General features: G+C 46.4%; 2 protein-coding genes across 9 annotated transcripts in view; one reads left to right on the top strand and one right to left on the bottom strand.

The window, feature by feature from the left end:
- Positions 1 to 23,338: 23,338 nt before the first annotated feature.
- Positions 23,339 to 82,838, top strand: LOC147123056 (septin-11). 4 transcript variants are annotated; one of them, XR_015073239.1, is made up of 8 exons: positions 23,433 to 23,537; positions 42,616 to 42,777; positions 44,264 to 44,360; positions 57,272 to 57,440; positions 58,510 to 58,642; positions 62,548 to 62,732; positions 77,727 to 79,634; positions 81,497 to 82,838. XR_015073239.1 is itself a non-coding variant. In XM_085964626.1 (7 exons), the coding sequence occupies exons 1-7, from the start codon at positions 23,517 to 23,519 to the stop codon at positions 77,740 to 77,742; spliced, it is 783 nt and encodes a 260-aa protein (XP_085820752.1). In that variant the 5' UTR covers positions 23,339 to 23,516; the 3' UTR covers positions 77,743 to 82,838. The 4 variants fall into 4 exon arrangements, 3 of the variants coding, with proteins under 3 accessions (XP_085820752.1, XP_085820734.1, XP_085820743.1); XM_085964626.1 differs by having other exon boundaries at positions 23,339 to 23,537; positions 77,727 to 82,838; XM_085964608.1 differs by lacking the exon at positions 77,727 to 79,634.
- A 16,328-nt stretch (positions 82,839 to 99,166) lies between these two features.
- ccni (cyclin I) overlaps positions 99,167 to 141,714 on the bottom strand; it is a 95,847-nt gene continuing 53,299 nt past the window's right edge. For all 5 annotated transcript variants that reach the window (XM_085964571.1, XM_085964549.1, XM_085964582.1 and 2 more), the window contains 5 exons: positions 126,245 to 126,379; positions 112,586 to 112,660; positions 111,525 to 111,665; positions 101,477 to 101,707; positions 99,167 to 100,867 (listed from right to left, as the gene is read on the bottom strand). In XM_085964571.1, the coding sequence (XP_085820697.1) occupies positions 100,412 to 100,867; positions 101,477 to 101,707; positions 111,525 to 111,665; positions 112,586 to 112,660; positions 126,245 to 126,379 (1,038 nt within the window). In that variant the 3' untranslated portion in view covers positions 99,167 to 100,411. The remainder of the gene's footprint in view (positions 100,868 to 101,476; positions 101,708 to 111,524; positions 111,666 to 112,585; positions 112,661 to 126,244; positions 126,380 to 141,714) is intronic.

Below are 141,714 nucleotides of genomic sequence, written 5' to 3'. Positions count from 1 at the left end.
GTCTCTCTCTCCCCCCCCCCCCGTCTCTCTCCCCCCCCCCCCGTCTCTCTCCCCCCCCCCCGTCTCTCTCCCCCCCCCCCGTCTCTCTCCCCCCCCCCGTCTCTCTCCCCCCCCCCCCCGTCTCTCTCCCCCCCCCCCCCCCCCGTCTCTCTCCCCCCCCCCCCCGTCTCTCTCCCCCCCCCCCCGTCTCTCTCCCCCCCCCCCGTCTCTCTCCCCCCCCCGTCTCTCCCCCCCCCGTCTCTCTCCCCCCCCCCCCGTCTCTCTCCCCCCCCCCCCGTCTCTCTCCCCCCCCCGTCTCTCTCCCCCCCCCGTCTCTCTCCCCCCCCCGTCTCTCTCCCCCCCCCGTCTCTCTCCCCCCCCCCCGTCTCTCTCCCCCCCCCCCGTCTCTCTCCCCCCCCCCGTCTCTCTCCCCCCCCCCCGTCTCTCTCCCCCCCCCCGTCTCTCTCCCCCCCCCCGTCTCTCTCCCCCCCCCCGTCTCTCTCCCCCCCCCCGTCTCTCTCCCCCCCCCCGTCTCTCTCCCCCCCCCGTCTCTCTCCCCCCCCCCCCGTCTCTCTCCCCCCCCCCCCGTCTCTCTCCCCCCCCCCCCGTCTCTCTCCCCCCCCCCCGTCTCTCTCCCCCCCCCCCGTCTCTCTCCCCCCCCCCGTCTCTCTCCCCCCCCCCGTCTCTCTCCCCCCCCCCGTCTCTCTCCCCCCCCCGTCTCTCTCCCCCCCCCCGTCTCTCTCCCCCCCCCCCGTCTCTCTCCCCCCCCCCGTCTCTCTCCCCCCCCCCGTCTCTCTCCCCCCCCCCGTCTCTCTCCCCCCCCCCGTCTCTCTCCCCCCCCCCGTCTCTCTCCCCCCCCCCGTCTCTCTCCCCCCCCCGTCTCTCTCCCCCCCCCCGTCTCTCTCCCCCCCCCCGTCTCTCTCCCCCCCCCCGTCTCTCTCCCCCCCCCGTCTCTCTCCCCCCCCCGTCTCTCTCCCCCCCCCCCCGTCTCTCTCCCCCCCCCCGTCTCTCTCCCCCCCCCCCCGTCTCTCTCCCCCCCCCGCCCCGTCTCTCTCCCCCCCCCCGTCTCTCTCCCCCCCCGTCTCTCTCCCCCCCCCCGTCTCTTCCCCCCCCCCGCCCCGTCTCTCTCCCCCCCCGCCCCGTCTCTTCCCCCCCCCCCGTCTCTTCCCCCCCCGCCCCGTCTCTTCCCCCCCCGCCCCGTCTCTTCCCCCCCCCCCCGTCTCTTCCCCCCCCCCGCCCCCGTCTCTTCCCCCCCCGCCCCGTCTCTTCCCCCCCGCCCCGTCTCTTCCCCCCCCGCCCCGTCTCTTCCCCCCCCGCCCCGTCTCTTCCCCCCCCGCCCCGTCTCTTCCCCCCCGCCCCGTCTCTTCCCCCCCCGCCCCGTCTCTTCCCCCCCCGCCCCGTCTCTTCCCCCCCCGCCCGTCTCTTCCCCCCCCGCCCCGTCTCTTCCCCCCCGCCCCGTCTCTTCCCCCCCCGCCCCGTCTCTTCCCCCCCCGCCCCGTCTCTTCCCCCCCGCCCCGTCTCTTCCCCCCCCGCCCCGTCTCTTCCCCCCCGCCCCGTCTCTTCCCCCCCCGCCCCGTCTCTTCCCCCCCGCCCCGTCTCTTCCCCCCCGCCCGTCTCTTCCCCCCGCCCCGTCTCTTCCCCCCCCGCCCCGTCTCTTCCCCCCCCGCCCCGTCTCTTCCCCCCCCGCCCCGTCTCTTCCCCCCCCGCCCCGTCTCTTCCCCCCCCGCCCCGTCTCTTCCCCCCCGCCCCGTCTCTTCCCCCCCCGCCCCGTCTCTTCCCCCCCCGCCCCGTCTCTTCCCCCCCCGCCCCGTCTCTTCCCCCCCCGCCCCGTCTCTTCCCCCCCCGCCCCGTCTCTTCCCCCCCCGCCCCGTCTCTTCCCCCCCGCCCCGTCTCTTCCCCCCCCGCCCCGTCTCTTCCCCCCCCGCCCCGTCTCTTCCCCCCCCGCCCCGTCTCTTCCCCCCCCGCCCGTCTCTTCCCCCCCCGCCCCGTCTCTTCCCCCCCCGCCCCGTCTCTTCCCCCCCCGCCCCGTCTCTTCCCCCCCCGCCCCGTCTCTTCCCCCCCGCCCCGTCTCTTCCCCCCCGCCCCGTCTCTTCCCCCCCCGCCCCGTCTCTTCCCCCCCCGCCCCGTCTCTTCCCCCCCCGCCCCGTCTCTTCCCCCCCCGCCCCGTCTCTTCCCCCCCGCCCCGTCTCTTCCCCCCCCGCCCCGTCTCTTCCCCCCCCGCCCCGTCTCTTCCCCCCCCCGCCCCGTCTCTTCCCCCCCCGCCCCGTCTCTTCCCCCCCCGCCCCGTCTCTTCCCCCCCGCCCCGTCTCTTCCCCCCCCGCCCCGTCTCTTCCCCCCCCGCCCCGTCTCTTCCCCCCCCGCCCCGTCTCTTCCCCCCCCGCCCCGTCTCCCCCCGCCCGTCTCTTCCCCCCCCGCCCCGTCTCTTCCCCCCCGCCCCGTCTCTTCCCCCCCCCCCGTCTCTCTCCCGCCCCCCCGTCTCTCTTATCAATTCAATTCTAATCGCTTTATTGGCATGACAAGTTACATCTTATGTTGCCAAAGCATCGAAAAACATTCATGTTTGTTCACAAAAATACAGATCTATCCATACAGTGTATAAACAGATATATCCCTGAGTGTATAAATATCCTTTCATATAATTTATATATACTCTTATCTTGTCTTTAGTGGTTGTCCCTCTGTTTATGGCAAGCTGTAACATAGTGTGCCGCTAGTGGTACGCAATTTCTCTGTTCCCCCAGTAGGTATGGGAGTTTTTGGTCGTCATTCAAATTTCTGAATTCCGGGCATATTTTCGTAAATTTTGGGTAGAAATTCTCCCTTATGCCCTGATATTTTCTACAAGCTGTGAGGAAGTGCATCTCTGTCTCCACCATTCCCTGGCTGCAGTGAGAGCATATCCTGTCCTCTCTTGGTAGCCGGGTCTGCTTGTGTCTACCTTTTTCGATCGCCAGGCTATGTTCACTAAGTCTGTACATTGTCAAGATTTTTCTCAGTTTGCTGTCCTTTACCATGGTCAGGTAATCAGCTATGTTGTATTGTCTGTTTAGGGCCAAGTAGCAATTGAGTTTGCTTTGGGTTTTTGTTGTTTCTGCCCAATATGTCAGATATTTTTCCTTTTGCTTAGCGACGATTGTGTTGGGTCGAATTCTTTGTGTTACGTTGTCACTGTCCTGGGGCTGGTTATTGTTAGTAGTGTTAGTAGTTACTTCACTGAGTCCCAGGACTAGTTGACTGAGGGTATTCTTCTTTATGGTCATCTCTTGGCATTTCAGGGCGTCGTAGTGATAGCATTGGGGGTTGCTCATTTCTAGGTGTTTCCAAAATTTGGTGGCTCTTTTTTGGATAGTGATTATTAATGGATATTGGCCTAGTTCTGCCCTGCATGCATTGTTTACGGTTTTCCTTTGAGTCCGGAAGATACTTTTACAGAATTCTGCATGTAGGATCTCAATTGGGTGTTTGTCCCATTTTGCAAATTCTTGTTGTGTTAGCGGTCCCCACACCTCGCTGCCATAGAGTGCAATTGGTTCAATTACTGATTTGAAAATTTTGAGCCAAATGCTAATTGGGATTTCTATTTGGATTGATTTTTTAATGGCATAGAAAGCACTTCTTGCTTTCTCTTTCAGTTCATTCACAGCCAGTTTGAATTTTCCCGTAGAACTTATTTTTAAGCCCAAGTATGTGTAGTTAGTGGTTTGTTCAATTTTGGTTGTTCCTATTGTGAAACTTATTTTGGGTCCCTGATGTCTGGATCTTTGCTGGAACACAAGGACTTTGGTTTTTTGGGATTTATTGTCAGGGCCCAAGTCTGGCAGTACGACTCCAGCAGATCCAGGTTCTGCTGTAGACCCTCCTTAGTTGGTGACAGCAGAACCAGGTCGTCTGCATAGAGGAGGAATTTAACCTTGGATTCATATAGGGTGAGGCCGGGTGCTGTCGATTGTTCAAGTAGTTTTGCCAATTCATTTATGTAAATATTAAAGAGTGTCAGTGAGATTGGCGAGCCCTGCGTCACCCCCCGCCCCTGTGGAAAGTATTTTGTTTGTTTGTCTCCAATTTTAACTGCACATTTGTTGTTTGTATACATTGATTTAATTACATCATATGTTTTTCCCCCTACCCCGCTTTCGATAAGTTTCAGGAATAAACCGTCATGCCAGATGGAGTCGAAAGCCTTCTGGAAATCTATAAAGCATGCGTAGATTTTGCTTTTGTTATGGTGAACGTGTTTGTCAATTAGGGTCTGTCGGGTGAAGATATGATCTGATGTTCTATAGTTTGGCAGGAATCCAATTTGGCTTTTATTCAAGACATTGTGCTCCTCAAGGAAGTTTATAAGTCTTTTGTTTATGATGCTACAGAATACCTTCCCCAGGTTACTGTTTACACAGATTCCTCGATAGTTATTTGGGTCGACTTTGTCCCCACTTTTGTATATGGGCGTTATGAGTCCTTTGTTGCAGATATCAGGGAAGTAACCGACACTCAGAACCAAGTTGAAGAGTTTTAGGATAGCCAGTTTCATTTTATCGTCTGTGTGTTTAATCATCTCGTTTAGTATGCTGTCTGTCCCGCAAGCTTTTCCTGGTCGCAGGTCCTTGAGTTTTTCAAGAAGTTCTTTTTCTGTTATTATGGAGTCTAGCAGGTTTTGGTTATCTTTTATGGCCATTTCGAGCTTTTCCAGTTTTTTGCATATTTGGTGTTGCTCTGGCCTTAGTGTGTTTTTCTGGTATAATTTTTCAAAGTGGTTTTCCCATGTGTCCCCATTTTGAATGGCCAATTCGTCGTGTTGTTTTTTGTGTAGTGTATTCCAGTTGTCCCAGAAACAATTGGAATCAATGGATTCCTCAATGGAGCTGAGTGTGTTCTTAATATATTGCTCTTTTTGGTTCTGAGTGTGTTTCTGTATTGTGTTAGTGTCTGGCAATAAGTAAGGCGTAATTCCTCGTTTTCTGGATGTCTGTGTTTTTGGTTTGATATTTTACTAAGTTTTTTCCTCATGTTATGGCAATCTGGGTCAAACCATTTTTCATAGTTTTTTGTTTTGGGTTTGTTCTTGCGAGCTTTCAAGTTTGACCTTGTTGCCAAATTATCAAAAATATTGTTTAGGTTATTCACTGCCCGGTTTACGCCTTCTTTATTGTGAGTGTATATGTTATCCAGAAAGGTGTCCAAGAGAGCTTGAGTTGATTCATTGCTAATTGCTTTCTGGTATTTTTCCGTGTCGTTTTTGGCCCATCTGTACGATTTTTTGGTGTTGTACAGTTTACTTGGTTGTGTTTCTATGTTGTTTGTTTCTGTCTTTTTAAGATACATAGTAATTTGACTGTGATCTGACAGTGTTGTTTGTGGTTTGACTGTGAATGCTCTGAAAGAGGATGGGTCCAAATCTGTAATCATATAGTCTACGGTGCTGCAGCCCAGAGGTGAGCAATAGGTCGATCTTCCTAGGAGGTCTCCTATGAACCTACCATTGACAATGTAGAGACCCAGGCTTCGACAGAGCTGTAGGAGCTGTTTTCCGTTGGTATTTGTCTGCTTGTCGCAGTTATGGCTGTATGGGAGGGAAGGGATATCGAAGTGGTTATTCCCAAATACGTAATTGTTTCCCTGATTATTGGTGAAGTCTGGTTCTTCGCCAGTTCTTGAATTGAGGTCCCCACAGATCAACACGTTCCCCTGGGCCTGGTATTGGGTAATTTCCCCCTCTATGTTGGAGAAGGTGTCCTCTTTAAAGTACGGGGATTCCATTGGGGGGGTATAAAGTACGCAAATGTAAACGTCTTGGGTGTTAGAGATAATCTCCCTCTCAATTTTGAGCCATATGTGGTTTTCGCCTTTTTTTATAAATTTGATGTAATTCTTAAGTTCTGTTTTAAACCAGATCAGTATGCCTCCGGAGTCTCTGCCTTGGGTTACTCTTGGTAATTTATTGGAGGGGACCACCAGCTCAGTGTACCCTTGGGGACATCCAGTGTGTCCTTTTCCTTTATACCAAGTTTCCTGTAAAATGATAATATCTAGATCTTTAGTTTCATCTATGAACTCTGGGGTCCTACTCTTCACGTCGAGCACCGAGGAGCGTAGACCTTGGATATTCCAGGTCGAAATATATAAGGATTTCATGTTAAGTTTGATCTTTTACTATGATAGGTTAAAGAATGATATGTGTTTGTCGTGTCTAAATGTGGGAAAAAAAGGTCATCTCAGTTGTCTATAAATGTTAATACTACTTGGTTACGGTTCTTTCTATTAATTAGTCTTTGATCCATAAGGCGGAAGTAGATGCTGCTGCACATCTGCTTATTGTCTCTTAATGGATTGTCTTTGTCTGAGGTATTGCGTACGTCCTGTGCATCTCTCCCTCTGTCTGGCTGGGAGCGGTCCTGTTCCCCTGTGGGACAGGAGTGTTGCAGGTCTGATGTTGTTGTGCATGGGGATCCTCTCTGGTCTCGGTTGGTGTGGTGGTGGTCTCTGTAGTGGTCCTGATATGTACCCCGCTGATCTCTGGTGGTCGGGGGGGGGGTCCTCTTGGTTTCTGGGTATGGACCCGGTTAAAAGCGACGTCCTTCAGGGCTTTAGCAAAGATCGATATTCGTTTCCTGTGGATGTGGACGCGGTCGTAAAGACATTCCTTATCGAGGGTGGGGTGTTGGGCCAGGTGCACGTTGTGTTTTGATTCACAGTCTCTTGCTATGCTGGCATTTATCTCATGAATTGTGTTGCTGTTAAAGTCTGTTCTCAGCAATATTGTGGAAACAGTGATTCTAGTGTTTGGGAATGTATTGCTTGCCTTCTCAATCATTGCTCTGAGCGATGTTGCTACCCCTTTCTGCTGGGCCTTTAGGTCATTTGTGCCCGTGTATTATTATGTGTTGGGGGGAGCCTAATCGGGTTTTGGTCAGCCAATACATGGCTCTGTCTGTTGTTGGGCAGCAGATCTTTTCTACTTTACTTCTAGGGAAGAGCTTTTTCTCCCATAGAAATTTCCCATTTGAGTCTGAGTATTACGATGTCAGCCTTGTTTGTGTTTACTGTCTGGTGGTTTTCGCCTGGACTCATAGCGTGTGTGTTGGGCTGGGTGTTTGGTGTGTGCGCTCCTCTTGTGAGCGGCTCGCTTGTGGTTCCACGGTGGTGGGGGAAGACTGAGCTTCAGTATGTTGGTCGGTCTGTGTGGCACCCCTTGTATTGTGTGTCTGCTGCTGCTGTTCCGTGTGGGAGTGCAGCTGTTCAGTCGGGCTCTGTCTTGTCTTATCTCTAGCCTCAGGCTGCTGGTCTAATGGTGTTATCTCTCCTCTATGGCTCTCTTCGTTTTCCTGCAGCTCTTTCACCCGATTCCCAAGTAGATTCACCTGGTTCTGAAGTAGATTCAGCTCTCTCCTGTGTCTCTCCCTCTCTTGCTTTTGTTTGTGTTTCATGTAAAGGACCTCCTCTCTAAGTTTAACCATCTCTGTCTCTAATTGATTAAATTTATCTTTTAGTTGTATCTGGCTGTGTGATCCCGGGGTATGTGTCTGGTCGACCCTGGAAGGCTCACTCATTTCCTGGCTAGGCTGCTCTTCTCTTGGTGAGCTGGAATTGGTAGGGGGACTATGTGTGGCTTCCTCCCTGGTTATTATGCTGGGGTTAGTCAGTTGTATCATGTGGCTGTGGGTCCCCGGGGTTAGTGTCTGGTTAGAACTGAGGCCGTTTCAAAGTTGTCGAGGTTGCCTTGCACTAATATTGTTCCGTTATTGTACATGTTGACAGTCGTGGTTGCCCTGTCTCCTGGTGTGTTAATTTTCATTTTGGACATATTAGCGGTTTTTTCTAGCTTAACCCTGGTATAGTGTGATTTTATTGCTGTGATCCAAGCCGCTGGCTGATCTGAGTAAAAAATGAGGTTACATTTTGTCCCAGTGCTGTACCGGTCAGCAAAAAGAGTTTCTGGTTTTTCTCTCAGCTGCATATGCTTGATCGATTTTATAGCATTTTTTTTGGTGTTGGGGGGAATCTGGAAGCGGTTGCTCTCAGTGTCCCTCGGGGGCTGTTGTGGCTCTTCTGATTCGCTCATTATTGGTAGTGTAGAGAAAGTATTGTTGATCTTAGAATAAGCTTTTCTGGGGCCCCCGGGTTTGGTGTTTCCCTCTCCCTGTTCGCGACCTTTCCAAGTCCCCCTCTCCGACCCCGTGGTCCCTGGGCCTCGGCTCCTGGGTTCGCCCTTCCCAGGTCTGAGTCTGTGAGCCACTGTTTCCCGGTGCCTCCGGGCTGTTCCCCTCCCCCTCAGAGGTCTCTGGGCCTCTGTCTCGGCCTGGCTCCTCGGGCCTTTCCCTGGCTTCAGTCTCCCTCCCTGGGCCCTGTACTCACAGTCTTGGTTTGCTTCTGGGAGCCTTCTGGTTGCTCCCCTTCTCCTCAGAGGTCTCTGGGCCTGGCTTCTCGGGCCTTTCCCGGGCTTTCTATCCCAGCCGCCGCTCGGGCTGTGCCTCGTTCGCCGTTCGGGGTGCTGGATTGCGGCCGTCGCTCGGGTGCTGGACTGCGGCCGCCGCTCGGGCCGTGTCTCGTTCGCCGCTCGGGCTCCCGAGTCACCTCGCTCCGGCTGCCGCTGCGTCTCCGTGCGGCCTCCCCGATTCGCCTCGCCTCGTTTTCCCCCCCCCCCCCTGTCTCTCTCTCCCCCCCCCCGTCTCTCTCCCCCCCCCGTCTCTCTCTCCCCCCCCCCGTCTCTCTCTCCCCCCCCCCCGTCTCTCTCCCCCCCCCCCCCCGTCTCTCTCCCCCCCCCCCCCCGTCTCTCTCCCCCCCCCCCCCCGTCTCTCTCCCCCCCCCCCCCCCCGTCTCTCTCCCCCCCCCCCCCCGTCTCTCTCCCCCCCCCCCCGTCTCTCTCCCCCCCCCCCCGTCTCGCTCCCCCCCCCCCCTCCTCTCCCCCCCCCCCCGTCTCTCCCCCCCCCCGTCTCTCCCCCCCCCCCCGTTCTCCCCCCCCCCCGTCTCTCCCCCCCCCCCCCCGTCTCTCCCCCCCCCCCCCGTCTCTCCCCCCCCCCGTCTCTCCCCCCCCCCGTCTCTCCCCCCCCCCCGTCTCTCCCCCCCCCGTCTCTCCCCCCCCTCCGTCTCTCCCCCCCCCCCCCGTCTCTCTCCCCCCCCCCGTCTCTCTCCACCCCCCCCCCCCCCGTCTCTCTTCCCCCCCCCCCCCGTCTCTCTCCCCCCCCCCCCCCGTCTCTCTCCCCCCCCCCCCCCGTCTCTCTCCCCCCCCCCCCCGTCTCTCTCCCCCCCCCCCCCGTCTCTCTCCCCCCCCCCCCCGTCTCTCTCCCCCCCCCCCCCCGTCTCTCTCCCCCCCCCGTCTCTCTCCCCCCCCCCGTCTCTCTCCCCCCCCGGTCTCTCTCTCTCCCCCCCCGTCTCTCTCCCCCCCCGTCTCTCTCCCCCCCCCCGTCTCTCTCCCCCCCCGTCTCTCTCTCCCCCCCCCGTCTCTCTCCCCCCCCCGTCTCTCTCCCCCCCCCCCCGTCTCTCCCCCCCCCCCCCGTCTCTCTCCCCCCCCCCCCGTCTCTCTCCCCCCCCCCCGTCTCTCTCCCCCCCCCGTCTCTCTCCCCCCCCCCCCCGTCTCTCTCCCCCCCCCCCCGTCTCTCTCCCCCCCCCCCCGTCTCTCTCCCCCTCCCCCGTCTCTCTCCCCCCCCCCGTCTCTCTCTCCCCCCCCCCCCGTCTCTCTCTCCCCCCCCGTCTCTCTCTCCCCCCCCGTCTCTCTCTCCGCCCCCGTCTCTCTCCCGCCCCCGTCTCTCTCCCCGCCCCCCGTCTCTCTCCCCCCCCCCCCCCTCCGTCTCTCTCCCCCCCCCCCGTCTCTCTCCCCCCCCCCGTCTCTCTCCCCCCCGTCTCTCTCTCCCCCCCCGTCTCTCTCCCCCCCCCGTCTCTCTCCCCCCGTCTCTCTCCCCCCCCCCGTCTCTCTCCCCCCCCGTCTCTCTCCCCCCCCGTCTCTCTCCCCCCTCCGTCTCTCTCCCCCCCCGTCTCTCTCCCCCCCCGTCTCTCTCCCCCCCCCGTCTCTCTCCCCCCCCCGTCTCTCTCCCCCCCCCCGTCTCTCTCCCCCCCCCGTCTCTCTCCCCCCCCGTCTCTCTCCCCCCCCCGTCTCTCTCCCCCCCCGTCTCTCTCCCCCCCCCGTCTCTCTCCCCCCCCGTCTCTCTCCCCCCCCGTCTCTCTCCCCCCCCGTCTCTCTCCCCCCCCGTCTCTCTCCCCCCCCGTCTCTCTCCCCCCCCCGTCTCTCTCCCCCCCCCGTCTCTCTCCCCCCCCCGTCTCTCTCCCCCCCCCCGTCTCTCTCCCCCCCCCCGTCTCTCTCCCCCCCCCCGTCTCTCTCCCCCCCCCGTCTCTCTCCCCCCCCGTCTCTCTCCCCCCCCCGTCTCTCTCCTCCCCCCCGTCTCTCTCCCCCCCCCCGTCTCTCTCCCCCCCCCGTCTCTCTCCCCCCCCCGTCTCTCTCCCCCCCCCGTCTCTCTCCCCCCCCGTCTCTCTCCCCCCCCGTCTCTCTCCCCCCCCCGTCTCTCAATTCACAATTCACAATTCAAATCGCTTTATTGGCATGATAAGTTACATCTTATGTTGCCAAAGCATCAAAATACATTTATGGTTTACCACATAAACGCAGTTCTATTCATACAGTGTATAAACAGGTATATCCCTGAGTGTATAAATTTCCATTCGCATTGTTTATATATATTCTTTTCTTAGTTTACTGTTGGCTCTCTGTTCATGGCAAGCTGTAACATAGCGTGCCGCCAGTGTTATACAGCTTCTCTCCTCTCCCAGTAGGAATGGGAGTTTTTGGTTGTCATTCAGATTTCTGAAATCAGGGCATATTTGTGAGAATTTTTGGTAGAAATTCTCCCTGATGCCCTGATATTTTCCACAAGCTGTGAGGAAGTGCATCTCTGTCTCCACCACTCCCTGACTGCAGTGCGAGCATATCCTGTCCTCTCTTGGCAGCCTGGTCTGCCTGTGTCTGCCTTTTTCGATCGCTAGGCTATGTTCGCTAAGTCTGTACCTTGTCAAGGTTCTTCTCAGTTTGTTATCCTTTACCATGGTCAGGTAATCAGCTATGTTGTATTGTCTGTTTAGGGCCAAGTAGCAATTGAGTTTGCTTTGGGTTTTGTTGTTTCTGCCCAATATGTCAGATATTTTTCCTTTTGCTTAGCGACGATTGTGTTGGGTCGAATTCTTTGTGTTACCCTGTCACTGTCCTGGGGCTGGTTATTGTTAGTATTGTTAGTAGTTACTTCACTGAGTCCCAGACTAGTTGACTGAGGGTATTCTTCTTTATGTGTCAGCTCTTGGCATTTCAGGGCGTCGTAGTGATAGCATTGGGGATTGCTCATTTGTAGGTGATTCCAAAATTTGGTGGCTCTTTTTTGGATAGTGATTATTAATGGATATTGGCCTAGTTCCGCCCTGCATGCATTGTTTACTGTTTTCCTTTGAGTCCGGAGGATACTTTTACAGAATTCTGCATGTAGGATCTCAATTGGGTGTTTGTCCCATTTTGCAAATTCTTGTTGAGTTAGCGGTCCCCATACCTCACTGCCATAGAGTGCAATGGTTCAATTACTGATTTGAAAATTTTGAGCCAAATGCTAATTGGGATTTCTATTTGGATTTCCCCCCCCGTCTCTCTCCCCCCCGTCTCTCTCCCCCCCCCGTCTCTCTCCCCCCCCGTCTCTCTCCCCCCCCCGTCTCTCTCCCCCCCCCCGTCTCTCTCCCCCCCCCCCCGTCTCTCTCCCCCCCCCCCCGTCTCTCTCCCCCCCCCGTCTCTCTCCCCCCCCCGTCTCTCTCCCCCCCCCGTCTCTCTCTCCCCCCCCCGTCTCTCTCCCCCCCCGTCTCTCTCCCCCCCCGTCTCTCTCCCCCCCCGTCTCTCTCCCCCCCCGTCTCTCTCCCCCCCCGTCTCTCTCCCCCCCCGTCTCTCTCCCCCCCCCGTCTCTCTCCCCCCCCGTCTCTCTCCCCCCCCCCCGTCTCTCTCCCCCCCCCCGTCTCTCTCCCCCCCCCGTCTCTCTCCCCCCCCCCGTCTCTCTCCCCCCCCCCGTCTCTCTCCCCCCCCCCCGTCTCTCTCCCCCCGTCTCTCTCCCCCCCGTCTCTCTCCCCCCGTCTCTCTCCCCCCGTCTCTCTCTCCCCCCGTCTCTCCCCCCCCCCGTCTCTCTCCCCCCCCCGTCTCTCTCCCCCCCCCGTCTCTCTCCCCCCCCCGTCTCTCTCCCCCCCCGTCTCTCTCCCCCCCCCCCGTCTCTCTCCCCCCCCCCCCCGTCCTCTCTCCCCCCCCCCGTCTCTCTCCCCCCCCCCCCCCCCGTCTCTCTCCCCCCCCCCCCCCCGTCTCTCTCCCCCCCCCGTCTCTCTCCCCCCCCGTCTCTCTCCCCCCCCCGTCTCTCTCTCCCCCCCGTCTCTCTCTCCCCCCCCGTCTCTCTCTCCCCCCCCGTCTCTCTCTCCCCCCCCGTCTCTCTCTCCCCCCCGTCTCTCTCTCCCCCCCCCCGTCCTCTCTCTCCCCCCCCCCGTCTCTCTCTCCCCCCCCCGTCTCTCTCTCCCCCCCCGTCTCTCTCTCCCCCCCCGTCTCTCTCTCCCCCCCCGTCTCTCCACCCCCCCCCGTCTCTCTCTCTCCCCCCCCCCCCCCCCCGTCTCTCTCTCCCCCCCCCCCCCCCGTCTCTCTCCCCCCCCCCCCCCCCCCCGGCGCTCTCTTCCCCCCCCCCTCCCCCCCCCGGCGCTCTCCCCCCCTCCCCCCCCCCCCCCAGCGCTGTCCCCCCCCCCCCTTCGCGCTCTCCCCCCCCCCTTCGCGCTCTCCCCCCCCCCACCCTTCACGCTCCCCCTCTCTCTCTCTCCCCCTTTCTCAATTCAATTCAATTCAATTCAAATCGCTTTATTGGCATGACAAGTTACATGTTATGTTGCCAAAGCATCGAAAAACATTCATGTTTGTTCACAAAAATACAGATCTATCCATACAGTGTATAAACAGATATATCCCTGAGTGTATAAATATACTTTCATATAATTTATATATACTCTTTTCTTATATTTAGTGGTTGTCCCTCTGTTTATGGCAAGCTGTAACATAGTGTGCCACTAGTGTTACACAATTTCTCTCTTCCCCTAGTAGGTATGGGAGTTTTTGGTCGTCATTCAAATTTCTGAAATCCGGGCATATTTTTGTGAATTTTGGGTAGAAATTCTCCCTTATGCCCTGATATTTTCTACAAGCTGTGAGGAAGTGCATCTCTGTCTCCACCACTCCCTGACTGCAGTGAGAGCATATCCTGTCCTCTCTTGGTAGCCGGGTCTGTCTGTGTCTACCTTTTTCGATCGCCAGGTTATGTTCACTAAGTCTGTACATTGTCAAAGTTTTTCTCAGTTTGCTATCCTTTACCATGGTCAGGTAACTCTCTCTCTCTCTCTCTCTCTTTCCCCCCCTCGCCTTTTCTCTTTCTCCCCTTTTCAGTGTATTATTTAAATGATGAGAAACTTTCAAATGTTGGTGTTCAGAGATATTTTGGTGTCCTTGTGCAAGAAACACAGGAAGCAATAAGGAAGGCAAATGGCATGTTTCCTTTATTGCAAGGGGGTTGGAGTATAAGAGTGAGGAAGTCTTGCTCCCAATTGTTACAGGGCCTTGGTGAGACCACACCTGGAGTACTGTGCACAGTTTTGGTCTCCTTATCTAAGGAAGGATATACTTGCCTTGGAATCGGTGCAACGAAGGTTCACTAGATTGATTCCTGGGATGAGAGGGCTGTCCTATGATGAGAGATTGTGTAGAATGGCCCTATACTCTCTGGAGTTTAGAAGAATGAGAGGTGATCTCATTGAAACGTACAAGATTCTGAAGGGGATTGATAGGGTAGATGCTGAGAGGTTGTTTCCCCTGGCTGGAGAGTCTAGAACTAGGGGGCATAGTCTCAGGATAAGGGGTCGGCCATTTAAGACTGAGATGAGGAGGAGTTTCTTTACTCGGAGGGTTGAGAATCTTTGGAATTCTCAGCCCCAGAGGGCTGTGAATGCTGAGTCTTTGGGTATATTCAAGGCTAAGATATATAGATCTTTGGACTCTAGGGGAATCAAGGGATATGGAGATCGGGCGGGAAAGTGGAGTTGAGGTCGATGATCAGCCATGATCTTATTGAATGGCGGAGCAAGCTCGAGGGGCCGTAGGGCCTACTCCTGTTCTTATTTCTTATGTTCTCTTTTTCTCTCTTCCTCCCCCCATCCTCTAACCCTGCTTGACATAAATACTGTTCTTGGTCTCGACTCCACATTTGCAATACCGTGGGAAGCTCTCGACTCCCCAATTGTAATACCATGGGAAACTGACTAGTATATATAAAATTGTGAAAAATTAATAGGAAAGGTATAGTTTGGATATATGCCTGAAACATAGCCAGCAACCATTTTATGATTAAAATCTTTATAGCTTTAATTGTCAGTAAAAATGAAAAGGATAAGATGAGACCAAATACAGCAGAGAATTTTGTTTCTCTACTGGGAAACTTAACATTCTAAAGAAAAACTCAACAGCCAGTTAACCTCAGCGGTGTGCGCCCCACGCCCATAATTTGGTTACAGGCCTGTGGCTATTCTTCTCTTGCAGGAGTTGGGGGATGGTTGGCAAGCAGCAAGAAATCAGCCAATAGTACGTGTGGGCCCACTGGCCTTTTCTTGTCCTGGACACAAAACATGTAAAAGATGTTAACAGAGCTGTTCTGATGACACGTAACGGAGAAGTAAAGTCTAAGGAGGTCCTTGCAGCTTTTACCATAATCTTCAAAAATTCCCTTAATAGAGAAAGATGTTTCACATTTCTACTTCCTTCCACTGCTTTGGCGATGTGGGCTATTGTAGTGTGCCAAGTGCAGTTGGAAGCTCATTAATGGGAAGGTGCACTTAAGATAGGCCTCGGCAGGCAATTCACAGTTGTCCAAGTCTGGATACAATTACTACCAGCTGGGTGCTGCTGCACATTCAACCTGTAGAAGTGTATTCAGAGTCGGGCAGCTGTGGATTATCTCCTTCCCTAAGCAAGTATGAAGCTCATCTCCCATTAAAGTGATTGGGCCATTCTGGGCCTGCCATTGCGACCTACTTCACCAGAGGGATGAAATGTCTATCTGCTTGAGACAATCGGAGATATTTATAACCAGGTTATTTTTCGTGTTATTTGGAGAGCTGAGGTGGGAGTAGTTTAAACAAAAACAGTTTTCTTTCCTCTTCTCTTTTCCCTCTCCTCCCACCTGAATTGTTGTGTTAGTTGACTGTTCACTTTCCAGAATATTGACGGTGTACTCTGTAATCCAAAGTGTTAGCAGATGAAATGGTTGCATGTGGAATAAATGGACCTCCTAGTCCTGGTAAAACATCTCAATCCTGGGAAGTCCCCTCTTGTTATAGCTGCAGATTTACAAGTTACAGTTGTGATATTAATGAATCTATGGCATTAAGTGGTCTTTGGAAACAAATATAAGATAAAATGGAAAGTCAAAAGGAAAATCAATAAAGTGAGAAGGTTGTTGAAATATTGCATAATTGTGGAAAAGATTGAAGAATTAACTCATTGGTTAGGGCTATTCTTGCATTGCACTTTATCTTATTCTTGAGGCTTATAACTGGGGAATCTGGCACAACCCAACATAACTGGGGAATCTGGCACAACCCAACATAACTGGGGAATCTGGCACAGCCCAGCATAACTGGGGAATCTGGTAAGCCTGACATCGGTAGTGGGGAAAATGCTAGAGTCCATTATAAAAGATGTAATAGCAGGGCACTTGGAAAACAGTAACAGGATCAGACAAAGTCAACATGGATTTACAAAAGGTAAATCGTGCTTCACTAACCTACTGGAATTTTTTGAGGATGTAACTGGTAGAATAGATAAGGGAGAACCAGTGGATGTGGTGTATTTGGACTTTCAGAAGGCTTTTGATAAGGTCCCGCATAAGAGATTAGCATGTAAAGTTAAAGCACATGGGATTGGGGGCAAGGTACTGTCTTGGATGGAGAACTGGTTGGCAGACAGGAAGCAAAGAGTTGAAATAAATGGGTCTTTTTCCGAGTGGCAGGCAGTGACTAGTGGGGTACCGCAGGGATCGGTGCTAGGACCCCAGCTATTCACAATACAGGAAACTTTGTGCTATCCGGCACCCACGGGACCGAGCTACTGCCGTTGCCTCAAAACTTCCGGATAGACCAGCATCAATGTTATCAGATAGGAGCTTTTCATCTCCGTATCTGACAACAAAAACTGTTGCTTAGCAACAGCTTGTCAGCACTCGGCCTGTGGCTTGGAAGCGTCTCTGAAGCTGTTGCTAAGATACAGAGAAGCTTTCTGGAGCCTGCCGTATCTGACCACAAACACTGTTGCTCAGCAACAGCTTGTAAACACTCGGCCCAGTAGCTTGGAAGCGTCTCTGAAGCTGTTGCTAAGCTACAGAGATGCTTTCCAGAGCCTGCCTGTGAAAAGAATGCTAGGAGAAGAAAAAAAACCTAACCAAAACGGCTGCTGATTTCTGCCGTTAGATCGAAGTTGCCGGACATTCAACCTCCGGATAGCACAAAGTTTCCTGTATATATATAAATGATCTAGACAAGGGAACTAGATGTAACATCTCCAAGTTTGCAAATGACCCAAAGCTGGGTGGGCGTGTGTGCTTTGAGGAGGGTGCCAAGAAACTCCAGTACGATTTGGACAGGTTGGGTAATTGGCCAGATGCATGGCAAATGCAGTATAATGTGGATAAATGTGAGATTATCCACTTTGGTGGCAAAAACAGGAAGGCAGATTATTATCTGAACGGCAATAGATTGGGGAAAAGGGGAAGTGCAATGAGACCTTGGTGTCCTTGTGCACCAGTCACTGAAGGTAAGCATGCAGGTGCAGCAAGCGGTTAAGAAGGCAAATGGTATGTTGGCCTTCGTAGCGAGAGGGTTTGATTACAGGAACAAGGATGTCTTGCTGCAGTTGTACAGGGCCTTGGTGAGACCACACCTTGAGTATTATGTGTAGTTTTGGTCGCCTTATCTGAGGAAGGATGTTCTTGCCATGGAGGGAGTGCAGCGAAGATTCACCAGACTGATACCTGGGATGGCAGGAATGACGTATGAGGAGAGATTGGGTCGATTGGGCTTATACTCGCTGGAGTTTAGAAGAATGAGAGGGGATCTCATTGAAACTTATAAAATTCTAACAGGACTAGACAGACTAGATGCAGGAAGGATGTTCCCGATGGCCGGGGAGTCCAGAACCAGGGGTCACAGTCTAAGGATAAGGGGTAAGCCATTTAGGACAGAGATGAGGAGGAATTTCTTCACCCAGAGAGTGGTGAACCTGTGGAATTCTCTGCCACACAGAAGGCAGTTGAGGCCAATTCATTAAATATATTCAAGAAGGAGATGGATACATTTCTTGAGGCTAAAGGGATCAAGGGATATGGGGAGAAAGCAGGGACAGGGTACTGAAATTGGATGATCAGCCATGATCTCATTAAATGGCGGAGCGGGCTTGAGGGGGCGAATGGCCTACTCCTATCTTCTATGTTTCTATGTAACATAACTGGGGAATCTGGCACAGCCCAACATAACTGGGGAATCTGGCACATCCCAACGTAACTGGGGAACCTGGCACAGCCCAACATAACTGGGGAACCTGGCACAGCCCAACATAACTGGGGAACCTGGCACAGCCCAACATAACTGGGGAACCTGGCACAGCCCAACATAACTGGGGAATCTGGCACAGCCCAACATAACTGGGGAATCTGGCACAGCCCAACATAACTGGGGAACCTGGCACAGCCCAACATAACTGGGGAATCTGGCACAGCCCAACATAACTGGGGAACCTGGCACAGCCCAACATAACTGGGGAACCTGGCACAGCCCAACATAACTGGGGAACCTGGCACAGCCCAACGTAACTGGGGAACCTGGCACAGCCCAACATAACTGGGGAATCTGGCACAGCCCAACATAACTGGGGAACCTGGCACAGCCCAACATAACTGGGGAATCTGGCACAGCCCAACATAACTGGGGAACCTGGCACAACCCAACATAACTGGGGAACCTGGCACAGCCCAACATAACTGGGGAATCTGGCACAGCCCAACGTAACTGGGGAACCTGGCACAGCCCAACATAACTGGGGAATCTGGCACAGCCCAACATAACTGGGGAATCTGGCACAGCCCAACATAACTGGGGAATCTGGCACAGCCCAACATAACTGGGGAACCTGGCACAACCCAACATAACTGGGGAATCTGGCACAGCCCAACATAACTGGGGAATCTGGCACAGCCCAACATAACTGGGGAATCTGGCACAGCCCAACATAACTGGGGAACCTGGCACAACCCAACATAACTGGGGAATCTGGCACAGCCCAACATAACTGGGGAATCTGGCACAGCCCAACATAACTGGGGAACCTGGCACAGCCCAACATAACTGGGGAATCTGGCACAGCCCAACGTAACTGGGGAACCTGGCACAGCCCAACATAACTGGGGAATCTGGCACAGCCCAGCATAACTGGGGAATCTGGCACAGCCCAACATAACTGGGGAACCTGGCACAGCCCAACATAACTGGGGAACCTGGCACAGCCCAACATAACTGGGGAATCTGGCACAGCCCAACATAACTGGGGAACCTGGCACAGCCCAACATAACTGGGGAATCTGGCACAGCCCAACATAACTGGGGAACCTGGCACAGCCCAACATAACTGGGGAACCTGGCACAGCCCAACATAACTGGGGAACCTGGCACAGCCCAACATAACTGGGGAACCTGGCACAGCCCAACATAACTGGGGAATCTGGCACAACCCAACATAACTGGGGAACCTGGCACAGCCCAACATAACTGGGGAATCTGGCACAGCCCAACATAACTGGGGAACCTGGCACAGCCCAACATAACTGGGGAATCTGGCACAACCCAACATAACTGGGGAATCTGGCACAGCCCAACATAACTGGGGAATCTGGCACAGCCCAACATAACTGGGGAATCTGGCACAGCCCAACATAACTGGGGAATCTGGCACAGCCCAACATAACTGGGGAACCTGGCACAGCCCAACATAACTGGGGAACCTGGCACAGCCCAACATAACTGGGGAACCTGGCACAACCCAACATAACTGGGGAATCTGGCACAGCCCAACATAACTGGGGAACCTGGCACAGCCCAACGTAACTGGGGAATCTGGCACAGCCCAACATAACTGGGGAATCTGGCACAACCCAACATAACTGGGGAATCTGGCACAGCCCAACATAACTGGGGAACCTGGCACAGCCCAACATAACTGGGGAATCTGGCACAACCCAACATAACTGGGGAACCTGGCACAGCCCAACATAACTGGGGAACCTGGCACAGCCCAACATAACTGGGGAATCTGGCACATCCCAACATAACTGGGGAACCTGGCACAGCCCAACATAACTGGGGAATCTGGCACAGCCCAACATAACTGGGGAACCTGGCACAGCCCAACATAACTGGGGAATCTGGCACAGCCCAACATAACTGGGGAACCTGGCACAGCCCAACGTAACTGGGGAACCTGGCACAGCCCAACATAACTGGGGAATCTGGCACAGCCCAACATAACTGGGGAATCTGGCACAGCCCAGCATAACTGGGGAATCTGGCACAGCCCAACATAACTGGGGAATCTGGCACAGCCCAACATAACTGGGGAACCTGGCACAGCCCAACATAACTGGGGAATCTGGCACAGCCCAACGTAACTGGGGAATCTGGCACAGCCCAACATAACTGGGGAACCTGGCACAGCCCAACATAACTGGGGAACCTGGCACAGCCCAACATAACTGGGGAACCTGGCACAGCCCAACATAACTGGGGAACCTGGCACAGCCCAACGTAACTGGGGAATCTGGCACAGCCCAACATAACTGGGGAATCTGGCACAGCCCAACATAACTGGGGAACCTGGCACAGCCCAACATAACTGGGGAACCTGGCACAGCCCAACATAACTGGGGAATCTGGCACAGCCCAACATAACTGGGGAATCTGGCACAGCCCAACATAACTGGGGAATCTGGCACAGCCCAACGTAACTGGGGAACCTGGCACAACCCAACATAACTGGGGAATCTGGCACAGCCCAACATAACTGGGGAATCTGGCACAGCCCAACATAACTGGGGAATCTGGCACATCCCAACATAACTGGGGAACCTGGCACAGCCCAACATAACTGGGGAATCTGGCACAGCCCAACATAACTGGGGAACCTGGCACAGCCCAACATAACTGGGGAATCTGGCACAGCCCAACATAACTGGGGAATCTGGCACATCCCAACATAACTGGGGAATCTGGCACAGCCCAACATAACTGGGGAATCTGGCACAGCCCAACATAACTGGGGAATCTGGCACAGCCCAACATAACTGGGGAATCTGGCACAACCCAACATAACTGGGGAATCTGGCACAACCCAACATAACTGGGGAATCTGGCACAACCCAACATAACTGGGGAATCTGGCACAGCCCAACATAACTGGGGAATCTGGCACAGCCCAACATAACTGGGGAATCTGGCACAACCCAACATAACTGGGGAATCTGGCACAGCCCAAAGTAACTGGGGAATCTGGCACAGCCCAACATAACTGGGGAACCTGGCACAGCCCAACATAACTGGGGAACCTGGCACAACCCAACATAACTGGGGAACCTGGCACAGCCCAACATAACTGGGGAATCTGGCACAACCCAACATAACTGGGGAATCTGGCACAACCCAACATAACTGGGGAATCTGGCACAACCCAACATAACTGGGGAATCTGGCACAACCCAACATAACTGGGGAATCTGGCACAACCCAACATAACTGGGGAATCTGGCACAACCCAACATAACTGGGGAACCTGGCACAGCCCAACATAACTGGGGAATCTGGCACAGCCCAACATAACTGGGGAATCTGGCACAGCCCAACATAACTGGGGAATCTGGCACAACCCAACATAACTGGGGAATCTGGCACAACCCAACATAACTGGGGAATCTGGCACAGCCCAACATAACTGGGGAACCTGGCACAGCCCAACGTAACTGGGGAATCTGGCACAGCCCAACATAACTGGGGAATCTGGCACAACCCAACATAACTGGGGAACCTGGCACAGCCCAACGTAACTGGGGAATCTGGCACAGCCCAACATAACTGGGGAATCTGGCACATCCCAACGTAACTGGGGAACCTGGCACAGCCCAACATAACTGGGGAACCTGGCACAGCCCAACATAACTGGGGAATCTGGCACATCCCAACATAACTGGGGAACCTGGCACAGCCCAACGTAACTGGGGAATCTGGCACAGCCCAACATAACTGGGGAATCTGGCACAACCCAACATAACTGGGGAATCTGGCACAGCCCAACATAACTGGGGAATCTGGCACAACCCAACATAACTGGGGAATCTGGCACAGCCCAACATAACTGGGGAACCTGGCACAGCCCAACATAACTGGGGAATCTGGCACAGCCCAACATAACTGGGGAATCTGGCACATCCCAACATAACTGGGGAACCTGGCACAGCCCAACATAACTGGGGAATCTGGCACAGCCCAACATAACTGGGGAATCTGGCACATCCCAACGTAACTGGGGAACCTGGCACAGCCCAACATAACTGGGGAATCTGGCACAGCCCAACATAACTGGGGAACCTGGCACAGCCCAACATAACTGGGGAATCTGGCACAACCCAACATAACTGGGGAATCTGGCACAGCCCAACATAACTGGGGAACCTGGCACAGCCCAACATAACTGGGGAATCTGGCACAGCCCAACATAACTGGGGAATCTGGCACATCCCAACGTAACTGGGGAACCTGGCACAGCCCAACATAACTGGGGAACCTGGCACAGCCCAACATAACTGGGGAATCTGGCACATCCCAACATAACTGGGGAATCTGGCACATCCCAACGTAACTGGGGAACCTGGCACAGCCCAACATAACTGGGGAACCTGGCACAGCCCAACATAACTGGGGAATCTGGCACATCCCAACATAACTGGGGAACCTGGCACAGCCCAACGTAACTGGGGAATCTGGCACAGCCCAACATAACTGGGGAATCTGGCACATCCCAACATAACTGGGGAACCTGGCACAGCCCAACATAACTGGGGAATCTGGCACAGCCCAACATAACTGGGGAATCTGGCACATCCCAACGTAACTGGGGAACCTGGCACAGCCCAACATAACTGGGGAATCTGGCACAGCCCAACATAACTGGGGAACCTGGCACAGCCCAACATAACTGGGGAATCTGGCACAACCCAACATAACTGGGGAATCTGGCACAGCCCAACATAACTGGGGAACCTGGCACAGCCCAACATAACTGGGGAATCTGGCACAACCCAACATAACTGGGGAATCTGGCACAGCCCAACATAACTGGGGAATCTGGCACAACCCAACATAACTGGGGAATCTGGCACAGCCCAACATAACTGGGTTGTGGAGTGGAAGGCACGGGCATAGAAAGAATTCTCAAACTCAACATTGTCACCAAAGGAAACTATTCAGGTTATCCCTGGCTGTTTTCCATTGTGGGTGGAGGGAAATTCCTTGGGCGGTGGGGGTGGGGGAAGCGGCTGTGATCCAGGCTTGTTCTCCTACACTTCCTAATGGTTGGTTAGAGTGGGATTGGTTGAGGCTTTGGACCTGTCTATTGGAGACTGGGAGGATAAACTGAGGACAGAAAAAATGAAATTAAAATTGCTAAAACAGCTAATTAGATGGACCACAGTTTAGATGGATGTAAAAAAATATTTTTTTATAATGGTATTCTGAGAATAAACTTATAAAAAAATCTTGTCATCTTGTATTAAGTTTGGATGATTGCGATCTACAGCCAGAACATATGGGTACAAGTGAAATAAATGGGCTTCGCTGGTAAAGCACTTCAGTCCAGGAAAGTCATTGTTATTGTACCAGATTTACAAGGTACAGTTCTAATAATAACAGGTCTAGGACATTAAGCGGTCCTTGGAAACAAATATAAGATGGAATGAAGAGTTGAAGGAAAGTCATTCTACGTACATGATAAAAGCCCAAAAATAAAAAGTAATTTTCTTTTCTGCTCGTAATTAATATTGGTTGTCATGCCTCTGGCATGAAATTAAAAACTTTTTTCTACAAGCTGGGTTGTGGCTATGTTTTTTTAAGAAAACAATAAACTGTTTCTTAGAGGTGACTGAAGCCAGTTTATATGTTTTAACTTGATAAATTTTCCAGGTAATTTCTATATTTTGTTATGGAAAATGTTTTCCTGTAACTCTAAATAACATACCAGCTGTTTGCATTCCAGCTACAAGCCCATCGTTGAATACATTGATGCACAGTTTGAAGCCTACCTACAGGAAGAATTGAAAATCAGGCGGTCCTTCTACATTTATCACGACTCAAGAATTCACACCTGTCTGTACTTCATTGCGCCCACAGGACACTCGCTGAAATCCCTCGATCTTGTTACCATGAAAAAATTAGATAGCAAGGTAATTGACTATTTTCCCCCTCATCAATATGGAGATTGTCAAATCTCTAGACAAAATGTTGATTAATTTTTGAAAGTATCAAGGATTGTTATGATTGTTCTCGTTTTCATTTATAAGGCACTGTTAAAATGACCACTGACCTTAATTCCTAGTTTGTTCTGTTGCTATTTATAGTGTTAAAACAAGGCATTCAACACACTTGTTTTAGATGCTTGACTCCTAAAGGAGTGCTCTTATGACCTTGTAGTCTACTTCATTTTAATTCATACACTTGGTTGAGTCCTCAAATAAAAATAACTAAATGTAAAATTATTAAATTGGTCCATTTGCTTCAGTTGTTTATCAAAAAGAATGAAAGTTACATCACAGCTTTTGTAATTAGACTTACACTGTCTCTTCAGTTAATTTTAGCCTTTAGATAAAAAGAGATACGCAGCTGTTGATAAATATTTATCAGTATTTTATCGACAGCTCATCCGCTGCTGAAACCCTCCTCCAGGCCATTGTTACCTCTAGACTTGACTATTCCAACACGCTCCTGGCCGGCCTCCCATCTTCCACCCTCCATGAACTTCAGCTCATCCAAAACTGCTGCTTGTATCCTAACTCGCACCAAGTCCTTTTCATCTTTCGCTGATCTACATTGTATCCCAGTCCGGCAATACCTCAATTTAAACATAGAAACATAGAAGATAGGAGCAGGAGTAGGCCATTCGGCCCCTCGAGCCTGCTCTGCCATTCAATGAGATCATGGCTGATCATCCAAATTCAGTACCTTGTCCCTGCTTTCTCCCCATATCCCTAGATTCCTTTAGCCTTAAGAAATATATCCAACTCCTTCTTGAATATATTTAATGAATTGGCCTCAACTGCCTTCTGTGGTAGAGAATTCCACAGGTTCACCACTCTCTGGGTGAAGAAATTTCTCCTCATCTCAGTCCTAAATGGCTTACCCCTTATCCTTAGACTATGACCCCTGGTTCTGGACTCCCCGACCATCAGGAACAGCCTTCCTGCATGTAGTCTGTCCAGTCCTGTCAGAATTTTATAGGTTTTGATGAGATCCCCTCTCATTCTTCTAAACTCCAGCGAGAATAAGCCCAATCAACCCAATCTCTCCTCATACGTCATTCCTGCCATCCCAGGTATCAGCCTGGTGAATCTTCGCTGAACTCCTTCCATGGCAAGAACATCCTTCCTCAGATAAGGCGACTAAAACTGCAGACAGTACTCAAGATGTGGTCTCACCAAGGCCCTGTACAACTGCAGCAAGACATCCTTGTTCTTGTACTCGAACCCTCTTGCTACAAAGGCCAACATACCATTTGCCTTCTTAACCGCCTGCTGCACCTGCAGGCTTACCTTCAGCGAATGATGCACAAGGACACCCAGGTCTCGTTGCACTTCCCCTTCTCCCAATCTATTGCCATTCAGATAATAATCTGCCTTCCTGTTTTTGCCACCAAAGTGGATAACCTCGCATTTATCCACGTTATATTGCATCTGCCATGCTTCTGCCCAATCACCCAACCTGTCCAAATCATCCTGGAGTTTCTCGGCATCCTCTCCACAGCACACACGCCCACCCAGCTTTGTGTCATCTGCAAACTTGGAGATATTACATCTAGTTCCATTGTCTAGATCATTAATATATATTGTGAAGAGCTGGGGTCCAAGGACCGATCCCTGCGGTACCCCACTAGTCACTGCCTGCTACTCGGAAAAAGACCCGTTTATTCCAACTCTTTGCTTTCTGTCTGCCAACCAGTTCTCTATCCAAGTCAATACCTTACCCACAATCCCATGTGCCTTAGCTTTACACGCTAATCTCTTATGCGGGACCTTATCGAAAGCCTTTTGAAAGTCCAAATATACCACATCCACTGGTTCTCCCTTATCTATTTTACCAGTTACATCCTCAAAAAATTCCAGTAGATTAGTTCAAGCACGACTTCTCATCCTTGTTTTCAATTTCCTCCATGGCCTCGCCCCTCCCTATCTCTGTAATCTCCTCCAGCCCTACAACCCTCCGAGATATCTGCGCTCCTCTAATTCTGCCCTCTTGAGCATCCTCAGTTTAATCGTTCCTCCATTGGTGGCCGTGCTGCGTAGGCCCTAAGCTCTGGAATTCCCTCCCTAAACCTCTCCACCTCTCTACCTCTCTTTCCTCCTTTAATACGCTCCTTAAAACCTATGGCTCTGCTTTTTCTCCCAGCCGTCGGGCGGGTTTTCAGGTGGGCGGGGGCCGAAAATCGCAGAAATAAGGTGTCGCGACCCCCCCCCGCCTGATTCCCCGCCCCGTCCGACTTTCGGACCGCCGTTTCTCGCCGACCCGAATCAGTCCTGCCTGCCGCTGGCGGGACTGGCCATCGGAACCCTAATCAGCAATTATTGGCATGTTTAACGTCATTTTAAGGGGCCCTTGCTATTTTCAAGGGTTCCCCACGCTAAACACACCTGTGGGGAACCCCGCTGATGAAACCTGGCGTGAAGCATCCCGGCTTGCTTGCTCTCAGCTGCAGGTCATTCAGGAAAGCTGAGATTTAATCAGAGAGCATTTGTACGTTGAAGGACCTTGTTGCAGGCTTGGGGCTACTTGTTCAAGGCTTAGGCACAGCTGTGGAAGGTTGGAGCCTCACACTCTTCTCCAATGTGATCTCCTGGGAAGCCCCTCTCGCCACCCTCACTCAGCGCTCCCTCAGCAGAGGCATCTGCAAGAAGCATGGGATGCCTTTTTTTACCTTCCCTTCTTGCCATTAGAGGATCTCCAGCAGCAGAGGCGGCAGCAGCAGAACCAGGAACAGCAGGATGAGCACCAGGAGCACCAGGCTGCACTCACTCACCTGAAGCTGCACAGGCCAGAAGGGGCCAGCGCTTGGAAGTGGCTTGAGAGCACCTTGCTGCGCATTCGGGGGCCATGGGGACCCGTATCTGCACTGGCAATCCTACTCCGAAGGACTTCCATGAAGGTCTGGTTTCTCTGTTCAATAGATGGCCATCGCTCCTCAAGAGATGTCATTCTCTTATGCGCACTCACCATGTTTTCCATACCCTGGCGACTTATCTCCTCCATGGAGGTTGCCAACCTTTCCATGGTGATGCGTTCATGCGCCAATGACTCCACAAAGGCTCTGCTCATGGTCGCTATGGACTCCTCCATTCGCTCCACACTCGCAGCGACCCTGGAGACAAAACCTGCCAGAGACTCCTGCATCTGTGCATGGAGATCCATCACCTCTTCTCTTACGGATGGACCCAGAGGCAGAGGGTCGACATGCAGCGGAGCTGAGCTGAGCTGGCAGAGTCCTGCGCCCTCCGACGAGGACTCTCCACTGCTGTCCCTGTCTCCAGAATCTGCTGAGGCTCACTTGTGAGCTGTGAAACACCAGGTGACAACACTACTCTATGTCCCGAAGGTCCCCCTGAGGTGTGAGTGTCTGCGCTGGTGCTGGGTGCGCCCTCGGAGGTTGGAGCTTCCTCTGAGGAGTCTGGCTGCACAGCCTCTTCCTCCTCCACAGTGGGGACGGGGGCTCTGGATGGCCCTGTGGGGGAGTAGAGGAAGGAGTTAGAGATGTGATGCCAAGGTTACATGCACATTGGAGTTGGCAGATGTTCATAAGTCCAAATGATTGTAGCTTCAGAATCATAACAGCGACTCATGCTATGTCAATGAGAGAGATGGCAAACTATTCTGTCACCAGCTTGCGGGACTGCCCCCGTCTCTCCTTCCCCAACTTCCGCGGCCACATCAGCCCCAACAATTTCCAGCACTCATTCCTCCCAGGGGGTCAGGTGGGCTACTGAGGGTGGGCCTCTTCCAGTCCTGGCTCGCTCTCTGTTGTTGTGAGTTCTCTTTTCCTGCAATGAGGGAGACATGTGGAGTTTGAGTGAGAAGGAAGGAGTGAGTGTAGAGATTGCATAGCATAGATACTTAAAGGGAGACAAAGATGGTGTGAGGCTGCAAGACCAAGGGCCCTCCCTGTATGTTGTCAGCTGTGTTCAAAGCATCAGTGTGAGGGCTGCATGATGGAATAGTTATGTGAATGTGAGCATAGAGAGAGATGAAATGGGTAAGGGTGCATGGATGTGACTGTGAAGTGGGATGTGGAGGAAGAGAGTGCTAAAGCTGAGTGCTGGTGGGGAAAGGCAATGGGGATCAGGCTGAGGGTGTTGGAAACTTCATTCTTGCTTTTCCTGTACGGTGAAGGTCATGGAATCGTTTCCGACACTGTATCCAGGTTCTTATGGTGACTCCCAGCGAGTTGACATCTGCTGACACCTGCATCCATGCAGCATTGGTCTCAGTGGGAGGCCTCTTCCTGCCTGACCTAGGGAAGAGGACCTCCCTGTGGGCCCTAACCCCATCCAATAATGCCTGCAGTGAAGCTTCGTCGAATTTGGAGGCAGCTCGGGGTCTGGCACTGGCCACAGCTGCTGCAGGCTCCTCTGCCATCCTGTATGGTTCGTTTGGAAGCCAACAGAGGAAGCAATGCTTGCTGTGGACCTTGAAAACGCCACGAATTATGACATCATACTGTGGGGCTTTCTGACTGGAAATGGACAATTAGCAAGGCTGCCTACACGCTGGAACTTAATTGGCCACTTGAGGGAAAATTGCGTGCTGCTGGCTGACCTATTTTTTTTCGGGTCGGAACCCCACATTCGGGGAACCCGACCATTTCCTGCACGATCCACAAAATCGGGCCCTATCTCTTTGATGAAGTTTTGGTCATCTGCCCTAATATCCCCTTATGTTGCTCGGTGTCAAATTTAGTCTTATAACGTTCCTGTAAAGCGCCTGGGGATGTCTTACTACGTTAAAGGCGCTATATAAATGCAAGTTTGTTGTTGTTGAGGCTCTTCTGTGGTATCACTGGATGTGTGTTCCAGATACAGCTCAGTGGCCCATTGGAGAACAAAAATTATTATATCCCTGTAGAAACTTGTGGGGCAGCCATTTTTTCTAACTACCAATGACAACATAATTCAGCAGAACAATCTTCAATGTTCTTGTGTGATAGCTTTAGAAAAAAAAGTTTTTTTTCACAATTTAAAATTGTCTGTAATCGGAGGTCTGCAGAAGATGCAGTTTTTCCCACATCATTAGTAAGAACTTCGTAACTCTCTCAAGACTGTCGAACGTGAGCTGTGAGGACTTTCTTTTTCTTTCCACACTCCTTTTTTTTGAGAAAAAAGGATATTGCAGGCCTACGCTATTCTTGTGCCAGCTGATTGGAGATACAAAATAACCTCTAAAGCCTCATACCTCCAATCTCATTGCTGTTCCCTATCACTTTTGACATTTTACATCATTGGCACACGCTGTGGGGATGCTAGTAGTCTCCTGCCATTCCTGTTAATTGGGCCTTAATGTGTGCAGCCGGAAAAATATCATGGTGGGATTAGCACCAGTTCTTGTCCTTTAGACATAATTTACACCAGTAGGAGAAAATCATCCCATATGCCTGTGTTTTATAAATCTTTGCTTTCTTTCATTTCTGATCCTCTTACAAATCTCTTCATGGCGCATGACATACTCTGTCTTTGTATCCTCCTGCAGGTTGCATCCTCTGATCTTTCAATTCTGACCTACTGGGCATTTCACCAGTTCCCACTACCCCATCATTGTTTGCCAAGGCTTTGGCCATCATGGCTCTGGTCACGAACCCGCTTCCTAAACCTCCTGTATTCCTTGCTGCTTTCAAAAAAAACCTTAAAATCTTTTCAACCATACCTTCAATCACCTACTCTAACCCATCTTTGAAGTGTATTTACTGTGCTAAAAGTGCTATTTAAGAACATAAGAACATAAGAAATAAGAGCAGGAGTAGGTCATTTGGCCCCTCGAGCCTGCGCCGCCATTCAATAAGATCATGGCTGATCTTCTACCTCAACTCCACTTTCCTGCACTATCCCCATATCCCTTGATTTCCTTAATATTCAAAACACTATTGATCTCTGTCTTGAATATACTCAATGACTGAGCCTCCACAGCCCTCTGGGGAAGAAATCTCTCCTCATCTCAGTCCTAAATGGCCGACCCCTTATTCTGAGTCTGTGACCCCTGGTTCGAGACTCCCCAGCCAGGGGAAACCTCCTCCCTGCAGCTACCCTGTCGATCCCTGTAAGAATTTTGTATGTGCAACTTGTTCCTACTTTCCCCTTTCATTTGTCTCCAGAAGAAGCAGTTATTTGGTTTGATGTGATGGAGATGAAAAATAACATTTAACCTTTAATACACTGCGCATAATCTTCTGAGTGGAAAAAATTCAAAATGTAAGCTTTCTAGCTAGCTTAGTGCTCAAACGATTAATCACGAGATGGGGCTACCCTTGGGTCTCCACTTGTTAAATAGAGTTGTTTTCTAGATCTGCAAATTCAAATAAGGTAGTTTTAAGGAGTTAGCTCAATGTGCTGGAATAATTCATTTCCTGTTGCAAATCTCATTCTGGATTGATTTCCTGTAGCATGCTTCCTCTTCATTCCTTGTAAGTGTTGTTGAAAAGGATGCAGACACTCGTGTTTTCTGTTACAGCTACTTAAAAGGAAATAGCAAAATTTGTTTTGAATATAAAAGTACTGTTTAATGCAATCTGTTTTATCTGTCTAGAAACTTGTATTTTAATGTGTGAAACAAATAATGATTAGAAATTAATATCCTGCCTGCTTTGGACCTCAATTCACTCTGGATATACTGCATGTCACAAATTGGAGCAGCTCACAAACTGGGATACTCCACAATTTGGTTTGACTGGAAGCAACCAAGTATCCAAAGCTGGATGTTAGTTCTTGTGTGGCGCATTGCCCTGAAATCCTGGCAGTAGAACTACAAATTTCTGAGAAATGCTTGTGTAGATTTGGAAGTACATTTGAAAGTAAAGACTGCTTTATGAAGACACAAATGGCTTTCATATCTTGCTTTTTTGAAAATTGGAGTTAATTCAGTGGGGGAAGAGAGAGGAAGTGGCAAATCCAGCAATTTGGCTCTTGTTTGATACAAACATTGTGAACTTAGCATGTTTGAAATAATCAGAATTTTACTGTTGAGGTATCACGTCGGTCAAACTGAATATGCCATTCTCATTAGTGTAGCAGTAGCTGATTGCAGAAAGTGAATTTGTAGTGCTGAAAAAAACATTTGTGGAACTGTATAGTTTTGATTATTGGTTATTGATCACCTCCTTCAGAAGTGATTTAAAAAAAAATTTTTTTTAAGAGGTCGTCATACGTTTACATTGTTGGCCCTTTTAAGAACTGCTGAGTTTAAAAATGATCTGCCTTTTGTTTTGTGCGTTAAAGCTAGTAGAGAGAACCTTTTACTTTGCTCAAATGTTTTCTCTCCACATGCTGGGATACAGTTCTAGGATCACTAACTGTCTCCCATTAACTTGCCCACATGTCCATTCTTCATGTGCGAGTCTAGATGGTGACCATTAATTAGCGCGCTGTTTGATCTGGGTGGGGGGGGGTGGTGGTCAGGGGTGGGTGCGGCAGCATTGTGACTGAGCTGATCCCATTCAAAATCAATGTTGTTTGGTGTGGTGCAATGAAGGTCTAAAATAAAGTTTAAAATTTAAGAAATGTTTTGAAACTGCAATGTTGTGTGTGGGGTGGAAAAATTGAAAAAATGAGCTTTCTATCTAGCCTAATCCTTGAAGGTTAATTGCAGTAACTGGATGGGGCTAACCTTGGTTGTCAGTGTCTTAGAGATGATTTCAAGATCTTGGAAAAGTAGTACAATATATAGAAGTCCGTGGAGAGGGATAAGCATTATCCCAACCCAGGGACACTGAGCAACGCCACTGCCACCCCAGCTGAAATTGACTAACTCCGCATAAAATGGGGGCCAAGTTTGGGATCTTCCTGCTCTGTGTATGTTTCAGTACTACATTAGACGTTGCATTTAACAGCTGAGCTAGAGTGGCATTATTGCTAGTGATAGATCAAGAAGGAAGTGGCGGCCAGTTTTATTTTGCCACTGAGTTGCTAGGAAGATATCCCAGTGGATGCATTGTACTCTGGATAAAATGTTAAAAGTAAGCATTCCTGCTTAACTGCAACATGAAATTTATACTCCTGGAGTTTTTTTTATGTCCAGAGAGTTGTCCTTTTCTGTCTGTGGTGATTCACTAGGTTTTGAAATATTCTAGGTTCTGAAAATTCTGGTGTATTTCCTACTCTGCATGAAAGGCCTGGCTTTTTAATTGCACAATTAGTCAGACCAGTGGAAATAAAGAGTACTTCCATTGGTGTCGTCATGCACGCAAGCTGTAAGTACTTTTGTTCCTCATTGTTCCCACCCAGGTGCCCAATTAAAAAGTTTCAACTTCAAGCTCTTGCTCCAGTCCTTCCTCGTTTTCTCTCTCAGACAGCGTAGTTTAAAAAAAAAAATTAAATTCATTTATGGGATCAGGACATCGCTGGCAGTGCCAGCATTTATTGCCCATCCCTAATTGCCCTTAAGAAGATGGTGGTGAGCCGCCGCCTTGAACCGCTGCAGTCCGTGTGGTGATGGTACTCCAGAGAGGATTTTGACTCAGTGACGATGAAGGATCGGCGATATACTTCTAAGTCAGGATGGTGTGTGACTTGGAGGGGAACTTGGAGGTGGTGGTGTTCCCATGCGCCTGCTGCCCTTGTCCTTCTAGGTGGAAGAGGTCGCGGGTTTGGGAGGTGCTGTCAAAGAAGCCTTGGCGATTTGCTGCAGTGCATCTTGTAGATGGTGCACACTGCAGCCACGGTACGCCGATGGTGGAGGGAGTGAATGTTTAAGGTGGTGGATGGGGTACCAATCAAACGGGCTGCTTTGTCCTGGATGGAGTCGAGCTTCTTGAGTGTTTTTGGAGCTGCACTCATCCAGGCAAGTGGAGAATATTCCTTACTTGTGCCTTTGTAGATGGTGGAAAGGCTTTGGGGAGTCAGGAGGTGAGACACTTGCCACAGAATACCTAGCCTCTGACCTGCTCTTGTTGCCACAGTATTTATGTGGCTGGTCCAGTTAAGTTTCTGGTTAATGGTGACCCCCCAGGATGTTGATAGTGGGGGATTCGGCGATGGTAATACCATTGAATGTCAAGGGGAGGTGGTTAGACTCTTGCTTGTTGGAGATAGTCTGCCTGGCACTTCTGTGGCGCGAATGTTACCTGCCACTTAGCAGCCCAAGCCTGAATGTCATCCAGGTCTTGTTGCATGCGGGCATGGACTGCTTCATTATCTGTGGAAATGCGAATGGCGCTGAACACTGTGCAGTCATCAGCGAACATCCCTATTTCTAACCTTATGTTGGAGGGAAGGTCATTGATGAAGCAGCTGAAAATGGTTGGGCCTAGGACACTGCCCTGAGGAACTCCTGCAGCGATGTCCTGGGGCTGTGATGATTGACCTTCAACCACCACAACCATCTTCCTTTGTGCTAGGTATGACTCCAGCCAGTGGAGCGTTTTCCCCCTGATTCCCATTGACTTCAGTTTTACTAGGGCTCCTTGATGCCAGACTCAGTCAAAGGCAGTCACTCTCACCTCACCTCTGGAATTCAGCTCCTTTGTCCATGTTTGGACCAAGGCTGTAATGAGGTCGGGAGCCGAGTGGTCTTGGCGGAACCCAAACTGGGCATCAGTGAGCAGGTGGTATGGTTACACGAGTGCTTATAGCCCTCCGGTACTTCACCTGAGCAGCCATTCTTTAGGAGCCTAGGCAGCGAGCATCAAAAGGTTATTTGACCATGTGCAATCACAGCCGAGTGCAATCTTGATGTTGTCTGACACCCGTAGTCCATGTGTGCACTGTTCTAGCGGGTATGACATTGTGGTGAATTGTAGGACCTCAGCTGCTGTCACAGCTGAGATCAGCTAACTCAACACAGAACAACGGTTCCACCACAGACCCAATTCACGCACGGACCGGGGTGAAGCAAGGCTGTGTCATTGCACCAACGATCTTCTCGATCTTCCTTGCTGCAATGCTCCATCTCACCCTCAGTAAACTCCCTGCTGGAGTGAAGCTAATTTACAGAACAAACGGGAAACTGTTCAACCTCCATCGCCTCCAGTCCAGATCCAAGGTTGTCCCATCCTCTGTCGTAGAATTACAGTATGCAGACGACGCTTGCGTCTGCGCTCACTCAGGTCAAACTCCAAACCATCGTCAACACCTTCACCGACTCGTACAAGAGCATAGGCCTTACACTAAACATCCATAAGACAAAGGTCCTCTACCAACCTGCCCCCACCACACAGTACTGCCCTCTGATTATCAAAATCCACGACAAGGCCTTGGACAACGTGGACCACTTTCCAAACCTTGGGAGCCTACTGTCAACAAGGGTAGATGTCGATTACGAAGTCCAACACCGCCTTCAGTGTGCTAGTGCAGCCCTCGGTCGCCTGAGGAAGAGAGTGTTTGAAGACCAGGACCTCAAACCCAGCACTATGTTCATGGTCTACAGAGCAGCAGTGATACCCGCCCTGCTGTATGCCTCAGAGACATGGACCATGTACAGCAGGCACCTCAAAGTACTGGAGAGGTAAGACCAACGCTGCCTCCGCAAGATCCTGCAAATCCATTGGCAGGATAGGTACACCAACGTCGGTGTTCTCACTCAGGCCAACACCCCCAGCATCGAAGCTTTGACCACGCTTGATCAGCTCCGATGGACGGGTCACGTCGTCCGCATGCTTGATACAAGACTCCCAAAACAAGCGCTCTACTCGGAGCTCCGCCACGGCAAGAGAGCTCCAGGTGGGCAGAGGAAACGCTTCAAGGACACCCTCAAAGCCTCCTTGAAAAAGTGCAACATCCCCACTGACACCTGGGAATCGCTGGCCCAAGACCGCAGAAAGTGGAGGCGAAGCATCCGGGAAGGCGCCGAACACCTCGAGTCTCTTCGCTGGGAGCAAGCGGAAGCCAAGCGCAAGGAGCGCACGTCAACCCAAGCACCCCACCCACCTGCCCCTTCAACCACCGTCTGCCCCACCTGTGACAGAGACTGTAGGTCCCGCATTGGACTCTGTCACCTGAGAACTCATTTTTTATGTGGCAGTAAGTCATCCTCGGTTCCGAGGGACTGCCTAAGAAGGAACACAGAACAGGAATCAAACCAAGGACTTTCCTCTTCTTTAAGGTTGTGGGAGTTATTCACTGATCCATCATGGTGACTGCTATTTTAAGGGAACCACTTCAACTATAAACTAATAGTAAATGAAATAGTTGAATCCCTCTAGGCTCTTCCACTTACAGATAGTCACACTCAGGATAAAACAATGGCAACTTCAATGCACATAATATAGGAAAACATCCAATGGAGCTTTAGAGGGAAAAATTAAAAAGGCGCAGACATTGAGCCACATTGGGATAGGTGATTGAAAGATTGGTCAAAAAGATTTTTTTTAGCAAACTTTTAAAGTTGGAGTGAGAAGAAGGAAGAGGGGTGGAGGCAATTCTGGAGTTTGTGGCCAAGCTATCTGCTGCTAATGGTGGGGCAACGGAACAGATGCACAGGCCAAAGACTGAAGGGTGAGGGAGGGATGTAAAGGCTGGACGAGGTTGAAAAGCTATTGTGGAGTGAGGCTGTGGAGGGATTCGACAATAAGGACAAGGGTTCAAGATATTTGTGGGGTGGGGGGTGGGGGGCAGTGAGCAGGGACCCAGTGTAAATCTCTGACTGAGTGATGGGCAAGTGCAATTTAGCATTGGACGGGATATAGGCAGCCAAGTTTTGAACAACTTTGAGATTAACTGGTTATTGATCTCATTGATGTGTGTGGGACCTTGTGTGCAATTTGTTTGATGCATTTGTCTACAAAACAACAGTTACTGCACTCTAATAACAATGTGAAAGGTGCCATATAAATACAAGTTATTTCTCTTTTGTTGGCAAGCAGAACATTGGAGAAAACTACAGTAACTTCAATTTGTACACTAGTAAATGATTGCTTTTATCTTTTGCCAGTTTCACTGGCATAGCTAGGAATGGAAATTTAGGTGATTCCCCAACTTATGGTGGGCGGGAAGGCAGGCAGTGATGTCACAGCAGGGCTCCCACCTTCCCGCCTGCAACTTTACAACCTTCACTTGCCACATTCGGTTATAAACTCCATAAGATATGGACGCTCAGATTCTGCCTCCTGAAAATTAAAATCAGCTTTGAAACCTTTTCCCCATCAGGATACAAGATAAATTATGCCTCAATCCCCTCCAGCCTATGTACTACTGTGCTGTAATGTCAAGAGCTCTGATATACGTGCGCCTTACTAATGATCACGTTTCATACCTGGATTTTTAATCTGCCGTTACATAACACACACACACACATACACACACACACACACACACACACACCCAAAGTACTTTTATTTCCAGTCAACACTTTATTTTCTGCACTTTGCTCACCATTATGAGACATGTGATATTGTCCATCTCTGAAATTAATTGCATTTGAGAGATTGGAATCCAAATAGGTGTCTTGCATTTTTGTCAATTTTTAGCAAAAGTAATTAAAATGGAGTGAAATAATTTGAAAAGCGTAAAGAAGAAAAATTAGGTTGCCATTTAATTTCAGAAGTAATAATTATTATATGCCAGTTCCATTGAAAATATGGAGAATTTTTTCAACTTATGCAATATTTACAATGCATTATTATCTTCGTATTTAAACCTAAGAACATAAGAATTAGGAGCAGGAGTAGGTCGTACGGCCCCTTGAACCTGCTCTGCCATTCAATAAGATCATGGCTGAACTTCTACATCAACCCCACTTTCCTGCCCGATCCCCATATCCCTTGATTCCCCTAAAATCTATATATCTCAGACTTGAATATACTCAAAGTCTCTGCATCCACAGCCCTCTGGGGCAAAGAATTCCAATGATTCACCACCCTCTGAGTAAGAAATTTCTCCTCATCTCAGTCCTAAATGGCCGACCCCTTATCCTGAGACTATGCCCCCTAGTTCTAGATTCTCCAGCCAGGGGAAACAACCTCTCAGCAGCTACACTGTCAAGCCCTCGTTTAAAAAAAAAAAAAAAAATGTATATGTTTCAATGAGATCACCTTTCATTCTTCTAAACTCCCAAGAATATAGCCCCATTACCTGACGTTACCTTAGTAGTTAAATTCCTCATTTTTTATAAGCTGTACTTTTTATGTATTTGGAAACTATTCTCTTCAAAAACCATGTTGCAGTCTGTGGCTTGCGAATGAACTCCCAAGTATATGTTTCATACCTGCTGGTTAATACTTTACTTTATAGATACATGATTATTAAAACAATGACAACGCTGGGAATTTGATTTACAAATAAATTGCAAATAAAGTACTTGCTATAAATTTTTCTATCTTTGTACCTTGTGTTCTAATATTTTGCACCTATCAGAAATGTTTGACATTTTTCTTGTTTCTCCTTCTCATATTAACACTTGTCATGAACCGCCATGGAATGAAATGACCCCTGACTGGTTTATAATGGAATAGGGCAAACATAGCGAACGAATTTCTGTGTCTTTAGTGATTATCTCCAACATGGTTAATTAAACCTGTCGATTCCGTGCCACTTTGCGGTTGTTATGTACAAGCATGGAACTTACTCTTTCATGGTGGCAATAAGACTGTCGAAATGGGAAGAGGGTGGAGGTGGGGACCTTGCTTTATCTATCAGTGAGAGGCAACTATATACTGTAATGTATGTACCTTTTAAGGGGAGAACTACTTTTTACAGCTCCTGTATACTGTAGTACCGGCAGTGACCACACCTGTATATAAACCCTGAGTAGTGATCTGTACAGTTAGTTCTAGAGTAACCCTCATTCAGTAAACACCTGTTGATCGTTCCCTGCAGTCTTTTGTCTGATTATTGAAGGACACAACATTAAGATACACGGATCTAACATTGGCGACGACGCAGATTCGAACCTACCTGCAACTCTGCATCACCTCCCAGGGATTCGCTCCTGGAGAACAGTGGAAGGAGGTCGAGTCCAGAAGCACGGGCGTCGACCACGGGCAACCGCCCAGTCATCCAGCGGAGATTTGAGCATCGCAGGGGAGGCTGTCGAGAGCCAGGCTTGGCTTTCCAGTCACGGTGGTCCAGCGAAACGGGCTGGCAACAGGTACTGCGCAGACCTTTCCCGGACAGCGGCGGCTAGAGCCGACCGAGCGGCACAGAAAAAGGCCGAGCAACGTCGACGGGGGAGAGATAGAGGGCAGAGCGCACAGGGCGCAGCCGGTGTTCAGGACCGAGCGGTGTCAACGTGGAGAGAGACGAGAGAGAGCAGAGCGCAGCCAGTGTTCAAGGGCCGAGCAGCGTCAACGGGGGAGAGAGGCACGCAGGAAAACGCGAGGCGCTGCCATTGCCACGAGGACCGCAGAGAGCGGCATTGGCAGCAGCGCAGGAGCAGCGCACGAAACCCACAGGGCGTCGCCATTTGCCACGAGGACCGCCGAGAGCGGCGTTGGCAGCAGCGCGGGAGACGCCATTTTAAGCCGCAGCGGGGAAGAAAGGAAAGCGCGGGAGACGCCATTTTAAGCCAGTCTAACCACACCCAAAAATGCCGAAGAGTGGCAGTATCACAGCGTTCGACAATGAAGTCGAAGATTGGACGACATATGTCGAACGCATAGAAGTATACTGCAAGGCGAATGAAGTGCCAGATGACAAGAAAGCGCTGGTATTGTTGAATTCAATGGGTGCAAAAACGTATGGCTTACTACGAAACCTAGTAACCCCAGAGAAGCCAGTAGAAAAGGATTTTGAAAACATAGTGTCAATCCTACAGGACCACTTAAACCCCACACCGCTGCTGATAGCAGAAAGATTTAAGTTTCACAAAAGGAACCAGCATAAAGATGAAAGTAATGCTGAGTATTTAACGGAACTGCGCAAGCTATCGAAACACTGCCAGTTTGGAACGGGACTAGCAGATACATTAAGGGACAAGTTTGTGTGTGGGCTTCAAAGTGAAGGAACCCAGAAACGGCTTCTATCAGAAAAGGATCTTACGCTGGACAAGGCTTTCAGCATTGCAGTATCACACGAAGCAGCCGCACGGGGCGCTGCAGAGATACAACGGAAACCGCAAGAATATGGCACAAATGAAATGTCATACGGAACAGTGAAGTGCTATCGCTGCGGTAGAACAACACACGACCATAATGATTGCTGGTTCAAGGACAAAGTGTGCAGACAGTGTGGAAAAGTAGGACACATAGCAAGAGTCTGCAGGTCGGGAAAGAAAACCAGCAGCAAGAAATCTCCACAGGAGAAGTACAAGAAGGTACATAAGGTGACGGAGAGTAGTTCAGACGAACAGAAGAGTGATACAGACTCCGGAAGCAAGGAGCTGGGTTGTCTGAAACTACATAATGTGATCAAAACGGAGGATCACCAAACTATCTGGGTCACGCTCAAGATAGCAGGAGTCCAAGTGAAAATGGAATTGGACACAGGATCAGCCCTAACAGTCATAAACCGAAGGGACTACAAGCGGCTATTCTCACATATACCCTTGAGAGATACAAAGATTGTCTTGAAGACGTACACGGGGCAAAACGTCTACCCCAAAGGAAAAATAAGGGTGAACGTTATATATAACGGCAAGGAAACACCAAAAATGGACCTATATGTATTGCCAGATGGAGGACCACCACTACTAGGATGTGAATGGATCCGGAAGATACAGCTAGATTGGCATTCCATACAAGCACTGACTGTAGATGCCAAAAAGGATGACGACGTCACACCTGGACGACTGTCAAAAATGCTAACTGATGCACAAGAAGTGTTCCAGCAGGGACTCGGAACACTAAAAGGCATAACAGCGACGATCAAAATAGAGGAAAATGCAAGCCCAGAGTTTTTTAAGACCAGACCGGTACCTTATGCGATCCACCCAGCCGTCGAAGCAGAGCTGGAAGGTTTGGAACGTTCAGGAGTACTGTCCAAAGTGGACTGGAGTGAGTGGGCTACACCCATCATTCTTGTAATGAAGAGGTCGTTGAGTAATACGCCTGGGGAACCAAAGAAGGTTCGCATCTGTGGGGACTTTAAGGTGACAGTGAACCCAGTCCTTCACACTGTACAATATCCGCTTCCGCGGATTGAAGATATTTTCGCCTCGCTATCTGGAGGGAAACGCTTCACTAAGATTGATCTGGCCCAGGCGTACCTGCAAATGGAGGTAGAAGAAGCCTCGAAACAGTACCTCACGATCAACATTCATAAAGGTCTCTACCAATACAACCGGCTGGTGTTCGGGGTAACATCAGCTCCGGCTATTTGGCAAAGGGCAATGGAACAAGTCCTGCAAGGGATCCCAGGGACCTAGTGTTATTTAGACGACATCCTGGTCACGAGCGAAAATGACAGTGATCACCTCGCCAACCTGGAGCAGGTGCTCACTAGATTGAAGGAATATGGGCTCCGAGCTAATGCGAGTTTTTCCAGAAGCAGATCTCGTATTGTGGCCACGTTATTGATAGAGGGGTTACATAAGTCCCCTGAAAAGATTGAGGCAGTAGTCAAGGCTCCAGCACCGGAAAATGTGTCACAACTGAGGTCGTTCCTCGGGCTGGTGAACTACTACCATAAGTTCTTGCCGAATTTGTCTACCGTACTACACCCACTGAACACCCTACTGCAAACGGGGGTACCATGGAAGTGGAGTGACGAATGTAAACGAGCTTTCCAGAAGAGCAAAGCATTGATCACATCAAAAGAGGTGTTGGCTCATTTCAACCCAGCATTACCAATTCGGTTGGCGTGTGATGCATCACCCTATGGCATTGGAGCGGTGCTGTCGCACAAATTCCCGGACGGCTCGGAGAGGCCAGTAGCCTTTGCGTCTCGGTCACTAACCTCAGCCGAGCGTAACTACGCCCAGATTGACAGGGAGGCCCTCAGCCTAGTGTGGGGAGTGAAAAAGTTCAATCACTATCTGCACGGGCAGAAGTTCACCTTGGTGACTGACCACCAACCACTTGTCTCCATCTTTAATCCAAAGAAGGGCGTTCCGGTGATGACTGTGCAACGGCTACAAAGATGGTCCCTTTTTCTAGGGGCGCACCAATATGAAATCGAGTATAAGGGCACGAAACAGCATGGAAACGCTGATGGGCTATCGCGCCTGCCACTGCCTACTGCGGAGGAAGCACCAGCAGTGGATCCTGTCGAAACATTTCATTCGACTATAATTGAGTGCTTGCCAGTAACTAACGCTGGTATAGAGAAGGAGACCCGAAATGACCCGACGCTGTCTCGGGTATATGATTTGACGGTGAAGGGATGGCCAGCACATGGCGACTCACTGTTGCCAGCATTCTCATCCAGAAGAGAACAGCTGTCATTATGCCAGGGGACCTTGATGTGTGGATCCCGAGTGGTAATTCCACCCAAGTTAAGGGAGAGAGTGCTCAATGAGCTTCACGAAGGTCATCTGGGAGGGGTGAAAATGAAAAGCCTTGCTAGGGCTTATGTGTGGTGGCCGGGGATCGATCAGCAAATCGAGGACCTGACAAAGAGCTGCTCAGGATGCCAGAAGGTCCAAAATGCACCACCACATGCCCCTCTACACCCATGGGAGTGGCCCTCATCTCCATGGCAACGGGTGCATATTGATTTTGCTGGTCCATTCATGGACTCGATGTTTTTAATAGCCGTGGATGCGCACTCGAAATGGCCTGAGGTGATCAAAATGTCCACCACCACCACGGAGAAAACTATTGCAGTCCTACGGACCATTTTTGCCAGGAACGGCTTACCAGAGCAGATTTGCTCTGATAACGGACCACAGTTTGTGTCCGAAGAGTTTCGAAGATTTATGAAAAGGAATGGGGTAAGGCATTACACATCCGCCCCGTATCATCCAGCCACAAATGGATTGGCTGAGAGGTTCGTACAAACCTTTAAAAAAGCAGTAAAGGCCATGTGCGATGACGACATTCCACTGCAGCATAAGGTGGACAATTTCCTGTTAGCCTACAGAAATGCGACACATGCAGTCACCAACCAGGCCCCGGCCATGATGTTCTTTAACCGAAGGTTGAGATCTCGTCTGGATTTGCTCAGACCAAATGTACGAAGAGATGTTGAGAGTAAGCAATTCCAGCACATCAATGAGAAGCCGACAAGGAGCTTCAATGTAGGGCAACCAGTCTTGGCCCGCGACTACCGAACAGAGAAATGGCAACCAGGAACGATATGCACACGGCAGGGGCCACTAATGTATACAGTGGATGTTGGGGAGAACATTGTGAGATGCCATGCTGACCAGATCCTAGAGTCACAGGAACGAGTCAACCCCATGTCTCGGCCATACGTACCTGGTGAGGAACCCGACGTACAGGTCGCATCTACCTCAGAAACAGTAGCATCGGAAGCTGATGAACCAACCGACGACAGGGGGCCAGAATCGCCTCCGCACCAAGAGCAAGACACTCGGGAAAGGCGCTATCCAGAAAGGATCAGGAAGCCTCCCCAAAGACTGAATTTATAAATAGACTATTTTCAGCTAATGTTGCATGTTAAAAGTGTTAATTGTAATTAGTTTGATATTTAATTGTTAAATGAGTGTTATGGTACTGTTAATCTAAAAGGGGAGGAATTGTAATGTATGTACCTTTTTAAGGGGAGAACTACTTTTTACAGCTCCTGTATACTGTAGTACCGGCAGTGACCACACTTGTATATAAACCCTGAGTAGTGATCTGTACAGTTAGTTCTAGAATAACCCTCATTCAGTTAACACCTGTTGATCGTTTCCTGCAGTCTTTTGTCTGATTATTGAAGGACACAACATTAAGATACACGGATCTAACATATACAGCATTGTAATATGCTAATAATGTGTGCGAGAGAGTACGTGGATGAGCTGTGACCCACGCGTAGCTACACAACTGGTCAGTTTACTGTCATCAACATTAATCGAAAATATGATTCATGATTTTAATCTAATTCTTGAGCTTTACTTTGTAGCCATTAAGTTGCATTTTTAAGAAAGCATTAACATGCAAGATTATTATTGTGCAGATGTCAGGATGTCGCCTTTGGCCAAACAAAGCAAACAAGAACCAATGTATTTTTATTTTTGCAGGTGAATATAGTCCCCATCATTGCCAAAGCAGATACAATCTCCAAGAGTGAACTACATAAATTCAAGATCAAAATCATGAGTGAATTAGTCAGTAATGGCGTGCAGATTTATCAATTCCCAACAGATGATGAAACTGTTGCAGAGATCAATTCAACAATGAATGTAGGTTGCAGTTACTTATGGAATGTATTTTCTTTTAGCATTTAAATTAATTAATAGGTTTACACTGACTTCTTGGCATCTAATTTGTGAAGTAGTATGATTTGCAGAAGTTGCTGTCTTGATATTACTTCTCACCAATCTCCCTCTTCACCACCTAATCTTGTGTGTTTAAATTTTTACATCATTGGAGAGTCATGTTAATGCGCCACTATTTTTTAACCAAACCTTCTTGAAATCTCAGTAGAATTAAGGTATTCCGTTTCTAGGTTGTGATGCCACATGGCCACTTTAATTTCTAAGTGGGATGGTGTGATGGGGGTCGATTTTCCCGAAGCTGTCGGGAAGAAGGCGGGACTACAACTTTCGGGTTTTAGTCCCGCCTACATCGACGTCCGGCCAAACTCTGCGATTTTCCCTTGATTGACCTTGTTAAGCCCACCCAGCAGGCAAATTAAGGACCACCCGGCAACAGATGACGTCACAGACTGCAATTTCATCTGTCAAGAGTTCTTGACAGATGAAATATCAGTGTTTCACAGCTGTTTCAAGCTGTGAAACACTGACAGTCTGAGTTCTGACATGAGTCATTCTGCACAGACTCAGTTAGAACTCACATCGGCACTCAAAGCTGAAGGCTGTCACTTTTCACAGATCGCAGCCGTTCAGCTTTAAGTGCCGGCTGAGTGATGGACTCCCGACGGCTACAGGAAGAAAGGCTGTGAAGGTAAGTACAGGTAAGTAAAAGTTCTTTACACACTTTAGACACACCAAACACACTTACCTTTGCACTCATGCACCCATCACTCACCTGAGCGCCGACATCGCGACCCCTCCAACTCCTTCAACCCGACGGCCCGCCTGCTCTAACCTGGCGTGGTTTGGAGCCGTCGGGAAACCCACACGAAACCCCTCAAAATAGGGATTAGGCTAAAAACTGCCTGTTAACTACCTGTTAACAGGCAGTTAATTGGCACTAATCCCTTCCCGCCTGGGGTCGGCAGGTCCCAGTGCGGGGCGGGTACCCGCTGCCTCTGAAAGTTGCGTGGAGCGGGGTTTTGGGCGGATGGTGTCGGGACCCCCGAAATCGGGACCCCCCCCCCCCTACATGCCTGAAACCCCGCCTGACGGCTCCACGAAAATCGACCCCATGGTCTACTGGGACAGATTGCCTTGGGGCAAGCACTAAAAACTCAATTCCACTATCTACTCTTAAACAAGTAAATGTTTTCTATTTACAATTGTTAAATATCCTTAAGCATTGGGCTACAAAAACGGATACATTTTACATTTCAATTAGGCATTGTAGTAGATTTTTATTCTTTTTGGATTGTATACTTCCAAAGTCATTCATTCTACTTGAAAACCGTGCACTATATCAAAGAAACCATTTCCATATTAACAGAGATCGCAATGGAATGTATTGCTACCTTTCACTCTGTTACAGACTGATTCAGGAAGAACTCATTTCCTTTTTCTTTCGCTGCAGGGCCATCTTCCATTTGCTGTTGTTGGCAGCACTGAAGAAATAAAGATTGGGAATAAAATGGCGAAAGCTCGGCAGTATCCCTGGGGAATTGTGCAAGGTATGTCTGACTAGGAAGTTGCATCTTTATTTTTCTGGCCTCATTGTGTTTCATGTGCTCAACGAAAGAAGGAGCAATTGCAAAATTGCTGAGCATATTTCTGCTATAATTGCGTTAAACTAAGCTCTCTCTACCTTTTGAATTTTGTTTTACTATCAGTAATCATGTGCAGACATACTTGATGTATTGTGGTATTAAAAAAGATGAACATTCCTTTTTTTACACCTTTTAAAAGAAACAAATTCTGCATACAGTGGAAGGGATTAGTTGCAGCATATTGGAACACCACTGTATTGTGCCAGTTGGGTCACAGTCAGTTTCCCCACACTGCTGAATGCAGGCTGAGACTTGGTACCTTGCCACACCAGAGAGAGCTCATGCCTGTGTCTGCACTAGGTACAGGTTCCCCAACTGTGCATGATGCATATTCCAAGGAAATTATTTTTTTAAAAGACTGAGAAGTAAAGAGCTTTTCTATATGAGCCAAAACTTTTATACATGAACACGATAAAGTAGCCAACGAATTTCTCTCATTTGATGAAGACATCAAATTCTTGATTTGTTTTTGGGAGAGCTTTTTGAATGATGTAAAATAGTATTCAAAGCATGTATATTCTCCATCATCTGCCACAGAACAATAGATTTGTGACATTCAGTGAGATAGTCTGCACTGTGCAAACTCTGCCCCCACCCCCCCCACCAATCCCCATATCCCTTGATTCCCTTAGAGTCCAAAAATCTATCGATTGCAGCCTTGAATATACTCAACGACTGAGCATCCACAGCCCTCTGGGTTAGAGAATTCCAAAGAATCACAACCCTCTCCTCATCTCAGTCCTAAATAGCCAGCCCCTTATCCTGAGACTATGGCCATTATTAGTTCTGGACTCTCCAGCCAGGAATCTACTCTTAATGTGTTTCAATGAGATCACCTCTCATTCTTCTAAACTCCAGAGAGTATTGGCCCATTCTACTCAATCTCTCCTCATAGGACAGCCCTCTCATCCCAGGAATCAAACTAGTGAGCCTTCGTTGCACCACCTCTGAGGCAAGTATATCCTTCCTTAGGCATGGAGACCAAAACTGTGCACCGTACACCAGGTGTGGTCTCACCAAAGCTCTGTAAAATTGCAGTAAGACTTCCTTACTCTTATACTCCAACCCCTTGCAATAAAGGCCAACATGCTATTTGCCTTCATAACTGCTTGCTGTACCTGCATGTTAACTTTGTGTTTTGTGTACAAGGACACCAAATCCCTCTGAACACCAACATTTAATAGTTTCTCACCATTTTAAAAAAATAATCTTTTTCTATTCTTTCTACCAAAGTGAATAACCTCACATTTCCCCACATTCTACTCCATCTGCCACCTTCTTACCCACTCATTTAACCTGTCCATATCCCTTTGCAGACTCTTTGGGCTAGATTTTCGTGGAGCCGTCAGGCGGGGTTTCAGGCGTGTGTGGGGGGGGAATCCCGAATTTGGGGGTCCCGACACCATCCCGCCCCACGTAAGTTTCAGGGGCGGCGGGTACCCGCCCTGCACTGGGACCCGCCGAAACCAGGCGGGAAGGGATTAGTGCCAATTAACTGCCTGTTAAGTAGTTAACAGGCAATTTTTAGCCTAATCCCTATTTTGAGGGGTTTCGTGTGGGTTTCCCGACTGCTCCAAACCACGCCAGGTTAGAGCAGGCGGGCTGTCGGGTTGAAGGAGTTGGAGGGGTCGCGATGTTGGCGCTCAGGTGAGTGATGGGTGCATGAGTGTAAAGGTAAGTGTGTTTGGTGTGTCTAAAGTGTGTAAAGAACTTTTACTTACCTGTACTTCACAGCCTTTCTTCCTGTAGCCGTCGGGAGCCCATCACTCAGCCGGAACTGAAAGCTGAACGGCTGCGATCTGTGAAAAGTGACAGCCTTCAGCTTTGAGTGCCGGTAAGAGTTCTAACTGAGTCTGTGCAGAATGACTCATGTCAGAACTCAGACTGTCAGTGTTTCACAGCTTGAAACAGCTGTGAAACACTGATATTTCATCTGTCAAGAACTCTTGACAGATGAAATTGCAGTCTGTGACGTCACCTGTTGCCGGGTGGTCCTTAATTGGCCTGCTGAGCCCACTGGGCAGGCTCAACAAGGTCAATCAAGGGAAAATTGCACGGATTGGCCGGACATCGAAGTAAGCGGGTCAAAAACCCCGTCCTTTCCCCGTAGCCCTGCAATTTTATTTCCTTCAGATATTTATCCAATTTCCTTTTGAAAGCCATGATTGAATCTGCCTTGACCACCCTTCCAGATCCTAAACACTCGCTGTGTAAAAAAGTTTTTCCTCATGTCGCATTTGGTTCTTTTGTCAGTCACCTTAAATCTGTGTCTTCTGATTCTCGACCCTTCCGCCAATGGGAACAGTTTCTCTCTCTCTACTCTGTCTAGACCCCTCGTGATTTTGAACACCTCTATCAAATCTCCTCTCAACCTTGTCTGCTCTAAGGAGAACAACCCCAGCTTCTCCAGTCTATCCACGTAACTGAAGTCCCTCATTCCTGGAATCATTCTTGTAAATCTTTTCTGCACCCTCTCTTAAGGCCTTCACATCCTTCCTAAAGTACGGTGCCCAGAATTGGACACAATACTCCAGTTGAGGCTGAACCAGTGTTTTATAAAGGTTCATCATAGCTTCCTTGCTTTTGTACTCTATGGGCTTGAATTTCACAGGGCCGTGGAGGCAGGAATGGAGGCATGTGGGATGTTAAAATTGCAAAAAGTGGTGGGCAGCCCAACCCCGCCTCCAAGCAATTTTCAAGAAATCGTGTTTACTGCTCCTGTACCGTTCCGCCTCCAAGAGGCGGGATAGGCCCTTAACAAGCACTAAATTGCCTCTTATCCCATTTTGAAAGGCCTTTGTGATTTTAACTCTTTTCCCACGTGAAGCACGCCTGCTCTGAAACACGACGTTGAAACCTGGCGGGAGCACAATTGGATTGCTGACTATTAGCTGCAGCTCCACCATTAAATAGGATATTTGATCAGCCATCATTTGCAGGTGGCAGGACTTTGTTGTCTCAGGTCTGGGGGAACTTTTCGAAGGCATAACCACAGCTGTGGAAGTTTGGAGCCTGACATCCATCTTCAGTGTGACCTCCTGGGAAACCCCTCTCACCACCTTGACTGAGCGCTTCCTCAGCAGAGGCATATACCAGAAGCATGGGAGCCATTTATTTCCTTCCCTTCTGGACATCAGATGAGGACGAAGACCAGCCGCGGCACCAGCAGAACCAGGAACAACAGCAGCACCAACATCAGCAGCAACAGCATGTGTACAAAATGGCGGCGCGCACGGACGCAGCGGCTTTGTCTCTCCCGAGACTGAACGGTTTCACCCTCCTCCTGAGTCTCTTCTGGACTCTGCTGATCCGGGAATTAAAGGCTGACCTACTGTACAGCCGGCAGACGCTCCTAGACATCGGGGCCGACTGTGTGAAGCTCAAATTCGGCGACATCGATCTGCCTCCCGACATCGCCCGACCCCCGGGACCAGCGTGGCGTCCTCCCCCAGCCGGAAGTCAGCGCAGACCGCGCAGGGAACGCAAGCAGAAGCGGGGTAAGAGAGCAGGGATCCAAAACAGGCTGAAGAGGGCCCCACACAAACCCTCCCTCCCAAGTATTTTCCTGGCCAACGTCAGGTCACTGGAGAACAAAATGGATGAGATCAAACTGGATCTCACCACACAGAAAAGGACAAAGGAATGCTGCGCCATGATCTTCACAGAAACCTGGCTGAACAATGGCATCCCTGACACCACCATACAATTAGAAGGACGCACGGTCTTCCGCGCCGACAGAACTGCAGACTCCGGTAAGAGCAAGGGAGGCGGTTTGTGCATTTACACCAACAATGCCTGGTGCACCAACAGTGATATAATTGATAGATCCTGCTCGGCTGATTTGGAATTCCTCATGGTAAGGTGCAGACCCTTCTAACTGCCTCGGGAATTCACGAATGTTATCATCACTGCGGTCTACATCCCACCACACGCTAATGCCAAACTAGCACTGAAGGACCTCTACAGGGCCATCAGCGAACAACAAACTGCGCACCCAGACGGAGCTTTTATCGTCGCGGGGGACTTCAATCACACAAACCTAAAAACTGTACTACCGAAATTCCACCAGAATGTCTCCTGCCCCACAAGAGGGGAGAACACACTGGATCAAGTCTACACGAACATTGTAGACGCTTACAAGGCCATTCCCTGCCCCCACCTTGGGAAGTCTGACCACCTCTCCCTGTTTCTAGCCCCGGCATACAAACCGCTCATCAAAAGAGAGAGAACATCAATGAGAGCAGTGAAAGTATGGCCAGAGGGGGCAGTATCGGAGCTTCAGGATTGCTTCGAACGCACTGATTGGGGCATGTTTGCCCACAATGACATCGAGGAATACGCATCCACAGTGCTATTTACATCAACAGCTGTGTCGAGGTCGTCACGACCCACAAAAATATCAGGTCATACCCCAACCAGAAACCCTGGATGAACGGAGAGGTCCGCTCACTGTTGAAAGCACGCGACGCAGCATTCAAATCTGGCGACGCGGCGGCTTACAGAGCAGCTAGGACCAACCTAAAAAAGGGTATCAGGACTGCCAAATGGAAACAGACACTGCGGATAGAGGATCACTTCCGCAACAACTCGGACCCCCGGCGCATGTGGCAAGGCATCCAGTCGATCACTGACTACAAGGGCAAAAACACCAGTCCCCCGGTCAGCGACGCCTCCCTTCCGGAGGCGTTTAACAACTCCTACGCTCGCTTCGACAGGGACAACAAGGAGCCGGCTACCAAAGCCTTGCCACCCCCAGAAGACCAGGTGCTCACTCTGTCGACCTCCGACGTAAGGGGTGCTCTACGCAGAGTGAACACACGAAAGGCTACTGGACCGGATAGCATCCCTGGACGGGTACTCAAGGAATGTGCTGATCAGCTGGCTGATGTCTTCACCGCCATCTTCAACCTGTCATTGGCCCAGGCAGTAGTCCCTACATGCTTCAAGACCGCCACCATCATTCCTGTGCCTAAACAAGCGGCTGTGACGTGTCTGAACGACTATCGACCTGTCGCACTCACACCCATCATCATGAAGTGTTTCGAGAGACTGGTCTTAGCCCACATCAAAGCCAGTGTTCCTGCCTCCCTTGACCAACACCAGTTTGCCTATCGGGCAAATAGATCAACGGAGGATGCAATCACAATTGCTCTACACTCGGCACTGAATCACCTAGATGGTAAGGAGACCTACATCAGAATGTTGTTTATAGACTACAGCTCAGCATTCAACACTATCGTCCCCAACAAGCTGGCCACCAAACTCCAAACTCTTGGCCTGAACACTTCCCTCTGCAACTGGACCCTTGACTTCCTAACAAACAGACCCCAGTCTGTCAAATTAGGTAACCACACCTCCACCCCCCCCCCCCCCCGACCCTGAACACGGGGGCCCCACAAGGATGTGTGCTGAGCCCCCTCCTTTACTCCCTCTTCACCCACGACTGTGTGGCTGTTAATGGTTCCAACACCATCATCAAGTTCGCAGATGACACCACGGTAGTAGGCCAGATCACCAACAACAATGAGTCAGCCTACAGGGAGGAGGTCCAGCATCTCGTGAAGTGGTGCCCCGACAACAACCTGGCCCTTAACACCAAGAAAACAAAGGAAATAATCGTGGACTTCAGGAAGTCCAAAGGCGGAAGTCACACCCCCATCCACATCAATGGGGCGGAAGTGGAAAGGGTGGCCAGCTTTAAGTTCCTCGGAGTCCACATCACGGAAGACCTCTCCTGGTCCCTCAACACCTCCTCTCTGGTGAAGAAGGCCCAGCAGCGCCTATATTTCTTGAGGAGGCTGAAGGGATGTAATCTGTCACCCCCGATCCTCTCTAACTTCTACCGCTGCACTATAGAGAGCATCCTGACAAACTGTATCACGGTATGGTACGGCAGCTGTAGCTCCCATGACCGGAAAGCCCTGCAGCGGGTAGTCAAAACTGCCCAACGCATTACCGGCACCCGGCTACCGACCATAGAACATATATATCAGAAACGCTGCCTACGGAGGGCACGGTCCATCATCAAAGACCCTACCCACCCCAGCCACAGTCTGTTCGCCCTCCTACCATCTGGAAGACGCTACAGATGCATTCGCACCCGTACGACCAGATTTAGGAACAGCTTCTTTCCCAGGGCTGTCATCCTACTGAACTCCACAAATAAACACTAAAGCTTGCACATCTGCCGATGCACTTTATTATGGTCATATTTATGCTAATATATATGTACAAATGTATGTTGAAATGTTTAAGTGTCCTAATCCAAATTGTACACTCTCGGGAGCCGCAAGCCTACATTTCGTTGTACTGCACTTGTGCACTAACAATGACAATAAAAGTTGATTTGATTTTGATTTGAACAGCAGGAGCGCCAGGGTCTCCAGAATCGTCGTTGTTTGCTGTGCACTTCACAACATGGCACAGCGTCATGGCTTGCAGATTCCTGAGGACCAAGTGGCTCCTCACATATCCTCCTCAGATGAGGAAGAGGAGGTGGAGGAGGAAGTGGAGGAGGAGAGCGAAAATGAACAACTTGCAGAGGCCCATCAACCAGCGGCAGCAGTACGTGAGAACATTGCTGCCTGGGATGCAAGGAACGCACTCATCTTGGCCAGATTTGCTTAGCCTAGCCAATCAAGCACTTTTGCTTTGCAGCTTCAACAATGGCCAAGAACCAGCGGATTCCTAACAATTTGACCACCATACTGACAATTGCAAGTAATCCTAAGCCCTCAATGTGGAAGTCCCATTTGCGAAATGACACACGTCACAACTGCAGCAGTAACCATCAGATTTTTTATTTACAGTAACCATCTGATGGCTTTTTAACATTAAACATCAAATTTCACCCAAGTGACTACCCTTGTGACTATTTGTGCAGTATCTTTCTCTTACGCGTGCTCCTACGTGATGCTTCCCCTGTGGCTTCAGCAGATGTGGAGGCCCCTTGCTCACTTTCTTGCTGCTCCTGTCTCAACACCTTTGGCGGGCGTCCTCTGGGGTTGCGAACCTGTGAGGGCTCGCCAACAGTCTGCTGCTCCTGCGGCTGTGCAGCGGTTGAGACGCCGATCTCAGTTGGGTGTGGACTCTGGTGGGGCTCTGACCGAGGGCTCTGCAGTGGCATGGAAGTGAGAGCGCTTGGAGAGGAGCCCCCACTTCCTTGATGTCTGCCACCAACTTCCCTCTCATGGGTCAGGACCCCCTCGGCGCTTGCGAGCACCTTGTTGCACATCAGGGGGGCCATGGGGACACGTATCTGCACTGGCAGTCCTACTCAGAAGGACTTCCATGAAGGTCTGGTTTCTCTGTTCAATAGATGACCATCGCTCCTCCAGAGATGTCATTCTATTCGGAACACTCGCCATGTTTTCTGCACTCTGGCGACTTATCACCTCCATGGAGGTTGCCATCCTTTCCATGGTGATGCGTTCATGCGCCAATGACTCCACAAAGGCTCTGCTCATGTTCGCAATGGACTTCTCCATTTGCTCCACACTCGCAGCAACACTGGAGACAAAACCTGCCAGAGAATCCTGCATCTGTTCCTGGAGTTCCAGCACCGCTGATCTTATGGATAGACCCAGAGGCAGAGGGTCAACATGCAGCTGAGCCAAGCTGGCAGAGTCCTGCGCCCTCCGACGAGGACTCTCCACTGCTGTCCCTGTCTCCACCATCTGCTGATGCTCACTTGTGAGCTGTGATACACCAGGTGACAACACTACTCTATCTCGCGAAGGTCCCACCGAGGTGTGAGTGTCTGCACTGGTGCTGGGTGCGCTGAATTCTGCTGACGCTGCGCCCTCAGAGGTTGCAGCTTCCTCGGAGGAGTCTGGATGCTCAGGCTCTTCCTCCTGGCTAGTGGGGACGGGTGCTGTCGATGGTCCTGTGGGGGAGTAAAGGAAAAAGTCAGAGATGTGATGCCAAGGTTACTTGCATATGGCAGATGATCATAAGTCCATCTGTTAGCGCTTCAGAATCATTATCAGCGACTCATGCAATGTCAATGAGAGAGATGGAAAACTATTCTTTCACCAGCTTGCTGTGATGCACCCGTCTGTCCGTCCCCCACTTGCGCATCGTCCTCCATTCCCACGATCTCCAGGACCGCATCCTCCAAGGGGGTGAGCTGGGCTACTGAGGGTGGCCCTCTTCCTGTCCTCGCTCTTTCCCTCTTATTGTGAGCTCTCTTTTCCTGCAATGAGGGAGACAAGTGGAGTGAGTGTAGAGAGTCCATAGCATAGATGCTTAGAAGGAGACAAAGATGGAGTGAGGTGGCAAGACCAAGGGCCCTCCCTGTGTGTTGTAAGTTGTTTTCATAGCATCACGGTGATAGGGAGTGCGAGGGCTGCATAGTCGAATAGTTAGGTGAATGTGAGCATAGAGAGGGAATAGGTAAGGATGCATGGATATCAGTGTCAAGTGGGATGTGGAGGAAGAAATTGCTGAGTGCTGGTGAGGAGAGGCAATGGGGATCAGATTGAGGGTGATGGGAAAGTCATACTCACTTTTCCAGTGCACAGAAGGTCATGAAACCTCTTCCTGCACTGAAGCCAGGTTCTGCGGGTTACTGATAATGAGTTGACCTCCTCTGCCACCTGGATCCACAGAGCCTTGGTCTGCTGGAGAGGCTTCTTCCTCCCTGAAGAAGGGAAGAGCACCTCTTTATTGGCTCTTGCTCCCTCCACTAAAGCTTGCAGGGCAACGTCATCAAACCTGGGAGCAGACCTAGGTATCTCGCTAGTCATTCTGCCTTCAGGTCCCTCTAACATGAAAGGCTAAAAGGTTGGCAGTCTGCAGAAGAAGCAAGGCTTCTTGCAGACCTTAAATGCAGCAGCAATGATGATGTCATCGGAGGCGAGTTTCAGACTGAAAAAACTAATTGGGCCATGGGTTCCCACACGCAGGAACTCAATTGCCCACTTAAGTTAAAATTGCTTCATTCTCCCACATCAATTTTAGAATCGGGTGGCTAACACGAAAAGCGGATTACACGACCCCAACCTGCCCCAGTGGAAAAAATCCAGCCCTGTGCCTCTATATATGAAGCCCAGGATCCCGTATGCTTTTTTAACTGCTTTCTCAACCTGTCCTGCCACCTTCAATGATTTGTGCACATATACCCCCAGATTTCTCTGTTCTTGCACCCACTTTAGAATTGTACCCTTGAGTTTATATTGCCTCTTCTCATTCTTCCTACCAGAATGCATCACTTCGCACTTTTCTGCAATAAATTTCATCTGCCACGTGTCTGCCCTTTTCACCAGCCTGTCTATGTCTTCTTGAAGTCTATCACTATCCTGCTCACTGTTCACTATAGAAACATAGAAGATAGGAGCAGGAGTAGGCCATTCGGCCCCTCAAGCCTGCTCCACCATTCAATGAGATCATGGCTGATCATCCAAATTCAGTACCCTGTTCCTGCCTTCTCTCCCGATCTCTTGATCCCTTTAGCCTTAAGAAATATATCCAACTCCTTCTTGAATATATTTAATGAATTCGCCTCTACGGCCTTCTTTTGGCAGAGAATTCCACAGGTTCACCACTCTCTGGGTGAAGAAATTCCTCCTCATCTCAGTCCTAAATGGCTTACCCCTTATCCTTGGACTGTGACCCCTGGTTCTGGACTCCCCGACCATTGGGAACATCCTTCCAGCATCTAGTCTGTCTAGTCCTGTTAGAATTTTATAAATTTCGATGAGATCCCCTCTCATTCTTCTAAACTCTAGCGAGTACAAGCCCAATCGACCCAATCTCTCCTCATACGTCATTCCTGCCATCCCAGGTATCAGCCTGGTGAATCTTCGTTGCACTCCTTCCATGGCAAGAACATCCTTCCTCAGATAAGGCGACCAAAACTGCGCACAATACTCAAGATGTGGCCTCACCAAGGCCCTGTACAACTGCAGCAAGACATCCTTGTTCCTGTACTCAAACCCTCTCGCTACTAAGGCCAACATACCATTTGCCTTCTTAACCGCCTGCTGCACCTGCATGCTTACTTTCAGCGACTGGTGCACAAGGACGCCCAGGTCTCGTTGCACTTCCCCTTCTCCCAATCTTTTGCCATTTAGATAATAATCTGTCTTCCTGTTTTTGACACCAAAGTGGATAACCTCGCATTTATCCACGTTATATTGCATCTGACATGCTTCTGCCCAATCACCCAACCTGTCCAAATCATACGGAAGTTTCTCAGCATCCTCCTCACAGCACACACGCCCACCCAGCTTTGTGTTGTCTGCAAACTTGGAGATATTACATCTAGTTCCCTCGTCCAGATCATTAATATATATTGTGAATAGCTGGGGTCCAAGGACCGATCCCTGCGCTACCCCACTAGTCACTGCCTGCCACTCGGAAAAAGAGCCGTTTATTCCAACTCTTTGCTTTCTGTCTGCCAACCAGTTCTCTATTCAAGTCAATACCTTGCCCCCAATCCCATGTGCCTTAATTTTACACGCTAATCTCTTATGCGGGACCTTATCGAAAGCCTTTTGAAAATCCAAATAGACCACATCCACTGGTTCTCCCTTATCTATTTTACCAGTTACATCCTCAAAAAATTCCAGTAGATTAGTCAAGCATGATTTACCTTTTGTAAAGCCATGTTGACTTTGTCCGATCCGGTCACTTTTTTCCAAGTGCTCTGCTATTACATCCTTTATAATGGACTCTAGCATTTTCCCCACTACCGGTGTCAGGCTTACCGGTCTGTAATTCCCCGTTTTCTCTCTACCACCCTTTTTGAACAGTGGGGTAACATTAGCTACCCTCCAATCCATGGGTACTGTTCCAGAGTCTATCGAATCTTGGAAGATGACCAGCAATGCATCTACTATTTCTAGGGCCACTTCCTTAAGTACCCTAGGGTGTAGATTATCAGGCCCTGGGGATTTATCGGCTCTCAATACCATCAATTTCCCTAACACCATTTCCCTACAAATACTGATTTCTATCAGTTCCTCCCTTTCATTAGACCCTATGTTCCCTGACATCTTTGGGAGGTTATTTGTGTCCCCCTTTGTGAAGACAGAACCAAAGTATGTATTTAATTGGTCTGCCATTTCTTTGTTCCCCGTTATAAATTCCCCTGATTCTGACTGCAAGGGACCTACGCTTGACTTCACCAATCTTTTTCTCTTCACATAGCTATAAAAGCTTTTACAGTCAGTTTTTATATTCCCTGCAAGCTTACTCTCATACTCTATTTCCCCCCTCTTCATTAATCCCTTTGTCCTCCTTTGTTGGATCCTAAACTACTCCCAATTCTCAGGTTTACTGCTTTTTCTGGCCAATTTATCTGTCCTCTCCTTGGATCTTCTGCTATCCCTAATTTCCCTTGTTAGCCACGGTTGAGTCACCTTTTTTGTTTTATTTTTATGCCAAACTGGGATGAACAAATTCTGTAGTTCATCCATGCGATCTTTGAATGTTTGCCATTGCCCATTGAGTGACATTCCCCAATCAATCCTACCCAACTCGCACCTCATACCATCGTAGTCTCCTTTATTTAAATTCAGGACCCTAGTCTCTGAGTCAACTATTTCACTCTCCATCTTAATGAAGAATTCTATCATATTATGATCGCTCCGACCCAAGGGGCCTCGCACAACAAGATTGCTAATTAATCCTTTCTCATTACATAATACCCAGTCTAAGATGTTCTACGTTTCTATAGTTCTAAGCTTTGTGTCATCTGCAAATTTTGAAATTGTACCCTGTACCCCCAAGTCCAAGTCATTAATATGTATTAAGAAAAGCAGTGGTCCTAGTACCGACCCCTGGTGAACACCACTGTATATCTTCCTCCAGTCTGAAAAACAACCATTCACCATTACTCTCTGTTTCCTGTCACTTAGCCAATTTCGTATCCATGCTGCCATTGCCAAAGACCGATGCAAAGTACTCATTTAGTACCTCAGCCTTCATGTGTAGGTCTCCATTTTGGTCCCTAATCGGCTCCACCCCTCCTCTTACTACCCGTTTACTATTTATATGCCTATAGAAGACATTTGGATTCCCTTTTATGTTGGTTGCCAATCCATTCTCATACTCTCTCTTTGCCCCTCTTATTTCCTTTTTCACTTCCCCTCTGAACGTTCTATATTCAGCCTGGTTCTCACTTGTATTCTCAACCTGATATCTGTCATATGCCCCCTTTTTCTGCTTCATCTTACTCTCTATCTCTTTCGTCATCCAGGGAGCTCTAGCTTTGGTTGCCTTACCTTTCACCCTCGTGGGAATGTACCTCGGCTGTACCCGAACCATCTCCTCTTTAACAGCAGCCCATTGTTCGATTACAGTTTTGCCTGCCAATCTTTGATTCCAATTTACCCGGGCCAGATCCATTCTCAACCCACTGAAATTGGCCTTCCTCCAATTAAGTATTTTTACTCTAGATTGCTAAATTATGTATGATTTCTTTTGTAGAATGTAGCAAATGTATTGGAAAAATAGCACCCCAGAAATTACCTAGTGTAATTTGAGACCTGGTCCCCTCAGTTACATGTACACCATCTTTAATGTGCAGTTTTTTAAATGTTGTAATGCTCTTCGGTCCCGCGACCCCACCCCCCACCCACACAACACCTCCCCGAAGCCAGTGGACCAGTACCGTAAAGTTTTGATAAAATACAATACAAGTGTAATCTAAAAGTGCCTCACAGCCTGTCATCATTGGTTTATGGAAACATTAAGGAACTTGAAGAAATTACATGCTTCAGACTTTGTTTTAGAGAACGTGGTTGCTGCCAAATCAAATATCTTCTTTTCTCCTCTTTGTTCCTTTTGGGGGAAAATGAACAACTTTATAGTGGAAAATGAAAACCACTGTGACTTTGTAAAGCTTCGCGAAATGCTGATTCGAGTAAATATGGAGGATCTGAGGGAGCAGACACATGCACGTCATTATGAACTATACAGACGATGTAAGCTGGAGGAAATGGGATTTAAAGACACGGATCCAGACAGCAAACCATTCAGGTACAGAACTAGATTTAAAGTTATTAAGGTTTGATGCTTCAGCGAGGGTGACGTTATGTAGATTTATAGCAAAGCATTGATCTTAGTTCTTTTAAAAAATCAGAATACATTATACTGTACAAATCCACAGTGAAAGAGAAGAATTTTAAGTAAAAGTTATTGTGGTGAATTTGAAAAATTGTATTTCTGAAAAAGAAAACCTTAAGGCTTGTCTGACTGGTCAGATATTGGTGTGATATTGAGCCATATAGACCTGGAAGGTCCCAGGTTGAATCTATGGACTGTGCTATATTCAGTGAATTCAGAAGCCACAATGTTGGAGACAGTACAGTGGCTTCAGTATCCCTATGCTAGAGAGGGGGACAATTGATTCCTGATTCGGATCCTATCCAGTTACACTTGCTCCCAGTAATTGTGTGTGGACATTGGACGAATACATGATCGCATTCAACAGCGGTGCTCTCCACAGTTAAATAGCCTATTAAAACTTACATTCTGGAGCTGTGAAATATTGGCAGGCTATCGGTGCCTTTAGTGCTATATCCCAGCACAAGTCGGTATATACTGGAGAGGTGGAGAAAATATGGAAAATAAACAGAAGCAAAAACCTTTTTAAGTATATATTTTAATTCAATGAGGTCAATTTTAACTCTGGGTGGGATTGGTGCTTGAGGGGCCCGAAAGGAGCAGTGCAGCCAGAAGTCTGGAAGCTCGCAAGGCCCCATTGTGTCTTGAAATTATCTCCATCCCAAAACTGTTTCTATCAGTTGTATTATGAGTATAATCAAGAATCTTTTACTTTTGTACTATAGATATTTGCAACACCCATTTGATAATTTTTTTGATATCAATTCAAATACATTCCTTCAATTTATTAAAAAAATTCTGGCATGTATCATTACATTTTGTTACAAAGGCTCTTTTTATATTTATAATGGATAAAAGCTATATTTTAACTGCAAATATGGGACCGAGCCAAGTTTTCCTTGAAAAACATATGTGCACATTTGTAGTATGTTACATAGAAGTGCAATTGAGACTGTTCTAATCTCATGTGTTTGCCTTATAGTCTGCAGGAGACCTATGAAGCAAAGAGAAATGAATTCTTGACCGAGTTACAGAAAAAGGAGGAAGAGATGAGACAGATGTTTGTCATGAGGGTGAAAGTGAAGGAGTCTGAGCTGAAAGAGGCTGAGAAAGAGGTACTGTACTTCCACTGAATTGCACATTAATGATGTTGGGTATTGCAGATGCCACTGGCTCAGTCACCAATCTGCAGGAGTTTGTCTGAAGGAGAGGCACTTAGGAAGAACTAATGGGAGTGAACTAGAAAAACAAGGGCATATTATCTTAAGACCGTGAATTTTATTGGAAACTAGTTGATCTTCTGTGGTGTTAAACACTGGAGTCGCATCAAGGGCACTATTGAGGTCAAGCAGCGTCAAAGTCGGGGGGAAGAAGGCAGATAGGGGAGAGGGAGAGAGAAGGAGAGGAGGTGGAAGCAGGAGTCGGTCGGAAGATGAGGTGGGACGGGGGAGGGGAGAGGAGGGTGGCTGGGGAAGAGGGAGAGAGGACAGGGAAGAGGGAGAGAGGACAAGAGGGGGAGACAGAGCGGAGGACAAAGAGCAAAATGTTGCTTAATAGGGTTGTGGGGGTATCTATGGGCATTTCCTTGTGGGGATGGGTACTTGAGGACAAAATATTGCCCTGTGGGGATGGGAGACAATTTGGCATGCTGTACTTGGGCCATTTCAGTTGAGAGGAGGGTTGCAGTTTGTCTCTGGGGGAATGTCAGCTGAATGTCATACTGACCAGAGAACCGGAGCTGGCCTCTCACCCAGTGGCGATGCAAAAAGGCCAGGGAATTGTGGGACGAGGAATGATGGCCCATTCATTCGCCAGCAGGGCTTCTGAAGGTTAGGGACGGTGACTGGGTGGTGGTAGTGAGGTGCAGTGGGCTCAAGGTATGAGCAGACAAAGCATAGGCCAGGTGCAGCAGGCGGTTAAGAAGGCAAATGGTATGTTGGCCTTCGTAGCGAGAGGGTTTGAGTACAGGAACAAGGATGTCTTGCTGCAGTTGTACAAGGCCTTGGTGAGACCACATCTTGAGTATTGTGTGCAGTCTTGGTCGCCTTATCTGAGGAAGGATGTTGTTGCCATGGAAGGAGTTCAGCGAAGATTCACCAGGCTGATACCTGGGATGGCAGGAATGACGTATGAGGAGAGATTGGGTCGATTGGGCTTGTACTAGCTGGAGTTTCGAAGAATGAGAGGGGATCTCATTTGAAACTTTTAAAATTCTGACAGGACTGGACAGACTAGATGCAGGAAGGATGTTCCCGATGGTGGGGGAGTCCAGAACCAGGGGTCACAGTCTAAGGATAAGGGGTAAGCCATTTAGGACAGAAATGAGGAGGAATTTCTTCACCCAGAGAGTGGTGAACCTGTGGAATTCTCTACCACAGAAGGCAGTGGAGGCCAATTCATTAAATATATTCAAGAAGGAGTTGGATATATTTCTCAAGGCTAAAGGGATCAAGGGTTATGGGGAGAAAGCAGGGACAAGGTACTGAATTTGGATGATCAGCCATGATCGCATTGAATGGTGGAGCAGGCTCGAGGGGCCGAATGGCCTACTCCTGCTCCTATCTTCTATGTTTCTATGTTTGGGAGTGGGTGGGGATAGGAGATGGCCCGGCAAATGATCCAAAGTGGGGGAACGAGTGGAAAGGCTGCCAGTGGCGGGAGCTCTAGAAAAGTTGAGAGTGCAAATTATTATTTTTTTTTAATTAAAATTTACATGTTACCATTCCTCCTTTTACTTTACATTACATGCCTGATGGGTGACAGTGAAATCCTAGTGACTTGGGCTGCTTCACAGCAACGCACAGTGGCCAGACCCAACCAGGCTTTTTTGTCATAAACACACTGGGGGAAAAATTCAGCTGGTTGCGCCTCCCGTTAGCACCTTAAGAGGGTGCCAAGTGGGGCGCAAAGCAACTAGCGCCCGGGCGCAGCGATGTTTGCACCGCTCGCAAAATTAACTAGACATTTTGCGGCGGCGCTAAACACTACCGCCACGATCTCCTGCGCCGGCAGATCGTGACGTCAGTCGAGTGCGCAACGCCCCGTTAGCGCCCCGGACCTGAAATTGAGTGGCGCCCCCTGCCTTACCGCCTGCCGCTAGCAACGACAGGTTGAGGGGAGCGTTATGCTGTCAGAAAGGGACTAGGGGAGCGCTATTTAAAGGCGACCACTTCCTGCCTTTTTTTGTCCGTGACATTTTTGCACCATGCGTTCTGAGAGAGAAAGAGAGACTTCTGGAGAGATTCAATGCTGTGTAAAGGAGTTTTGGGTACTGAGCAGCACTTTGCAGGTTGGTTTTGATTTGCCCTTCCTTGTATCGATTTAGAAGAGACTATGGGGTCTGCACTCTGAGCTGTTCCCTTGGTTCTCTCCATTGTTCTTTCCAGCAGATTTGATGTACAGGTCGCTCCAGGCTGAGATTCAGGCCGAGATTCAAGGCTGCAATGAGCAGGATGTGGATGGAGAGCAAGATCAACCCTCCCCTTTAAGATAAAAACAGAAAATGCAGGAGAAACTCAGCAGGTCAAGCAGTATCTGTGAAGAGAGAAACAGATTTAACGTTTCAGGTCGATGACCATTTGTCAGAACTCCCCTTTAAGAATTGGACGGTGCCAGTGTGTCTGTTCCATTGCTGACTGAAATCACATGAGCTTCGCCAGCACTGTGAGGTAGTGCCTTGCTCCTCGGCCTTAGTGCCTTGAGAGGTGTGTAGTGCCTGATTTAGCGCTCCAATCACCTCCAGGGGTGATAAAAGCCAAGTTTGCTGTCTGAGGCGATAATTAGCACCAGGCGCTAAACTTTGCGCTCCGCCAATAATAGCGCCCCAAATGGGGCAATACCGAATTTTTCCCTCTTAGTATGCTATAGCAGGTATTGTTTTAGTAGCTAACGTTACATGACGTATAACATTGAAAAGTCCTATCCCATCACAGCTAAAATACTTTTTAAATAGGTTTTTCGATGGACAAAACCTAGCGTAGGAGTTTTCAATATATTTGAAATGCAAATTTGCGACCCGCTCAGCATTTTTAATATAGTGCCAAAGTTTAATAGATGTGGATAACTGGAAGATGTTTTTAGAGGAGCTTGATATCTGGCTTAACAATGAGGAAATTGTTATCAAGCATCAAATTACAGTGACTTGAATGATCTGAATCTATTAATGTACTTTAATAGCAAATTTTAAGCAAAAACATGGCTCAGTGGATCTTATACTACCGGGTACAGAGGTCAGCAAAGTACCTGATCTGTGCTATTACCCAAGTTTAACTGGGGCTGTGGGGGGACACTGCAACTAAGTCCCTGCTCCTGAGAGTATCCAATATCTCCTGCTAGAAATTGCATGTGTGGACAAAACATACTTCAAATGTGATGCCTCTTCCTTCAAAGTCATATAACCTGCAGGCTAGTTTAAACACAAAGAATGACCACTTGGGTGAGGTACCAGAGGAGTGCTGGTGCCTATGAAATCATACTTTAGCACAAAATGCCTCCTTCAGGAGAGAAAGGGAGAAAACCGAGTTTAAAAAAAAAAAAAAAAACTTTTATAATAGCTGGTGACTTTTATTTTAAAAAACTTGGAATATGGGCGATTCTGGCAAGACTACATTTACTAACCATCCTTCGTTGCCATGAGCTCAGAGGGAACTAAAAGTCAGCCACACAGTGTGGGACTGGAGCCATGTATAGGCCAGATCAGGTAGGGGTGGCAGGTTTCCTTCCCTTAAGGACAGAAGTAATCCACTTGGGCTTTTATCGACAATCTGGCAGTTTTTATGGTCAATTTTTTTTCTGGTGGTAGCCCACAATTTACTGGATTTATTGACTTTGGTTCCACAAGTTGCCATGGTGAGATGTGAATTCACGATGTCTGGGTTGCTAGTCTACACTACACTACACACTACACTCTTGTGTTTGTTTATGCATCGTGCTGCTTTCCTTGTCATGGATGTTCATTCACTTGGCTGTACATGTGAGTCAGATCTGTCTTTGAACTACATGGTATAATGTGTCTTCACAGCTTCATGAGAAGTTTGATCACCTGAAGAAGACTCACCAAGATGAGAAGAAAAAACTTGAGGATAAGAAGAAGGATCTAGAGGATGAAATGAATGCATTCAACAAGAGGAAAGCAGCAACTCAGCTTCTTCAGTCACAGGCTCAGCAAGCTTCCCAGACAACCAAGAAGGATAAGGATAAGAAAAAGTACGTCAGTTCGTGGTGTATTTATAATGCTGTTCTTTTGTTTCATGTTTACATCTTACAACGGAGATCTCCTAATCTGATTTTAATGTTCAAGAGGAAGCGGTGGGGGGTGGGGGGGGTGGGCAAAGCAAAGTTTTGGTATCAAATGGCTAGAAATAGTAATGCTTATTCATGAGATATTTGTGTTAACACTTGCTACCAGGTAGGTCTCCTATACACACAAGCACACTATCAGAGAAATACTCTGTTGTTTCACTATATCTTGTAAGATGAGAAGCAGGCCAGATTACCCACAAATGCCTCTATGGATTGCTTGAACTTTATTCTTGTATAAGAGCTTCTGTTTAAATGGCAAAAGTAGAGCATCTTAATGTAACAAGAGCTGGAGAGTTGGTGAACTCACAGCAATGATTGAACTGTGGATCTCTGCATCCTGGCACCTAAGAGTTTAGGCGCCTCTTAATAACTGAGAATTAAGTTTAAGCATTTCTAAAATGTAGTCTTTAATTAATTTGTATTCCCTTACATGAATAGTGTGTATGAGATTTTAGAATGTTTGTCTTGTACCATTCCATGGTTTCTTGGGTTGGTTTCCACAGTCTCTGTTCAGTGCTGATGGGCGTTTTCAGAAGAGTATTGTACTCTTTTTGTGATATCACTACTGCCAGTTTATCAGATATTCTTTCTGCAATTGGCTATAAAATAAGATTATAGGAAAATTATCTAAATACTTTGTAGGTCAAAAATGAGGTGAAGCTGACTAGGTGTAAAGAGTGTCTTGCTGTATATATTCATGTTTGAGTTCCCACATACGAGGGTAGATCTTGACTTTGTGTGCTAGTGTATATCGGGTGATAGCAAGTCATCAGCCTGTTTTACACCTTCACTGATTTTTATTTCTATTGATTTCAAATTCTATTGTAAAACAGGCTGCCGCTTTGCTATCACCCGTTTTATACTATCGCACAAAGTAAAGAAAGAAAGACTTACATTTATAATAGCACCTTACACGACCACCGGACGTCCCAAAGCGCTTTACAGCTAGTGAAGTACTTTTTGAAGTGTAGTCACTGTTGTAATGTAGGAAACGCGGCAGCCAATTTGCGCACCGCAAGCTCCCACAAACAGCAATATGATAATGGCCAAATAATCTGTTTTAGTGATATTGATTGAGGGATAAATCTTGGCCAGGACACCAGGGATAACTCCCCTGCTCCTCTTTGAAATAGTGCCATGGGATCTTTTATGTCCATCTGAGAGAGCAGATAGGGCCTCAGTTTAACATCTCATCTGAAAGGTGGCACCTCTGACAGTGTCAGCACTCCCTCAGTACTGCACTAGAGTATCAGCCCAGATTTATGTACTCAAGTCTCTAGAGTGGGACATGAACCCACAAACTTCTGACTCAGAAGTGAGAGTGCTACCGACTGAGCCACAGCTGACACCCCGCTATGATCTACCCCACTGTGTCTAGTAATCGACACATTTGAGCACAACTGGATTAATAGAAGTTATAAACCAGTTAAGTAAATGGTAGGCACAGGGAGTGGGGAGCCCAACAGTCATTAAGATGGTGCAAAATTATCTAGTTATCAAAACTAAGTTTTTGCCCATTCCTGAATTGGTGAATGATTTTTACAATGACCAGTTAGTACCATTGAACTTCTACAAGTTTTAATCCATTAAGCACTATTTGGCTTGGTATATTTCTACAATTACTTTCTATTACAAAACATATTTACTCTCTTTTTTCTGTTTCCCCCCTTCTCTAAATGGACCATCTGTTCACCTGAGCAAAGTTGATAGGTGAATGATCTTAGCTGCTGCCATAGCTGCTCTGTACTGTACTAGCCATCAGGAGACGCACGTTAACGGCCAGGTACAACTTTTCCCACATCTTTCCTCTGCTTGGTGTCACCCCAAAGCAATGTGGCTAACATTTAGAACTTGAGTGAGGGAATCAGATCTACCAGAATATATAATGGGAAATAAGGAAATGGCAGATCAACTAAATGCATACTTTGGGTCAGTCTTTACGAAGGAAGACACAAAAAACCTCCCTGGGATATCGGGAAAAATAGGGACATTGGCAAAGGAGGAACTGACGCAAATCAATATCTCTAAGGATATGGTGTTAAGGAAGCTAAAGGGATTGAAGGTGGACAAATCCCCAGGGCCTGATAACATGCATCCTAGGGTACTGAAGGAGGTGGCCCTAGAGATAGCGGATGCACTAAGGATGATTTTTCAGAATTCATTAGACTCGGGAACAGTGCCGATGGATTGGAGGGTAGCTAACGTTACCCCACTATTCAAAAAGGGGGGTAGGGAAAAAGCAGGTAATTACAGACCTGTAAGCCTTACATCAGTTGTGGGCAAAATGCTGGAGTCCATCATTAAGGATGAAATAGCGGAGCACTTAGCAAATGGGGACAGGATAGGACAGAGTCAACATGGATTTACAAAGGGTAAATCGTGCTTGACTAATCTATTGGAATTTTTTGAGGGAGTAACTGGTAGAATAGATGGGGGAGAGCCAGTAGATGTGGTGTACCTGGACTTCCAAAAGGCCTTCGATAAGGTCCCACATAAAAGATTAGCATGGAAAATTGAGGCTCATGGGATAAAGGGGAAAGTTTTGGCGTGGATAGGGAACTGGCTGTCAGATAGAAAACAGAGAGTTGGAATAAACGGCTCATTTTCTGAATGGCAGGCAGTAACAAGTGGGGTACCACAGGGATCTGTCCTGGGCCCCCAGCTGTTCACAATTTACATTAATGACCTGGATCAGGGAGTCGGATGCAGCATTTCCAAATTTGCAGACGACACTAAACTAGGAGGGGGGGTGGGCTCAGAGGAAGAGACCAGGAAGCTCCAGAGCGATTTGGACAGACTGGGCGATTGGGCGGATAAATGGCAGATGCACTATAATGTGGACAAGTGCGAAGTTATCCACCTTGGGTGCAGGAACGGGAGGGCAAATTATTATTTAAATGGCAATAGATTGGGAGAGGGGGAAGTACAGAGAGACCTGGGTGTTCTTGTACACCAGTCACTGAAGGCGAGCATGCAGGTGCAACAGGCGGTCAAGAAGGCAAACGGTATGCTGGCCTTCATAGCAAAAGGGTTAGAATACAGGAACAGGGATACCTTGCTGCAGCTGTACAGGGCACTGGTGAGACCACACCTCGAGTACTGTGTACAGTTTTGGTCGCCTCATCTGAGGAAGGATGTTCTTGCCATGGAGGGGGTGCAGCGGCGATTCACCAGGCTGATACCAGGAATGGCGGGAATGACCTATGAGGAGAGACTATGTAGTTTAGGGATGTACACACTGGAGTTTAGAAGATTGAGAGGGGACCTCATAGAAGTGTATAAAATTCTGACAGGTCTAGACAGACTGGATGCAGAAGGAATGTTTCCCTTGGCGGGTGAGAACAGAACTAGAGGACATAATTTAAGGATAAGGGCTAAACCATTTAGGACAGAGATGAGGGGGAATTTCTTCACTCAGAGAGTGGTGAACCTGTGGAACTCATTGCCACAGAGGGCAGTGTACGCCAGCTCATTAAATATATTTAAGAGGGAATTAGATATATTTCTACGGGCAAAAGGGGTTAAGGGTTACGGAGAGAAGGCGGGGACGGGATACTGAATTAAAGGATCAGCCATGATCTCATCGAATGGCGGAGCAGGCACGAAGGGCCGAATGGCCTACTCCTGCTCCTATCTTCTATGTATCTATGTATCTATGTACATGACACTATACATTACTGCACCAGTGTGCCATAGAGTTTCTGTGTTTAAACATATACAGGAGTGGCCTTGGCTGACTTGCTATTAGAATTAAATTGTGAACTTATTATGTACATGCACAAACCTATGCCGTACCACTGGGCTATATTTCTACAATTCTACTTTATTACATTCCTCATTAGAAACTTATAAAAAGCTCCTTGATGGCTTACTGGATAAATGCAGTTCCTAAGCATGGCACTGAGCCTTACAGAGCTAAGAGGTTTAGTCATTCAATCCTTTAATGTTCTTATCTTATGTTCTTAAGAAGTTAGCAGCTCTCAGCCAGAATAGTACTAAGAGCATGTGTAGATGTCAGGTAAGGACTAGATTGGGCTTGGCACTGCATTATTGAATAGCCTGGGCTCACACATGAGAAATAAGCACTTGGATGAGGTAATGAAGAGTGCTCAATGCCTGTGGGATCACATGCTATTCTGCAGCATCTTTGGAAAAGGAATAGAATAAATTTGGGGAGGGGGGTGAAAATGTATATGTACAGATGTGTGATTCTTTTTCCCCCCATTTTTTATTATCTGTGGATCTCCAAGAGGTGTGAGCAGCTAAGTGAATTATTCTGTCGATTGCATTGTTTACAACTTCAGTCTGAGAAACTGGATTATGAGATGAGCACAGGATCAATTTGTGAAGTTTTCTTCACCACGGTGAAAACCAGCAAACTGAACCACTACTTTTGCATTCATCTGCATTTGCACAATACTTGGCTACGTCTTGGAATGTGAAAACCTTCAAATCAGTAGTTTATGATCTATATTTGCTCCTTCCTCCAGCCTTTTTTTTATCCATCAAGCTGAATGCAACTCTGTGGTGAAGTGTTAACTTCCCTCTGTTACTGATCATCACCACGTCCTCTTGGCCACAATGCTGAAATAAAAGTCACCACAAAGCAAACTTTCCAATCCAACTTTATACATCTATCCATTCAATATGACATAAAGAAATTAACTAATCACCCTTATGCATTCCCTCAGTAACTGTCTTGTGTGTGCCATTGCCTATCCTACTGATGTCACGCAGTGCTACCCCAGTGGCTGCAGCATGGCTGGTGGAAGGCTGCTGACTTCCAGTGGGGGACACTGCAAATGGCCTTGCTGGTCGACCTTGAGGAGCTGGTGGCTGGGAGTGTGAAATAGAGTTGTTGTTCCTCTTCCTCTCCCTCCTCTCTCCTCGGTCAACCACTGGCTGGGCAGACTGCATTTATTGGATGCGTGAAATGAGGAAGGTACAAGGGTGGAGTTGTGGTGAGGGGAGGGTGGGAAAGCAAGCGGTGCATGCGAAAAGGAGGATAACGTATGAGGATACTGGCATCTTGTATCCATGTCCCTGCCAAGAATGGCCCGCACCGTCTCTTCCAAGGGGGTGAGGTGATGCTAGGAATGGGAGGTGTGCCTCGTGTCTTGTACAGATTGTTGGTAGGTGAGTGATTGGTGGTGGGGGGGGTGGAGTTGTGCATTGAGCAGTGTGTGAGGCTAATGGTGCAGTTGGTAGGAGATGGTTTTGAAGATGCATTCACTGACCTTGAGCACTGGTCTGAGGTCATGAAGGTTCTTTGGGCACTGGAGCCAGTTGGTGGGAGCGATACTGCTGGCAGTGATGGCCTCAGTGATCTGGACCCACATCCTTCTTTCTGGAGGGCGTCCTGGCCCCTGTGGGTAGAGGAGCTCTCTTGCAGTGTTGATCCTCTGCACAAAGCTGAAGTGCTACGTGCAAGACCCCGGGTGTCCCTTCCCTGGCTTGCTGAGCCATTTGTGTTGGTGCTGAAGCACTTTTCCCATTTTTTTAAGGTGCGGAAAGCAATTCAGCTTTAAGAGCTGAAGGCTCCCATTTGGGAATTTTTAAATAATTTTTTTTCAAAAGGCAGTTGAGCTGTAAGGGCTAAAAACTGCCTATTTTTAAATGACTTTTTTTCATTTTGGAAGGCAGTTCACCTTTCAGGGACCGAACTGCTTTCTAAAATGACAGCCTTGCTTTGAGATGACGCTGTTCTTGCTGCAGTGACGCTACGGCCACGCTACATTGGGCCTCCTGCTGAGACTACTGCCACGAAAACCGGCTTTACAAAGTAAGTTTAGCCCTGCGCTAATGTTAATTAGCAAGCAGCACCAATATACTGCTGCTGCTGCTGCCAGTTGTTGGTGGCCGTTAACTGCGGCCCACAGTGCCATCAGCAGGTTTCCAGCGCTCGAATTTCTAGGCCAAATACTTTATACTAGATTGGAGGAAGTAAATGTGAATAAGTGTTTGGGACCCTGGATGGTGGTGTGGGAGTAAGTGAATGGATATCTCCTGCAATTGCACAGCAAGGTGTGAGAGAAGGATAACTGGAGGTCAGGCTGGTGGAAGAGTAAACTAGGGTGTCATGGAGATACCAGAAATAATAATTTTTGTTTTTTGCATTAGGTAAGTTCAATGTAGTTCAGTAAGATTTGATTAGCCTTAGTGGCAGAAACCTGGCCGTACCTGTCTGCAATAATTACTAGTTTATTATAGCGATGGACATTAATCCAGCTCCAGAGAGGTTTTGAAATCAGAAACCAAGATTAAACTGCAACTGAAGTTTTAAAAATTGTGTACAACATCTGCCGGTGTAGTTAGTATTGAAAATTATATTTAAATTCATTTCTTGGTTAATTCTTGTTTGCTGTTGTACTAGTAATGATTTATTTAAACAACTATTTCCCATAAAAATCCCAAATATGCTCCCAGCTGTTTATTTCATTCTTTATCAGTTTAATCTTTATCGGCTTAAAGTGTGAATGCTTCTGGTTCTTTCTACTTTGAAAAACCCAAGTTTCCTAATAATTTTTTTCCACTTCCATTACTCTGGTGCTCCCAATAATTTGGCTGTGCTTCTCTCATTATGCCAGATTCATTTTTGAGGGGGAATGAAAGGAAATCACTCAGCAATTCTGATTTAACTCCAACCACTCCACCTCTCCTCTCCTTCTCTCCTCCTCTCCACTCCTCTCCACTCCTCCTCTCCACTCCTCCTCTCCACTCCGCCTCTCCACTCCTCCCCTCCACTCCTCCCCTCCACTCCTCCCCTCCCCTCCACTCCTCCCCTCCACTCCTCCCCTCCACTCCTCCCCTCCACTCCTCCCCTCCACTCCTCCCCTCCACTCCTCCCCTCCACTCCTCCCCTCCTCTCCTCCTCTCCTTCTCTCCACTCCTTCTCTCCTCCTCGCCTCCTCCCCCCCTCCCCTCCCCGCCTCCTTTCCCCTCCTCAGTTCTTCTTTAATGACTGACTGTATACCTTTTAATATTCCGACTCTTGACAAACCTCATCAAAAATATCTTAAATGACCCTGTTGTTGCCCATAGCTTCCTCTCTAATTACATAAATTAGTTATCATCCCTCCCTCATGTTATTAAAAGAATTGGGTTCATCTCCTTATTCATTCTGTTGAGATGATCTGTTCCCAGTGTGTTTGATCTTGCTTTAAGAAGACTTCTATAAATGATTTTTTTAAATTCACATACTATTTATCTTTGGACTTACTTTGAATTTGCAGAGAAAATAGGCTCTTCAGAAGGATATTAGAGCTGAGGCTTGTTTCTATCATGGAAACTTTAAAAATGTAATGTTTATTTGCACTAAGTAGTCAAATAAGCTTTAATACAGTGTTCAAAATAAATTAATCAATCAGCTCCAAGTACCAAACCATCAAAACAAAAGCCTCCATCTTTTCTTCCAGCCCTATGGACACTTCAGAAAAGCAAACTCATGGTATCAGAGCTACAACTACCTCTGATACCATGTTTCAATGGTTCGCATCCCCAACATCCCCATTGAATGTACCTGATTAGCACACTATTGCAGTGTTGCATGGTCCCACTTCCCCCTGTTGCTGATAGTTTTGCAGAATTATGTACTTGCATAGCTGCAGTTTGTGGGTTTGCCTGTGTGGATTTGGATTGTGTATCTGGCTGAAAGGATGGGAGAGTTTTTTTTTTACAGATTTGGTACTTGAATGGTGACATAATTTTGAGTTATGTATTGAAACTTATTTAACTACATGGTGCAAAAAAAGTTTGTGATAGAAACAAAAGTTCTTTTTTTAAATTGCAAAATATTCCCATAATGACCGTAACAATAAACAGAACAGAATGTATTGACCATTGCTCAGCAGTGGTTAATTGAAGTGTTACTGAATATGGATTCTTTCAGTAACCCCACACCATTGGTTGTAAGTTTGAGTTACCTGTTGGTAAAGGAAGGTTTCATCCTATCAACTATAATTGTTAATGACATCCTTTGTGACTGTGACAAAGGTAAACTATCCCTCCTCATCCATCTTGACTTGTCTGCAGCCTTTGACACGGTTGACCACTCCATCCTCTCTCCACTGTCGTCCAGCTGGGAGGGACTGCACTCGCCTGGTTCCATTATTATCTATCTAATCGTAGCCAGAGAATCACCTGCAATGGCTTCCCTTCCCACTCCGACATCGTTACCTTTGGTGTCCCCCAAAGATCTATCCTTCGCTCCCTCCTATTTCTCATCTATATGCTGCCCCTTGGCGACATCATCCGAAAACACAACGTCAGTTTCCACATGTACATCGACGACATCCAGCTCTACCTCACTACCTTGTCTCTCGACCCCTCCACGGTCTCTAAATTGACAGACTGCTTGTCCGACACCCAGTTCTGGATGAGCAGAAATTTTCTCCAATTAAATATGGGGAAGCCTGAAGCCATTGTTTTCGGTCTCCGCCACAAACTCCGTTCCCTAGCCACTGATTCCATCCCTCTCCCTAACATCTGTCTGAGGCTCAACCACACTGTTTGCAACCTTGGTGTCATATCTGACCACATCCGCGGCATAACTAAGACCGTCTATTTCCACCTCAACTCATCCGCTACTGAAACCCTCGTCCATGCCTTTGTTACCTCTAGACTTGACTATTCCAACGCACTCCTGGCTGGCCTCCCACATTCTACCCTACGTAAACTTGAGGTCATCCAAAACTCAGCTGCTCGTGTCATAACTCGCACCAAGTCCCGTTCACCCATCACCCCTGTGCTCGCTGAACTACATTGGCTCCCGGTTAAGCCCCTTCCTATCTCTGTAATTTCCTCCAGCCCCACAACCCCCCGAGACATCTGCGCTCCTCTAATTCTGCCCTCTTGAGCATCCCTGATTTTAATAGCTCAACCATTGGTGGTCGTGCCTTCTGTTGCCTAGGCCCTAAGCTCTGGAATTCCCTCCCTAAACCTCTCCGCCTCGCTACCTCTCTTTCCTCTTTAAGATGCTCCTTAAAACCTACCTCTTTGACCAAGCTTTTGGACATCTGCCCAAATTTCTCCTATGTGGCTCGGTGTCAAATTCTTTGTCTTATAATACTCCTGTGAAGTGCCTTGGGATGTTTTACTATGTTAAAGGTGCTATATGAATACAAGTTGTTAAGTTGAAGGAGGAAATGTTGCTCACTTATGCCTATAATAAAATTTCAAATTATGTTTGATGAAGTTTAGTAACTGCTATCCTACTGCATGTAGCCTGGATATACTAAAAAAGATTATTTTGTAGGGGTAGGAAGATCAGGAAATAGGTTTGAATTATTCTAGTGTTTCCTGAATATGGCTTCTTTTATGAATGTTTATAACCAGTGATTTTTAAGACATAATAAAGAATAATCCATGTACTTTCCACTCGCAGGAATAAACATTCTTTGATAGATTTGGCAACGTAATGCATTCCTTTCACATGGAGTGCACGCTAGGGAAAAGTCTGTGACAGGGAAAATTGTCTTTCCTATCACTAGTATAGTTGGGGTAATACCAGATGAAGAATGTGGGGTGCAGCTACCTACAGGTGGTTCTCCAGCTGCCCACGTTTTAACAGGTGCTTTGACTTACCACAGTATTGTTCCGTGTTGTGTGGCCTTAACAATCACTCCATTGTTTCTGCTGCTTTAGTTATTTTACTATTTGCGTGTCTACTTCATTAACATAACTTTCAATCACTAATGCTATCATTGTATTGCTTACACTAGGCATTGATGAAGAAAATCTGTCGAGTGTGATCTGTTGCAAGGTTCCATTTGTGTTTGACTTGTAACAAGTGCATATAAAGCTGTTTTATAATGTGCATACGGAGCTTCTAGCATTGCTTGTAACTTTCTGCCATATCAGAGATAAAATCAGTGTTTGGTTACTGGTTTGAATCAGCAGTACCATAAACTGATAAGAACATTGGGACATATAAAAGTAGAAAAAAATGTTGGTCCATCTGGCTAGCCCAGGGTTGAAAAGCAGAATACATAGTTCACTATCAGATCCCTCAATTAATTTTTTTCCTGAATTGTCTGTCCTACTCCCTCTTAAAATTGCTGATGTTCTCAATCTCAATTGTTTCACCGGGCAATCCATTCCAAACCTCACCACTCAGTGTGAAATACAGGAAACTTTGTGCTATCCGGAAGTTGAATGTCCGGCAACTTTGATCTAACGGCAGAAATCAGCAGCCGTTTTGGTTAGGTGTTTTTTTTTCTCCTAGCATTCTTTTCACAGGCAGGCTCTGGAAAGCGCCTTTGTCGCTTAGCAACAGCTTCAGAGACGCTTCCAAGCTACTGGGCCGAGTGTTTACAAGCTGTTGTTGAGCAACAGTGTTTGTGGTCAGATACTGCGATGAAAAGCTCCTATCTGATAACATTGACGCTGGTCTATCCAGAGCTTTTAAAAAAACGGCAGTAGCTCGGTCCCATGGCTGCCGGATAGCGCACAGTTTCCTGTAGTTATATCTGATCTGTACATTCACCTTCCCTCTTCTGAGGCTCAGGCCATGTCATTTTTGGAAGCATGGGAAACAGTTTTTCAGGGTTCAACTCATCAGTATCCTTAAGGTTTTTGATTACCTCAATAAGACCCCATCTTGGTCTTCTCTAGTGTGAACATAATTCAGCTTCTTGTACCGCAGTTATCATACAAGTAGCTCTTTGCTGTACATTTTTCAATGCTATGATGTGGCAACCAGAGCTGCACACAGTAGTACTCTAGATTGGGATGAACCATTGCTGTATATAGACTCATTGTCACATCCTACGATTTGTGTTCTATTTCATGTGTTATACAACCCAAGATCCTATTTACCACTGCTGCATGCTGTGCAAATAGCTCCAATGATCTGTCTACCAGTGCCCCCAAATCTTTTTGTTGTGCTGCATCCTGTAGACTAATAGAAATTAGTTTATAGTTCAATGTTTATTCTTCTGCCCTAGTCTCATCACTTTGCTCTTGTCGTCATTTGTTATTTCTTAGCCCAACATCCCAATTTATCAAAGTCCCTTTGTACCTGATCAGCCTGTTCTTGATTGTTTGCAACCCCCCATCTTAGTGCCATTGGCAAATTTTGACAATTTTGTCTCTATCCCCACTTCTAAATCATTGATATACAATATGAATGGGAGAGGTCCCAGCGCTGATCCTTGAGGCACCCCAATAGTCGCTTCTTGGCATTCCAACACAGCACCTTGAACAATTATTCCCTCCTTTTGACACAGCTAGTTGCCAACTGCTCAACTATTCCATGCTTTTCCACCTCATAGACTAACCTATGTGGCACTGTATCAAAAGCCTTGCTGAAGTCTAGATACAGAATGTCCATGGAGTTCCCTTTATCCACAAGCTCTGCCACCTCCTCACAGAATTCACACAGCTTTGACAAGCATGCGTTCTCCCTATAAAGCCACACTGACTTGCCTTGATGACTTCATGCTCCTCTGGTGTTTTAAAATACCCTTCTTCAGGAGAACCTCTAACATTTTACCCATGACAGACATCGGGCTCACTGGCCTGTAATTTCCAGGACAGTTCTTTTTGCCCTTTTTAAAATATAAGTGTTATGTTCCTTTTTCTCCAACTCCAGATTCTAATAAATCCGTTAAGATCCCTGCCACAACATGACCAATTTCATTGGTCATTTCTTTAAGTACCCTTGTGTACAGGGCCATCCAGTCTGGGGGCCGAATTCTCTTTCAGTATCTTTAATGTTTCCATCACGTTCTCATCAGTAATTACTATTGTCCTTATTGTTTCCTCCCCATTTCCTAAAAAATCAAGCTCACTTCTGAGAAATCATCAGCGACTTTTTCTGGGAATACTGATGCAGAGAAATTGGTCGGGATAGCCGCTATTTCCCGGTTGCATGATGTAATATCTTCACTCCTCATAGACAAAATGGGGAAAGTAACTAACGAGCAATTTTAAGTCTCAGGACGAAAATAATCCTGTGTATTTCCCATAGAGTTTGGGTCAAATTGTAGGCTATCAATTTCAACTTCATTTTCATTTTTCACAGTGATAGTTATTCCCAAGACTTTCCTTATTATCATGACTGACATCTCTTGCGAAGAGTTTCAAAAGCACTTCTAGATTATTGAAAGAATTTTGAAATGAGGCTGGAAATACAGTATTCTGACTAAACTTTATACCCAGTCTATTTTGAGTGAACTAATTTAATCTGGGTTATAGGTGAAAGCTACCCTGACATCAGTAGTAGGGAAAATGCTAGAATCTATTATTAGGGACATGGTAACAGGGCACTTGGAAAATCATAATATGATTGGGCAGAGTCAACACAGATCTATGAAAGAGAAATCGTGTTTGACAAATTTAATACAGTTCTTTGAGGTTGTAACCAGCAGGGTAGATAAGGGGGAACCAGTGGATGTAGTTTATTTGTTTTTTTTTTAGAAAACATTCGATAAGATGCCACACAAGAGGTCATTACACAACATTAGGGCTCATGGGATTGGGGGTAATATATTAGCATGGATTGAGGATTGGTTAATGGACAGAAAACAGAGAGTAGGAATAAACGGGTAATTTTCAGGTTGGCAGCCTGTAACTAGTGGAGTACCACAAGGATCAGTGCTTGGGCCTCAGTTATTCACAATCTACATCAATGACTTAGATGAGGGGATCAAGTGCAATGTATCCAAATTTGCTGACGATACGAAGCTGGGTGGGAATGTAAGTTGTGAGGAGGATGCAAAGAGTTATTAGACAGGATAAATGAGTGGGCAAGAACATGGCAGTTGTGATATAATGTGGAGAAGTGTGAAGTTATCCACTTTCAAACCAAATAACTGCTTCTTCTGGAGACAGATGACAGATAAAAGGGGAAAGAAGGAACAAGTTGCACATAATTTTTTTTTACAGGGATTGACAGGGTAGATGCAGGGAGGATGTTTCCCCTGGCTGGGGAGTCTAGAACCAGGGGCCACAGTCTCAGAATAAGGGGTCGGCCATTTAGGACTGAGATGAGAAATTTCTTCACTGAGGGTTGTGAATCTTTGGAATTCTCTACCCCAGAGGGCTGTGGATGCTCAGTTGTTGAGTATATTTAAGACAGAGATCGATATTTGGATATTAAGGGAATCATGGGATATGGGGATAGTGCAGGAAGGTGGAGTTGAGGCAGAAGATCAGCCATGATCTTATTGAATGGCAGAGCAGGCTCGAGGGGTCGAATGGCCTACTCCTGCTCTTATTTCTTATGTTATATTCTTAAAGCACTGCAGTTGACCTCAGCATCCTCTGACTAGAGAGAGGAAACATCTGCATGGTTGCCACTCCTGATTGCTGTCTAGTAAACCCTGTTTGAAAGCCCATATGCAGGCATCTGGTGAGGACATAATCAGGCTTGGCTGTGAAGACCACTCTCAGTCGATTAGCCTGCACTGTCTAGGCTCTCGCATTAGGAAGAATGGCCACTGGCTGAGGTATGGTAGGGCAGTTGGCACCCATGCGATTGTACCCCAGCCTTAAGAGAGGCAGCGAAAATTGCAGAATCAGCTGCTGCGTAAAGAAATTTCCAGTAATCAGGAGTTGAGCACTTAGCATTTAATTATTAAATATTAAGCATTTAACTGATGATTGCTGAGCACACACCACACAGGCATCAATTGTGCAGATGACGAGCCATAATTTTTATTGGCCTGATGTAGAATGTTGAGGTCCTGTTGACTCGCTCCTTTAAAATTAGAGGGACTAAAAATCCACAGGGCAGATATCTCAGCATAAGTGATGTGTCAACTGGGAATTTCTGCCACTTTCTACCAAAGTAATTATGGGTACCATCTTGGGTGCCCACCATAAGGAAGGAAGGAGGGGGAAGTGCAGTGATCGCAAGATCTACCAGTATCCACGGCCCAGATGAGGGGAAAAATAAGCCTCCAATGTCCCCTCTAAAAAATATTTCAATATCTTCCGGGGTCCAGGCCAAGTTCCAGACCACACACTCTCGCTGATGTGGGTGACTCCCAAGCATTTTGCAACACTCATGCCTGACTTAGGAACAAGAGTAGGCCATCCAGCCCCTCAAGCCTGTTCCGCCATTCAATCAGATTATGATTGATCGCTATTCTCGTGCACTCCCGACTTATGACGAGAGTGGACTAGAAGGCCTATGGAAATTTGGGACCAAAATTTTCATTTCTTTATTTTGCTTTATGAGTAACGCTGACCTTCTTAACCTTCAGCCATTTGTTTTCATCTAAGATGTTGAGGGATTTTTATACTGAGTATTTAAACTCATAGTTCAACTCTATGCCATTTGTTATGAACAAACCTACCACTAGACAGTGTTCTCTTGCTGGATAATGCAAGCTGTATAACCATTCAAATCTTAATTGGGCAGCTCAGCAGAATAGTGGTCAGACAGCTCAGCAAAATAATGGTCAAGCAGCTAACTTTACCGCATCATAGAATGCAGTACTTGCTTTTCAGTAGTACACCATACCCTTTAGAAACTGAAGTTGGAACTCAAACCTAATCAAACAGTCCAATACTTTGAATTTCCACTGTTGGGTTAAGCTGTCGAATGGTATTTCACCATATGAAAGATTGGAGTAGAGAAATTGTGATTTGTTCTCCAAGGAAGTGGCTTAAATGTGGAAAAACTTTGCATTGCATTTCTTCCATGAATTTTGCTGGGTAAGTGTAATTTACCAGTTATATCAAGTGCCTGTGCTTTGTGGTTGTTTTTTTGAAACTCATGTATAATTTGCTATAATGCACGAGTTACTTATTTGTAGTTGTAATTAAATGCAGCTGTTCATAAATTATGGTTTGTTTTTTAATCATTGCTTATGGAATGTATCAAAATGCAACAAATTTGTTTGTATAATTTCTAATTGTGTGTTTTATTTTCTTTTCCCTTTTTAATTGCAGTGCAAGCTTCACATAAGCAACCCTGGCAAGTCAAGGATGTCACCCCATCCACCTGCTTAGCTGTAACGTGTCTGCCATCAGAATGTCCATCCATTAAAAAAAACATTGAGAGAACATTAACAATTATCTTTTAATATAGGAAAATCCTTTCACGTGCATTCCATGAAATGGAGAAGGGGCTAAACTTTAAAATGAAACAAACTGGTATCTGAGGGGGCATTGGGGAGAAATGGATGAAGCCTAATGATTTGAAAGCAGAAGCTGTAGCTAACATAATAGGACAGTTATTACAAACAGGAGAGTGATCCGTCATATAAGTGGGGGTGGGGGAAGGGGGAAGCGATATCATAGCTATCTCCCCAACCCCTTTCCCATTTGGAAGTTATATAGAAACCAAATCTGAAAGTGATAATTTCCAGTTACCTGGTTAACAGTGTGATATGTACTTACCTTTGCTTTTTGCTACCATAAAAAGCGGCCTGTTTTAGGAAGCAGAAAGAGTTCATTTCTGGTCATCTAAATGAATCTGATGTTTCCTAGTTCCATGACGTATATATCTGGATATCCACTGTGTGTTTCTGTCATTAATAAGGTGGAATTTAAAGTAATATCTGTCACTGCTTTTAAAGTGTGCTAACTACACAGGTCAAAGCTGTTCCTTTTAACCCTTTCTTTTGTGCCATTCGCCCTTAAATAGATTCTCCTTTTGATGCCTTTCCAAAGAGAAGTTAGCTATTGTTCCTTCTGTGGCTGCTGTGGATTTGCCTCTGTTACTGCTGCTGATCTCCTGGCTTGGTAGTGCCTATCCCTTATTTTGATAACATCAATCTATTTTAAAACAAGGATCACTGTTACTGCAGCAGAGTTACACAGCTTCAGACCTTTCAATGGCAGGCTACAGCTTGCTTACCAACCAAACATGGCTCTGGGAAAGGATAATATCCACCTTGAAGCGTGCATGAACAGTCTTAACACCAACTGACATTTAACCTTCAGCATTCGTGTTTCAATCACGAGTGCAATGAACTGCATGTCTGTTACTTGAAAACTTTGCACATTAAAACTTGAGAGTCCACTGCTTTACAAATTGGATCTAACCTATTGAATGAAACTTGCCATCTTTTAGTAGATAGGAATTGGGGGTTGGCATTTAAACTGGTATTTAATAATCTTGACATTCATGTTTCCTCTTGGGATTGAATTCTCATCTGAGTGTTAAATACTAGTATAGATATTTTATTCCTGTGAATCTCAAAATTTGAATACTGATAAGCTTTACAATGTTACTATATCATTGAGTACCAACAGTACTGTGTTTGGTTAACCCAGTAGCTCTTCAGTTCAAATGAAATAATGACTTGTCCTTCAGTCTGCCTCAATTGGGTAGGACCACCCCCAGTGCCAGTTCCTGACTAGACACGCCACGTGATCATCGCGTAGATTGTGGGGTCATGGAGAGAGGAAGAGTGTCAGAAGCAGTTGACCCTCCAAGTGACTGCCTGAGAGATCATTCTCAAGTGGTATTAAAACCCATCATTTTTTTCTGCTTCCCCCCCCCCCCCCCCACCCCCAACAAAATATAGCAATGACTGCAGTTTTAATTGAGAGGTGGGGGGGGGAGAGGATGAAGGAGCAATGGGATTCAGTAAGTACAATTTTTCTGATGATGACTTTATGGTGAGCAAAGTTTTAAAATTAGTCCTACATCCATAATCTTGAGGACAATTTAATCAAAAGAAAGTGCTTTTAACTGCACATCTTTCCTGGGCCATGTTTAGCTGATTAACCCAGCAGCTGTTTTATTTTGTTTTTGTATGTCTTCTACCTTGTTTTCACAGTAATCCTTGGCTCTGCACGGAATAACTAATATCCCACAAATCTAATCGGATTGTACTTTCACCTATGCATGTAAGTATGGCAGTTGGAACTTTATGTATTCTTGGCAGTGAATATATAGCCCAAAAGATTGGTGGCCTGTGCTCTGACCTCTGATCTGAGCAATTTTGATCAGAGTGCTTCAGAGCATTGGTAGAAATACTTCTCGGGCAATCTACTGTCTGATTTTGCCACTGTAAAGTGTTCCACCAGCTGCCTCTTATGCACTGCTTTCCTACTTTGCTTTGTGCTCTGCCATATAGTTTGCACACCAAGAGCTGCCACATTTCTTTTGCATATACAGTGCTCCATCACTTTAATGAAGTAAACACTTAAGATATTTTTAAGATCTTATAGATTTCTATGCATTTTTGATGAATAGCAGCCTCTTGAGTGAACTAGTTGCTAAGTGTGATTGTTGTCATTTCTCCAAGATGCACCATTACATACATATGTGAACTTGACCAGTCATTTCTATATTGCTTTTTGAAGTCCTTACTTAAAGATGTGAACAACATGTACACAAACAAACAATGTATTTATATGCCTTTTTATGCTTCCTGCTTTCTATTTGTGAATTTATATTTGGGTAGGGGGAGAATTAGTAAATCCTTGAATATGTTTCAAACAAATTTGCAATTCAAAAACCATGCTTAAAGTTGTGTGCATTTAGCTAATTGTTTATCGCTGTTAGGGCTCTTAAGGTGGTCATGATAGTATTATAAAATACTAAGCTATTGGTTATATCCACATTCTTAAGTATTCTAGAGCACATATAATGGTGCCAGCACTGATACATTTTATTCAAATGGCTGTTTTATATGATTTCTGTGTGGTGTGTGATTAAATATTTTTTTTGTTCCACCAAAATATTACACAAGTGAGATAATTGTACCACAACTGCATGTAACACTAATATAATCAACTCCCAGAGGTAGGAGGCCAGAACCTGAATATCCTGCATCCTGAGTACATCCATAGCGTTCACATGTATTTTATAATATTTTTATTGAAGATTTTATTGTGAAGTCTCGTTTTTCAGTGTAAGATGCTGTCTGTCCTTGTTGTTCGGTCAGTGCACTGTTTGTTGTATGCGGCTTACTAGGTGTGCTTGCAGAAAAGTGTACTGCCTTGTCAATTTACCGTTTCTGTTAACCTGCACATGCTCCTAATGCTTTTGACTGTGAAACTGGGAGTTGGAGATTTTATGATTTTCAACATTTCTCTGGTGTTCATACAGTATCCTGTGTGGTTGGAGAGGGAGGGATGGTCTCTTCACAGGGAAAATTAATGTTCATGCAGAGTCCAATTTATGATTCAAAAAATGTAAGAATGTATTGGGGGAAGTACAATCTTATGTACTTAATTATTTCAAAAAAGTTAGCTCCCAATGGCTCAGTAGGTAAGTGCATTGCCTGGTACATAATTAATCCTCACAGATCTGATACTTGGGATAGCAGTAGAGGTGCTGCAATTATCCTTAGTGGGACAGGAAGGGGGAATATCAGCCAGATTCACTGATTCCTGCTGGTAAGTGCACATGCATGATTGACAGATGGGGACAGGGTTGGGCTTGGCTGTGATGCCTGCTGCAGTTGAATATTTTACTGGCACTTACTTACTATCTAGGCTCACAATTGAAGGTGGCCAAGTTATCAGAAGGTAGCTAGCACCAGGGGAACTGCACTCGTAAGGACCTTCAGGGCAAGCTGAAAAATATTGACAATTATGACCATTTCCTTATTCCAATAACTTGTTTTTCGTTCAAGGTATTTCATTTGTGCATGAGTTTCATCTCGGGGTCTGGACTTGGTCGTTTATCAGGTTCTGTTCCATTGTTTTTCTCCCTCTGCTATCTGTTTAACCAATATTCTTTCTTTAACTTTCCTCTGTAGCTTCTTTATCTAATTGTCCTGCTGCCTGTCCCCTTCTCCACTGGACGAGATTCCTAAAGCTTTAGAAGAGCTACAATGTATTCACACACCACGCAGAAGAATTCTTTCTTGGGTCATCACTTTATGCTCCTTTCTGGTCACATTTCTTGTACTGTAGCATGTTAAATATGTCAGTATTTTATAGTTTTCACATGGAGAAAAATCCTAATAAAATAATACTCTACTTGTGACAGGAACAAGATCAGACAATGCAGTATTTATAAACAGCTGACCTTTTCTGTGTTTGTGGTATTATCTAATGTTATTTGTATAATCATTCTTTATGACATCAGAGACAGTGCGCTCAATGTTCTGTCACTGATAATTCTTGCTGTTATCGCATTGTTTCTGCTTATTTTTGATAGTTTTGCACTATTTCTCTTCTCCCTTCTCCAGTGCACACATGCAAGTAAACTAAACTAACTTTTTAAAACTACTGACGAAAAGCATGTTTTTAGTCAATCGCAACTCTGACATTCCTGTACAAGATTGAATTAGCGTGGAAAAGACTGAAAGACTCTTGAATGCGCCACAAAATGTTGACACTTGATATTCTTGCCACAAAGTTTTCGGAAAGGAGGGAAACTAAGGAAGGCCAAGGTTTTTTATAAGAGACCAAGTTACATTAAAACTTATAAGCAAAGATAATAAAATTGTATCATACCAAGACCACTTTTAATAATGTGTACCCAATGAAAAGCTTGTTTTTAGGTTTTTGCAAAAGGTATCACCTTTACAATCCCTGAATTTTATTCCAGCCTACTTTATACACCACTTGTGAACTTGGTATCAATGGATTAGTTACATTCTTTTTCTGATTTAACACTCAGTCAATAATTGAAAGCATTTCTGCATTAATATTTTAAAGAAGAAAGTTTAAGGTGAAATAATTACCAACAGTTAAACTGAAAATAACTAGCAAGTATCTGGTGTAGAGGTCAATATAAATGTACGGAAGGCGCAAGAATACTGCCATGCTGAAGTGGTCTTGGATGAAAACTGTTCTTCTATTACAATTATACTGGCTCTTCAGATGTACCCTGTTGTTGATCTAGTAGAGTATGCTTTCCTGTAACAGACCATATATTTGAAGCATTGATTTGGAGACTGTGAAAAGTGAAGTTTTACAAGGAAATAAACTGATTTTAAACCACAACTTCACCCTAATTATCAGTGTGATAAACGGATTCTAGGGTATGTGTTTTTTGCCTTTCCCCCATCTGCACTGATGTTTTGACTAAAGAGAGTTCAATTTCTGATGTATTTTTATTTCAACTTCAAATAAAAGCTGGATAAATTGTGATGATTAAGTTTTGAATAGCTACATCTTTGAACCTCCTCAATTGCCACCACCCACCCCCCCATGTCTGAAACATCAAAATGCTTAGTGTGTCTCTTTTTTCAGGGAAAATTTCTCCATACAACATGTGCCACTGGAACCAATGATGCATGTTCTTGAGGCCTGCCTAGGTTACGCATTGGCGGGAAAATAAGACATTGGTTCCGGCTTTAGCCTATTTGGAATGTAGCGCGAGTTCACCTGACTGACTGATGCTAATTCAGACCCTAGAATTCTGAACAGCTACTGCATTTCACTTTTCTGCTGCATATCAGTACTCCAGGCGCAAAACTGTATAAAAATGCTGTTTACTCATTTTTAGGCAAAGTAATTGTCTTTATAACTGTGTAGACCCTTATTGCATGCAAATTGCCCGACCATATAGAATAGATGTGGTATACATGGATTTCAGTAAGGCCTTCGATAAAGTCCCGCACAGGAGACTGGTCAAGAAGGTAAGAGCCCATGGAATCCAGGGTGCCTTGGCACATTGGATACAAAACTGGCTTAGTGGCAGAAGGCAGAGGGTGATGGTCGAAGGTTGTTTTTGTGACTGGAAGCCTGTGGCCAGTGGGGTACCACAGGGATCGGTGCTGGGTCCCTTGCTGTTTGTGGTCTACATTAATGACTTGGATATGAATGTAAAGGGTATGATCAGTAAGTTCGCGGATGATACAAAAATTGGTAGGGTGGTAAATAGCGAGGAGGGTAGCCTCAGTCTGCAGGACGATATAGATGGGTTGGTCAGATGGGCGGAACAGTGGCAAATGGAATTTAACCCGGAAAAGTGCGAGGTGATGCACTTTGGGGGGACTAACAAGGCAAAGGAATACACAATGAATGGAAAGACCCTAGGCAAGACGGAGGGTCAGAGGGATCTGGGTGTGCAAGTACACAGATCCCTGAAGGCAGCGGAACAGGTGGATAAGGTGGTAAAAAAGGCATATGGGATACTTGCCTTCATTAGCCGAGGCATTGAATATAAGAGCAAGGAGGTTATGATGGAGCTGTATAAAACACTGGTTAGGCCACAGCTGGAATATTGTGTGCAGTTCTGGTCGCCACACTACAGGAAGGATGTGATCGCGTTAGAGAGGGTGCAGAGGAGGTTCACCAGGATGTTACCAGGGCTGGAGCGCTTCAGCTATGAAGAGAGACTGGGCAGGTTGGGTTTGTTTTCCTTGGAGCTGAGGAGGCTGAGGGGGGACATGATTGAGGTGTACAAAATTATGAGGGGCATAGATAGGATGGATGCTGAGGAGCTTTTTCCCTTAGTAGAGGGGTCAATAACTAGGGGGCATAGATTCAAGGTAAAGGGCGGGAGGTTTAGAGGGGATTTGAGAAAGAACTTTTTCACCCAGAGGGTGGTTGGAGTCTGGAACTCACTGCCTGAAAGGGTTGTGGAGGCAGAAACCCTCACAACATTTAAGAAGCATTTGGATGTGCACTTGAAATGCCATAGCATACAAGGCTACGGGCCAAATGCTGGAATATGGGATTAGATTAGACAGGGCTTGATGGCCGGCGCGGACACGATGGGCCGAAGGGCCTCTATCCGTGCTGTATTACTCTATGACTCTATGAGAACACGATTCCTTTTAAGAGACTTAAAATATAAGTGCATGGTTGTCCATCCCCTGCATTAGGAGTGCTTAAAGGTGACTGACTTTTATCTGGAGCCATTGACAAGTAATGCATGAGGAACTAAAAGTTTCATAATGTATAGAAAACAACAGAGACGTTGGTGGTGTTGGTCGGTAATTTATACACAAAACAGAATCACTTCGTCGCTTACTCATTAAGGGTAGATTTGGAAATGTATGTTGAAACACCCAAAAGTAATGTGCATTTTTTCCTCATTTGTTATATATTCTGCGTACGTATATCAGAGTTATGTCTCCGAGAGTCAAGAAGTAGAGGGTCTTACGAGCATCTTTCTAGTGATGGACTGAAGTAAGATCCCTCTTGGGCCCATTTCTTTGCAGCCTTGATTTTAAAATTCTCATCCTCGTTTTCAAAACCCTCACCCCTCCCTATCTCTCTAACCTCCTCTAGCCCTACAATCCTCAGAGATATCGGCTCCTCCAATTCTGGCCTCTTGCACATCCTCGATTTTAATTGCTCCACCATTGATGGCTGTCCCTTCAGCTGCCGAAGACCTAAGCTCTGGAATTCCCTCCCGACACCTCTCCTTCCTCCTTTCTAAGATCCTCCTTGACCAAGGCATTTGGTCTAATATCTCGTGGCTCGGTGTCAAATTTTGTTTGATAACGCTCTTGTAAAGTGTCGAGACATTTTACTACATTAAAGGTGCTATATAAATGCAAGTTGTTGTTGTAAGGGCTGAGATGAGTAATGCATTTAGATATCAACCGTGGCTCAGTTGGTAGCACTCCTGAGAGTCAGAAGGTTGTGGGTTAAAGTCGCACTCCAGAGACTTGAGCACAAAAATCTAGGCTGACACTCCAGTGCAGTACTGAGGCAGTGCTGCATTATCAGGTGCTGTCTTTTGGATGAGATGTTAAACCAAGGCCATCTCAGGTGGATGTAAAAGATCCCATGGCACTATATTGAAGAGGAGCAGGGGCATTATCCTCAGTGCCCTGGCCAATACTTATCCTTCAATCAACATCACTTAAACTGATTATCTGGTCGTTATATTGCTGTTTGTGGGAGCTTGCTGTGTGCAAATTGGCTGCCGCATTTCCTACATTACAACAGTGATGACACTTCAAAACTACTTAATTGGCTGTAAAGCGCTTTGGGACGTCCTGACATGAAAGGCAAGTCTTTTTTTCATTGTCAAATTATACGTCTTGATAGCAGATTGTTGTAGTTTCTTTAGGTGGAATTTAGTGAATTGCAGTTATTATGTAAAACATACTCAGTAAAACATTAGCCTGTGAAAGGCCTACTGTTCCAATAGGATCTACTTTCATGCCAGTGGGGCTTTATGAACCACCACCCTCCCCTTATTCTGAAAACAAAGTAAATAAAGACTCCTGTCAAACAGTTATGGAGGTTGGAGCAAAAGCAAAATACTGCGGGTGCTGGAAATAAGGCAGCATCTGTGGAGAGAGAAACAGAGTTAATGTTTCAGGCCAGTGACCTTTTGTCAGAACTGGTGTGTGTTTTGAAGATTTGAGGAACCTGGTATTTTGGTCATGAGTGTTGAGGTGGCTCGAGATCATTCATCTTTTCTACATTAAAAGCAAAAGCCCTTCCTGCATCTATATCATGGAACCTTCTTTCTGTGTCCTGTCCTTGCTTCCTGATTCCCTAATACATTGAATTCAATATCCTTGACCTCATTTACACAACCGTGTGGTCTTGCCCCATCCTACCTTTGTAACCTCCGCTCTTCTGAACCTGACTTCACATTCTGCTGCCTTTCTGGCCAACATTTATCCCTCATTTATCTCATTAGCTGGTTGCTGCACAAGAGGAATTACTACACTTCAAAGGTACCTCCTTGTGAAGTGCTTTTACACATCCTGAGGTCGCGATGGGTGCTATGTAAATATGAGGTTTAAAAAAAAAATGTATTCCCTCCTTTTTATCATGTGCCAAGCCCTGGCGTTGTCTAGGTCCTACACTCTGCAATTTTCTTTCTAAAACTATTTGTGTTACTGTATCTCTCGCCACCTTTGGAAGCCTCTTCAAAAGCTACCTTTTCTACCAATCCTTCAGTCACCTCCCCTAATTCTTCCACACCTCAACATTGTTTCCCCTTCTATGAAGAGCCTTGGGATATTTAGTGCTTTAAAGGTGCAATATAAATTAAAGTTGCATCATGCCTTCAATGGTTGCTGAATGAAATGGAGGAACCGTACTAGCAAACTTTTACTGCTGTTGGCGAGCATTTGGACTGTAAACAAAGTACTCTCATCTTTTTTCCAGATGTTGCATGAACTTCAGGGCTTATTAATCAGAGCCTGTTATCCCCTTTAGTTCAGACCGCAGATAGAAGCAACACTATTGAATCACTTTTATACAGCCGCATACGTTACTAAAACGTAGTTAACCAAGTGACTGTCATATATCCAGTCCCAGGAGCTGACTTGTGGGTGCCTACCTCCCAGAATCTGACCTAAACATCTACCACTACAAAAGTAGCTTTAGAATTTTTCCATTTGATGGCAAAATAAGTTCCATCAAGAGTATCTTAAGGGTGGCAGTGAAGCTTTTATTGTTATTATTTTCTGACTCCTGTACAGGTTTGCAATAAGGTAAATATTCCAAAAAAAATCCTCATGGGAGGGAATTTACTTTACTTCCAAGTGAATGAGCTCCCACTTAAACTACTTACCCAGCTCTCACTGCAGCTAGTTACCTTTCATGGGTAACTCTGCCCACTAGTCCTATCTATTTCCAAGGGAGATTTGTAAAAACTCATCTCAGTAAATTGCAACAAGATAAGATGGGCTATATATAGCTTTCTTCAAAGTGTCAGTCATTGAAGGCATCAATACCAATATGATTTGATTTTAGGCAAAAGCACCAAACTTTCTTGTTTAATCAAATGTTCCTTATGCAGTAGACTTGCATTGTGCAAAAGTTCAGAGGATTTTTGAGACAGCTGGTGAATCTCTATTGTGGAGAGAACTAGGAAAATGACCTCATTGGCAATGTTGCGGATGTAGGTAATGGTGGCAGATGGATATGTCCCAATCAAGGAGACTTGGTTATTTGATTGATGTGTATCTACATGACCCAAGTGTATAAATCACATAAGGTGCAGCTTCCTGAAATCAACAGTATTTTGTTCAAAGCACTTTACCCTGCCCCACTCTCCATCTGAAAAAAAACCAAATGTATATTTTACTAGTATTAAATGTCAATTCTGCCACAGTTTGACAAAGCCCTACTTGTGTAGTGGTTCTGTTTGAGAAGAGAGGGTGTTGGTTAGTAAACAATACAGTAGAATTCAAGTACTGGATTTCAGTATGTGCTTGTAAAATCAAAGAGCAGCATTAATGACATCTGTTTAAATGCCCATGGGATCTAGATAACCAAAGAGGATTGCTGGGGAACAGGGGGATGGGGTTAACTAAATATTTAAAACAAAAATCTGAGGGTGGTTGTAAACCTAAATCCTCATTACACAATTGGTGAATGTGAATTAATTGAGAGCATGGCACCAGAGTAAGAAGAAAAATGTCTCTGACCTAGTCCTAGCAGAGTCAGGAAATGACCTAAATCCTAGGTTTTTTTGTGAATCTTGAGCTACTGTACTGAAACTACATCCTGTCAAGTTGACAGTTGTCAGTCACTTCTGTAAATCCCCACCAACTCTCCTCAAGCTCTTCTACTAATGTGTTGAATTGTGAAGTCTGAAATGAACAGCTCTAAGCATCAATATAGTACCTCTCTTATTTTAGCTTAGCTCCTCTGCTGGTTTTATACATAAATTATGTTTCGAAGCATTTATACAAAGAGGTTCATAATTTCAGCAGCAAATCTCAAAGCATTTTTTGCTGTGTATTTGATTTGCTAAAGTTCTGCCTTTTAATCTATATCTTATGTTAAGCTATGAAATGTGGATTTAAAAAATGGTAAAAGCAAAGTGTAAAATGTCAGTCAACACAAGCTGTTATTGTTATAAAAAACAGATGCATCATAGCCTAATAAGGAACAGCAAAGGCTTCCAAACTGGTTCCTTGCACTAATTTAAGCAGCAGACAACTGCAAAGTCTTGGTTATAAATAATCTTGCTCATTCCCTTTTTAAGAGACTTTTCTCATGCGTGAGCACTTGGAAAACAGTGAGAGGATCGGGGCAAAGTCAACATGGATTTACAAAAGGTAAATCACGCTTGACTAACCTACTGGAATTTTTGGAGGGTGTAACTGGTAGAATAGATAAGGGAGAACCAGTGGATGTGGTGTATTTGGACTTTCAGAAGGCTTTTGATAAGGTCCCGCATGAGATTAGCGTGCAAAGTTGAAGCACATGGGACTGGGGGCAAGGTACTGACTTGGATAGAGAACTGGTTGGCAGACAGGAAGCAAAGAGTTGGAATAAACGGGTCTTTTTCCAAGTGGCAGGCAGTGACTAGTGGGGTACCGCAGGGATCAGTGCTAGGACCCCAGTTATTCACTCGATATATTAATGATCTAGACGAGGGAACTAGATGTAATATCTCCAAGTTTGCAGATGACACAAAGCTGGGTGGGCGTGTGTACTGTGAGGAGGATGCAGGGAAACTCCAGTATGATTTGGACAGGTTGGGCAGATGCAGTATAATAATGTGGATAAATGTGAGGTTATCCACTTTGGTGGCAAAAACAGGAAGGCAGATTGTCTGAACGGTAATAGATTGGGAAAAGGGGAAGTGCAACGAGACCTGGGTGTCCTTGTGCACCAGTCGCTGAAGGTAAGTATGCAGGTGCAGCAGGCGGTTAAGGCGGCAAATGGTATGTTGGCCTTCATAGTGAGAGGATTCGCGTACAGGAACAAGGATGTCTTGCTGCAGTTGTACAGGGCCTTGGTGAGACCACACCTTGAGTATTGTGTGCAGTTTTGGTCACCTTATCTGAGGAAGGATGTTCTTGCCATGGAGGGAGTGCAGCGAAGATTCACCAGACTGATGCCTGGAATGGCGTATGAAGAGAGATTGGGTCGATTGGGCTTGTATTCGCTAGAGTTTAGAAGAATGAGGGGATCTCACTGAAATTTATAAAATTCTAAGGACTAGATGCAGGGCATTCTGGAGGGGGAGGGAGAACAGCCTCCACATTGGTACCAACGACATAGGTAAAAAGAGGGATGAGGTCCTGCAGCAAGAATTTAGGGAGCTAGGTGAAGGATTAAGGAGCAGGACCTCAAAGGTTGTAATCTCTGGATTACTCCCGGTGCCACGTGCTAGTAAGTATAGGAATAGGAAGATAGAACAGATGAATGCGTGGCTAAAGGGATGGTGCAGGGGGGAGGGCTTTAGTTTCCTGGATCACTGGGTCTGCTTCTGGGAAAGGTGGGACTTGTACAAGTCGGACGGTTTACACCTGAACCAGGGGGGAACCAATATCCTTGCGGGGAGGTTTGCTAGCACTGCTGGGGAGGGGGTTGGGGTACAGAGTGGAGCTATAGTAGGGGGTGATTTACGGCCAAATACAGAGGGAAAAACAAGTCAGCTGGGAAGGCAGAGCAAATATGTGAAGGCAAAAGAGAATATGGCAGGGCTGGAAGGCATTTATTTTAATGCAAGGAGTCTTGCAAATAAGGTGGATGAACTGAAGTTGTTGTTGAACACATGGGAGTACGATATTGTTGCTATCACGGAGACATGGTTGAGGGAGGGTCAGGACTGGCAGCTCAATATTCCAGGGTATAGAATCTTCAGGCGAGACAGAGGGGGGTGTAAAAGGGGAGGGGGTGTTGCAATATTAATTAAGGAGTCAATTACTGCTGTAAGGAGGGATGATATATTAGCGGGTTCCTCTAATGAGGCCATATGGGTAGAACTTAAAAACAAAAAGGGGGCAAGCACTTTGCTGGGAGTGTACTATAGGCCCCCAAACAGTCAGGGGGAGATAGAGGAACAGATATGTAGGCAAATCTCAGAGAAGTGCAAAAATAATAGGGTAATAATAGTGGGGGATTTCAACTTCCCCAATATAAATTGGGACAGTCAGAGTGTGAAAGGCTTAGAGGGTGCAGAATTCTTAAAGTGCATCCAGGAGAGCTTTTTGAGCCAACATGTAGAAAGTCCAAGAGAGGGGGCGGTACTGGACCTAATTCTGGGGAATGTAGCCGGGCAATTGGTGGAAGTGTCAGTAGGAGAGCATTTTGGCGACAGTGACCATAATTCGGTGAGATTTAAGGTGGTCATGGAAAAAGACAAAGACGGCCCGGAAATAAGGGTTCTAAATTGGGGGAAGGCTGATTTTAATATGATAAGGCAGGATCTGGCCAAAGTGGACTGGGAGCAGCTGCTTATAGGAAAATCCACATCAAAACAGTGGGAGACTTTCAGAAGGGAAATAGAGAGAGTACAACGCCAACATGTTCCTGTAAAGGTCAAGGGTGGGACCAACAAGCAAAGGGAACCTTGGATGACAAGGGATATACAAAAATGCATTAGAAATAAAAGGGGGGCTTTTGGCAGTTACAAAAGACTAAAGACAGAAGAAGCCCTAGAGGAGTATAAAAAGTGCAGGGGCATACTTAAAAAAGAAATTAGGAGGGCGAGGAGGGGCCATGAAATAACACTGGCGAGCAAAATAAAGGAAAATCCTAAGATGTTTTATAAGTATATTAAGGGCAAGAGGATAACCAGGGAAAGGGTAGGGCCCATTAGGGACCAAAGTGGCAATCTGTGTGTAGAGCCAGAGGATGTAGGCGGGGTTTTAAATGAATTTTTTGCATCTGTGTTCACTATGGAGAGAGACGATGCAGACATAGAAATCGGGCAAGGGGACTGTGACATACTTGAACATATTAGCATCGAGAGGGAGGAGGTGCTAGCGGTTTTAGCGGGCCAAAAAGTGGATAAATCCCCAGGCCCGGACGAGATGTATCCCAGGCTGCTGTGGGAGGCAAGGGAGGAGATTGCAGGGGCTCCGACACTAATTTTCAGAACCTCTCTGGCCACAGGGGATGTACCAGAGGACTGGAGAACAGCTAACGTAGTACCATTATTCAAGAAGGGTAGCAGGGATAAACCAGGGAATTACAGGCCAGTGAGACTAACATCTGTGGTGGGGAAATTATTGGAAAAAATTCTGAGGGACAAAATTAATCTCCACTTGGAGAGGCAAGGATTAATCGGGGATAGTCAGCATAGCTTTGTCAAGGGTAAATCATGTCTAACAAATCTGATCGAATTTTTCGAGGGGGTGACTAGTGGGGTGGATGAGGGAAATGCTGTGGATGTGGTGTACATGGACTTCAGTAAAGCTTTTGACAAAGTCCCGCATAGGAGACTGGTCAAGAAGGTAAGAGCCCATGGGATCCAGGGTGCCTTGGCGCGTTGGATCCTAAACTGGCTGAGTGGCAGGAGGCAGAGGGTGATGGTCGAAGGTTGCTTTTGTGACTGGAAGCCTGTGTCCAGTGGGGTACCTCGGGGATCGGTGCTGGGTCCCTTATTGTTTGTGATCTACATAAATGATTTGGATGAGAATGTAAAAGGTATGATCAGTAAGTTCGCAGATGACACGAAAATTGGTGGGGTGGTAAATTGTGAGGAGGAAAGCCTCCGGCTACAGGACGATATAAACGGGTTGGTCAGATGGGCGGAAAAGTGGCAAATGGAATTTAACCCTGAAAAGTGCGAGGTGATGCATTTTGGACGGACAAATAAGGCAAGGGAATACACAATGAGTGGTAGGACCCTAGGAAGTACAGAGGGTCAGAGGGACCTTGGTGTACATGTACATAGATCCCTGAAGGCAGCGGAGCAGGTAGATAAGGTGGTTAAAAAGGCATATGGGATACTTGCCTTCATTAGCCGAGGCATAGAATATAAGAGCAGGGAGGTTATGATGGAGCTGTACAAAACGCTGGTGAGGCCACAGCTGGAGTACTGTGTGCAGTTCTGGTCGCCTCACTATAGGAAGGATGTGATTGCTTTGGAGAGGGTGCAGAGAAGATTCACCAGGATGTTACCTGGGATGGAGCGCCTCAGCTATGAAGAGAGGCTGGACAGGCTGGAGTTGTTTTCCTTGGAGCAGAGAAGGCTGAGGGGGGACCTGATTGAGGTGTACAAAATAATGAGGGGCATAGATAGGGTAGATAAAGAGGAACTTTTCCCCTTAGTGGGGGGGTCAATAACAAGGGGGCATAGATTCAGGGTAAGGGGCAGGAGATTTAGAGGGGATTTGAGGAGGAACTTTTTCACCCAGAGGGTGGTTGGAATGTGGAACTCAGTGCCTGAAAGGGTGGTGGAGGCAGGAACCCTCACAACATTCAAGAAGCATTTGGATGAGCACTTGAAATGCCATTGCATACAAGGCTATGGACCAAATGCTGGAAAATGGGATTAGACTGGACAGGGATGGATGGGCGGCGCAGACACGATGGGCCGAAGGGCCTCTTTCTGTGCTGTAAAACTCTATGACTCTATGAGATGCAAGAAGGATGTTCCCAATGGCGGGGAGTCCAGAACCAGGGGTCAGCCATTTAGATGAGGAGGAATTTCTTCACCTAGAGAGTGGTGAACCTGTGGAATTCTCTACCACAGAAGGCAGTTGAGGCCAATTCATTAAATATATTCAAGAAGGAGTTAGATATATTTCTTAAGGCTAAAGGGATATGGGGAGAAAGTAGGGACAGTACTGAATTTGGATGATCAGCCATGATCTCATTAAATGGCGGAACAGGCTCGAGGGGCTGACTGGCCTACTCCTGCTCCTATGTGCCCTTTCACCTGTTGCAGGCTGGGGTTATTGCTGAAACTTCTCAATGTCACATGCAAAATTGAAAATTAGACAGCTTATGAAAATACTGTTGAAATTGCTGCAAAGGTATCTTCCTAACCCAAGTTTCAAGAGGGAGGGGGGGGGGGGCGGTGGTTGGAAGAGAAGGAAATAAATGCCTTCCTCTCCCAGTTGCCCATCTTTGGAGGAATACTGGTCTGGGCAGTTCCTTAATGCACGGTTCAAAAATGCCACTAACAATTTGTCTTATTGCTGCTCCAGTGGAAATATACGTTGTCAGTTAGCCTAGAAACTTGCTTTTGGAGCATACATACACTGCTTCTATTAGTACTTTCACTGGTAGAGGGGTTATTGGAAACTGTCTCAAACATCTTTTTTTTAATCTTAGAGAGGATTATAACTAATTTCTCAGAAAATCTACACTCCTAGAGCAGGAAGGTGTGTATGAGGTGGTCCTGTGTAAGCAAGCAATGTGTTTCCCTTCAAGATATTTGACCCTGAAGAGATCAAAGCTACTAACCCCCACAACCTCGCTTGGTAAGCTATTTCAAAAGCCAACTATCCCTTGTTGATTTAATGCTTCATGTCCTTCCCGAATCTACCCTTTTTCAGCCTATGCTCATGTTGCATTATCCTGCTATCCTGTACCAAATCCAATCTGATCTTTATTAATTTGAATAACTCCATCATCTCTAATAAGAATCAGAGCTCCGTGAGGCTATCCTCACATTTTATTCTCTAGTCTCAATCATTCTCGTGGATCGCCTCCACATCTTTTCCAGTTAGGCTACATCCTTCCTGTAGTGAAGGTTCCAGAATTGCACCCAACAGTCCAAGTGAAATCTGACCAAAACCCTGCTTTGATCTACTCTTCCTTTTTATGCAACCCAACATTTAATTTGTTTCATCTCAAGGGATTTTACTCCAGTTCCCATTCTTGAATTGTCAATATTTTGCCCATTAATCCTATACTCCCTTATGCATAACTTTATTCTTATCTAAATTAAGCTGAACATGCCAATTAAAGCACACCTTCCCATGCTCACGTCTCTTGGTCCCATCTTCATATTAACTACCCCAGCTATTTTGGCATTATCTGAACACAGATAGACCTAACCAATACATTCATGCAGATCATTTATGATCACTCTGAATTATCCTGACAATTGTTTAATGCATAGTATGCTAAATCTCTACTAAATTGCTAATTAGGCAAAAACCTCAATTCTTCAATCTCATCTGCGCACAGTCCAGTTCATATGCTCAAGTGAAGCTACACTGAAAGCTGGTTAAAATGTTGTGCCAACATGGGTGGATGCCCGCAGACTAGAGCATTCCTGCAACACATACAGTTACACACACTAGTGCAGCACTGAAGTGATCTAATCCTGGCCTTGAATGTCATGGTTAAGTCAGTTAACTAACATTTTCCCACCTTTAGTTGCAGATAGCAAAGCTGCTTTTGTAAACTGGTTGCACAAAGCAATGTTTGTGGCACAATGTCATGAGAGGATAAGTGTGTGATGCCACTACCGAAAGCACATGTTTAGGGCTGTTTATCATCACATTGCTACTGGCTGCATGATACCAGATGCCTAAGGAACAATACAAAAGAAGCTTGTGCCTCACTGGTTCCATTTGAATTAAGACAGAGAAACAAAACTGCAACTGGTGGTTGTCCAGCAGATTTGATATTTCTTTGAGCAGCCAAGAAAGAACTTAATTCCTTAGTCAGATGGGGAAGAAATCCTCTGGAATGGACGAAAGAACAATTGGTTGCTGCATCTTCAGAATTGTGAGAAATGCTTTGAAAAATTGACACGGGTCACAAATACAAATATTTCCATTATCTATATCTATTCTATTCTATATCTATCTATCTAAACGGATCTGTCCTTCTGCCTGTCTGTCTGTCCTCGGGTGTGCGTCTGTCCGGCTATGCGCTCGAAAGTTACAGAGCGTACCTACGCGTGCGTTACGTCGAAAGAAAGCTTACCTTTCAGAAACCCTGGTAAGCGTATTTACGTTTCGGCCGGATGAAAATCACGCCCGCGGTATCCGAAAAACCTTCAACATTCCGCTCATTAGCATCTCATTATCCGCTCATTGGTTGACCTCGAGGTCACTGTCGCTAATCATACGCCGGGTTGCTGGCGCGTGTGGCCGGGCCCTCCTACAGTCGAGTGACGGGACGATTGACCAATCCTATGCTTTGGTGACCTGACAGTCGACCAATCGGTGCGTTTGTGGGCGGGCCTTATCGTTCTGAACCGAGGTGAGTCGCCGCCATCTTGATTCCAAACTTTTCCTTCCTTTTTCCCGCTTTCTGCGTCTTTCAAAAAAATGTTGCTTTTAAAACACAAATTCTTTCAAAAAAAAGTTAATTACTTCTAAATCTTTTATCTAATCTCATTAATTTTCCTACCTTTCCCCGTTTTTCCCAGGTAGGCCTCGAAGCCTCGGCCTCTCCTCCGCACCCACGCCCGAGCTAGGCACCTCCCGGCCCCAGTCAACAAGCGGCCCCCGATCGCCGCCATCTTTGTGAAGGTTGGGGGGGGCGGCGGGCCTCAGCCGAGCGCCGCTACCTTACTAAAGGGTGCACGCGCAGCAGAGACGCGGCGTCTCTGTTCCCGGCTCGGGCGGGGGGCTTGGAGAGCGGGAAGGGTTACCCCGGCAACTGGGCCCGCCGGCCGTCTCTCTCAGCTGCAATCGGCGCTCTTCAAGCCAGCTCGGGAAGGCGGGGCCATGTCAGTGCGTGGGGCGGCACGGAGCTCCGTGCAGCCATTGCCGCCGCTGGGCTCAGGTGCTTTGTGGCCGAACAGCGGCTGCGGACCTCGAGCTGACCGGGGCGCTGGACTCGGCTGGGCCATGTCTTTGCGGCTGTTCGCCACGGCCGAGGCCGCCAAAAGCGTCCAAGGGAACGCATTCATCCAGGTGCCGAGGCCCCGGGGCGGAAAGAGGGATTGCAGCGGGGGATGAGGGCTCCGGCAGGGGAGAGGGAGGAGGAGGGGGTGGGGGTAGGGAGAGGGGGTGGGGGGGGGAGAAAGGGAGGGGATGCGAGAGGGTGGGGGCGCGAGGGTGGGGGAGGGAGCGTGAGGAGAGGGAGAGTAAAGCAGGGAGAGATGGGAGAGGGTGAGGGAGGGAAAGAGTGAAGGGGTGGGACAGGGAGGGAAAGAGGGGGTGGGACGGGGAGGGAGAGCTTACCTTCTTTCTTCGCAGGGGTCCATCGGGCCACCTCTCCCCCGCCCCCCCCCCCCCCGTCGCGCTCTCTTCCGCCTTCCGCCCCCCCCGTCGCTCTCTTCCCCCCCCCCCAATCGCTCTCTCTTCCCCCCCGTCGCTCTCGCTCTCTTCCCCCCCCAGTCGCTCTCGCTTCCCCCCCCCCCCCAAATCGCTCTCGCGCTCTCTTTCTTCCCCGCGCCTCCTGAATGCACGGGGGAAGAGGCCCGGCGCACGCCGCATTCGGAGACTTCAACTCCGTGACAGGTAAGGAGGGTCTTTGTTCACTTTGGGCGGCGGGCAAGTTCCTCGGGTGCTGAGCCCGGCTCTTACCTTGCCCCGGAGAGCGGGCGGACGGCGGGGCCTGGAGTAGCAAATCGTGGCACCACGGCAGAAGAAAAACTGAGAGCGACAGAGGGGAACAGACGTCAGAGACAGAGAAATAGGGAGGGAGGAGGGAAGAGAGAGGGTGGGGGGAGGGAGAGAGTAAAGCAGGGAGAGACGGAAAGAGTGAGGGTGGGACAGAAGGGAGAGCTTACCTTCTTCCTTCGCAGGGGTCCATCGGGCCAAGTTCCCCCCCAGTCGCTCTTCTCCCTCCCCCCGGGTCGCTCTGGCTCTTCTCCCCCCCCCCCCCCCCCCCCCCCCGGTCACTCTCTCTTTCCACCCCCCCCCGTCGCGCTCTTTCTCTTCCCACCCATTCGCTCTCTTCCCCCCCAGTCGCTCGCTCTCTTCCCCCCCCCAGTCGCTCTCTCTCTTCCCCCCCCCCAGTCGCTCTCTCTCTTCCCCCAACATGCCCTCAAAAGACCCTCGGCACCGCCGGGCACTTCAGCTAGTCTATCTATATCTATATTCTATATATATATATATATAAAATGAATCGTTCTGTTCTCGGGTGTGCGTCTGTCCGGCTATGCGCTCGAAAGTTATAGAGCCTACCTACGCGTGCGTTACCTCCGAAGAAAGCTTACGGTTCTGGGATGGTCCTAAGCATATTTACTTTTCGGTCGGATGAAAATTGTTCGCGCCTTATGCAAAAAACCTTCAAAATTAAACTCATTATCTGCTACTTAGCATTGATTGACTTAAGTCAAGGTTCGACCAATCCTGTGCCGTCACGATTGACCAATCCTACAGTACAGTCCCCTGATGGTTGGCCAATCGGTGTGTGTGCAGGACTAATCGTTTTCATCTCCGGGATGTGCCAGCCATTGTTTCACTGCCTCCAGCTTTGAAAAAGTTAGTATCTCTTATAAAACGTTTTTGGTAAATGGTATGTTATTTTTAAAAGTACTTTCACTTTCATCTTTCAAGGTATTAAAAGGTAGAAATGTTGCCCGGCAGCAGATTGAGGGACACAGAGCCCAAAAGCCTGGGACTCGATTTAAAATGTTGCCCAGCAGCAGATTCACAGAGGGAGACAGAGAGGCCCCAAAGCCTGGCACTCGATTTAAACCGCCTGGCCCAAAACAGCCCTGGCAAAGCACTCGAAAGTTATAGAGCGTATCTACATGTGCGTTACATCAAAAGAAAGCTTACGATTCCGGAACGGTCATAAGCGTATTTACGTTTCGGCGAGACAAAAATTGCGCCCGCAGTATCCAAAAAATGTTCAAAATTCCGCTCATTAGCAATAGTGTGACATTAAGGTTGACCAATCGCTGCGTGGCGGGGGCGGGTTCCTGGCGCGTGCGGGCGGGCCCTCCTAGAGTCGAGTGACGGGATGATTGACCAATCCTACGCTTCGGTGACCTGACGGTCGACCAATCGGTGCATGTGGGCGGGCCTTATCGTTCTGAACCGAGGTGAGTCGCCGCCATCTTGATTCCAAACTTTTCATTCCTGCTTTCTGCACCTTTAAAATAAAAAGTTGTTTTTAAAAAAAAGTTAATTACTTTCTAAATCTTTTATCTAATCTCATTAATTTTCCTACCTTTCCCCGTTTTTGCAGGTAGGCCTCGAAGCCTGGGCGTCTGTTGCCAGCCATGCTGGACCCTAGGCAATTGTTTTGTGGCAAGCTCCTCCCACCCCTCATTCGGGGGGGTGGGCGGGGCTCAGGCGGGGAGGGGGAGCAGAGAGTTACCCCGGCAACCGGGCTCGCCAGCCGCAATCGGCCGTCTCAAGCCGCTCAGGCCCGGTCCCGGAGATCGGGAGGCGGAGAGGGGAGGAGGGTTACCAAGGCAACCGGGCCCGGCCAGCCGCAATCGGCCGTCTCAAGCCCGGCCTCGGGAGGGCGGGGCTCGGGCTGACCGGGGCGCTGCGTTCGGCATGTCAGTGCTTGGGGCGGCACGGAGCTCAGCAGAGCCATCGCCGGCAGAGGGGAGGGGGTCTGCTGGCTCCCTCCTCCCCTTCCCCCCCCTCCCCTTTTCTTCCTCCCTTCCCCTCCTCCCTGTCAGGCTCTGCAAGGTCTAGCTAAAGCTGTTGCTTCGGGTTTGTTGCTAGATACGGAGCTCAAAAGCTTCCGTATGTTTTAACATTAGCGCTGGCTTGTCCGGCAGTTTTGATGGGATGGCAACAGCTCGGTCCCGTCGGTGCCAGATAGCACAAAGTTTCCTGTAGTTGCTACAAATGGGTTAAGAGCTCGGTACATTTCTTTTAGAATAATCAGCATAGTATAAAAATAGTTGTGTAACAGCTCTAAACATAAGAACTTGGAAACGGTATTCTGTATGTAAAAAGTAGCAAGCAAGCAAAAAACCAATATTGAATCAAGGACAACTTTATTGCTGCCTGAAGCACCTCAGCAGTACAACTGCACTTTTTCCAAAGAATGCAGTACCTTTTTCAGACTGTAGAGAGAGCACTGTACCCACCAAGTCAGATGATTTAAGAAACAAGTAGGGGAAAATAAACAAATTACTTCTTTCCACATTCAGGATCAGTTAATGCATGGTGGAGCTAAAATAGGTTTAATTTTAAATAACTGCCCCTATAGAATCATTATTGATTTTATGTGAATTCCTGGTAATAAAACCCACTGTGATGTGAACTATGACTAAAGTTTTTTTGTATAAAAGTTCAACGCTCAGGTTCGTGTGTAAACTAAACTGATGCACATTTATGGCAAGTTCATGGTTTCCCAAAAATGGCACAACTCAATTAAAATACAAATAAATAGGCATCTTCTAAACAGTGGTACACCACTTCAGTTAACTGATTCCAGCATTCATTTACAAAAAGATGCATAGAATTCACACAAAACCAACCATATCCTCCTTAAAAAACTAAATGACTTTTGCTTCAGACCCAAAAGAACAGCATATCTTCCAAATCATAGGAAATAACACTCAAAAGTGCTGTTTCCATTATAGAACAAATTTGCACAGCATTTCAGCAGTGTTAAAAGTTTCTTCTCTTGTTCATACCAAAACCTCCTCGCAATTTTAGCTTTTGGGGCAGTTTGCAAGCAGCTTGGCCACCCAAGAAAATCTGTTTAATTTACTTGACATTTTTTTGTTTAACATTACATATCCTGAAGAGTTACAAAAACACTCCTCCAAAATCCTCTTCAGCAAAGGTCAGTGTGTATAAGACAACATGCACATCAAACATATTTTTAAGCACAAGGAACTACAGGTTGAAATTAGACAGTAAGCAACAATTAGGCTGTAAAATTGAATATGTCACACAGTGAATTGTGGACTTGGAAGAGAGAGAACAGATGGCACAAAAACAGATTTCAAGATTTAGAAATAGATGCAATTATACTGACAACACTAGAGAGAAAACTGTTTAAAAATTGCTACAACTTTTTTTGTTCCAGTTTTTGGGTCTTTTAATTTTTTTTAATACATTCTTTTTTATACTTTTTAATGAGTGCTTGAATAAATGGTTAGACTAAAATTAGCAGCATGAAAATGTTTGGCTCACTTCATTTCAGCCTGGTAAGGTATGCCCTTCTTCCCTGTAATAGTAGCTCCAGTCTTAAACTTTAGCCACTTTGCCCAGTTAGATGACTGTAACAGGCTGAAGCGGAGGACATGGGGAGATACTACCCTCTTTAATCTGTAGATTTGTGCCACAGCTAGAAGTTACAGTATCTATTCCCACAATTTCTTGACTACCGTCCTCATTGTACAAACGCTTTATGCCATCATAAAAGTCATCCACCTCCATCTCTTCTACTTTACGTTTTGCCGAGGCCTGCTTGCTGCTATAGGAAGCAGGCAGGCGTCGGTAGGGTGCTGCTGTACTGCCAATTCTCTTGGTGGCATCCTTGACAACAAACAACTCCGGCTCTGTGCTAGGGGAGGAATAAAGCCTATGCACTCCCCTACCACATGGGACCATGGTTTGCTTGCAGGGGTTGTAGATGTACACTGCATTGGGTGGTGGGGAAGCCTGAATTGTGGATAGGTGTCCTGCCATAAGCTCTCGACAGCGAATTAGCTGTAAGCTATCGATCTGAAAAATGAAAAAACAACAAAATGAACAGTTACTTTGTGAAAAATTTGATTATCAATCGTTCAATGCAAAAAAAAAAAAAACGAACCAGGTGCAAATGGCCTTGGGCACCCCTAATTAACTGATCCATTAAATACTGTCACAGGAAGTCAACCTGCAATAATTTTAGATACTTGAAAAATTAAACATTGCATTTCACCCCCTCACAAAAATGAGTTCCATTTCCAGGCAGTTTCAGCAGTTTGGATATTTAGCATTTGAGGCAGCAGTGAACACACCTTAAAGCTTTTAATCCCAAGTACATTCAAATGTTAATAATCAATTTTACTGGTACTACTGTGCTCTGCAGCAATTAGAGGTTCTGTGCTGTGTTAAAATATAAATGAGTCAGTTGCAGTCAAGAGTAACTTTGTCTCCATCCTCGTTTTCCACAGAAGGGATGGTTGACTAAGGGCACTTGCACCAAAAATAAAGTAGCTGCAGCTACTGAGCCAAATCTGCAAATCCCATCAAGAACTGGTCTACTTATACGCACACACAATACATGTCAATTTTTAAACTGGCCATTTTTACACAAGTCTCACCAAGATAAATATAACTAGCTCATACCTGTGCCTTTTTCAGCAGATCAATAGTGAGAGCTAGCCAATCAGGAATTGATGTTTCCAGCTTGAGACTGATGATGGCCAGTGCAAGTGTAGAGCCCTTGAACTGCAGAAGCTGGTGACAGGCCACACACTGCTGTAGCTGCCTGATAAGGAGTGCAATATGTTGGGATGGGTTCATCTTAGGCAGGTTGCTGAGCAACTGGGGATGGCTGGACATCATCATCGCATGAAACTAAACAAACATTAAAAAAAGAGTCAAGACTCACTTCAGCTACAGTGACAAGGAAAATATTTTGATGGAGTACTCGAGCAATGAAAAAAATCTTGAAGATTCACAGGTTTCAAGTAAGTATATAGATCCTCCACGTGCATATGCTTCTCCTTTCTTGCCGTCTGACAATACCAGTTGGGTAGGCTGCTCAAGGCTCCAAAATTAAGCAGAGAGCAGGGGATGGGCATTGCTTAAGAATCATGCCCACCTTCTCCATTAGTTTGCTTTTGTTTTATTCCATCTTTCCCTTGTAATTTCTTCCCTTCACCTCTTTTGCAAGCACAGACTTCACCTGATGTACTGGTCTCCTAGACAAATGTTGGCAAGCTGATCACAAAGAAGCAGCACAGAGATGCACTGCAGAGAAATCCAATCCTATTCTCACCTAACATCCATACAGACTCACTTCCAGCAGAAGTCAATGGATTCCAATCAGGAGTGCGAACCCTAGGCAATTTTCCCTTCGTCCCAGGGTGCTGAGGCTAACTGGTGGCTTCTAGTCCCGCCCCACCTGCGATCAGCTAACAACACCGATTGAAACTACAGGAAACTCTCTGGTATACGGGACCGGCGTGTTGCCAGTTGATTAATAATTCCGGATGACGGAGAGGGTTATCTACCGAGGCTATTTTTAACAAAGAGTCAGACTCCTGTTATTGAGGTGTTCGGACTTCTGACAGTGCCAAGAAGCCAAGTAGTGGCAGTTTGGAGAACTGCCCACACTGACTAACTCGGCCACCGCAGGAGACTCGGACTCGGACACATTTCCGGTTATTGAGGTGTTTTCGGAGTATGAATTTTGCCGGTTAATAGAGAATTCTGGATATTTAGGTGCTGTTTAAACGAGAGTTTCCTGTAGATCCTTCCTGGTCTGCATGGCTAAGCTACTCACCACCAGTTTTACAAGATCTACTGTAGTCAAAATCAAAGTCCAGTAGGAAGAATGGCAGAGAAAAATCAATCAAGACACAATATAAACATTCTAGAAAACACCTGTATGGATACGGAGAGGATAGCAGGTGGCAGACTATAGGAAAGTCCGTTCATTCCCCTGCCTGCCAAGTTCTTTATCCCAGCTGCACTGTGCCGCGGTGCTGAAGCCTGACACAGCGAGGCAAGAGGAGAAATTAAGTTATTTTTTCCAAATTCATGAAATCCATTAAAGAATAATGGTTTCCAAGGGTTACGGTGTACATGCCTACATTGTACACCAACATAAGATGGCATTTAAACCCTAGTATTTAAACTCATTATGGCAGAAATAGGATGCAAAATCCTCACTACCAGCAATAGCATAGTGGAGTTCCAATATGCAAGACCTGGGAGTAGACATGGGCTTCCGCCCACTGTCACTCAACTACACAGCTATGATCAAAGGAAACCAGCCATTTCAATACCAGAAGCAGGGGTGGGTGGAATCAGATTACCATTGCACCAGTTCTTTATAGTCCATTATCAACCATTACTATGTATGCAGGTAGATAGTTACTGAGGCATTGCCTCAATGGTAACTTTAGCCCTGATCACTGCCGTTAACTACTGCAATGTTCCATCCCTCAGTCTAGAAGGCTGTACTTTAGAACTCACCATATTTGGAGGAGGGTGGGGGGGGGGGGGGGGGAAGAAATCATAAGCACAAACTTGCAATCTATCATGCCATGGTGTAGTACATAATATATATATTGTGCAGCACCACAAGACTAGCTGGATCACGTCATCTGACTGAATTACCCGTGAACAGTGCAGCAATTTTCCAAGAAATATATTTCAAAATAAGCACACACAATAGAGATATCAAGACAAACTGATAGCATAGCATGTTACATTATGCAGCAGCACGACGCTGCTTCGCTCCAGATCACTTTCCAAGTTCTGGGGTCATTTTTAGTGGTGAAAGGGGTGGAGAAAAAAGGGAGAGAAAGTCTATTTGCTGGAGAGGATATTTCCTCAGGAGAAAAAGTATGTTTGATGGAGAGAGGATCATAGAATAGTACAGCACAGGAGGCCGCCATTTGGCCCATCGAGTCTGCGCCGGCTCTTTCGAAGAGCAATCCAGTTAGTCCCACTCCCCCGCTCTTTCCCCATATCCCTGCAATTTTTTCTCCTTCAACTATTTATCCAATTCCCTTTTGAAGACTACTATTGAATCTGTATCCACCACCCTATCAGGCAGTTCATTCCAAATCCTAACCACTCGTTGCGTAAAAAAGTTTTTCCTCATGTCACCTCTGGTTCTTTTGTCAATCACCTTAAATCTGTGCCCTCTCTATTGACCCTTCAGCCATTGGAAACAGTTTCTCTATCTAAATTCTTCATTATTTTAAACACCTATCAAATTTCCTCTGCGCCTTCTCTGCTTCAAGGAGAACAACCCCAGCTTCTCTAGTCTATCCACGTAACTGTATTCCCTCATCCCTGGAACCATTATAGTAAATCTCTTCTGTACCCTCTCCAAAGCCTTCACGTTTTTCCTAAAGTGTGGCGCCCAGAATTGGACTGGGATGGCAGGAATGACGTATGAGGAGAGATTGGGTCGATTGGGCTTATACTCGCTGGAGTTTAGAAGAATGAGGGGGATCTCATTGAAACTTATAAAATTCTAACAGGACTAGACAGACTAGATGCAGGAAGGATGTTCCCGATGGCCGGGGAGTCCAGAACCAGGGGTCACAGTCCAAGGATAAGGGGTAAGCCATTTAGGACTGAGATGAGGAGGAATTTCTTCACCCAGAGAGTGGTGAACCTGTGGAATTCTCTACCACAGAAGGCAGTGGAGGCCAATTCATTAAATATATTCAAGAAGGAGTTAGATATATTTCTTAAGGCTAAAGGGATCAAGGGATATGGGGAGAAGGCAGGGACAGGGTACTGAATTTGGATGATCAGCCATGATCTCATTGAATGGCGAAGCAGGCTCGAGGGGCCGAATGGCCTACTCCTGCTCCGATCTTTTATGTTTCTATGGACACAATACTGGCAAACACAAACAAATATTCAAAAATTCTCAACGAATATACATTCCATTGCGAAATAAAAACACCACGGAACAAGTGATGCATCCGTGGCTAACTAAAGAAGTTAAGAATAGTATTAGATTAAAAGCGGCATATAATGTTGCAAAAAATAGTAGTAAGCCTGAAGATTGGGAGAGCTTTAGAAAACAGCAAAGGATGACCAAAAATTGATAAAAAGGGAGAAAATAGAATACAAGAGTAACCGAGCAAGAAACATTAAAAAAAATTGCAAGAGCTTCTAAAAGTATGTATAAAGGGAGAAAGTAGCAAAAGTAAGCGTTGATCCCCTAGAGGCTGAGACAGGAGAAATTATAATGGGGAATAAGGACATGGCAGAGACTTAAAATAAATATTTTGTATCTGTCTTCACAGTAGAAGACACAAATAGCATACCAAAAATAGTGGGGAACCAAGGGGCTAATGAATGTGAGGAAATTAAAGTACAGGTAGACTACCCTTTATCCGGACTTCCGAAAACCGAAACCCTCTAAAAACCGAAGGTTTTTTCGGTCAGCATAAGTCGTGCGCACGACATGACCAGAGTGGCGCACGACTTACAGGCCTAGCCGGATAAGGGATAGTGTAGCATTTTTCCGCACTTCTGAAAACCGAAATCGCTCAGCGTAAGTGTACCAGCCTTTATCCGCACATCCGAAACCAGAAAACCTCTGAAAGCCGAAAGTGGAGCAAAGCATGACTTTTGAAAACCGAAATGCGCACGACCACGACCCCCGCCGACCCCCACCCCCGACCCCCCGGCCGAACCCGACCCCCACCGACCCCCGAGCCGTACCCCACCCCCGCCGAACCCCACCCAATTTCGGATAAGAGATAGTGTACCATCCTTTATCCGCACATCCGAAACCAGAAAACCTCTGAAAGCCGAAAGTGGCGCAAAGCATGACCCGACGCTGCCGATGCTTGACCCACGCAGGTGTTATGCTGCTCTCTTAGATATTTGCTGCTCTCTTAGATATTTGCTGGCTTTTAACAATTTGTGAAAATGCTAAAAAGAGCTGCAGATACCCCAATGGGTAACAGTGAGAAGCAGAGAAGGAAGCATCGCTCATTATCGATATCGCAGAAAGTGGAGTTATTGCAGAAGCTTGATCGTGGTGTGTCTGTGCGACATCTTACTGAAGAATATGGGTGTGGGAAGTACCACCGTATATGACTTAAAGAAACAGAAAGACAAGTTGTTGAAATTTTACACTGACAGTGATGACCATAAACTAATGAAAATTAGGAAAACATTGCATAGGGCAAAAAATGAAGATCTTGACCGTGTGCTGATTGAGTGGATTCGACAACGCAGAGGTGAACGTGTGCCACTGACTGGTTTGATGGTCATGAAGCAAGCTAGAATATACCATGAAGAACTGAACATTGAAGTTGAGTGTGAATATTCAGAAGGTTGGCTGCATAAATTTAAGAAGCGTCATGGTATAAAATATCTGAAAATCTGTGGTGAAAAAGCTTCTGCTGATCATGAAGCAGCTGAAAATTACATAGATGAGTTTGCAAAAATAATATCGGATGAAAACCTCGGTCCTGAACAAATTTACAATGCTGATGAAACAGCTCTGTTCTGGCGCTACGTTCCTAGAAAAACATTAGCAACGGCTGATGAGAGTGCACCAGCAGGTTTTAAGGATGCTAAGGACAGGTTGACTGTTCTTGGGTGCGCCAATGCTGCAGGCACACACAAGTTAAAGTTGGTAGTGATTGGAAAAAGCCAACATCCGAGATGTTTGAAAGGTGTATGCAATTTACCTGTGCATTATTATGCGAGCAGGAAAGCATGGGTAACCAGAGGAATATTTTCTCACTGGTTCAATAACCACTTCATACCAGCGACACGAGCTCATTGCAGGCAAGTTGGACTGGAAGAAAACTGCAAAATGTTATTGTTCCTGGACAACTGCTCCGCACATCCCCCTCCTGAACTTCTTGTGAAAAGTTATGTTTTCGGCATTAACTTTCCCCCTAATGTGACATCTTTAATACAGCCTTGTGACCAAGGAATTTTACGTTCCATGAAGAGCAAGTATAAAGACGTTTTTTTGAACTCTATGCTTGATGCAATCAACAGAGGCGAAGGAATCCAAAGCTTCCTGAAAGAATTCAATGTTAAGGATGCCATTTATGCAGTTGCTAATGCTTGGAACGATGTTGACAAACCAACATTAACAAATGCTTGGCACAGACTTTGGCCTTCAACGATGTTTCATGAAGATGGACCTGCAGATGACGAGTTTGAAGGATTTCCTGTCAGTCAGGAGATGATGATATCAAACCTCCTCACTTACGCCAAAGGTTTATCATCCGAAAGTGTAAATAAGTTAGAGGAAGCTGACATCGAAGAAGTGCTGAACATTGACAATGATGCACCTGTTGTGAATTCATTGAGTGATGGGGAAATTGCTGAAATGGTGTTAAATAAAGACAAGCATGAGGACAGTAGTGATGATGATGATGACATTGTGAACACAGGTGAAAAAATCCCCATAGACGATATGGTGACAATGTGTGATCAGTTAATTGCTGGCCTTGAAAAACGTGCATTTATCAGTGAGCAAGAGATTATGCAAGTTTACTCAATTAAAGAGAGACTGCTTAGACAGAAACCAATGTTAATGAGACAGATGACACTGGAAGAAGTCTTTAAAAAGGCCGTCTGTCGTAGTCATGCTTCATCACTTGAGAATCCTGTTCCTGGCCCATCTTCAGATGTCCAACTCCAACCTGATGACAATGATGCCAACACTGATGTACCCTCTTCTCCAAGATCCTCAAGCCAGATGTAATGCTGCTTCATCACTTGAGAATCCTGTTCCTGGCCCATCTTCAGATGTCCAACTCCAACCTGATGACAATGATGACAACACTGATGTACCATCTTCTCCAAGATCCTCAAGCCAGATGTAATGTACCTTTATTGCATGTTTATGTACAGGTATTTAGCTTAGTTTGTACCTGTACATGTTTGAAGTTTTACTGAATGTTTTCCTTACAAATAAACTGTACTACAGTATTTATCCCTGTAACTACAGTATTTATAGTCGTTATTTTCGGATAAGGGATAGTGTATCCTTTATCCGCACTCCCGAAAACCGAATTACCTCTGAAAACCGAAGTGTTTTCGCGCACCTTCCGAAATCCGAAATTTTCCTAAAACCGAAACACGGCTGGTCCCGAGGTTTTCGGATAAAGGATAGTCTACCTGTAATTAATATCAGTAGAGAAAAAGTACTTCAGAAACTAATGGGACTAAGCCGATAAATCCCCTAGACCTGATGATCTACATCCTAGGGTTCTAAAAGAGGTGGCTACAGGGATAGTGGATGCATTGGTTGTGATCTTCCAAAATTCCCTAGATTCTGGAATAGTCCCAGGAGATTGGAAGGTAGCAAATGTAACCCCGCTATTCAAGAAAGGAGGGAGACAGAAAGCAGGGAACTATAGGCCAGTTAGCCTGACGTCAGTTGTCGGGAAAATGCTGGGATCTATTATTAATGAAGTGGTAACAGGGCACTTAGAAAAACATAATATGATTAGGCAGAATCAACATGGGTTTATGACAGGGAAATTTATTAGAGTTTTCGGAGGATGTAACTAGCAAGGTAGATAAAGGGAAACCAGTGGATGTTGTATACTTGGATTTCCAAAAGGCATTTGATAAGGTGCCACTTAAAAGGTTCTTATGTAAAATAAGGGCTCATGAGGTTGGGGGTAATATATTAGCATGGATAGAGGATTGGTTAACGGACAGAAAACAGGGAGTAGGGATAAATGGGTCATTTTCCGGTCAGCAGACTGTAACTAGTATGGAGTGATTATTTGGAAGGCGTTTTTTGACTCCACTGCGTATGCACGCCTGTTTGGTACTGCGCATGCGCACTCGATCCGGTCACAAATGGGCAGTACGATATATGAGGAAGCTGGAAGTGGGGCCTGCCAAACCACGTTGCTGAGCCTGGAGCTGCTGCCATTGCTGCCTGCCTTGTTTGCTGCTCAAGCCTGAGCCTGCTACTAGGGATTTTGGGTTATCTTTCAAAAATCAATGACTATACTAAAGGAGCCTCCAGGACATTTGCCTAGAATATCACTGTTATTATCTACATGAACATTTTTGTGGCCTTGAGAGAGGGTGGGGATCAGAGAGGGGGGAGAGAGAGATCAGAGTGGGGGAGAGGGGAGTGGGGGAGAGGGGAGGGGGGAGAGAGGGGAGGAGGTCAGGAACTCGGGGGCGGGGAGGTAATGGGCATGGAGGGCACAATAGATGGGGAAGAACGTGAGAGGGAGAGGAGAGCGAGAACATGATGGTAAGGCAGATCACCTTCTTCCAACCCACCCCCTTTACACCCGCACCACGTTCTCCCTCTCCTCCCTCTAGACCTGGATAATTTATTAGAAAGCTGTCACTATTCACTTCATACCCAATAAATCTGTTAACAATTCATGACCCGACCCATGCACAATGCCCCATCTATGGGGAGGTGGGGGAAGGTCGGGAACTTGTTTGGGGGGGGGGGGGGAGGGGGAGAGAAGAGAAAGCCAGGAACCTGGTGGGGAGGAACTTGGGCAGGGGAGGTCAGGAACCCGGGGGCGGGAGGGAGGTCAGAAACTTGGGGCAGGCGGGTGGGAGAAGGCAGCCAGAATGGCTCGAATTACACTTTGCAAAATAATTGATTACGTAGGCAGGGAGGATCTAATTACACATTCCAGAGAAACTGCTAGGTGTGTCTTGTCCTCCAAGGGGACCAATCGGAACTTTAATGTTGCAAATAGACATGTCCTAACTGGTGGAGTGACACAAGGATCAGTGCTTGGGCCTCAGCTATTTACAATCTATATTAATGATTTAGATGAAGGAACCGAGTGTAATGTATCCAAGTTTGCTGACACCACAAAGCTAGGTGGGAAAGTAAGCTGTGAGCAGGACACAAAGAGCCTGCAAAGGGATATAGACAGATTAAGTGAGTGGGCAATAAGGTAGCAAATGAAGTATAATGTGGGGAAATGTGAGGTTATTTATTCACTTTGGTAGGAAGAATAGAAAAACAAAATATTTTCTAAATGGTGAGAAACTATTAAATGTTGTGTTCAGAGATTTAGGTGTCCTTGTACAAGAAACAGAGTTAGCATGCAGGTACAGCAAGCAATAAGGAAGGCAAATGGCACGTTGGCCTATTTGCAAGGGGGTTGGAGTACAAGAGTAAGGAAGTCTTGCTGAAATGTTACAGGACTTTGGTGAGACTGCATAGTTTTGGTCTCCTTATCGGAGGAAAGATATACTTACCTTGGAGGCGGTGCAACAAAGGTTCACTAGATTGATTAATGGGATGAGAGGGTTGTCCTAGAGGAGCGAGATTGAGTAGAATGAGCCTATACTCTCTGGAGTTTAAAAGAATGAGCAGTGATCTCATTGGAACATAAAAGATTCCGAGGGGGATTGACCGGGTAGATGCTGAGAGGTTGTTTCCCCTGGCTGGGGAGTCTAGCACTAGGGGGCATAGTCTCAAGATAAGGGGTCGGCCATTTAAGACTGAGATGAGGAGGAATTTCTTCACTCAGAGGGTTGTAAATCTTTGGAATTCTCTACCATAAAGGGCTGTGAATGCTGAATTGTTAAGTATATTCAAAGCGGAGATAGATAAATTTTTGAACTCTAGGAGAATCAAGAGATACGTGGATAGTGCAGGAAAGTGGCGTTGAGGTTAAAGATCATCCATGATATTACTGAATGGCGGAGCAGGCTCGAGGTGTCGTAAGGCCTACTCCTAATTCTTATGCTCTTACGTAGCTGGGCCCGAGCTAGTATTTTATAGAGGTTCAGCATAACAGCTTTTGTACTCTATGCCTCTATTTATAAAGCCCAGGATCCCATAGGCTTTATTAACTGCTTTGTTAACCTGTCCTGCCACCTTCAAAGATTTGTGCACAAACACCCCCAGGTCTCTCTGTTCTTGCACCCCCTTTAAAATTGTACCAATTAGTGTGTATGGTCTCTCCTCATTCTTCCTACCAAAATATATCACCTCACACTTTTCTACATTGAATTTCATCTGCCATGTGTTCGCCCATTCTACCAGCCTGTCTATGTCTTCTTGAAGTCTATTACTATCTTCCTCACTGTATACTACACTTCCAGGTTTCGTGTCATCTGCAAATTTTTTAATTGTTTCCTGTACCCCCAAGTCCAAGTCATTAATGTTTTTCCAAAAACCGCAGCGGTCCTAGTACTGAACCTTAGGGAACACCATTGTATACCTCCCTACAATAAGAAAAACAGCCATTCACCACAACTGTTTTCTATCCCTTAGCCAATTTTGTATCCATGCTGCTACTGCCCCTTTTATCCCATGGGCTTCAATTTTGCTAACAAGCCTAATATGTGGTACTTTAACAAATGCCTTTTGAAAGTCCATATATATCAATTGCACTGCCCTCATCCACCCTCTGTTACCATGTCAAAAAATGTGTCTACTGTTACCTCCCTGGCAACAGTAGATACGTGCACACTAAATCAGTTTACACTAGTCTTCTGTATGTTTCTTAGCAGCTGTCTATGGATACACATAGGCAACTGAAGTTTGCCTATCCACCTTCTCACTGGGGAGTGGTGTTCTTGCGGATAAACTACTAGGCCTAAACAGCCACAAAGTATTTATATGAAAACTCATATGGAGCTTTAGCTTCAAGTAATATACTCTAATACTTTTTGCTAAAAGCCTCAGGAAATTTTAAGAAAATGTATTTACAATGTGAAGGAAATCCAAAGGTGTTGCTGTGTGCAGATCCCAGTTCAGTTTATCCAGTATAATCCTCTCCATTCTCAGAATATCTGCAGATGAACAACCACAATTGCTGTTCTTCACCATGTCCTTTAGAGATGGAATGATCTGTAGAGGAGAAATACAAGTGACTGGCTTTATAAATACCAGATATGCATCAAACCAGAATGAACCGACACAAACAAAAATGATAAAAGAATTGTATCTTCCTGTTGCCTGGAAGCAGTAGAAATCCACTTTACTGCTCTGTTAATTGAGCGTGTAGGATGTTCTTATACACCTCTGAGGCACCTCTGAAGAGTCCTAATGAGGATTATTTCCACACTTGTAAGCGGTCACAATGGTACAAGTTTTTGGTCTAGCCAGAAATATAAATGATACTGAATACCTTGCAATATAACACTTATCTTCACAAATTAAGATAACCATAACTAAAACAATTATGTACAGTGTCATTCTGAAACAAACATTACACCACAAGCATTCAATAACCTCTAGCTTTGATGCTGTAGAAGGTCTGTATGTCTTCCAGGACAGAAACCAATCATCTCTTTTAGAGCAGTTTCGGAGTTAGGTTTGGAAACCACAGCTTCAAGGTTTTCTTTCAATATCAGCTGCTAAATATCAGGGTAGAGTGATCTGTCTGGGAAGCCATGTTTAACTTATATTCGAACAGGTAAAATGAAAACAAGGCACTACAACATTAGTCTTCAAGTATTGATCTTAAAATTAACTTGAAGCATTTTAAAAAGTCGTAAAATGCGTGAAATAGTGGCTTTGGCATTTCAATGTGCTGTGCCACAAAATAGTAAGATATGGCCTTAGCAAATTCAGCTGTACAGTCAATGGGGAAAAAGAGGCGCTCATGAATACACACACTTTCTAGCTGGAGCACGTTACTATCCAGCCTTAATTTGGGGAATAGTTTGCAACACATCTGCATTTGGGGACGATAGGAGGGGGGAAAAAAAGAGCAGAGAAATTAAATAAATTTTGCCAATTAAAAAAAAGTTAGATAGTCTACCAACCTCATCTTCTTCATTGGTTTTAGCTGCCAGGAAGAAACAACTGATGGCTATACACCGCAGATACTTTGGACGGGCCTTAAAATAAGGAAAAGTAAAATTAATTCTTCAAAGTATTAAATTAAGCAGCACATACTTAAAATGCTTAATTACAAGGAATCAAACAGTGTGCCAGTTGTGTATTTTTCACACTGTGGTTAAAGTTGCAAATTGTTCTTCATGGCTTTGAATGTGCAAAATGCAAACTACCTTACCATGGTTATGTGAGCTAAGTCAGGAATCTGATTATGTATCCAACTGCTTACTACAGTGCACTTAAGGGAAAATAGAAGCTCCAGAATGTCAAATAATTTAAGAGATAAGGTGGTCCCATGACAAATGAGATATCTGGCAGTGAGTGAAGCTTTATGCTTTAATATCTTGATTACATAGCATCACATGTGGCTGCCCATGTAACTTTTGTAAAAAATTCCAAAAGAGCAGTTAAAAAGTTTGCAACAGCATATCATTTTTACATTGAATGTACAGCACAAACAGGCCATTTGGCCCAAATTATCTAAGCCAATCTTTATGCTCACATGAGCCCCCTCCCATCCACTTCAACTAACCCATCAGCATAACTTTCTATTGCTTTTGCCTCCATGTGTTTATCTAGCTTCCCCTTAAATGCATCTATGCTATTCATCTCAACTATTCCTTGTGGTGGCACATTCCACATTCTGACCATTCTTTGCGTAAAGAAGTTGCTCCTGAATTCCCTATTGGATTCATTGGTGACTATCTTACAGAATGTACCCTGGGTGGGGGATTTCAGAATCACAGAAACCCCACAGTGCAGATAGAGGCCATTTCGGCCCATCGAGCCTGCACCGACACATATCTCACCCGATCCCCGTAACCCCTACACCAACACATATCCCACCCTATCCCCGTAACCCCACGTATTTAATCCCCCTAACACTAAGGGTCAATTTATCATAGCCAATCATCCTAACCCGCACATCTTTGGACTGTGGGAGGAAACCGGAGCACCTGGAGGAAACCCACGCAAACACGGGGAGAATGTGCAAACTCCACACAGACAGTCACCCGAGGCCGGCTTCGAACCCGGGTCCCTGGCGCTGTGAGGCAACAGTGCTAACCACTATGCCACCGTGCTGCCCATTTAAATGTCCATCACCAAGAGTAGTTCGGTAGCACCACTACTGACCGAGCCGGCTAAGTCGTGAAGGACATAGCTGCCAGACTAGGCCTACAGCAGGTGGTGAGAGAACCAACCCAAGGGAAAAACCTACCTGCCCTCGTCCTCATCAATAGAAACATAGAAGATAGGAGCAGGAGTAGGCCATTCGGCCCCTCGAGCCTGCTCCACCATTCAATGAGATCATGGCTGATCATCCAAATTCAGTACCCTGTCCCTGCCTTCTCCCCATATCCCTTGATCCCTTTAGCCTTAAGAAATATATCCAACTCCTTCTTGAATATATTTAATGAATTGGCCTCAACTGCCTTCTGTGGTAGAGAATTCCACAGGTTCACCACTCTCTGGGGTGAAGAAATTCCTCCTCATCTCTGTCCTAAATGGCTTACCCCTTATCCTTAGACTGTGACCCCTGGTTCTGGACTCCCCGGCCATCAGGAACATCCTTCCTGCATTTAGTCTGTCTAGTCCTGTTAGAATTTTATAAGTTTCAATGAGATGCCCTCTCATTCTTCTAAACTCCAGCGAGTATAAGCCCAATCGACCCAATCTCTCCTCAAACGTCATTCCTGCCATCCCAGGTATCAGTCTGGTGAATCTTCGCTGCACTCCCTCCATGGCAAGAACATCCTTCCTCAGATAAGGCGACCAAAACTGCACACAATACTCAAGGTGTGGTCTCACCAAGGCCCTGTACAACTGCAGCAAGACATCCTTGTTCCTGTACTCGAACCCTCTCGCTACGAAGGCCAACATACCATTTGCCTTCTTAACTGCCTGCTGCACCTGCATGCTTACCTTCAGCGACTGCTGCACAAGGACACCCAGGTCTCGTTGCACTTCCCCTTCTCCCAATCTATTGCTGTTCAGATAATAATCTGCCTTCCTGTTTTTGCCATCAAAGTGGATAACCTCGCATTTATCCACATTATACTGCATCTGCCCAATCACCCAACCTGTCCAAATCATACTGGAGTTTCTCGGCATCCTCCTCACAGCACACGCCCACCTAGCTTCGTGTCGTCTGCAAACTTGGAGATATTACATCTAGTTCCCTCGTCTAGATCATTAATATATATTGTGAATAGCTGGGGTCCTAGGACCAATCCCTGCGGTACCCCACTAGTCACTGCCTGCCGCTCGGAAAAGACCCGTTTATTCCAACTCTTTGCTTCCTGTCTGCCAACCAGTTCTCTATCCAAGTCAGTACCTTGCCCCCAGTCCCATGTGCCTTAACTTTACACGCTAATCTCTTATGCGGGACCTTGTCAAAAGCCTTCTGAAAGTCCAAATATACCACATCCACTGGTTCTCCCTTATCTACCTATTGCAGATGCATCTGTCCATGACAGTATTGGTAGGATTACATAGGATATACAGCAAAGAAACAGGCACAGGCCATTCGGCCCAACCAGTCCATACTGGCGTTTATGCTCCACTCTAGCCTCCTCCCATCTTTCCTCATCTAAATCTATCAGCATAAGCCTCTATTCCCTTCTCCCTCATATGCTCGTCTAGCCTTACCTTAAATGCATCTATACTTTTCACTTCAACCACTCCCTGTGGTAGCAAGTTCCACATTCTCACCACTCTGGGTAAAGAAGTTTCTTCTGAATTCCCTATTGGATTTCTTGGTGACTCTTATATTGATGGCCTCTAGTTATGCTCTTCCCCACAAGTGGAAACATTCTGTATCCACTATCAAAACCTTTCATAATTCTTTTTCAAAAGAGAGGCCCAGCCTGTTCATCCTTTCCTGATAAATACACCCTCGCATTTCAGGTATCATCCTTGTAAATTTTCTCTGCACCCTCTCCAGTGCCTCTATATCCTTTTTATAATATGGCGGCCAGAACTATATGCAGTATTCTACGTGTGGTCTAACCAACGTTCGATACAGGTTTAGCAGAACTTCCTTATTTTTCAATTCTATAACTCTAGAAATAAACCCCAGTGCTTGGTTTGCTTTTTTTATGGCCTTCCTAACCTGTGTCGCTACTTTTAGTGATTTGTGTATTTGTACTCCGAGATCCCTTTCTTCCTCTACCCCACCTAGACTCGCACCCTCCAAGTATAAGTGACCTCCCTATTCTTCCTACCAAAATGTAATACCTCACATTTATCTGTGTTGAACTTCATTTGCCAATTAAATGCCCATTCTACAAGTTTATTAATGTCCTCCTGTAATTTGTTGCAGTCCTCCTCAGTATTGAGTATTCCCCCCCCCCCCCCCCGCAAAATATTTGGTGTCACCTGCAAATTTAGAATTTGTGTTTATGATTCCAAAGTCTAAATCATTGATACAAATTGTGAACAAGTGGTCCCAGCACTGATTCTTATGGCACACCACTACCCACCTTCTGCCACTGAATAGCTAGCTTTTACCCCTACTCTCTGCCCTGAAACCAGCTCGCTATCCATTCTGCTACTTGTCCCCCGACTCCGCATTCTCTGACCTTATTCATTAGTCTATTATGGGGTACCTTATCGAAGGCCTTTTGAAAATCTAGATAATTTACATCTACTACATTACCATTGTCTACTCTGTTACCTCTTCAAAAAATTCAATGAGGTTGGTCAAGCAAGACTTTCCCCTTTTGAAATCCATGCTGATTATTCACTACTATGATTTTGGTTTCTAGATGTTCTTCCATTTTCTCCTTTAGTAGAATTCCATTATTTTTCCTACCACAGATGTTAAGCTGACTGGTCTATAATTCCCTGGACATGTTCTATCCCCTTCTTAAATATAGGTATTAATTTAGCTATCTGCAAGTCCTCTGGCACGACACCTTTTTCTAACGAGTGCGAGGTCAGCAGAGAGTGCTCTGAGTTTGGGTAAGTGTGAGAGTTCTTCAATTGTTATTTCTCCTTAAATCATTCTTGATAAGGCCTTTCTGGTGCAGAGTGACTGTTGGTAAACCATTTAACTGGTGTAACTAGAGGGATTGATTTAATTTAAATCCAATAAATTAAAGGGGATACTAGCATCTATAATCGGGCAGAGGGTGTCCATAACTAACAATAAAAAATGTAATTAATTACATAGAATGGAGCAGGTGATGTGTTACTGTTGCGAGATGTGGGAGCCGGTGAACCCCATCGAGGCTCACGGTGATTACGTCTGTGACAAGTGTCTGCTGCTACAGGAACTCCAGCTCCGTGTTGATGAGCTGGAGTCTGAGCTTCAGACACTGCGACACATCAGGGAGGGGGAGAAGTACCTGGACTCTGTGTATCAGGAGGTGATCACACCTATGAAGTTAATTAATTCAGATGTAGCCCATGGTCAGGGGCAGGACGGTGTGACGACGAGTGAGGCAGGTACGGGGATCCAGGAGGTAGTGTTGGAGGAGCCGCAGCCCTTGCTCTTGTCCAACAGGTTCGAGGTTCTTACTCCCTGTGGGGACAGGAGCAGGGACTGCAGGGAGGATGAGCAACCTGGCCACAGCACCGTGGAACGGGGGGCCATTCAAGAGGGGGGAGTAAATAGAAATGTTGTAGTGGTAGGGGATAGTATTATTAGGGGGATAGATAGAGTTCTCTGCAGCCGAGAGCGAGAGTCCCAAAGGCTGTGTTGCCTACCCGGTGCCAGGGTTAAGGACATCTCCTCTGGGCTGGAAAGAAACTTGCAGTGGGAGGGGGTGGATCCAGTTGTCGTGGTCCATGTTGGTACAAATGACATAGATAGGACTAGGAAGCCGGTTCTGTTAAAGGAGTATGAGCAGCTAGGGGTCAAATTAAAAGACAGAACCTCAAAGGTAATAATCTCTGGATTATTACCTGAGCCACGAGCGAATTTGGCTAGGACAAATAAAATTAGAGAGTTAAATGCGTGGCTCAAAGACTGGTGTGGGAGAAATGGGTTTTGCTTCCTGGGACACTGGCACCAGTACTGGGGCAGGAGGGAGCTGTTCCTTTGGGACGGGCTTCACTTGGCCAGTGCTGGGGCTAGAGTCCTGGCGGATCATATAACTAGGGCTGTAGAGGGGGCTTTAAACTAACTAGTGGGGGCGGGGGGTTCCTAGAGAACAAATAATAAAAATGACAACAGAGAAGGTCATAGACTTAGGTAGCAGTGGGGAAATTAAAAACCAGAGCGTGTCAGGAAGGGGCAGAAGGTATAACGTAAAAGGTAAAGTAATAAAAAGGGCAAAAGCAGGAACTAAGTGTCACAAAACATATTTGAAAGTTCTCTATCTGAATGCACATAGCATTCGTAACAAAATAGACGAGTTAATGGCACAAATAACTACATATGGGTAGGATCTTGTGGCCATTGCAGAAACATGGCTGCAGGGTGACAATGCCTGGGAATTAAACATACCAGGTTATTTAACGATCAGGAAGGACAGGTGGGGTGGCTATGTTAATAAAGGAAGGAATCACTGTAATACAGAGAAATGATATTGGGTCAAAAGATCAGGATAATGAAACAGTTTGGGTGGAGGTAAGGAATAATAAGGGGAAAAAAACACTAGTGGGCGTAGTCTATAGGCCTCCGAACAGTTGCAACTCTGTTGGACGGAGTATCAATCAGGAAATAGTTGAGGCTTGTAATAAGGGAACATTTATAATTATGGGGGATTTTAACTATCATATTAATTGGACAAATCAAATTGGGCAGGGCTGCCTTGAGGATGAGTTCATTGAGTGTATTAGGGATGGGTTTCTTGAGCAGTATGTAACTGAACCGACCAGGGGGCAAGCAACATTAGATCTGGTCCTGTGTAACGAGACAGGATTAATTAAAAATGTCCGAGTAAAGGATCCCCTTGGAATGAGTGACCATAACATGGTTGAATTCCATATTCAATTAGAGGGTGAGAAGGTTGGATCTCAAACAAGCGTGCTAAGCTTGAATAAAGGAGACTGAAGGTATGAGAGCGGAATTGAGTAGAGTGGATTGGGAAAATAGATTAATGGGTAAGACGATACATGATCAGTGGTGTACATTTAAGGAGTTATTTTACAACTTCCAAAAAATATATATTCCACGGAGAAGAAAAGGGTGTAAAAGAAAAGACAGCCATCCGTGGCTAAGTAAAGAAATTAAGGATAGTATTCGACTAAAAACAAGGGCATATAAGGTAGCCAAATCTAGTGGGAGGATAGAGGATTGGGAAAACTTTAAAAGACAGCAAAAAATAACAAAAAGATTAATTAAGAAAGGGAAGATAGATTATGAAAGTAAATTAGCAAAAAATATAAAAACAGATAGTAAGAGTTTTTATAGTTATATAGAAAGAAAAAGGGTGGCTAAAGTAAATGTTGGTCCCTTAGAGGATGAGACCGGGAAATTAATGGTGGGAAATATGGAGATGGCAAAAACACAATGAATATTTTGTATCAGTCTTTACAGTAGAGGACACTAAGAATATCCTAACACTTGACAAACAGGGGGCTGTAGGGGGGGAGGAGCTAAACACGATCAAAATCACTAAGGAAGTGGTACTCGGTAAAATAATGGGACTCAAGGCGGATAAATCACCTGGACCGGATGGCTTACATCCTAGGGTCTTGAGGGAAGTGGCGGTAGGGATTGTGGATGCATTGGTAATAATTTTCCAAAACTCCCTGGACTCGGCAAAGGTCCCAGCAGACTGGAAAACTGCTAATGTAACACCCTTATTTAAAAAGGGCAGTAGACAGAAGGCTGGAAACTATAGGCCGGTTAGCCTAACATCTGTGGTAGGTAAAATTTTGGAGTCCATTATTAAGGAGACAGTAACAGGACATTTAGATAATCATAATTTAATAGGACAAAGTCAGCATGGTTTTATGAAGGGGAAGTCATGTTTGACAAATTTGCTGGAGTTCTTTGAGGAAGTAACGTATAGGGTGGATAAAGGGGAACCAGTGGACGTAGTGTATTTAGACTTCCAAAAGGCATTTGACAAGGTGCCACATAGAAGATTATTGCTTAAGATAAAAAAATCACGGGATTGGGGGTAATATTCTGGCATGGATAGAGGATTGGCTATCTAACAGAAGGCAGAGAGTTGGGATAAATGGTTCATTCTCAGACTGGCAATCAGTAACTAGTGGTGTTCCGCAGGGGTCAGTGCTGGGCCCCCAACTCTTTACAATCTATATTAACGATTTGGAGGAGGGGACAGAGTGTAACATATCAAAGTTTGCAGATGATACTAAGATGGGAGGGAAAGTAGTGAGTGAGGAGGACATAAACCTGCAAGGGGACATAGACAGGCTAAGTAAGTGGGCACAGATTTGGCAGATGGAATACAATACTGGAAAGTGTGAGGTTATGCACTTTGGCAGGAAAAATCGTAGAGCAAGTTATTATCTTAATGGCAAGAAACTGGAAAGTACTGAAGTACAAAGGGATCTGGGGGTCCTGGTGCATGAAACTCAAAAGGTTAGTATGCAGGTGCAGCAAGTGATTAAGGCGGCCAATGGAATGTTGGCTTTCATTGCTAGGGGGATAGAATATAAAAATAGGGAGGTATTGCTTCAGTTGTACAAGGTATTGGTGAGACCGCACCTGGAATACTGCATACAGTTTTGGTGTCCATACTTAAGAAAAGACATACTTGCTCTCAAGTCAGTACAAAGAAGGTTCACTCGGTTAATCCCGGGGATGAGGGGATGGACATATGAGGAGAGGTTGAGTAGATTGGGACTCTACTCATTGGAGTTCAGAAGAATGAGAGGCGATCTTATTGAAACATATAAGATTGCGAAGGGGTTGGATCGGGTGGATGCGGGGAGAATGTTCCCGATGATGGGTGAAACTAGAACTAGGGGGCATAGTCTTAGAATAAGGGGCTGCTCTTTCAAAACTGAGATGAGGAGGAACTACTTCACTCAGAGGGTGGTAGGTCCATGGAATATGCTGCCCCAAAAAGCTGTAGAAGCTACATCATTACATAAATTTAAAACAGAAATAGACAGTTTCCTAGAAGTAAAGGGAATTAAGGGTTATGGGGAGCGGGTAGGAATTTGGACATGAGTCTAGGTTCGGATCGGTCATGGCCCTGTGGGTAGCGGAGCGGGCCCAGGGGCCGTGTAGCCTGATCCTGCTCCTATTTTGTGTGTCTAATTCTGTTAGATTCAGGAGATGGTTCTGTGATAGTAGATTGGCGGTTAGGATCAGATCAGCCATGATCTTATTGAATGGCGGAGCAGGCTCGAGGGGCCGATTGGCCTACTCCTGCTCCTATTTCTTATGTTCTTAAATATGTGTAGTAATGCCTCTGCTATCTCTTCCCTAGATTCTTTTAAAATGCATGGATGAAATCCATCTGGACCAGGGGTTTTATCCTCTGAGTTTGATTAGTTTATTTAATATATCCCCTCTTTTTATTTTAAATGCACTTCTCATTACTAATCTAATCATCCAATGTCATGTCCACCTGTTCTATTCCCATCCCAACCTATTTTTATTGATGTGCCTGTAAAATATTTTACTATTTTGTTTTATGTTCCATGATAATTTAATTTCATAGTTCCTCTTTGCCTTCCTAATTGTTTTTCTGACTTCTCTCCTAATCTCTTCGTATTCTTCCTTATCATGTACTCCCCTGCTGTCTATGTACTTAATGTATGCCTCTTTCCTTACCCTCAATTGTTCCCTTACGGCTTTATTCATCCATGGAGTCTCATTAGTGTTTAGTTTCTTTCCTTTTAGCGGAATATATTGTTCTTGCACTCTGTTGAACACCGTTTTAAATGTTTCCCATTGCTGTTCTACATCGTTGTTTGCCAATATCGCTGCCCGTTTTATTTTCCCAAGTTCTATTCTCAACCCCTCAAAATCAGCTTTTCTCCAATCCAGTATGCTGGTTTTCATCATACTTATGTCCTCCTCAATTATCATCTTAATGTGTATTATATTATGGTCACTATTGCAGAGACGTTCCCCTACTTTTACTTCTCTTATCTGCTCTGGTCCATTCCCTATTACTAGATCCAATAGTGAATCCTCCACTGTGGAGGGGCAGCACGGTGGCATAGTGGTTAGCACTGTTGCCTCACAGCGCCAGGGACCCGGGTTCAAATCCGGCCTCGGGTGACTGTGTGGAGTTTGCACATTCTCCCCGTGTTTGCGTGGGTTTCCTCCGGGTGCTCCGGTTTCCTCCCACAGTCCAAAGATGTGCAGGTTAGGTTGATTGGCTATGATAAAATTGACCCTTAAGTGCTAGGGGGATTAAATACGTGGGGTTACAGGGATAGGGTGGGATATGTGTTGGTGTAGGGATTACGGGGATCGGGTGGGATATGTGTCGGTGCAGGCTCGATGGGCCGAAATGGCCTCTATCTGCACTGTGGGGTTTCTGTGAATCTGAGTGCCTTCGCCTTGTGGAGGAGGCACTTTCTCAGTGCTTAGGGAGGAGTTCCAGGATTTTGACCCAGCGACGATGAAGGAACAGCGATATACTTCCAAGTCAGGATGGTGTTTAACTTGGAGGGAAACTTGCAGGTGATGGTCTTCCCACGCACCTGCTGCCTTTGTCCTTCTAGGTGGTTGAGGTCACGGGTTTGGGAGGTGCTGCCGAAGAAGCCTTGGCGAGTTGCTGCAGTGCATCTTGTAGATGGTACACACTGCAGCCATGGTGCGCCGGTGGTGCAGGGAGTGAATGTTTAAGGTGGTGGATGGGTTGCCAAACAAGCGGACTGCTTTGTCCTGGATGATGTCGAGCTTCTTGAGTGTTGTTGGAGCTGCACTCATCCAGGCAAGTGGAGAGCATTTTATCACACTCCTGACTTGTGCCTTGTAGTTGGTGGAAAGGCTTTGGGGAGTCAGGAGGTGAGACACTCGCTGCAGAATACCCAGCCTCTGACCTGCTCTTGTAGCCACAGTATTTGCGGCTGGTCCAGTTATGTTTCTGGTCAATGGTGACCCCCAGGATGTTGATGGTGGGGGATTCGGCGATGGTAATTCCGTTGAATGTCAAGGGCGGTGGTTAGACTCTCGATTGTTGGAGATAGTCATTGCCTGGCACTTGTGTGGCACGAATGTTACTTATCAGCCCAAGCCTGAATGTCATCCAGGTCTTGCTGCATTCGGGCATGGACTGCTTCATTATCTGAGGAGTTGCAAATTGAACTGAACACTGCAACATCAGCGAACATCCCCACTTCTGACCTTATGATAGAGGGAAGGTCATTGATGAAGCAGCTGAAGATGGTTGGGCCTAGGACACTGCCCGGAGAAACTCCTGCACCGATGTCCTAGGGCTGAGATGACTGACCTCCAACAACTACAACCATCTTCCTTTGTGCTGTGTATGACTCCAGCCAATAGAGAGTTTTCCCCGATTCGCATTGACTTCAATTTTACTAGGGCTCCTTGATGCCACACTCAGTCAAATGCTGCCTTGGTGTCAAGGGCAGTCACTCTCACCTCACCTCTGGAATTCAGCTCTTTTGTCCATGTTTGGACCAAGGCTGTAATGAGGTCTGAAGCCGAGTGGTCCTGGCGGATCCCAAATGGAGCATCGGTGAGCAGGTTATTGGTAAGTAAGTGTCGCTTGATAGCACTGTCGACAACACCTTCCATCACTTTGCTGATGATTGAGAATAGACTGATTGGATTGGTCATGCTTTTTGTAGATAGGACATACCGTGGCAATTTTCCACATTGTCGAGTCGATGCCAGTGTTATAGCTGTACTGGAATAGCTTGTTAAAGGTGCGACTAGTTCTGGAGCACAAGTGTTCAGTGATTGAAAGGGGATCTCATCGAAACCTATAAAATTCTGTCAGGCCTGGACAGACTAGATGCAGGAAGGATGTTTCCGATGGCCGGGGAGTCCAGAACCAGGGGTCATAGTCTAAGGATAAGGGGTAAGCCATTTAGGACTGAGATGAGGAGGAATTTCTTCACCCAGAGAGTGGTGAACCTGTAGAATTCTCTGCCACAGAGGGCAGTGGAGGCCAGTTCATTAAATATATTCAAGAAGGAGTTGGATATATTTCTTAAGGCTAAAGGGATCAAGGGATATGGGGAGAAGGCAGGGACAGGGTACTGAATTTGGATGATCAGCCATGATCTCATTGAATGGCGGAGCAGGCTCGAAGGGCCGAATGGCCTACTCCTGCTCCGATCTTCTATGTTTCTATGTTTCAGCACGACAGCTGGGATGTGGCCCATATCCTTTGCTATAGCCAGTGCGCTCAACAGTTTCTTGATATCAGGTGGAGTGAATCGAATTGGCTGAAGACGTTCTATCTACTCTTTCTGTTACTAGTTCAACAAAGTCAATAAGGTTGGTCAAGCAGGACTTCATCTTTTGAAATCCATACGGACTATTTTTTATATTTCCAGTTGCTAGATGTTTTTCTATTGCATCTTTCATTAAGGGTCCATTATTTTTTCTATCACCAATGTTAAGCTAACTAGTCTACAGTTCCCTGGACTTGTCCCATCTCCTTTTTAAATATAGGTACAACATTAGCTGTCCGCTAGTCCTCTGGCAGTATTCCTTTTTCTAATGACATTTTATATATATATTTGCAATAGTGCCTCGGTTATCTCTTCCACAACTTGGTAATATGCACGGATGCAATCCATCCGGACCAGGGGTTTTATCCTCGCCAAGCTTGATTAGTTTATCAATTAAATCCTTGCTTTCCATCTTAAATGTCTTTTAATCTTTTTAAATCTCTTTTTCTAATGTTATTCTCCCTGGTAAATACTGAGGCAAAGTAATTGTTCAATATTTCTGCTATTTCGCTGTCATTCCCTGCAAGTTTCTCTTATGCCTCCCTTAGTGGCCCTATCTGTATCCTGATTTTTAGTTATTTATGTGCCTGTAGTTTCTACCTGGCTTACTAGTTTTGATATAAATTGCACACAGAAATTGGGTTGTTTTGTGATACCAAAAGACTGGTATTTAATTTTTCTATTTCTTTTTATGTTCCTTGATAATTTGATTTTGTAGTTTCTCTTTGCCTTCCTAATTGTTGTCTTGACTTCTTTCCTAACCTCTCCTTATTCACTTTGGTCATCCTCCTTTGTTGTCTCTGTGCCATTTTTTAGTTTCAATTTTGACTGTTTTTATTCATCCATCGTGTTCCATTATTGGCTCGTTTGCTCTTTTTATTCAAAAGGAATCACTCACATATCAACTTGCACTTTTATGGTGCAAAAAGGAAATTTGATTAATTTGCAAATTCAGACAAATTAAATACCAGTCTTTTGGTATCACAAAACAACCCAATTTGCACACAAAAAAAAAATATCCACCCTTAAGTAATTTGTGTGTGCAATTTATATCAAAACTAGTAAGCCAGGTAGAAACTAGTAAGAAACAACATGCAGCAACAGTCTGGGGTACAGGTGGCAATGTGGGGTGTTTGGATTTCACAGGAGTCCATCTGTCAGTTTACATTGGCCCCAGTCCTAGCTGAGTGTTTAAATAAACAGATTGTACTATTCCACCCAATGATCCCAGAAGAAATCTAAAATGTTGTACATACAGATAAATTTGCTTCAAGCCCCATGACTTGCAGTGTAATTACTGCATGATAGGCAGGCTGGAGGTAGAAGCTTAGAACTATTTTAATACATTGTGTTTGTCAATAACTAAAATGGATTTAAGTTGAAAAGTTTGCTACAGCTACCAATACTATGCGAAGTTGCAGTACTTGAGTAACCAAAAATTGGGAGATTAATGCAGCTTTAATAATCAAGGTATAGCCACAAGAACTGCACATCAGAATGTAGCAAACTGATATCTTAACTTATTCCAAATCCAAGCCTGATCTGAAACTAAATACATGCCCTGTGCCAAGAGTTTAAGACTAAATCTCAACTGAGTCCAAACTCAATGCAGCTTTTGGCATTACTGTACTTATTAACCTCTTCAGCAGTTCAAGAGTCAGAATTGTTGCCAGTAACCAAGGGCAGAGTTAGTGTTTAATAATAAAATCAGTGAAATCGTTGACAGTTAATGTAAATCTAAAGTGTCACAAAATTATTTTAATACTGTGACTCAAAATCACAAGACTCCAATACACTGTCCATAAGGCCATCTGCAGAATATATTTGATCAAGACAGCATAAAATAATTATTTGAAAAAAAAGCTACAATGTAGGAATAAACAGAAAATAATAACCATGCTACCTATAGGGAAAAGGCAAAAACAGCCAAACTGGTAGTTTGGTGCAATTCTTTCACCCAAGTGACTAGAGTAGACTCATCGATTTTACGTTCAGTCCCATTGCTACAATTTTTACAAATGTCTCAACTTCATGTTGTCTTGCCCATAACAGAAATGCAGAATGAGTAACATGCTTATTACACAACCTATTTACAACATTTAAAGCATTAAGTTGACTGGGGCAAGAAAACTTGAATGCAACAAACAGCCGTGGAAAAAAAAACTTGGCCATATTCCTTATAGAAAATCTGGAAGACAGTGAAAAGGACAGCTGAGCACAGCCTTCGTTCAGATACAAATCAGGTTAAATGTGATTTAACACAAGGTCCTTACCTTTACCAGAGCTAAAAACCTGTCCAAAATAGTGATGGCAAGAGAAAGGGTTTCTGGATAAAAGTGAAATTTGCTGTTCAGTTCAGTCAGCCATTGAATCACCTCATCCCGCTGTGCTGGAGAGACATCTGTATCCTGCAGAGGCAAACAGAAACCAGTTGTTAGGAGGATTTCCATACAGATGCTAGCTTACAAAATGTATTTGTAACTATAAAGGAATTTAGTTAGTTAGATTAGGATAGGCAAGAAGTTTCACACAACAGGATACTAAATATAGAGTAATACTGGGTCTTGGCATAAGTTTCTCCTAGGCCAGCTATAATGAACCCACTTCCTTCATAATAGAAAATTTGTCAAGAATAGCAAACAGATGCTCTGGACTAAACTTTTCATTGCTGTCACAAAGAGAGTATTAGAGTAGTTGGCATTAAAATTCGGCATGTAATACCATCCCCATCAATGCTCATCACGGACAGCTGAAGACCTTGGCCTAGAAATTCAGTATAGCCACATTTGGGGCGCTACAGCATGGCGTTCGCTAACTTTTGCGCCCGGCGCAACTTAGCGCCACCTTCGCCAATATTCAGTTGCATCGCCCCAAGAGGTTGCTGCTACGCTAAAGCAGGCGATGCACGACTATCATTAGGCGCTAAGCCGGCGATCCGGGGCGCAAACACCGAAGGCGGGCGCAGCGCAAGTGCGGCAAGTTGCTCATTGACGGCAGTCAGGCGCCGGTCAGCACTTAAAAGGGGGAGGGTGGAATTGCTTGGCTGCCACGCCCTGCACACTGCAGCCCCAAGGCAAGGCCTGAACACTGCTTCTGGAACAGCTCCATGCCCAGGAGAATGGAGAAGGCCAGGGAGAGCGCAGCGCTTCGGCGAGGGTGACCCGAGGCTGCTGGTTGGCGCAGTGGACCGCAGGCGCCATATCCTCTTCCCTGAGGGTGGCAGGAGGCCGCTGCCCGCTGAATGTCAGAAAGCATGGAGGGATGTGGCAAACAGTCATGTCCAACAGCATGGCTGGCAGGACACCAACCCAGTGCCGGAAAAAATTAAACGACCTCACTCGGGTTGTCAGGGCGAGTACCCTTTCCGGTATCCTCCTCATCCCTGCATGTGCACCTCACTTTATGGCCAAACGGGTCTGAAAGCCCTAATGGCCAGCCCTCATCCAGCAGCTATGGGACTGTCATGAAAGGCACTTGCGCATTCAGGACTTTAGACACGGTCAGGGCTATTCGACCATGGGAGGCAGTGCAGGCAAGATCAGGGCTTGACACTGTACTTAGAGGCTGTCCTTTCTCTTGCAGGCCAAGCTGGCGCATAACAGAAGACAGCAGCGACAGACCGGGGGAGGCCGTCCTGACCTGAAACAGCTGAGCGACCTCGAGCAGCGGATCATGGCAGGCTAGCTGAGTGGCCCCGTCGCCACTGGAGATGCTGACCCTGTTCTGGGCACCAATGGTAAGGTCATCACCTTTTTGACCTCTCCCTTTCCACTTGCGCCTCGCACCAGCATCCTTTGCCACTATCGAACCAATGCAGTGCACAGCAGCACTCATGCCTCCCTCGCTGCCGCCCTGTCCTCACTCTAAAGCAACTTGTGCCTCCCTGCTTTCAGATGGTGACTCGCCAGGTGAGGAGGCAGCCCCTCAAGCTGGCATTGTGTCCGAGTCAGACATAGAGGAGGAGGAAGAGGAAGCCAGCCCATCAGGGACACCCTCAGCCGAGGCAGCCCATGGCCATGATGGTGACACGTCTACCCTGGAGGGGAGCAGGGGGGAAGGGTCGGAGGATAGTGAAGCTCCGGGGACCAGCGGGCTGCAGCAACGCGGGAGGGGTGGGGAAGCTCAGCAGCCTTCTCCCCGGAGGGTGAGTGCGGCCTCCAGTCCTGCTATGGTGAGCGCAGAGGAGGTGCGGCTCCTAGCGGAAATGGGCGCCCCGGCTGAGCGCAGGCACACTGAGCTCATGGCTGCAGTGGCAAGGATGCCCGACTCCATAGAGTCACTGGCAAGGAGTGTGCAGGAATTCGGGGCAGCACAGACCATGAGTCTGCAGGACGTCACGGCAGCACAGGCTAGGAGTCAGCAGGACTTCGCTGCTTCACAGGCGGCTTCTAGCCAAGTGCTCAGTCGTGCCGTGCATTCACTGGCTGCTGTCATGCAGACACAGACTAGGGCCACACGGGCACTAACTGCTGCCACACTCGCTGGATCGGCCAGGCATCGCCGGGCCGCAGCAGTCTGTGCCTCAGCAGATTGCTGCGCATGCTGCAGTGCTGGCCCGTGTGTGTGCCAATGTATCAGCCGACCAGGGAGTGCCTGTGATCTGTCAGGTTGGCAGCATTCCTGCAGCCAACACTGTCACTCCTCCATTGCAGCTGCCACCAGCTGTTGGACAGACTGCTGCCGCCCAAGCAGAGTTGGAGCAGTCAGCAGCTGGCCCCTCCGGGCCCAGAGCTGGTCCAGGCCGACCCCCAAGGGCATCTGCCGTCTCACCATCTGACCCTCAGCAGCGTTCCCCCAGCCTTGCTGCAGCCACTGGGGTCCCATTGAGGAGCTGCTGCAGGGCGGGTAGGGGCCAGTCACAGAAACGAAATGGATCACCCTCGCAGGGGAAAAATTAGAAGGTGTGGCCAAATGTTTTGTTTCATATATAAAGGCCGAGAGTGGTGTATTTGTGTTTTTGGGGGGGGGGGGGGGGTTTCTCTCCATTAGAAGGGCACAGAGGTATCACAGTAAAAATATTTCCTAAATCGCACTGTCTATGCTTTCCTTTGGAAGTCCGGGTTGCCCTCCTCCTCCATCCTCCTCTTCCATCTGCTGGCAGTGGCTGAGTCCTGCTCCTCTTCCTCCTGGCAGTGGCTGAGTCCTGCGGATAGCCAGGTTGTGCAGCATGCAGCACACGACAATGAAATGGGAGACTCGCTCAGTCAAGTACTGTAGGGCTCCCCCGGAACGATCCAGACAGCGGAACCGTGGCTTCAGCAAGCCGATTGTTTGCTCAATGATGTTCCTGGTTGCTTGATGGCTGTCATTGTATCCCTCTTCAGCAGGGGTGCTGGGCGCACGGAGCGGGGTCATCAGCCAGGTGCACAAAGGATAGCCTTTGTCCCCGAGAAGCCATCCTCGTGAGTGAGGCTGGGCCTCGAACATGTCTGCCACAGAAGTCTGGCGCAGGATGAAGGCATCGTGGCTGCTGCCTGGAAAGCGGGCATTGACAGCTAGGATGAGCTGCCTGTGGTCACACACCAACTGCACGTTGAGCGAATGGTAGCCCTTCCGGTTGCGGTAATCCTCGGCATTCTCTAGCGGTGCCCGCAAAGCCACATGCGTGCAGTCAATGGCGCCCTGCACCATGGGGAAGCCCGCTAATGCTGCAAAGCCCATTGCACGCTCTTGCTGCTTGTCAACAGTCATGGGGAAGGAGATGAGCTGACGTCTCCTTCTGAAAAGGGCATTGGTCACCTGGCGGATGCAGCAATGTACCACAAACTGGGAGATGTTGGAAATGTCCCCAGTAGTGGATTGGAAGGAGCCGGTGGCATAGAAGTTGAGAGCCACCGTTACCTTCACTGCCACCGACAGACGTCCTGCTCCTCAGCTGTGGCTGCAGATCTCCGCGAAGCAGGTGGCAGATCTCAGTGACCACCGCCCTTCTGAATCGCAGCCTCCGAACACACTGCTCCTCAGACATGCTCCGATAGGAGAACTGCTGGCGGTATACCCTGGGTGGGTAAGGCCTCCTTTGCCGACGCCTGTTGGCCCTTCTCCGTCTAGCCATGACTGGCACTCTCTCACGGCGTCTCTGAGCCCTTTGAATGCAATGGAGAAGCCCAACGTTTCCACCCATTGCAGCCCCCATTATATGTTTCCAATCAATGCTATGACACTGAAGTTAAAGACAAGTGCAAAGCTGTGGCCTGAAGCCACAAGTGCCTGTGCAAGTGTTGAGCCAAACCAGAAAGCTCTACCTTTGTCTCTCTCCAAAGATCCGTCTCTCACAAAGGAGGAGTGGTGCAAAACGGCTGCCATTTATACTGCAGGAGGAGTCCCCTTTAATTAGCACCCCCCGCAGCGACTGGGAACCGTTCCCCTCTACCAGTCGCTGGGGGCACCAGGCGCACAACAGGCTGGCGCCACCAAATTTCCGGTTCAGGGCGCACAAAGGGCGTTGCACCATGAAATGACGTCATGGATCTGCGCGGGCAGCTGAGCGCGCGCAAAGGTTTTGCGCCGCCGCTAAATCTTAACTAAAGTTCGCGAGAGGCACAGTTCGCGCCGCGCCCGGGCGCTAGCCGCTTAGCGCCCCACTTCTCCTCCTCCTAAGGCGCTAGCGGCTGGCGCAAACAACTGAATTTCTAGTCCCTTGTGTCTTAATGCGAGGAGCATTTGTAATAAGCTGGATGAATTAGCTGCGCAAATAGAGGTAAACGGTTTTATGATAGGATTGGGATTACGAAAAAATGGCTCCAGGGTGACCAAGGCTGGGAACTCAACATCCAGGGGTATTCAATATTCAGGAAAGATAGGCAAAAAGGAAAAGGAGGTGGGGTAGCATTGCTGGTTAAAGATGTGGAATCTGTATGGGTAGAACTGAGACATACCAAGGGGCAGAAAAAGTTAGTGGGAGTGGTATACAGACCTGCAAACAGTAATGCGGAGGTTGGGGATGGCATTAAACGGGAAATTAGAGACGCGTGCAATAAAGGCACCGCAGTTATCATGGGTGACCTTAATCTACATATAGATTGGGCTAACCAAATTAGTAACAATACTGTGGAGGAGGAATTCCTGGAGTGTATACGGGATGGTTTCCTGGACCAATATGTCGAGGAACCAACTAGAGATCAGGCCATCTTAGACTGGGTATTATGTAATGAGAAAGGATTAATTAGCAATCTTGTTGTGCGAGGCCCCTTGGGTCGGAGTGATCATAATATGATCGAATTCTTCATTAAGATGGAGAGTGAAGTAATTGACTCAGAGACTAGGGTCCTGAATTTAAATAAAGGAAACTACGATGGTATGAGGCGCGAGTTGGGTAGGATTGATTGGGGAATGTTACTCAAAGGGTTGACGGTGGATAGGCAATGGCAAACATTCAAAGATCGCATGGATGAACTACAGAATTTGTTCATCCCTGTTTGGCATAAAAATAAAATAAAAAAAGGTGACTCAACCGTGGCTAACAAGGGAAATTAGGGATAGCATAAGATCCAAGGAGAGGACAGATAAATTGGCCAGAAAAAGCAGTAAACCTGAGGATTGGGAGCAGTTTAGGATTCAGCAAAGGAGGACAAAGGGATTAATTAAGAGGGGGAAAATAGAGTATGAGAGTAAGCTATCAGGGAACATAAAAACTGACTGTAAAAGGTTTTATAGATATGTGAAGAGAAAAAGATTGGTGAAGTCAAGCGTAGGTTCCTTGCAGTCAGAATCAGGGGAATTTATGATGGGGAACAAAGAAATGGCAGACCAATTAAATACATACTTTGGTTCTGTCTTCACAAAGGAGGACACAAATAACCTCCCAGAGATGTCGGGGAACATAGGGTCTAATGAAAGGGAGGAACTGAAAGAAATCAGTATTTGTAGGGAAATGGTGTTACAGGAAACTTTTTTTTTTTTAAATCCGGCACCGACAGGGTGCCGGTTCATCAATAATTCCGGATAACCGAGAGCTATAAGCTCCGTATAAAGCAACAAACCCTGTTGCTTAGCAACAGGTTCAGAACAATGGCCACAAGTTCCAAGCGTCTCTGTAGCTTAGCAACAGCTGCAGCCACACCCTTGCACAGCAACACATTGAGGAAGGCAAGTAATATGAAGTATGAACCTACTCCTGAATTTTGCCGGTTAAGCGAGATTTCCGGTTATTTAGGTGCCGGTAAATCGAAAGTTTCCTGTAGATAAATTGACGGGATTGAAGGCTGATAAATCCCCAGGGCCTGATAATCTACATCCTAGGGTACTTAAGGAAGTGGCCCTAGAAATAGTAAATGCATTGCTGGTCATCTTCCAAAATTTGATAGACTCTGGAACAGTTCCCATGGATTGGAGGGTAGCTAATGTTACCCCACTGTTCAGAAAAGGTGGTAGACAGAAAACAGGGAATTATAAGCCTGACATCGGTAGTGGGGAAAATGCTAGAGTCCATTATAAAAGATGTAATAGCAGAGCACTTGGAAAACAGTGACAGGATCGGACAAAGTCAACATGGATTTACAAAAGGTAAATCGTGCTGGACTAATCTACTGGAATTTTTTGAGGATGTAACTGGTAGGATAAGGGAGAACCAGTGGATGTGGTGTATTTGGACTTTCAATAAGGTCCCGCATAAGAGATTAGCGTGTAAAGTTAAGGCACGTGGGATTGGGGGCAAGGTACTGACTTGGATAGAGAACTGGTTGGCAGACAGGAAGCAAAGAGTTGGAATAAACTGGTCTTTTTAACTAGATGTAATATCTCCAAGTTTGCAGACGACACAAAGCTGGGTGGGCGTGTGTGCTGTGAGGAGGGTTCCAAGAAACTCCGTACGATTTGGACAGGTTGGGTGATTGGGCAGAAGCATGGCAGATGCGGTATAATGTAGATAAATGCGAGGTCATCCACTTTGATGGCAAAAACAGGAAGGCAGATTATCTGAACGGCAATAGATTGGGAGAAGGGGAAGTGCAACGAGACCTGGGTATCCTTGTGCAGCAGTCGCTGAAGGTAAGCATGCAGGTGCAGCAGGCGGTTAAGAAGGCAAATGGTATGTTGGCCTTCGTAGAGAGGGGGTTCGAGTGCAGGAACAAGGATGTCTTGCTGCAGTTGTACAGGGCCTTGGTGAGACCACACCTTGAGTATTGTGTGCAGTTTTGGTCGCCTTATCTGAGGAAGGATGTTCTTGCCATGGAGGGAGTGCAGCAAAGATTCACCAGACTGATACCTGGGATGGCAGGAATGACATATGAGGAGAGATTGGGTCGATTGGGCTTATACTCGCTGGAGTTTAGAAGCGTGAGAGGGGATCTCATTGAAACTTATAAAATTCTAACAGGACTAGACAGACTAGATGCAGGAAGGATGTTCCCGATAGCCGGGGAGTCCAGGGTCGCAGTCTAAGGATAAGGGGTAAGCCATTTAGGACTGAGATGAGGAGGAATTTCTTCACCCAGAGTGGTGAACCTGTGGAATTCTCTACCACAGGAGGCAGTGGAGGCCAATTCATTAAATATATTCAAGAAGGAGTTAGATATATTTCTTAAGGCTAAAGGGATCAAGGGATATGGGGGAGAAGGCAAGGACAGGGTACTGAATTTGGATGATCTCATTGAATGGCAGAGCAGGCTCGAGGGGCCGAATGGCCTACTCCTGCTCCTATCTTCTATGTTTTCTATGTATGTTTTCTATATCAGGTAAATGGCGTTAACCATTTGATATCACCATAGGAGTCAGTTACAAAGGCGTAACTTATAACGTACTAAGTGCGCAGATTATTTTGGGTAGTACTTACCACTTTAAAAGGCTGCTGATTTCAGGCAATGTCAGGTCTTCAAGCAGTTTCAATTAGCTGTTCGCACCTCGTTAAAGTGCAATTACCTTAGTGAAGAGATTCTGGATGCAACTGCTAACAATTGGCAATAATAGTAGGGGATTTCAAATAACCTAATATTAACTGGGATAGAATCAGTGTAAAAGGTATAGAGGGTGCAGAATTCTTAAAATGCATTCAGGAGAACTTTTTTAGCCAGTATGTAGCAAATCCAACTAGAGAGGGGGCAGTTCTTGACTTAGTTTTAGGGAATGAAGTTGGGCAGGTGGAAGGGGTATCAGTAGAACATTTTGGCGGTAGTGATCATAATTCAGTTAGATTTAGCATAGTTATGAAATGTATCCCAGGCTGTTAAGCGAGGCAAAGGAGGAAATAGCGGAGGCTCTGACCATCATTTTCCAATCCTCTCTGGCTACCGGCATGGTACCGGAGGACAGCTAACATTGTACCGTTGTTTAAAAAGGGAGACAGGGATAGACCGAGTAATTACAGGCCAATCAGCCTAACCTCGGTGATGGGAAAATTATTGGAAACAGTTCTGAGGGACAGTATTAATCGTCATTTAGAAAGGTACGGATTAATCAAGGACAGTGACTAAATTTGATTGAATTTTTTGAGGAGGTAACAAGGAGGGTCGATGAGGGTAGTGTGTTTGATGTAGTTTACATGCATTTTAGCAAGGCTTTTGACAAGGTCCCACATGGCAGACTGGTCAGAAAAGTAAAAGCCATGGGATCCAAGGGAAAGTGGCAAGTTGATCCATAATTGGCTCAGTGGCAGGAAGCAAAGCGTAATGGTCGAGGGCTGTTTTTGTGACTGTAAGGCTATTTCCAGTGGGGTTCCGCAGGGCTCAGTACTAGGTCCCTTGCTTTTTGTGGTATCTATATATATATATATATATATATATATATATATATCAATGATTTAGACTTTAATGTAGGGGCATGATTAAGAATTTTGTAGACGATACAAAAATTGGCCGTGTGGTTGATAGTGAGGAAGAAAGCTGTAGACTGCAGGAAGATATCAATAGACTGGTCAGGTGGACAGAAAAGTGACAAATGGAATTCAATCTGGAGAAGTGTGAAGTAATGCATTTGGGGAAGGCTAACAAGGCAAGGGAATACCCAATAAATAAAGTCATACAGCACAGAAAGAGGCCCTTTGCGGCATCGGCAGCGGGTGGAGGCGGAGCAGCTCGGCAGAGCGAATACAAGAGGCCCCAGAGGCTCAGGTAGGCGTACCAATCTCCGGCAAGGAGAGAGGTAACAAGTATTCAAGGTGTGACGTCACCACAAAACAGGTAGGTGATTGGTTGGAGTATTTCACTCGTTTTAAAACTTTAAGTCTGTGGTTTATACTTTTTAAGGTTGCTGTGGTGTACCAAGGCCTTTCTGGTGCAGAGTGACTGTTGGTAAACTATTCAACTGGTGTAACTAGAGGGATTGATTTAATTTAAATCCAAGTAATTAAAGGGGATACTAGCATCTAAAATTGGGCAGAGGGTGTCCATAACTAACAATAAAAAATTTAATTAATTACATAGAATGGAGCAGGTGATGTGTTACTGTTGCGAGATGTGGGAGCCGGTGAACCCCATTGAGGCTCGCGGTGATTACGTCTGTGACAAGTGTCTGCTGCTACAGGAACTCCAGCTCCGTGTTGATGAGCTGGAGTCTGAGCTTCAGACACTGCGACACATCAGGGAGGGGGAGAAGTACCTGGACTCTGTGTATCAGGAGGTGATCACACCTATGAAGTTAATTAATTCAGATGTAGCCCATGGTCAGGGGCAGGACGGTGTGACTACGAATGAGGCAGGTACGGGGATCCAGGAGGTAGAGCTGGAGGAGCCGCAGCCCTTGCTCTTGTCCAGCAGGTTCGAGGTTCTTACTCCCTGTGGGGACGGGAGCAGGGACTGCAGGGAGGATAAGCAACCTGGCCACAGCACCGTGGAACGGGGGGCCATTCAAGAGGGGGGAGTAAATAGAAATGTTGTAGTGGTAGGGGATAGTATTATTAGGGGGATAGATAGAGTTCTCTGCAGCCGAGAGCGAGAGTCCCGAAGGCTGTGTTGCCTACCCGGTGCCAGGGTTAAGGACATCTCCTCTGGGCTGGAAAGAAACTTGCAGTGGGAGGGGGTGGATCCAGTTGTCGTGGTCCATGTTGGTACAAACGACGTAGATAGGACTAGGAAGCCGGTTCTGTTAAAGGAGTATGAGCAGCTAGGGGTCAAATTAAAAGACAGAACCTCAAGGGTAATAATCTCTGGATTATTACCTGAGCCACGAGTGAATTTGGCTAGAACAAATAAAATTAGAGTGTTAAATGCGTGGCTCAAAGACTGGTGTGGGAGAAATGGGTTTTGCTTCCTGGGACACTGGCACCAGTACTGGGGCAGGAGAGAGCTGTTCCGTTGGGACGGGCTTCACTTGGCCAGTGCTGGGACTAGAGTCCTGGCGGATCATATAACTAGGGCTGTAGAGAGGGCTTTAAACTAACTAGTGGGGGGGGAGGTTCCTGGAGAGCAAATAATAAAAATGACAACAGAGAAGGTCATAGACTTAGGTAGCAGTGGGGAAATTAAAAGCCAGAGCGTGTCAGGAAGGGGCAGAAGGTATGGAGTAAAAGGTAAAGTAATAAAAAGGGCAAAAGCAGGAACTAAGTGTCACAAAACATATTTGAAAGTTCTCTATCTGAATGCACGTAGCATTCGTAACAAAATAGACGAGTTAATGGCACAAATAACTACATATGGGTATGATCTTGTGGCCATTACAGAAACTTGGCTGCAGGGTGACAATGCCTGGGAATTAAACATACCAGGTTATTTAACGATCAGGAAGGAAGGGGAGGTGGGGTGGCTATGTTAATAAAGGAAGGAATCACTGTAATACAGAGAAATGATATTGGGTCAAAAGATCAGGATAATGAAACAGTTTGGGTGGAGGTAAGGAATAATAAAGGGGAAAAAAACACTAGTGGGCGTAGTCTATAGGCCTCCGAACAGTTGCAACTATGTTGGACGGAGTATCAATCAGGAAATAGTTGAGGCTTGTAATAAGGGAACATCTATAATTATGGGGGATTTTAACTATCATATTAATTGGACAAATCAAATTGGGCAGGGCTGCCTTGAGGATGAGTTCATTGAGTGTATTAGGGATGGGTTTCTTGAGCAGTATGTAACTGAACCGACCAGGGGGCAAGCAACCTTAGATCTGGTCCTGTGTAACGAGACAGGATTAATTAAAAATGTCCTAGTAAAGGATCCCCTTGGAATGAGTGACCATAACATGGTTGAATTCCATATTCAATTAGAGGGTGAGAAGGTTGGATCTCAAACAAGCGTGCTAAGCTTGAATAAAGGAGACTATGAAGGTATGAGAGTGGAATTGAGTAGAGTGGATTGGGAAAATAGATTAAAGGGTAAGACGATACATGATCAGTGGTGTACATTTAAAAAAGGAGTTATTTTACAACTTCCAAAAAATATATATTCCACTAAGAAAAGGGTGTAAAAGAAAAGACAGCCATCCGTGGCTAAGTAAAGAAATTAAGGATAGTATTCGACTAAAAACAAGGGCATATAAGGTAGCCAAATCTAGTGGGAGGATAGAGGATTGGGAAAACTTTAAAAGACAGCAAAAAATAACAAAAAGATTAAGAAAGGGAAGATAGATTATGAAAGTAAATTAGCAAAAAATATAAACAGATAGTAAGAGTTTTTATAGTTATATAAAAAGAAAAAAAAGTGTGGCTAAAGTAAATGTTGGTCCCTTAGAGGATGAGACCGGGAAATTACTGGTGGGAAATATGGAGATGGCAAAAACACTGAATGAATATTTTGTATCAGTCTTTACAGTAGAGGACACTAAGAATATCCCAACACTGGACAAACAGGGGGCTGTAGGGGGGGGGGGGGGGGAGGGGAGCTAAACACGATCAAAATCACTAAGGAAGTGGTACTCAGTAAAATAATGGGACTCAAGGCGGATAAATCACCTGGACCTGATGGCTTACATCCTAGGATCTTGAGGGAAGTGGCGGTAGGGATTGTGGATGCATTGGTAATAATTTTCCAAAACTCCCTGGACTCAGCAAAGGTCCCGGCAGACTGGAAAACTGCTAATGTAACGCCCTTATTTAAAAAGGGCAGTGGACAGAAGGCTGGAAACTATAGACCGGTTAACCTAACATCTGTGGTAGGTAAAATATTGGAGTCCATTATTAAGGAGACAGTAACAGGACATTGGGATAATCATAATTTAATAGGACAAAGTCAGCATGGTTTTATGAAGGGGAAGTCATGTTTGAAAATTTGCTGGAGTTCTTTGAGGAAGTAACATATAGGGTGGATAAAGCGGAACCAGTGGACGTAGTGTATTTAGACTTCCAAAAGGCATTTGACAAGGTGCCACACAAAAGATTATTGCTTAAGATAAAAAATCACGGGATTGGGGGTAATATTCTGGCATGGATAGAGGATTGGCTATCTAACAGAAGGCAGAGAGTTGGGATAAATGGTTCATTCTCGGACTGGCAATCAGTAACTAGTGGTGTTCCACAGGGGTCAGTGCTGGGTCCCCAACTCTCTACAATCTATATTAACGATTTGGAGGAGGGGACAGAGTGTAACATATCAAAGTTTGCAGATGACACTAAGATGGGAGGGAAAGTAGTGAGTGAGGAGGACATAAAAAACCTGCAAGGGGACATAGACAGGCTAAGTAAGTGGGCAGAGATTTGGCAGATGGAATACAATACTGGAAAGTGTGAGGTTATGCACTTTGGCAGGAAAAATCGTAGAGCAAGTTATTATCTTAATGGCAAGAAACTGGAAAGTACTGAAGTACAAAGGGATCTGGGGGTCCTGGTGCACGAAACTCAAAAGGTTAGTATGCAGGTGCAGCAAGTGATTAAGAAGGCCAATGGAATGTTGGCTTTCATTGCTAGGGGGGTAGAATATAAAAATAGGGAGGTATTGCTTCAGTTGTACAAGGTATTGGTGAGACCGCACCTGGAATACTGCGTACAGTTTTGATGTCCATACTTAAGAAAAGACATACTTGCTCTCAAGTCAGTACAAAGAAGGTTCACTCGGTTAATCCCGGGGATGAGGGGATGGACATATGAGGAGAGGTTGAGTAGATTGGGACTCTACTCATTGGAGTTCAGAAGAATGAGAGGCGATCTTATTGAAACATATAAGATTGTGAAGGGGTTGGATCGGGTGGATGCGGGGAGGATGTTCCCGATGATGGGTGAAACTAGAACTAGGGGGCATAGTCTTAGAATAAGGGGCTGCTCTTTCAAAACTGAGATGAGGAGGAACTACTTCACTCAGAGGGTGGTAGGTCCATGGAATATGCTGCCCCAAAAAGCTGTAGAAGCTACATCATTACATAAATTTAAAACAGAAATAGACAGTTTCCTAGAAGTAAAGGGAATAAAGGGTTATGGGGAGCGGGCAGGAATTTGGACATGAGTCTAGGTTCGGATCGGTCATGGCCCTGTGGGTAGCGAAGCGGGCCCAGGGGCCGTGTAGCCTGATCCTGCTCCTATTTCGTGTGTCTAATTCTGTTAGATTCAGGAGATGGTTCTGTGATAGTAGATTGGCGGGTAGGATCAGATCAGCCATGATATTATTGAATGGCGGAGCAGGCTCGAGGGGCCGATTGGCCTACTCCTGCTCCTATTTCTTATGTTCTTATGTTTTGGCCCATCGTTTCTGCGCCGGCCATCAAGCCCTATCTATTCTAATCCCATTTTCCAGCACTTGGTCCGTAGCCTTGTATGCTATGGCGTTTCAAGTGCTCATCCAAATGCTTCTTGAATGTTGAGGGTTCCTGCCTCTACCACCCTTGCAGGCAGTGAGTTCCAGATTCCAAACACCCTCTGGGTGAAAAGGTTTTTCCTCAAATCCCCTCTAAACCTCCTGCCCCTTAACTTGAAACTATGCCCCCTGGTTATTGACCCCTCTACCAAGAGGAAAACTTCCTTTCTATCTACCCTATCTATGCCCCTCATAATTTTGTACACCTCAATCAGGTCCCCCCTCAGCCTTCTCTGCTCCAAGGGAAACAACCCCAGCCTGTCCAGTGTCTCTTCATAGCTGAAGCGCTCCAGCCCAGGTAACATCCTGGTGAATCTCCTTTGCACCCTCTCCAATGCAATCACATCCTTCCTATAGTGTGGCGACCAGAACTGCACACAGTATTCCAGCTGTGGCCTAACTAGTGTTTTGTACAGCTCCATCATAACCTCCCTGCTCTTATATTCTATGCCTCGGCTAATGAAGGCAAGTATCCCATATGCCTTTTTAACCACCTTATCTGCCTGTCCTGCTGCTGTCAGGGATCTATGTACATGCACACCAAGGTCCCTCTGTCCTTCCTAGGGTCCTACCATTCATTGTGTATTCCCTTGCCTTGTTAGTCCTCCCAAAATGCATCACCTCACACTTTTCAGGGTTAAATTCCATTTGCCACTGTTCTGCCCATCTGACGAACCCGTCTATATCGTCCTGTAGCAATAGATTTAAAAGTTAAATGCGTGGCTCAGAGTGGTGTGGGAGGCCGGGGTTTCAATTCATGAGGCACTGGCACCAGTACTGGGGAAAGAGGAAGCTGTTCCATGGGGACATGCTCCACTTAAACCGGGCTGGGACCAGTGTCCTGGCGAATCGAATAACTAGTGTGGTAGATAGGGTTTTAAACTAATGAAGGGGGGGTTGGAGGATTCAGGAAAGGGTAAATTCAAAAACTCTAAGAGAAATGTCAAGGCTGTAGAGCAGAGTAATGATCTGGGTAAAGATAAGCAGAGTGGATCAGGAAGGGACAGAAAGATTAATAAAGGTAATAGGGCATTAGTGACTAAAGTGACATTAAGGAAATATAGAAAAAAGTTAAAGCTACAGATACTGTCTGAATGAACGAAGCATTCGCAACAAAATAGATGAATTAATAGCACAGATAAAAATAAATGGGTTTGATTTAATAGCCATTACAGAGACGTGGTTGCAGACTGACCAAGGTTGGGAACTAAATATTCCACGATATTTGACTTTTAGAAGAGACAGGCAGAATGGAAAAGGAGGAGGGGTAGCACGGATAATAAAGGAGGGAATAAAGACAATAGAAGAAAGGATCTCAGCTCGTAAAAACAAAATGTAGAATCAGTATGGGTGGAGCTAAGAAATAACAAGGGGCAGAAAACACTAGTAGGAGTAATCTATAAGCCCCCGAACAGTGGTTGTAGTGTCAGGCAGAGAATAAATCAGGAAATTAGAGATGCATGTAAACAAGGATAATACAGTAATCATGGGGGAATTCAGCAAAGGAGGACCAAGAAATTGATAAAGGGAAAATAGAATGAGAGCAAACTAGCAAGAGACAGAAAAACAGACTGTAAAAGCTTCTATAGGTATGTAAAAAGGAAAAGATTAGCAAAAGTAAACGTGGGTCCCTTACAAGCCAAGACAGGAGAAATTAAACAAATACTTTGCGTCAGTCTTCACGGAAGAAGAATCAAAAACCTTCCGGAAATAGTGGAGAACCAAGGGTCTAGCGAGAATGAGGAACTGAAAGAAATTAGTAAAAAACAGTACTGGAGAAATTAATGGGACTGAAAGCCGATAAATCCCCTGGACCTGATGGCCTACATCCTCGGGTTTTAAAAGAGGTGGCTATAGAGATAGTTGTCATCTTCCAAAATTCCATAGATTCTAGAACGATTCCCGCAGATTGGAAGGTAGCAAATGTAACCCTATTATTTAAGAAAGGAGGGAAGAGAGAAAACGGGGAACTACAGACCAGTTAGCCTGACATCAGTAGTAGGGATAATGCTAGAATCTATTATTAAGGACGTGGTAACAGGGCACTTAGAAAAATAATAATAGGATTGGGCAGAATCAACATGGAATTATGAAGG

The sequence above is a fragment of the Somniosus microcephalus genome, chromosome 2, assembly GCF_052327205.1.
Source record: "Somniosus microcephalus isolate GS21.2 chromosome 2, FLI_Smic_1.0, whole genome shotgun sequence".
Taxonomy (NCBI): Eukaryota; Metazoa; Chordata; class Chondrichthyes; order Squaliformes; family Somniosidae; genus Somniosus; species Somniosus microcephalus.
The sequence above is the reverse complement of the archived record's forward strand: the minus strand, read 5'-3'. Positions and strand labels throughout refer to the sequence as shown.

Excerpts from the sequence above, each read along its gene's own strand:
- LOC147123056 (XM_085964626.1), top strand. The coding sequence starts at position 23,517 with ATGAAAAAATTAGATAGCAAG. Across the intron at positions 44,361-57,271 it reads TCCCTGGGGAATTGTGCAAG|TGGAAAATGAAAACCACTGT; the intron begins GTATGTCTGACT and ends ACAACTTTATAG. Across the intron at positions 57,441-58,509 it reads CCAGACAGCAAACCATTCAG|TCTGCAGGAGACCTATGAAG; the intron begins GTACAGAACTAG and ends TTTGCCTTATAG.